We start from the raw sequence: 144,179 nt of genomic DNA, 5'->3' as shown, positions 1-144,179 counted from the left end.
AATGAGAAGACATACTGCAGCGCTGTAAGAACCTCAATATTTTAAATAAACATAGATGAAACTAAAAACATCAAAAATGGCTTGTTTTGTTTTGAATTTCGCTCCAAGCTACTCGAGGGTAATTTGCACTAGCCGTCCCTAATTTTGCAGTGTAAGACAAGAGGGAAGGCAGCTAGTCATCACCACCCACCGCCAACTCTTGGACTACTCTTCTACCAACGAGTAGTGGAATTGATCGTCAAGTTATAACGCCCCCACGGTTGAAAAGGCGAGCATGAATTCATGTGGGAATGGTGGACTAGTTAAATAGTGTATTGTCCAACTAGAATAATGAAAATTCAAGTAAGGGCGCAACAATTACAGCAAATGTAATAACATTTTAGACACAATGTTTTGTTTTGAAAGGAATTATATCAGGTAATATTGAAAAACGTTTTAAACGCGAAATCTTTATTAATCTCTCGCATACCACCACTGTTCTTATTAGCGTTACTGTTAAGTATTCGGTTTAATTCATCCGTTGACTGTGCGTATATTTTTTATTTAGTGTTATTACTTTCATAAACAAAAAACTATGGCTTTATGTTTCAAAGATAAAGGAAATTTTAAGCGTCTGAGGAATTGCTACATATAACCTTTTTTTGTGTGTGTGTGGTATTTCACACTTTGGGTTTTCCAGAAAATTCTTGGTATTTTCGTACATGGCTCAATACACGTACGTGTACTGCAAGTTGTATTTTGTTATGTGCATTTCTTACCATAGAGAACCTCTTTACTTTTCGCAAACGAAGGAAAAATATTAGAAAATTAGCATTCTCCAATGTAGATGGATCAGATATACTTGATAACAGTAGTTTTACGAACGTCACCTCATCTGCTGTTTAACATATCTCAGGTTTTACTCCAGGTCACTTTAATGCCGTTATTTCACATAATTTTCTATTACATGAAATTGCACTTCTACAGTTTATTTTGTGTGAATAACATTTCACCTTCAATAAATTTTGAACAGTTCTGTATCGCTGTGTGTGTGTATATATATATATATAAACGTAGACACAAGTACACACAAATAAAATTACTCATTTATGTATTGAATGAAAAAAACGAGAACATCCTGTATGTCGATACAAATTAACATTATATTTTCTACATTAATTTCAATGTTGTTCAAGGTATTAATGATGAAATCAACTCTTAAAGTTAATATATAATCTGATAGAGTGTAATAAAGAAACTTGTACTAACGAAGATAACGATAAAAAAAAACTTAAAGAAGGAACAATTTTATACTAAATAAGGATGATGATTTATCTAAGGACATGCTTTTGGCACAGTGCCAACAATTGATTTTTTTTTAATAAGCCAAGGTAATTTCGATAAATACAAACACGAGTCCACACACACTAATTTTAACGCAGACCAAAGTTAATTATGCTCGATAATGATTTTTTTTTTCTTTTTATTTAGTTCAGAGGTTTTCGATTTAAAATGCTGTGTAAATTGATATGGTAGCAGTGTTTCACAATATCAGATTATTAAAACTCTTTATTATTTTATTGGGTGCTAACTGAGCTCTATGCCAGTAATGTATGATGTTCTAGGATAGCAGTTGTTAATTCTGCCGTTTTTATCATCCATAGGTTTTAGTTACAACAGTTTTTCTTTATTTTTACCAATTCATTGACTAACCCTTTACGATTCCTTCATTTTAAAGGCTGAGACGAACAGGCGTAACTGCGTATCCACTGTAAATGTGGGTCAAGACTACTTCACATATAAAACTCTGGAAGAATTGCGTTCCCCCCCCCTCCCCCAAGACTTCGATACTGAAAGCTTCGTTTTTCGAAAAATCAATGTTTGCCTACTTCAAGGCCTTTCTTATACGTGAAGCAACCTCAGTAGTTCAGTGGCACATCTAAAGACTTTCAACCCTACAAGCTTGGTTTCGATAACCGTGATGGTCAGGCACAGATAGTCCATTGTGCTTTGCTTCAAACAAACACATTTATCAGTGAAACATTTTTACTAAGTGTTAGTCTTATCACACATGAAAAGCGAAAGTAAACTTCTTGTAACGATTCAAAAGAAGATTATGGACTCTATGCCTTTTTTTTTTATTTACAATGTGTTTGTTGTTATTATATTTAAGAAGTGAGGTTTGTTCTTGCATCTTGATAATTATGGCCTTATGTGCTTCTGTAGGCACCGAATAGCTATAGGTTGTAGGACGAAATGTGAGTCGATTTAAAGAAATGTTCGATTGATAAACTGGAGCCCACTAGTGGAACAGTGGAATGTCTACGGATTTATACCACTAGAAACCGGGTTTCAATACCCCGTGGTGGGCAGAGCACAGATAGCTCTTCGTGTAAGTTTGGGTTTAATACCAAACAAGGTGAACTAGAATTCCAAATTACATAAAATGAGTTTTGTTTTGAATTCCGTGCAAGGATTCTCGAGAGCTATCTACACCATAAAATAAGTAAAGGCATATTTCATTTTGAATAACTATTAGACATGGCACTATAGTTTATATTAGGCATGACACTGTAGATTATATATATATACATATCACTGATTTCAGGTTAAAATTCACTTCAAACAACACTTCAAGGAAGTTCGTGAAACTTAGATGAGTTTTATCAGAACATTGATGGTTGGTTTGACGTTTTATGACGCAAAGTAACTGGGCTGTCTGAGCTCGGAACATCGTACTAAAAATAATATTATTTTCAGAACATTATACTCAGAATAATTCACTTTTACAGCTTATCTGGCAGCACCACTGTAACGGAAATTGATTTTTCTCGCACTACTACAAAATTAGGTCTGAAAGTCGTAATCGGAATAGAAAGGTCACTAGAGTGTAGGTGTCGGTAGAGTTTCTAGGATTTCTGCGTGCGTGTGCGAGGGAGGAAGAGGGATTGTTTATATTTTAAAAAGTTTCAGTTTATTCTTACTGAAAGTACCCCAGCTTCCCTTCATGCAGCTTCGTAATGCTCTGATGCTGTTTCAAGATATCATTAAACCCAACCCTAGGACCCGGCATGGCTAGGTGGCTAAGGCACTCGACTCGTAATCCGAGAATGGAAGGTTCGAATCCCCGTCACACCAAACATGCTCGCCCTTTCAGTCGTGGGGGTGTTATAACGGGACGATCAATCCTACTATTCGTTGGTAAAAGAGCAGTCCAAGGGTTGACGGTGGGTGGTGCTGACTAGCTGCCTTCCCTGTAGTCTTACACTGCTAAATAGGTCGGCATAACAGTATTTTTAAATAATTATTACAATGGAAAGGCTAAGCCTGTATAACGGTACTTTTAAAAGGATCATATTGAGAGTACCCCTGGTGGTTACGAACGTCGACACACTTGCAGATAATGAGTTCGAATCCCATCATTGAACTTCCACGCGATGTCAATTGTCTGGATATTATACTGTAACGGTTAATTCTATTCTTCGTTGGTAAAGGAGTGGCCCAAGAGTTGTTGTTGGTGGTGATGAGGGAGGTTAACTAGTTGCCTTCCCTTTAATCTATCACTTCTAAATTATCGATTGGTAGCGCAGAGAACACTCGGGTAGCTTTGTGTAAAATTAAAAAAACAACAACAATAACAACTTTCTATTACAAATATGTGGGAATTAACAATACCTCATTCGGAATAATCACGTAAACAGGTAAACAAATACACTGAGAGGTAGTTCCTTTTTTTCATTACAAAAGTTCATTACTGGTTCCCCGTGGGACTTTTGTCACAGAAAGCTTGTGTAATCTGTAATAGAAAATTGCACAATATTTGAAAATAGACTTCTTCCTGTCTGTCGTCACAACCAAATGAACGTAAGTGTGTGTGTTGAAACTTTAACGTCTTGCTAAATAAAGTTGGTTTCCTCTTTTCATTATTTTGCTTCTTCATAAAATATTCCATATTAGAAGAAGGACGAAAAACGACATTTATATAGATTAAATAACCTTCCTTACACAGACGTTCTTTATACAGAAACAAAAATTAAAATAGTATCAACAAGCACTTTAAATTTTTAAGAAAAACAGTATTAAATAATCCAGTACAAGTGACCCACTTTATAAAGTCATGTTATAAACTGCTTTGCTGTCAGTTCCTATGGCGACGTATAATCAAGAGGTATACATACTTTACCAAATAAATTTCCTGTTAACTGCTGTTTCAAAGATACATTTGATTCACGTAACAGAGATTTGCTTGTAGGGGTAAAGAGGGTCACAGATATAATTATTTACTTATGAGAAATGTCTGTTAATAATAGGGCATGGCTGTCGTCCTTTTTCCTTCTGGACCCTGTAAGTTTAGATATTAGTTGACATTGTATTGTCAGGCGAAATTCATTTCCTCTAGTGTGAATAACATAGGTTGGTAAATTCAAGAAAACTAATTTTCTTACAAATATCAGACAAGCAAACCTGCAAGTAACAGCAGATTTGATAGAGAAATAAAGGGAGTGTACAATAGTTGATAACTAGACTCTCAACGTTAAGCTGCGTGATTACTAAACTGGTTGGATACGTTTAACAAACAATGAAAACGATCTTTATTTAAACACAACATAAAAGACAAGTGGACGTTGGTCTTTACTGGATCAGTAAATAGCTCGCCAGCTTTTCGTATCTGAAAACGAATCTCTGTCGAATTATCCATGATGAAAGTCAAGTAGAAGTGAACCAAGAAACTTTACCTGGAATTCAAATATCTCCTCGCTTTCTTTATCCAGTGGGCAGTGTTACTTTATAATTCCTGTTCCTTGTCAGTATTGCTCGATTGTCAGTTTTAGTTGACGTCTTAGATCAGCCAGAAAAGGATATTCCAGTTTTAATCCATGCTCAAAATACACTGAAATGTCCTAGCATGCCGAAAACGTTATCTAACAAAAGAACAAATAGTTAATATACCTAGAACAGGATAATATTTTACATTTTGCACTACGTATTGCCATCATGACAATGTAGAAACTAAATAATCAATAATACATAATAATTTTATATTACTATAGAAGGTAGGAAATCAATGATATGCTTACATATCACAGTTATATAATGGAAGATTCGACCAGAGAATATTACGAAATAATTTTAGATTTCCCTGAAAGTGATCGAGATTGTGCAACAAAGAGACTGGGTAGAAATGTAAACATCGAGCGAAAACAACCTTATTGGTTTACACATACCACAAAGAGTGTTTTGATCAATTCAGCATAACTGTTTAATTCGTGATCTTCAAGCTTGTGCTCCTTTAAATCTGGCTAGTCCTCGAAATCTACGAAAGATATGTTTCAGTCTGAGAAAGCATCACTTTATAAAATTATAATCTATAAATTATCAGAGTGAATAATGTTAACCACGTAACTAACTATGATCTTTGAAAATAAGAGAGGTTGTTACATTCAGAGATCACCTAACCTGTCATTAAAGAAAACTTTTATACACAAAGTACAATTTTAAAGCTATTATTTCCCATGGGCAGGTATTATCCCAAGGGAACAACAAAGAACAAAGCTGTGAATAGGTAGTTAGAACGTAAGTAACCTAATAACTTTTTTGATCACGTCTTATGTGGAAAATGCAAGAACCTAGAATGAAGAGAAAATGTCAGAAATTTCTACATTAAAACAAGAAGCCAGAAAGCCCATGATATGTCTACATACTCCAGATGTGAAGAAACAAAATAAAAAAATCTCATATCTTTTTTATTCTTGAAAGGAAATTTTTAATACTTTTTAAAGTTTATAATAAGTTTGTTTTGTTTTGAATTTCGCGCAAAGCTACACGAGGACTATCTGCGCTGGTTGTCCCTAATTTAGCAGTGTAAGACTAGAGGGAAAGCAGATAGTCATCATCAACCACCGCCAACTCTTGGGCTACTCTTTTACCAACGAATAGTGGGATTGACCGTCACTTATACGCCCCCACGGCTGGGAGGGCGAGCATACAATCTATGGTACCCGAATATAATCGTAATATGTTTGTTTTTGAATTTCGCTCAAAGCTTCTCGAGGGCTATCTGCGCCAGCCGTCCCTAATTTAGCAGTGTAAGACTAGAGGGAAGGCAGCTAGTCATCACCACCCACCGCCAACTCTTGGGCTACTCTTTTACAAACGAATAGTGGGATTGACCGTCACATTATAACGCTCTCACGGCTGAAAGGACGAGCATGTTTGGTGTGACGGGGATTCGAAACCGCGATCCTCGGATTACGAGTCGAGTACCTTAACCACCTGGCCTAAAGTTTATAATTGCTTTTATATTTCTAGTTTGATAACTATGTATCGTACGACAGTGAAGTATGAAATCCAATATATATATATCATATACCTGTACATAGTCTGGCCCTATAATATACAAAGCGACAAATATAAATCATCTTAAAATTTTAGTAACGATAGTACTGTTTGATTTCAATCTTAGAAATTTAGATTCGAACGTAGATCCCCCTCTCCCCTATGTCACACCCCCAGGGTGACTTTAGATTTGATGGTAATTAGTCTAATGATTTGCTAGCTATAAACGGGGACACATACACTTTTATCAAGTAATGATTTAGATTTCTGCGAAATATTACTCATCAGCTATAGGTGAATAACACTTAAAGTGAAATACATGGAAATGAATGATTCAATGATCAAGAATGAAATATCTTATCACTGAATGTAACCAAATGTTATTAATGTTTGTTTGTTTTCTTGAATTTCGATCAAAGCTACACGAGGGCTATCTGTGCTAGCCGTCCCTAATTTAGCAGTTTAAGACTAGAGGGAAGGTTACTCTTTAATCAACGAATAGTGGGATTGACCGTCACTTACAACGCCCCAACGACTAAAAGGGCGAACATGTTTGGTGTGAGGGGGTATTTGAACCAGCAACCTTTGGTTTATGAGTCGAGTGCCTTAACCACCTGGCCATGCCGATTTTTATTAAATGTAACATAAACCACAGTCGATACGTACAGACAGCCAATAAATTCGATTTTTTAAATTCTAGTCCTGATATTCTTCACGTTTGGATTATAACACTACCTAGATATAAATTTGTGCACTCAAATGCTGAACATTCATTTTTAAGGGCATTAAAAACAATTGGTAAAGTACATGAAATTAAAGTCATTTTTGACTTTAAATACCGTAAAGCTGGTTGCCACGTGAACCACCAAGGTTTATATAACTGAACCTATCAGTACATCTGTATTTTAACAAAATAAACTTTGATTTAGAATGTGGCATTTGTTATGGAACTAAAAACATCTGCTATTTTTTATGAATAGGTTATAAATACAACTCATTGAAATTACAGACTGCATATTGCAGAGACTTAATAGTATTTTATATCAATACTGACACAAAAATAATTTGGGATTTACGATGAATATCAAAAACATGTTTTTTTACCGGGTCAAAGTCCTATAGTTTCCGTGAGTATACGTGTTGTGGGTTTGTTGGGTACAGTATTTGTGGATCCCTGTTACTCTATATTAAAGAAATTATTAATTCCGAAAATTCAAACTGTGAGTAATCTGTGGGTGTTTTAAGGTTTCCTATAGTTAACTTCAGTTTTACGTGGAACTCGTATATATATATTTCGTTAACGTGAGTGAATTAGCAAACATTTATAAGAGCTATTGTTATGAATTAAAACACGTAGTATCTACGTCAATCATTCACCTGGTGACGCAGCTCTGGCGTTACATGTTCTTTGGTAGTGCGCAGACTCTAAAATTTAAACCAACGTTCACTTCAGAAGCAGATGCAGTTGGCGATCTGTGTCGTAGTACGGTGCAGTATAATTACTATATAATTGCAGCTATTTGCGGGCAAGTGCGCTAAAAAATTATTGTTCTTGTTGTAAGGTTATCACTATAAGTTTATTGAACGTTAGCAACATTGCTTTCACTGTAATATTTTAAGAAACTGTGGAAGCGACCAGGCTACCTATGGAAGCCCAACAACTGTATATTACACCGTCGAAAGGTAATTTATTATATGAAACAGACATTAGAGAAGCATTCCAGCTGCATAACTTAACTCTGTTTTATTGTTTGTTGTTTTATTGAATTTCGCACAAAGCTACTCGAGGGCTATCTGTGCTAGCCGTCCCTAATTTAGCAGTGTAAGACTAGAGGGAAGGCAGCTAGTCATCACCACCCACCGCCAACTCTTGGGCTACTCTTTTACCAACAAATAGTGAAATTGACCGTCACATTATAACGCCCCCACGGCTGAAAGGGCGAGCATGTTTGGCGCGACGGGGATGCGAACCCAAGACCCTCAGATTACGAGTCGCACGCCTTAACACGCTAGGCCATGCCGGGCCATAACTTAACTCACTCACTGTACCTTATAAGCTGTAAAGTAAACTAATTTCCAATTAATACGCGAAGTGACTGTAACTTTACTAGAGACAAATGAAGATATTTTGTTTTCTAGTACTTTAGTTACAACTTACTAAAATTAAAACAGGTATATTAGTAATAGTTCGTTATTGTAAGAAGCCAGTACCATCAATAAAGTGTGAAACCAAGTTAAAAAGGAACAGTTCTTCAGTTGTAAGTTAGCTGAATCTTTTTAACTGCAATGGTTATTAATATATTCTTTATATGCAGCAGTTTTTGCGTCAGTGCGGTATATAGCTTGAAAATATGTGTACAGTAAATCAAATTATGGGGCTGTTGTGATCTTTAACGTATGATTAAATTTTCAATGATAGGTTGTAATAAAAATTGTAAATTTTAATTTTCTGTTGGAAAAATAAATTTACCGCAGTTGATTTATAATTTAATGATTTTCGTTTTGTTCAGCGCCGGCAGTTCTTTCTCCCAGTATCATGGTTCATCTGCCGGCGTAGGTACGACGTTATTTGTGTCATGGTTACTTAAATAACTGTTTCGGTGTGACCTAGATTAAGTTGATCAACTGCAATTTTCATCAAAAAGTCATTAAATACCAAACTTTGATTAATTATTTGTATTAATACCTTTTTTTTTTTGTTAATATACATTTATCTTACACATAATTGACTTCACTCGTAATTCAGAATTGCTTGTGAACACGTATGCTATTGTTTTGATCTTGGAACGGATTATTTGATCATATTGTCAACACGAGAAGACTACACTAAACTGTGTTTTTGTTAGGTTTTAAACTTGGTAGTTTTGAAAGGTACATATTTACAATGGTATTTCATTGAAATATTTTAAAATTATTTATCTATATATTTTTTCCCTTTATCACAGTTGCCGGATTTTTTACACCATTACTAAAAAAAAAATGTTTGTGTGCTCACCTATAACTAACTAACTGTCGAACTGATTGTCATCAAACTTGTCAGGTACCCTTAAGGCCCCCCGAGTCACTCCCCTGGGGTTCTGTGTTTCCCTCTAAGTTTAACTGGTGTGTCAGCTGGTATAACGTGAAATACGATAAGCAATGTAATGACTTTAACAATGAAACATAAACTCTTTTATCCCACTTATGTTTTAATTGCTTCCTTTTGTTAATTCTGATTAGGATCATGCTATTAGGTGGTTTAGAGACAAGTCTGATGGTTCATAATGCAAAAAACAAAAATCGTATTTCAATAGAGATAATCCTTTGTGTAACTTTATGACTTATAATAAACAATTATCGTCTTAAATTTGAGATATAGTCAATTTTTAATGTTTTATAGTTGCGTATAAAATTATAGTTATGAAGTGGCTTTTTATCTTTTATTAAATTTTAGAGTAGTTAGCATACCGCATTGTGGATCCAGCGGTTCATGGTTTGCATCCTACTGCCAAGAACGAAAGTCACGCTCCGAACTTTGGGACCGTGGGTGTGTAATAAGGACGACAGTCAAATCTTGCTGTTTGATTAGAATAGTCCAGTAGTTGGTGGTGGGTGCTTTTGATTAGCTGCCTTTCTTTTAGTATATCAGTTCGAAGTTATGAGTGAAAAGTGTATATCGACCGTTTATAGCTTTATGTAAATACCCTAAACCAACCAAATTTTTATACTAGCTTTTAAAACCATTGGCGTAAGGCTGAGAAAGATGCAGTAATTTGACGTATTACGATATCAAGCAGGCGGTAGCGCTGCCTATGATGGGATGGCTCGATTGTTCATTGAATGGTATTTTGAATATTTCTTCAGTACGTTATCAATACTTTACGATACTATACAGTATTTCCTTTTATAACAATATCTATGTAATGACCGAGCCATAAGTTCTGGGAATGTTTGTATATATCACACCCAAAAGGTTTGAATTTCTTGTTTTTCTTTCTTCTTTATTTATTATGCGGTAACTCAAAAACCGAAATAGTTATGTCAACCAATTTCACTGAGGCAACAAAGTTTCAAACGGAGTATCCGATTTTATAAGTATTATTAAGAACTAGTAGTAAATTAAAAAATCATAATTGTACTGTAAACTACGTAATCAATATCTCTTAAGTTAGTTTTTATCAGTAACTAGGTATTTCTTTCAAAACCTTAGAGAGCCCGGCATGGCCAGGTGGTTAAAGCACTCGACTCGTAATCTGAGGGTCGCGGGTTCGAATCTCCGTCACACGAAACGTGCTCGCCCTTTCAGTTGCGGGTGCATTATAATGTTACAGTCAATCCCACTATTCGTTGGTAAAAGAGTAGCCTAAGAGTTGGCGGCGGGTTGTGATTATTAGCTGCCCTCCCTCTAGTCTTACACTGCTAAATTAAGGATGGCTAGCGCAGGTAGCCCTCGTGTAGCTTTGCGCGAAATTAAAAAACAAACAAACCCTCTACTTAAGGTGTGTGAGGGCTATCTATGCTAAGTAGAGTGTGAAGCAGGAATTACCAGCCAATAATATTAATAGATGAGCAATAAATATTACAGTAGGAACCTCACTGTATTCAGAAGTTGCTTATAAATACAACCTTCCTATGTCTGTTAAAGCGTTGCACTAAAACAAGCAAGGAAATAAAGAAAAACATTTCCAAAAGGAAATGAATGTAGGTATGGTTAATATGAATCCTTCAAAAACAAGATAGTAGCTATGGCACTTATATCAAGCCTACATAATAGCACAAGCACACAGTGTAGTAGAATGTTAACAGACTAAAATAGTAGAAATTAAATTCAATTGTGATTGAATATTTATACACTTTGTTATATGTTAATTTTTGCCCGTATTGTTATGTAGGGATGATGCAAATATCGTCCCTGTTGCATTGTTTTTTTATTCCCCTTTTAAAAACTTTATATTTATATCCTTTGGAATGACTCCTTGCAGTTTTGAGCATTTTAGGGGTTAATTACCGTTACATAAGTAAGCATTAAATACTGGAAATTCTTGTTCAGTAAGTTAGTAATTGCATGATTACTTCAGTAGGTTTGCGCCCCTGGCGTTACGTTTGAGATTAATGGTACTCACTGCTTAAAGAAGAGTTCAGGAAAGTGAAACGTTTTAAATGTCGTTTTATTTTGAGATGACCATTTCGCAGTACGTACGTAAAACATAATTGAATTGAATGACGTAACAAAGGGAGAAAGTCTGTTTCATTCGCAGTTGGTGGTGAAGTGATCGTGTACTAGCTCATTCAACGAAGATAACAAATACTGTACGGTGCTTGATATTGACGTCACTAACCTGAATCAATAACAACGTAATGTTTGTTTTAAGTAGTAATTAACAATTTCTTAGGTGAACCTTGCAGTTTTGTGGAACGACAAACTTGTTTAAGTAGTTTCGAAACCCATGGTTACGAAAAATACATGTTTACGTTTAAAGGCCAACAATCTATGGTACCCGAAAATAATCGTAATATGTTTGTTTTTGAATTTCGCTCAGAGCTTCTCGAGGGCTATCTGCGCCAGCCTTCCCTAATTTAGCAGTGTAAGACTAGAGGGAAGGCAGCTAGTCATCACCACCCACCGCCAACTCTTGGGCTACTCTTTTACCAACGAATAGTGGGATTGACCGTCACATTATGACGCCCCCACGGCTGGGAGGGCGAGCATGTTTGGTGCGACCGGGATTCGTAATATGTTATTAACATTGAAGAAAAAAGTTGTTGTAACTTCAGTACAGAGTGAGAGAATACTCTATTAATACATGTACTTTAAAAATACAAAATATTAATAATAATAATCATTTTTGTGTTAACATAAATTTTAGTTACAACATCACAATTGGTAAATAATATAATCACGTTTATAATCGAATGAATACCTTGATGTTGATGCTATGAATACTGGTTCATAATAGAGACCACCCACGAATTTAATAAAATTCTATACAACATATAAACAAAAAACATCTTAAAAACAGACTTGTACTTAAACGCAAGACCTTCTGTCTCAATGGTTAAAGCTGCTGAAATATTATAATAGGAAACAATAGATGATTTTCCGATTATAAATGATTATATTATTTTTCCAGAAGCGTATAAAAAACCGACTCTCAATATTTTGTTCAAACTTAGGAAAACCTACTTTAAAAAAAATCCTGCGTAAGTCATAGGATTGTTTAGTGTTGATTATTGAAAGAGAATAAAACTTTTATCAGTTTTATCGCTACTGACCAAGTTTCTTTTGGAAGCCATTCAAGCACGGAAGCCTACAACAAAAGTAGCTAAGTATACTGTGTCAAAATCTATGTACAACTATTAAACAAACTTCTGCGAAGGCTGTAGGACTATTTTTAAGTTGATTCTTCAAAGTAAAGATTTCCACTCTTTAAAATGTTCTTCTTCGCTACCAACATAAGCTTTTCGAAGCTATTCAAGCATCATAGAAATATAGAAGCCATTTAATCACCGTCATACTAGTTGGGTAGTTCAAGAGTCGGCGGTGGGTGATGATGACCATCTGCCTTCCCTCTAGCTTTACATTGGTAAATTAGGGACGGCTAGCGTAAATAGCCCTTGTGTAGCTTTGCGCGAACTTAAACAAACATACTAGTCGGAAATTCTCCATTTTCTACCAGTCGGGAACGCTTCGTTTTATTAGAGTAAACATTGTGTATATTTATAACAGTCTTCAGCACTATTATTATTTGCTGTAGTTCTACAAGCTGCTACATAAATGTATATATATATATACAATATTTTTTCTGAAACCTGGACAATAGGAATGATGGAAGTATTGAGTATGTCATAGGGTAATTTTAAAATTAATTCAGGTACTTTTATTTTTTCCCTACATTAAAAAAAATCTGGCATTTTTTACTAATACACATTAATTGGAAAATAAATTTTGCAACTTATAGTACATTAATTGAAAACTGCCATGTTGAGGATTCATAATTTCTTGAGTTTATTCTTGTACTTTATCTCCACATGGGGCTATCCCAGTGACACAGCAGCATGTCTTCGGATTCACAACACTAGAAACCGGGTTTCGATATCCGTGGTGGGTAGAGAACAGGTAGCCCATTGTGTAGCTTTGTACTTAGTTACAAAGAAAAAAAAACCGACGTGGTTTTCTGCGAATATTTCATTGAGATTTCTAACAACAGAGGATGACCATAGTTGATTTCTCTTGTGAATAGTTATTTATGCTACTGATTTTTATACTTGTTGAAATTTTGATTGCCTATTTTATTATTATTATTCATATTTTTGTTTCACAACACTACTGCAAAATCAACTGGGTATCTAGCACCATCACCTATGGAGATATATCATATGAAACGCTGTGAGTATCCATGACCTATTTGAAAACGTTATTATTTTTCACTGAGAGTTGGTTGACATGGCTATAAATACATATTATATGCGATCTTCTTGTCAGTGGCTTCCTTCTTACTTGATGCTTCTTAAACGCGTGTTTACATGAAACACAGGCATAAAAAAACACCAAGCTTAGTAAATAATAGTTGGGTGGATAAAAAGCCAGTGCAGCAGTGAACTGTTGAGAAACGTGTAATATTTAACTGAATGTATATTCACGTATGTAGCTCCATTTTATTCTCCATACGTGAACATAAACACTTAAGAAACAAGACAATTAAAAACTGTTAATTCAAAAATTTTGACTCCACTAAAATGGATAAATATTGTAAACATGGTGTCAAAATGGGGATTTGCAGAAAATAATGTAGACGCTATTTCCAGCTTAGTCTCTACTCATTATATATTTAAACATGGCTGGTATGGGTAGAGAAAGCACTGATAGGGGAGCGAGCAACGTTTCGACCTTCCTCGGTCATCGTCAGGATTAGTTTCTACTGGAAGCTTGAAAATATAATCTTTGGATTTTGATTCGACATGTTTCTGTACTTTTTGATGATCTCAGTTCATCTTTTAGAATTAATAATAATTATCTTCTTTTGTGTTATTGACTGACAGTACACTTGTGACACTGACTTTTAATGAGTTGTTTAAAGTATAAACATCAAGCTTATGTGCTTGGTGAAAAACAAACAAACAAACTTTAATAAACTTGAATGAAATGATTCATTGAATAAGGCTATTGTTTGCAATGTTTAATTATTGTTCACCTTAAATTTTGTACAAAGTCGTAAGGGCTATTCAGTCTACTCATCTGTAATTCTGAAGTGATAGACTAACAGAAAGGCAGCTAGTTAATGTCACTCACTACCAATAAATAATGGAATTGTTTATTACATTACAAAAGTCCATAGCTGAAAGAGTTTCCATCCCACAACCCTGTTCTGTAGGAAATTAAATTTTATAAAATGCCTTCTCGACTGAGTCTTTCTGTATTGTAAATACTCCCACTGTATGTATTGTATATGTTCTTTTACTTTTCAAAAATTGTTCATTGTCAGGGTTCCAATAAAATTAAAACAATAAATGCTGTCAATAAAAAAAAATCTATTGTTATTATGCACTAGTTAAATAGTTTTAAAATTTAAAAAAAAGCTTGTTTTCCATAAATATCTTTGGAGAATTATAGCAATTTTAGTTTCTTGATACTGTATTATATGTAATGTGTAAGTTATAATAGTTTGGATTATTTAAATGCTTTGCAAAGTTTAATATCAATCTATATATCTACTGCAGGTCTTCATATTAGACAATCCAAGTCAGACTCACTTCTCCAGTTAAAAACACACTTGATTTCCTCTGATTTTGATAATCAAAACCTTGAGGAGATGGCCTTGCTAAACAACTGGGAAAACTTGTGGGATAATCAAAGTGCCTATGATCAGAACTCTGACTACAGTTTGGGAGGTGTAGATGTTATGAGTCAGGTGTCATATGAAAACAACATGCTTACCATTGAAAACTTAAAGAGTCACTACAACTCCTGTTTCTCGTGAGTGAATTTCTTATATTAATTTCACATGGCAGTTTTAAATATTTAAGTGGTAATTTACAAATGTAAGCAGTAGCTGTGAAAACAGTAATCAAAACTAGTGAAAAGGTTTCACAGAATTTTTCAAGAAATGTAGAAATGCATGTGACATTTTCTGTTCTATTTTCAACATTTAGTTTTAAAGTAATATCTTACTCACTAATTGTTTTATCTGTAATGGCAGGAAGTATTCTTGTTTTTGGAAAATGTTTTGAGTGTATCACCTATAGGTAAACTGGTGATGGCTTATCATTTGGGGTTGCATGGCTCACTGGATTCACATTTTGGACTCATAGTCAGATGGTTACTAGTTTGAAACTGGTCCATGTCATGCTGTTGTGGTCATGAGGAAGACATTACTCCACTTGTTCCAGACCATCTAACTGTATGATCGGTACTACCTAATTGTTAGTTGGGAGTTTTTCTGCAGTGGACTGGCAGTCTGTCTAGGAGAAATGGGTAGCCATTCTCCTGTGCTTGTGCCATTGGAACTGGTATTTGAAAGTAGTGGCCTTATGTGCCTTGGGCATTGCAAGAATTTAACTTTAAAACTCTTATTTGACTGTAATGTATTAAAACTAACTATGTAACAGCCAGTAAACATTCACAAGAATATTTGTGGTTTACATTAATAGTTTACTAAAATAAACAGAATTAGAACATGGTTGGAGAAACAGTAGAATTAAACGTGATATATTTTAAGATATTTCATGGGTTTGCATAAAAAGTATTTTACTTATACATTTCAGATGTGGAGTCAGTTGGTGTGAAGAACATGTGTCATTAGACTGTCCAGAGTGTGGAGGTTATGCAATGCAACGGCCTTGTCCAGAGTGTGAGGGGCAGTGTGAGAGTAAGTGGAGACGTGATTTGGCATCTGTAAGTTATAACTTCTTATACTGATGAGCTTCTTTGTTCTTGGTTGTTATTAAGCTGTAAAGTATTCTTGCAATATTGTTTGCATGTAGTGAGACATAATGGTGTGTTCATAACACTGGGCTTACTAGAAAACATTCCATTCTTTTAACATTACTACTCTGTCATTATTGTGTGACTTGTGTATTTCATAACATTTTGGGTTTATATGAGTGTTTAACAAAACATTGGTCCATCTCAGCACTTATCATTCATATAGTTATCAAGGTTTCTCTCCAAGTCACTTATTCACAGCATTTTAACACTTCAGAGTGATGGTGTATTTTTAACGACATTCTTAGCATCAAATAAACCTATTGTATTCTTCTAACATTCTGACATAGAATGAGGTTGTATTGTTATTTTAGACAACCTTTTTGGCTTGTAGTAAAACTAATTTTCATATTTTCATAATATTATGCTTATAGTAAAACTATTGGTCTCTTCCCAACACTTTGGGAATACAGAGGGTAATGTTTACAATATTCTAGACTTAGTGATATAGTGTTCTCTTTACAACATTCTGGGAATATGGTGAGCCTATAATTCTCTTAGATTATTGTGAGATCACGTTATTATATTAACAATTCTGAGATTTAATGGGACCATAATATTGTCTTTGTGTTATTGTTAATTTATAATATCACTGTTTCTAATCATGAGATTTTGAGCTTTCTGTGAGATTGTAAAATTCTATTCATAATTTTCTGTACCTTACAACTTGCTTAGCTCATGTTATTTAGATGAGGAGATCAACTTATATTTGAGTCCTAACTTAATACTGGATTCATTCCAGTATGACTTCATATTTATAGTTTGTTGAATTATTGACTTTCATACTATATCACAAAGTGCATTTCTTTTACTTACTCTTCCATTTCAGTCGTAGTGGTACTGAAGTATGTTTTAGTTTCATCTCTGGTCTTGATGTCACAATGAATAAAGTTTATTTAACCCTAAGCATCCTCTCATCGTCAGAAGAACCAATGACTAAAAAGTGGTTGCTGTGAATAAGAATACTATAGTTGCATGCATGCTCTTGTACAGATAACAGCATGTTAACTGTTCTTTTTAGAATTATTGTGAATAAGTTTTCTTGATTAGACTTTTAATTTTATCCTCGACAGAATCTGTACATGTGGCTAGGTATGGTAATACAGGAGTTGCAGAACAATGTGGAACATTTTACCCTATTTGAATTGGTTTACTTACCTCCTTCAAAAACATGTCAAACACACTATTAATAAAATAAAATGGAAACTCTCTTTTTGTAAGAAACATCTGAAATTGATAAGTCCTGTTTTTGAAAAAGCTCTGCGTTAACTATTTTCCATTCCTTATGGATAATAATTTTGACTAAATATTTCTTGAACACCTTTGGGATAAAGCTCTTAAAATGTGAGTATAATCCAAAAAAAGTTTTCCTGCAAAAACAATTAATCTGGAAGATTCTGTCATAGTTAATGAATTTGTTATTCAAAAAAAAAAAAAAACTGAACTACTTTGTTCTTCAATGGTGAATTAAATACTGGTATGTTGTTTATAGAGGTAATCAAGAAATTGTTTTCATTTTACTTATTCATTCAAAATCACAAATGTATTGTTTATATATCTTAAGCATAATACAGGGCTGAATTCTTCTGGGCAGTTTTATATATATATATTTTATTTTGTGCATAAAGTAAAAGACAAATTAATTAAACTTTGACTCCATTATGATTCCATCTATTTGATCATTCGTTATTAAAAACGAAACCAGACTATTTTGTTATGAATTTTTAGTAATTTTTGAAAAACTAGTTCAGTTAACCCTTCAACATTTTCAGCATTTTGAAAATCTTATCAACCATTAGCTGAAATAATGTCAAAATTAATAAAATAAATCTATACTTTATCAAGTTTTAGTTTTTGTAAATGAAGGGAATTCAAAACTGTCTTTAAATGTATATTCTTTATCAACACATTCATTCAAAAAAAAAACCTTCTAACTCATTTACAATTAAGCATACCAATATTGGAAACTATTGGCCTGACAGAGATATATGTAAGCCTTATAGTATACTATAGTGAGAGCCTACAGGTCTTATATAACCCATATAAAAGCCAGTGTGCATTTTGTCACATGAAACTCATTGAGCTACAACAAAATAGCTGGAACAGTCTATGCAAATCTATTGAAAAGCCTTATCCCCCTGACCCTGCCTCAAAATCCAATAGTAGCATGTCCATAATCAAATACAAAAACACCACAGCCATTATCTAAAATGAACAAGCTGAATTATTTCCTGAATACTTCAAAAACATGTTAATAACATCAAATATTTCATTATTCGACTCAAGTCACTTCCAGTTCATAAATAACAATCCTGAGATCTTTATGCCAAGGTTCCCAGTAGAAAACAGTCAAACCAACATACCCTTTAATCTATATACACACTCAATATCCTTAACTGAAATTAAATTCATTTTAAAAAAGGTTAAATGGAAGACAGCATCAGTAATATTGTTTTAAAAAAACCTCTCAGACTTCAAACTAAATCACCTAGATCAATATTTAATCTCTCATTCTTATAAGGATACTTCCATAAACTCTGGAAATTAGATACCATAAAGATAATACTTAAGAAAAACATTGGCCTTAGCAACCCATGTAACTATAGATGTATTAGTCTACTTAACACTTATGGGCCAATATAAGGAAAAATCAATAACCAACAAGATTAATGTATGCCTAGAATCTAACAAAATTTTGAGTGACAATCAAAATGCAGGCAGAAGAAACAGTCAAAAAATAGACCACTTTGTCAGGCTTACCAAATTCCTTTATCGTTGCTTTACTCACAAACAATCCATGATTGCTACTTTTCCAGATATATAAAAAGCTTTCATTTCAGTTTATCAAAATGGCCTTATGGTTAAAACACACACCATTGGTCTACTGACTCATCTGGTCTGCTGAATATCCAATTTTGTCAAAAACCAGTCAGCTAAGGTCACAATTTAGGAACCAATATCCAACTCTTTTAACTTAATAGCTAGAGTACCCCAAGGAGCAGTACTTAGTCCCATTCTTTACAATATTTTTATGAAAGATATACCCTCTCCCCCTAAACTACATGTCAACATCTCAGTATGCTGAGGACCTGGCTATATGGAATACCTCTGGTAACCCAAATACCTCTGTCACTAGAGTCCAAACAATACTTGACACCATCTGATGATGGTGTAACAAATGGCATGTTGCTCTTAAACCCACTAGAAACCAAACCATTGTATTCCAACAAAAGTAAACAAATTCAGGGAAAACTTCAATGACATTAAACTACACTTAAACAATGCAAACATTCATTTTCTAGGACTAACATTTATACCAGACTTATCATGGAGGAAACACTTTAACAATATTATCAGTAAAACTGGTACAAGAATTAATTTCCTGAAACGCATCAGCAGATTAAACAAAGAATGCACAGCTAAAACCATCGTAACAGTCTGAACTAGTATTCAGAAAAATTATAAAAAAACTTGATTAGGTTCTTCAGTAAATCTCAATACGTTACACTAAAATTGTGTTAATCAATTCAGCTTTTTCAGTCGAGTTAACTTTTTTCTAAATAAGATCTTAAGTTTCTCATGAACTGGATTATTTAGGTGTAAAAGTTTAGAAATGTTGTAACCCAGTGCAATAGCAGTAAATGTATGGACTAGATTACAATGCTAAAATTCAGGATTCAATTTCCTGGGATAAACACAGCAGACAGCCCATGTGGTTTTGCTCTGAGTTAGAAAAGTTGCACTGTTTTTTAAGGAAACTAATTCTTTTTCATAATAGTGTTGTAGTTTGTGTTTTATTGCTAATTTTATATTAATCTCAATATTTAGGAAACTTTTATAGAACAAGATATTGTTTGTTATTTCATACTATTTTGGGTGAAATCCTAAACTTTATAAAAATTAGGAATGACATTGCTTTGTTTAGAAATATTCTTTCAGAAAATTTAAAGGACACTGTTTCTGTGCAGATTGCTCATTTCATGACTTATGACTGTTTTGTTCTCTTCACAGTGACACTAATAGGTTCTTTAAACTTATCTTGGATTTAATTTAATTCTTTATAATGATCTTGATGAAATTTTGGAATTGTAGTCAAAATATGTTTTACGTTATATGTGGATTCACAGTGAAAATGTATTAATAAAATTAGACATGTATTTATTTAACTTCACACTATGGTAGATTATTGTTGTCATCAATATTTTTGTGTTATAAATACTGTTATACATATATGTATGTGTGTTTACTTACTGTGAAATTTTTATGGCAATTGTATTAATCTAACTATTAAATAAACTGAAATCAAAACATTTCTTATATGTTTTCATAACTCAATTTTTCCCTCTATATTTATTACAAAAGTGATAATTTCACATATCATGTATTTGGAAATTGTTGTTTGTTTTTTATACTTTTTTTTAAATTTCCACAGTACTTTCAGAAGTGGTTTTATTTTGTAAAACAACTGTAAATGATATTTTGCAGTTTTTAGAATTTCAAACATTTGTGTTACTTTGCAAAATGTTGAGTGTTTTGGTATATCACACAAAATTTTGTACCTTGAAGCTAATACCAAACTGAGCTACTTTTAATATTTTCATTTTACACAATCATAAAGGTTAGGAATTTGATTTTCTAGCCTCTTCTTGTTTCAGTCTCATGAAACTAAACAGGCAAAATGGGAAGGTGAATGTAAAAAAAAGTGGATTCACAAGAACCACCAACAGCTGTTTAGTGATTTCAGCCACAATGACAACATTTTCAATAATGTTACGAAGAACCTGCAAACCAATATATATGAGTGAAATTTGTAGGAGCCCAACCTAGTTAGATGTTTCCCTTGTAAATAACATGACTACTTGCTCTAAGACTTAAATTGCATTCTGGTTCCTCTTAAGCAAAAGGGAAGATGCAAAATAGGTAAAAAAACATAATATTCTATATTAGAATCTATTAATATTTATTCACCATTTTTGAGATAAATATTGTTTAAATTTATTTTAGCACAACACTTTTAGAAAATTATTTAAGCTATTTTGGAATTTTTTTGACATATTCAAGTTTTTTATTATTATTATCAGATTTCTAGAGCATTCTTTGTGTGCAGTGAATTGCATTGTTAATATAAATATTTGTTTACTGTTACAGTGGGTTAGGAAGGAGTTGTAAAGTAGGGTTAGACATACAATTTATAGTTACTATATATATAAAGTCAAATTTGTAAAAGTGGAGGTGATGTAGCACCGACAACTCCAATGCTTCTGCATTATTTATGGTTCTAAATTGATTCTTAGATTTCATGTTGTAGTATTTGAGTATAACCTAACAAAACTCAGATCCTTTCTTTTTTGCCTAAGTGTTCTTCATTTACCAACTGTTCTTTATTTAGTTAGTTTCATAGTAACCAGAAAACAACTAAACACTTTTTTGAACATTAAAATTTAAGTTTAACATATACTAATTTAGTTTTTCATATTAAGTTTTTCTTTAATTTTTAAACTCAAGTTGCAAAATAAATTCTTAATTACTAAAAACTTAAAATCAGAACCTAATTAAAACAAGTCTTTTAATTACCATAAACATTTAAATAAATCTAACAGTAAAGAAACAGTTATTGTATTACAATACACAGTAAAGAAACAGTTGTTGTATTACAATACACAGTAAAGAAACAGTTCTTGTATTACAATACACAGTAAAGAAACAGTTGTTGTATTACAATACACAATAAAGAAACAGTTGTTGTATTACAATACACAGTAAAGAAACAGTTGTTGTATTACAATACACAGTAAAGAAACAGTTGTTGTATTACAATACACAGTAAAGAAACAGTTATTGTATTACAATACACAGTAAAGAAACAGTTGTTGTATTACAATACACAGTAAAGAAACAGTTGTTGTATTACAATACACAGTAAAGAAACAGTTGTTGTATTACAATACACAGATTCCATGAACTGCACATGTTATTTTTGAAAAATGCTTGACATATTGTATCTTGCAAAACCTTAATACTTCTTTGTCTGTACAACATACTTGAGTAAAGCTGACTTATGTGCAGAAACCCCCAGTTTATTAAACATCTCACTTCTCAATGGCTTTTAATTAAAATTTAAAGAAGTATCAAAATGGTCAATAAAGTATTCTTCAATAGATTGTTTAGGCAGAATATTTACGATGAAACTTTGTAGAATGAACGGCAACTGCCTGTTGTGGAGACACAAGTGTAGAGGAAGATATTTCAAAAGTCTTCCGCCTTTTGTATTCAAGTCAATAAAGTATTTTTTGTAGCTTAATTTTTTATTAAAATTCAAAAGATTTGCAAACAGAATTTTTTGACAGTTTCCAGTGACAGTTACATGTATGTCAAATTTTATGGGAGTTTTTTTTTGTGTATAAACATCTTAAACTTAAGAAATACAAAACACAAGCTTGCTTAAAAATACGTGTTTTCAATGGAGCTCATAAAGTGTTTTGAGATATTAACCCTGCTTGGGCATGTTCCGATGAAATAGAAATGTTTAACCTTAAATTTCAAGCCTTGCTGAGTTACTCAAGACATAAAGGATAAATGTCATAGTATAAGAAGTTTATATTGAAAAGTAGGTTGCAGGACTTGCAAAATTATAGAAGACTAGAGATTTGCTTAAAGAAATTTGGACTGATTAGGGCTTAAGAGAAAAAGCTGATTGATAATTACAGAACAGAGTAAAAACACGACAGTTGTACATTTCACAAATATATCATTTATTCATAAGCATGATTTTTGCCAGTAAAAGCATCATCAAGTTTCAAATATCGATTGATAATGTTAAAACTAACACCAAACGTTTTGACATGAGTTAAAAGTAATCAAAGTGGAACAATTTAATTGATTTTAACCATGATACCTCTATAAATTGGCTGTCTGAAAATTATTAGTTTCTCAAAATATGCAATTCTCCACAAGTTGAACATTTTGAAATGTTTTTGGCAGTAAAATCAAAAAAAGATATCTTAAATTATGTCTGCCCTTGTTCATGATATATCTTTGTACACATTAAATAATTTTTCTAACACATAGTGCAATATCTTTTATCCTTTACTTTAGAATTTTTGAAATTTTAACAACTTGCATAAATATGAAAGTTGGCATTTCACTCAAATTATTTCACAGTTTTCAAAACCATTCTATAACTCCTTACGTATAACTTCAGAACTCTGAACAATGAACTGTGACTAGCAGTGTAATATCTTTATTATTATCTTTATATTTAATCATTTCTTCTATTTTAAGATTTTCACCAAACTAGAACCTCTATCAATAATCTTCTCTTGATAACAAAATTCTCTCAGTTCTTTTAATCTGATGTATCATAATTTCTGTTTCAAGTAATAAAAGAGTCATCAAAAATCCTCTTTCATATTACCTTTAAACATTTAATGTAGTTAAAATGAAATTATTTTGAAAAAATATCAAACATTTTATTTTCCAGTAACTATATTACTAATGTTGCATTACATGGTGCAACTTTAGTGCTTGTAGCACTTCTTGAACTAATTAAACCTAGACATTTTCAAATAAACTCCTTGCAAAATGTCTTGTTAATACAATCCACGTAATTATCAAACAAAAATTCTATTGCTTTCGGTTCAGTATAATATGAAATACTTGTGCATAGATGCAACAACATCAAATAACAGTGAAAGATGATTTGTTTTCACTTTTCAGGCAACTGATTTACAAAATCTTTGATATAAAATGTTTGAAACTTATATCCAATAAATGACTCAGAGATTTTATATTTTTTGTTTCCTACAATAGAATGATTTAATATATCTAAAAGGTTTGGAAACCAAAAATATTCTGATATTTCTCTAAGTATTTTTTCAGTATTTTACATTTTTTGCAATTGTTGTAAGGAAAAAAAAATCCCAATTTATTTTGACTTAAATATTGTTAATTGCACAGTAATATAATCTTCCAAACTTAATACACATTCTTCAAATTGGCTTGCATGTTCTGTAATATAAAGATTCATATATATATTACACATTTTCTCATAATTATACCATAATGACACATTGCAATAACAACTTGTTTTCATTACAACTAACACTATTCTTACCTCTATTTTGAATTGTCTATCATCTCAATTTATTCAAAGCTTTTCTTTCTTATATTTTTTACCTCCTCCTTAAGAAACACAAAATGTTCTTATTTTCTTATAAGTCATATCTAATTACAAATTGATCTCTTAAGTTACTAAAGTTGATTTCACTTTAATGAGAGATTCATCCTCTTCTTTAGTTTAATAAAGTTTTAGTGTTAGCCTTCTAGTGAATTCATAGAGATCTTCCTTAATTTAAGTATCATTAGTTCTGTTACTTAATGGGAAGTTAATTCTTCATTTTAAAAGTCTTAAAAATTTCAAATTTGTATGACTTTTATATTTTATATGAATTTTTAACTTAAATTTTATTACTTTTCTAAAAAAGTGTTCAGTTGATTCTGGTTTTTATTGTTTTTTAATACTGAAGAGTTGCTTTGCAATGCTACAAAACCAATTAAATGAAGAACTGTTTGGTAAAAAAAAATTGAGTCATGTTGTTTAATGTTATAAAACAGCATTACCTAACTGAAGATTTTGTGTCTTTGCAAGAAAGATTGGATAGAGGTAGCTAATATTTTGTTTTACCCATTTATTATTACATGGTAATTCACAACTTCTTTACATTTTAGACAGTAATTCTGGCCAGTGTGGTGTGCAAGGGCATTTTGGTTTAGTATTTAAAAACAAAAGTTGATGTTAATTAATTTGTTAGCTTTTGTACTTGAGTTTTGGTATTATGATAATGAGACACCAGAAGTATTTCTGTTGTATGTGTTCAGTACAAAGTTTATTATTTTATTAAATTACTTTCTGGCATTTCTAAGATATGTTAGAAAAATAGTCAGTTACAACTTCTGTTTAGCAGTAGATTCTTGAAATGATACATTGTATTTAAGTATTCAAGATATATGTGTGTGTAAATTTTTGCTTTTAAAATATTTGTTTCATGTTATGGTTTTGGTTTGCAGTTATTACAGTTTTATACTAAATAAGCAACACTGAATATCTTTGCACAATAATATAATAAAACATTAAGTAATATGCATATATATATTATAATACACAGGTAATTAAATATAGGTTCCAACATAAAAATACCTTCCACATGTTCCTGATCAAAATTAAAAGGTAAATTTATAAAACATTGTCTTTCCCTCCATTTCTTTACATTTGTAACTTGGTGCTAAAGAAATATTTAATTTATTTTACTCTGATAAAATCTAAGTTTGTAAAAAGCTTATTAATTCTATCATAGTAATCAAATGTTAACTAAACCACTGTGGTGTTAATGTTAGCATAGAATTGTAATTATTTTCAAACATGTTAAAGATCATTAAAATGAATAACTTGACTTGCAACAAATATTTTACATGAATATTTTGGGGTTTATAAAACTAAGGAAAATTAAAGGAATCTGACAAATTTGAACAATCATTGTTTGTAAGAGTAGAGCCAAACTAGTATCTTAAATATGCACATATATATTCTGTACTTTTTTATTAAGTAATAAAACTATGATATTAATTTTATCATGATTTCATCCTTATATAGTATGCAAATTAATGAAAGTCAGAGAAAAACAAAATGATATTTAAGTTCTGAGAAATTAAACTGAACAAAAAAATTTGTTTAAAAAAGTAGTGTTTGCATACCAGAAAATATATCCTGTATACTGTAGTTGCAAAAATAATTTTGTATTTAAAATCATATGTATATAAAGTAAAACAGATGGCAGAAGGGCCAACAGTATATCACAACTCTACAGTGATGATTCTCAATACATTTGATATAATTTAAAAAAAAATTAGACATTTAAGTAGTATTGTACAAGCAGACTAGTTCTTTTCTCATAAACATTTTAATTAGACAATTTATATTCTTATAGGATGTTGGACTGAGATAAATTTAATTGATTGGACTCAAATCTGTTAGCATATGTTTACCCTAAATGAATCTGAAGTTAGTTCTGTTGAATCGTTATATATTAATTTTAAAAATTGGCTTTAGATCATCTTTTGTGAGAACCTAACTTTATTAAATTCTAAATATTAGATAGTTCAGTTGTAAACAAATTAATAATAATCTTTTTGTTTTTAAATGTACATGGAATACTAGCCACATACCCATTTTGCATCACTGAGATTTTCGCAAAACTATTCAAAATTTTTCTTGCTGCATTTTAAGATATTATTAATGACAATGTATTCAATTGGTATTATTATGTTATTCTTACATTATAATAATAACATCAGTTTCCTTCAAAACAGAGTTTAAAAAGCCATTTTATTACACTTTTACATGAATATTAAGGTATTTCAATATCTGTTACACTGATTTAAATGTAACAATAACTGATTTTTAGGAAACAATAAATTATTCTTGTAAAGTTTAACTAGAGAACAGTTTCTAGATGGATATTTGAATATTAATTTATATACTTGTCTATATTAAGAAAATTGCGTTTTCAGTGAACAAGCATGTTTATCTGCTTGTAATGTGAAAAACCTTGCTGTACTTACTTTGCTGTATATTTTTTATTTGAAAATAAAATGCTTGTAGTTTAAATATTCTGTTTCACTGCATTAATTGGTTGAAATACAAAATACATCGAAATAATAAGACTGATAAAAACCATTTTTTGCCTTTGAATATGGTTTGAATCAGCGTTACCAAAAGTGTGATCTGCCGTCTGGTGCCGGCCTGGCATGGCCTAGCGCGTTAAGGCGTGCGCTTCGTAATCTGAGGGTCGCGGGTTCGCGCCCGAGTCGCGCCAAACATGCTCGCTCTCCCAGCCGTGGGGGCGTTATAATGTGACGGTCAATGCCACTATTCGTTGGTAAAAGAGTAGCCCAAGAGTTGGCGGTGGGTGGTGATGACTAGCTGCCTTCCCTCTAGTCTTACACTACTAAATTAGGGACGGCTAGCACAGATAGCCCTCGAGTAGCTTTGTGCGAAATTCCAAAACAAACAAACAAGCCGTCTGGTGCAAGTTCGTGAAAAAAAAAATTCCGATCATCAGAAAACTCATTTAAAATAAAGAGGGAAAGAACCACGCAGAAAACATATTTATTAAAAGAGGGCGTGAATAACCAAAATTTGGAAAATGCAGCTTTAACTAATTACCAGGTTGAAATACAAAGAGTTTGTTTGTTTGTTTTGAATTTCGCGCAAAGCTACACGAGGGATATCCGCACTAGCCGTCCCTAATTTAGCAGTGTAAGACTAGAGAGAAGGCAACTAGTTAACATCACCCACTACCAACTCTTCAGCTACTCTTTTACCAACGAATAGTGTGATTGACCGTCACATTATACCCCCACGGCTGGGAGGGCGAGCATGTTTAGTGCGACGGGGGCGCGAACCCGCGACCCTCGGATTACGAGTCGCACGCCTTACGTGCTTGGCCATGCCAGGCCTACAATGTTGTGATGAATATTTCAAGCATGGGTTTTGTAAGTGGTAGCAATAATGACTTTCTGCTGTGTGTTCTTTGTTGTCCAATATTATTAAATGAGAGCATGAAACTATCGAAATTGAAGCGCCATTTGGATACGAGACATCCAGAATACTCGAGTAAGCCAACAGATTTTTTCATAAATGATAAAACGAAATTTTTTTCCAAATAATTTTCTACACTTTTTTCACGAGATCTTTCAATGAAGACTTGGTTATGGCTTCATATGCAATTTCAAAACTAACAGCTGAGACAGGTTATCCGCATACAATTGATAAAACGTTAGTACTTCCTGCAGTGAAAGTAATTACATCTCATGCTTATAAAAAACAAGAAAATCATTTGAATTCACTGTCCCTATCCAATAATACAGTGAAGGTAAAATTGTGGATAGGGTTAAAAATATTTAAGAAACTCTTATACGTTGAGTTCACTGTCTGTAGTCAGTTTTTTTATTACAAGTGGATGAAAGCACAGACGTAGCAGATAATGCCAATTTGATGTGCTTTGTAAAATATGATTATAAGGAAACAATTCATGAAGATTTATTGTTTTGTAGTCCATTTCCAACAAGAACAACGAGTGAAGAAATTTTTAATTTAATCCATAAGTTTATAATTCAGACTGATATTCAATGGAAAAAAAGTGTTGGATTGAGTACTGATGGTGATCACTCAATGGCAGACTACCAAACAGGAGTTTTTTAGAAGATCCGAGCAGTGGCACCAGACTGTGAATGGGTGCATTGTAGCATTCACAAAGAGGCCCTTAATTTTGAGTTTAACTATACAAAAATGTGTCAAATTCATAAACTATATAAATTTTAATTTGCTGAATTCCAAAATCTTTACTAATTTGTGCAAATAATTAGGAAGTAAACATGAACATAAAGTCCAAAAAAAGACAGAAGCAGCTATAAAAAAGATAGCTTGTGTGTACATCGAGTTGAGAAGATAAATTATAAGTAATGTATTTTTCTCCTTTAACAGAATAACAAAATGCAAGATGAAGAAGGTAATATTCTAGATGAGATTTCCCATCAGTCAAAGAGCATATTTTGGGGCTAAAATCATGCTTGAAGGAATAATTTTCTCCAATTGACGGCAGTAAAATATGGAGCAGGAACCCTTTTACTGTTGACACGAAAAAAAGAGGAAGGATTACAACTCGGTGAATCATAAATCGATTCTGTTATTTAGCTCTCCTGTGATACTGCACTGAAAGACCGTTTTAGGCAAGTGTCGTTAATTAAATTTGGCTGAGCTGTCGTGCTGAGTATCCATATTTATCAGAAAAAGCAGTGATATTTCTTATCCCCTTCGTTATGACTTATAAATGCAAATCAGGCTTCTCAACGCCGATTTTCTTTAAAAATCCAGTACAGGAACAGATTAGATGTCGAGCCAGATTTGAGGATCAAACTGACTTCTTTTCCCCTGACTTGAAGTTGCTGATGAAAACAGCATCATACTTTTCATTAAGTAAGCTATTTCTTAAATGAGCATTAATAAATATACAGTTGATGTAAAGATTAAATAACATGAAGTATAATTTCTTTTATTTCTTTTGACACAGGAGTACTATAAAACACCTATATATTTTATAATCGATGATATACTGATAGAACAATTGCTTCCAGCTTGATATTAAGACTTAGCCATGTCTCAGCGGGTTATCTAATTAGGTATTTGAGGAGGCCAGACCTGGTATAAAAAATTACAAAAATAAACCGGTTCTTGGCTGGAAAAGTTTTTCAATTAAACAAATATGAAGCCATAAGACAAGAACTGGAATAATAAGTTTGGATATTAGGGCAAACATTAGATATTAAAAAAAATGCTTTTATTTCAAAATAACCAAGCTCATGCTATTCAAATGCCCAGAAATTTTGACATTAGGAAAAAAGATTTGAAAATTCATAATCTTTTCACAGGTTACATTTTACAGTTATATGTATTTATGTATAAACTTACGGGGAATGTTTTACGTGCCTGCCTCAAAGTAAACTTAAGACATCTAAAGCAAGAGTTTGCTTTAAACACTTTTTTCAAGGGAGCTCACAAACGTTTATAAAATACTGATTGCCTGACCTAGACATGGCTCTAAAGGATAAAAGGAAAAATTAAACCAAACTGTTTTACTGAAGATATTAAAATTACATACTGTACATTTAAAAAGTCTATATATTAATCCATGAATTAGAGGAAAAAAATTAGGTCTCTTAATTATAGCAGGTATTTAGATCTACGAATTTAGGATTTATTTGCAATACACAGATCATGAAGAAAGAGACGAGGTACAGTTTCACTTAAGTAGTATTTAATCACAATTTAAATTACAAAAATAAGAAAGTCAAAACTACAAAAACTTTTTATTCCTTCTTTGGCTCAGACTAACATAATAAATTTCAGAGTTACTTGAAATACATTATGTAATGTAGCTAACTACAGTAATACATATCGATCAGCACTTCTCTTTATGAAATTTATTTTTCATTATACTTGTTATTAGCTACGTTTTTGTGCGCCTATACCTAATTCGATTTTATTTCTCATCATGGTCCATACAACCTACCCTTTAACGATATGCCTAAAGGAGGCATCGTCAGTTTTATATCTCTTTTGGTGGAAGAAAGGAATCATCGTCACCCCAAAGGGAAGAGCTCTGTGAAAAAAATTTATTATTAGAGTGATAAGGTTCTTTTTTTTTTTTTCAAAAATTGTATCTGGTATATGTGCGCTCTACGTTTGATATTGCTGGCGTACATAAATATAGATAATATAAGAGGAGGGCAACTGTATGCTTTTCTGGAAATGTTACCTATTTAGTTACTCAGATGAAAATTCCTTTAAATAGTTAAATATTGATTATCTCGGTAAACACGTATGTAGCGAGTTAGGAGATGTTATAAGTACAGCAAGTTTAACTTTTGCCAGCCAATACTATAAAATGGTTTTTGTTAATAAGCAGACATTTTTAAGGTGATTTTAAACGAGTAATTTTTATGGCTGCCATTTTGTTTCATCTGTCATACTTAAAGATAAACTTGTTGGGAAAGTGTTTCATGTGTAAATGTAAAACCGAAAGTACTGAATTCTTGAATGAACACGAATTTTGTCTATTCGCGTATTTCTCCCTAACAGCTAAATTAAACCTCATAAAACAAGCTAAAAGAAAAACACTCCAGTTAAATTAAAATATTGATAGTAAAATACAGTCTAAAGTTTAAATTACCTTGGTGAAATTAAAATTTCCTTTCACTTAAATGTATTTCCAACAGATACTCATTTCCGCACGCAGAATAGCTTGATTTCTAACGCATCTACTTATGAGTCACTAGCCTTTAGCTAACTCCCACCTAAAATCCACTATTCGATAACGCTGTGAAACACAAATTTTGTTCCTGGATAGTATGCGTTATTTTTTAATTGCTTATGTTGTAAAAATACAGAAAATAGCTTTATTTCCTTCAAATTTCGCTTTTGTGACCTGGATAATGAAATTTACAAATTAACTTATTTTCTATGTAAAAACGGGCAAATTTGCACATTTTCATTAACAAAAGGTCTGAATAAAACAACATATGAATTAAGATTTATGTGTATTTATACTAAAGTTATACAAAAATGTTTAGAAGTGAGTAGTTTTTCGAGATTTGCGACTGTAATGTAAATCACTTTCACGTATTTAGCCCCAAATATAGTCTTCCATCATGTTTTCTTTATACGCTCCTTGTTAGCGGCGTTCAAAGTCCATTATATCTTGGTGGAAGCGCTAGCTTTGCTCCTCTGAGTATGCTCCCATGTTCTTGAATTTATCAAAATAAGCGTCAAGGATATGGACTTTCAGGGATATCCTGTAGTTCATTTTGCCGTAGTTCTTCACCAAAGCCTCAACCAGTTCCACATAATTTTCGGCCTTGTGATTGCCCAAGAATTCCCAAACCACTGCAGTAAAGCTGCCCCAAGCTTTTTTCCTTCCTACTGAACTTCTTGGAGAATTCTGTGCACTCCAGGATCTCCTTTATTTGTGGTCCAACGAAGACACCAGTTTTGACCTTTGCCTCAGACAACTTAGGGAAGAAGTCTCGAAGGTACTTGAAGGCTGCAGACTCATTATCAAGAACTGTGACAAATTATTTTATAAGACCAAATTTTATGTACAATGGTGGGAACAACACCTTCTGGGGGTCAACTAGTGGGTCACACTTGATATTGTGCCTCCCCACAGAGAACTCGGTCCGTTGTGGCCAGTGCTTCCTGTTGTAGTGTGCAGCGGTGTCCCTGATATCCCAAAGGTAAAGATAACAAGGAAACTTGGTAAGGCCTCCTTAGAGATCCAAGGTTTGTCTTGATCCCCAACAAGCATGCCGAAATATGTCTTGTAGGCCTCACACATTTTACCAGTTGCTGTGGTACTTTTTCGCTCTTGCCTTGATAAATTTGCCACATGCATAGCAGAATGCGTCTGGAGAATGCTTGCAGCTTCTTGATGCCATATCTGACGAAATCACATAGGTCTATGTGTTCACTTAGGCAGCTAGAACTAAACTGAAGCGGTGAGTGGTGAGCCCCTGTATATATATTACTAAGGAAAGTTCTAGAAAATTCTCATAAGTTCTACAACATTCTAGAAAATTCTTGAAAACTCTTGTAAGTTCGAGAAAATTCTTTATCAGCTACTCAGCACTGAATCTACCTGGACTGTTCTCGAAAATGGGTAAATTTGAAAATTTCACTACCCAGGTCACAAAAGCAAAGTTTGAAGAGAAAAATAGATCTTTTCCATTTACTTTACGCATAAGCAATGGGACTTTCTGCTCAGGAACAAGAAAAAGTACAAATTTTGTTACATAGTGTAATAGTCCTCCACCAGTAGGAAGATGATACAATCTCCTTGTGCAATAATTCTCACTAAGTGCTTGTGCTGAAAAACACTTCATTATTATAAAAGGAAAGAAGAAAGTTTACTGGAAGTGAGGAGAATGGGTGGGAATATATTACGCAGATATCGATTGGAAATACATTTTCAAGTAAGGAAAATGCTAATTTCTGAGACAATACCTCGCCTTTCACACATATTAGCTAGAATTCCAAACTGAAATGGTGGAGTGACGCCAATGCAAACATTAAGCCTAGATGAACTCTCTTCAGAAACTACCTGAAGGGAAAGCTCATGGAATGTGACTCCTAATGGCAGGAACTTCATAGTGGCACATCCATGAGAAACTATCCCGTCTCAATTAAGATATATTCTTTGCCCAGAAGGAAACAGAGAGAAATGCAAAAGGGCCTTAAGCATCACAGAGGTGGTTAGAATGTTATTATGACCAAATGACCATCTGTGCACATATGATTGACAAGTCAAAATGTGTAGTGTGGTTAGAATGTAATTAGACGAATAGTGTGTGACTCACCTCAGCTTATCTGAATAAACAGGGCCAATGGTGATAAACTCTTCGTGTTACAGAAGGAGGACAAACTAGATGTTTGAGGTGTGACCACACGGACAGTACCACTACCATATTGTACTGTATGGCAACTAAGAACAAGTAGCAAGAATCTTCTGTGCTCGACCTGATAAAGAGAAAGAGAGTTTACACTGAAAAGACCTGGAGAAGTGCCTGCGTACCAGTTGGATGTTTGCTGGAAAGGTCTTTTACTAGAGGCACTGCCGTATGTGACCATGAAGCCTTATTTTCAAAAGCCAGCAAGCTGGAGACAAAGAAGTGAACAGTAATTTCCTGGTGTTAACTTCTTACATGATAGTTCATGGAACAGTATGGTTTGGAGAGGACAATTGAGTAATTTTAATACCACGAGGGCACTTCTAGTAGTATTGTTGAACACCCTTTCTAAATAGTGATCACTCATAGAGATGAAGGATGGGTTGAGTAATATTCTTTGCCCCTTGTGTGATGTTTATTTGGGAGACAAGCATATCCTAGAATGCAGTATCAGCTACCTGATATGATCCCATAAAAGGTAAGAAGTGTGACGAAAATGAATATGTACTTATCCTTCACAAAGACAGTATGTAGTTTTATTGAAGAACAGTGACAGTAGAGAGATGTTCTTCTGTAGGAGATGAAACAGATAATGGAGAAAAGCGTGTATGGATTCATCTACACGGCAACCTGAAGGACCTTTCCTAAAGGTCAGGGAACAGATACAACAGAGTGAGACAGTTGAGAAATCTAAGGAGAAAAATGTGAAATAATAGTTACCTTCCCAAACATCCAAAGTCTTATAAAGAGTAAGAAAGGTCTGATCTGTATTGAAGAGTAAGTATGATGAAAGATAGTGTAAGAAGCATTGATGGCATATAAGTTTGAGTGACTGCGGCCAGAGGCAAGAAGTAGAAGAAAACATGTCTTCAGAGAAAAAAAAATATAGTGAACATAAGGCCAATGGCTTAGATGAAGCACGTGTAATATCACGTAAAAAAAATGTCAAAGCTCTACTCGGGCATAAGAGTAGAACGAGAAGGTCTATAAAGAAATAAGGACTGGAACAAAGTAGAGAGAACAGGAGAAGATAAACTTGACAGTGATAAAAGGTGAAATATAGTTGATAAAGCAACCCAAGAACCAGCAATAGAGAAAATTAACAACACATGGTGTAAAAACTTTGGGTACAAGGCCAAAACGAAGAGGTTGATATATCAGCATTGAAAAATCACCACTTCTGTTTATAGACACACATTGATTTTTGCTTTTGATCTAAGTAAAAGGGCTTGCTCTGAAGGTAAACTAACATTAATTGTCATAATTTATTTGTTTCTTTTCACATTAATCTAAGGAACCCTAATTATAAAGCTAGTAAATTATTAAACGTGTCCAACCTTTACAATCTGCACTGGAGATCACATTTTCAAACATAAAGAACCAAAACAGTCTTATATGAGAAGTCTTTGATACAGAAAAAGTCAAGGGAATCAAGTTGGCTTTCTTCCAGCAACTATAATTTTTCAGTTTACTAGTTTTCCTGTTGTATCTAAACAAAACCTTTATTTATAAAAAAATAAGTTTTCAAAAGCAGTAATGCAAAATAAAGAAACGTTTTATGATAGATGGATTATTTCAAAAACAGTATAGTTTTGCTGTATATATCAAGTATATTCCAATATTCAGAGTGGCCCAAAAATGATATTAGACTTAATAAGTTGCCCTTAGTCAGTTTTTATTTAAAAGATTTTAGAAAAAAATAAGTTCGATATGTAGATCACCAACTAAACGTCATAAAAACTGATTCCACAACTGAAAGTTATACATAATAAATGTTATGTACTAATAGATTTGCTATTTAGAAATTATTAATAAGAGGAACATATTGACGACGTAGCAATTTTCCCACAAGCCACTGGCTTGATATCTCTTTCTCATGTCTAAATAGAAAAAAATAATTAAACATTCAGAACTTGTTTCCAAAACAAAGATGCCCTATTTGATGCTAAAGTTAATCCCATTTTAATTCCTATGTAGCTTGTGTGTGTATATATATATATTCATCGACACTTTAGCACAAACGATGATCTAATTTTAATTCTTGTGTAACTTACGTTGACACTTTAGCACAAACGATGATCTAATTTTAATTATTGTGTAACTTACAATGACACTTAAGCACAAACTATTATCAAATTTTAATTATTGTGTAACTTACATATATATTCGTTAACACTTTAGCACAAATGGCGGCTCAATATTAATTCCAGTATAACTTACATATTTATTTGTTGACACTTTAGCACAAAGGGTGATCCAATTTTAATTGAAGAATCTTGGTATTTATTGCTTTTTCAAAGTAAAGATTTTGTACCTACATTTCACATTTATTCTATGTGCTTATTCAATTAATTTGATTAGTTGCCACTTTTTAGCTTGAACTGTGTTTGTGAAGAAGTGTATATTTACCATCCTGGTTAGGTTTTCATTTCTGTGTGTGTGTGTGTTTGTCAGCAAAATTTCTCAAAAACGGCTAAATGGATTTGGAGGAAACTTGGTATATACATTTGGACTATGACCCAATGTAAAAGTGATTAGCTTTGGAAGCACAAGATCAAAGATAAAGGTAATAGCAAAGATCACGAAATTTAAAAAAATCACTATCTGTTAACATGGGGACCTATTTTTTACACTATTTTATTCTTTAATTCAGTAAAAAATGACCTGATTTTAATATAACTTTGTTTACTTATGTACACTGTAATCCTCAATGGTCCATATCCGTTGATAACAACGAACATATGGACATAGCTTTGCATTTTTGACGTCCGAATATGATCATCGCTGTGTGGCAGAGGTATGGGCTCTATTGAGTGTCCTTCTAGTGTTTAAAGTTTTAAATTGCTTTCATTTATGTTTTACAAATGAAAAAGCACAAAGACATTAACTATAGTGTCAAAAAACTTAAGTTTAATGTTATTTATTTTTGTATAAATTAAAATTTCAAAACTTACAAGCTGCTGAACGTTTAATATTTTGCACGAATGGTGAACTCTGTTTCAATATAGCAGAAAACCTTTTACTACACACTCTACTGGTATCTCTGGCATCAGTAGCTCAGCTATAAGTCTGGTGGCTTATAACGCTAGAGCTGGATTTTGTTAGCGAAGTGGGCATGGCAAAGCTAGCTCATTGTGTAGCTTTGTATTTAACAACAACAAAAACGAATACAAGACTTCAATATTATCGAACATATTTAGGATTCCCTTTGGAGATTCGTGTCATCTCGTCAAATGACTCCAGAGACTAACGATCCATTGAAAATGGCTCTTTAAGAATAGTTGTCAAAGGTACCTTAGTAATTTATAGAACATATATTAATTACTATTCGTGGTGGGCATACTTCTGTTTATTTGTTTGTTTTTAGAATTTCGCGCAAAGCTGCACGAGAGCTATCTGCGCTAGCCGTCCCTAATTTAGCAGTGTAAGACTACAGGGAAGGAGCTAGTCATCATCACCCACCGCCAACTCTTGAGCTACTCTTTTATGAACGAATAGTGGGATTGACCGTCACATTACAACGCTCCCACGGCTCAAATGGCAAGCATGTTTGATACAAACCAGTGACCCTCAGATAATGAATCGAGAGCCCTAACCTCCTGGCCATTCCGGGCCTGGGCAAGGTCCTTACTGAAATAGATTCATAACCGTAACGATGTAAAACCATTTTCACCAAATGTTAATTTAGGAGTGTAGAATAAATGAACAGTCACTTGCATTTTTAGATCACATGATGAATTATCAGATTTCTGATTTGCATGCAAGTGCAATTAAAGAGATTGCATCATTTTTCATGATGTTTTTTTTTATTCCTTTAATGAATGTTACTAAAATTGTTTCAAACTTTTTTTACATGTCTCCATCAAAACATTGGGAAAGGGGACTGTATATATATTAGTGAAAACCAAGTATCTGAAAAATATAGGAAAACAAGATTAATGAGAGATCCGAGGTCAAAGTACATAACAAATGAGGTATATATAACGTAGTTAAGTGTTACTATATAATAAAATGAAAAATCATTTACAAGCAAAGAAACATTTTGATCTTTTAGTCACCATGTTTGCTTTTCTTCACATGTCGTGAAGAAATTATATTATATTAAATTATATTAAAGAAATATAATATAATATAAGAAATTATATTAAATAAAAATATATTAATAATTTTAATGCGATATTCTCAAAACAAGCTAGTTTTTAATTTCTATTATTTTTGCTTATAAAAAAAACAGTCAATGTTGATTAATTAAAATCAGAAAAATAATTTCTAATCAAATAAAGAGCCACCCAGTGGCTCAATGGTAAGTCTGAGAGTACACATCGCTAAAAACTAGGTTTCAATACTTGTAATAGGCACTGACAGCCAATCATATATGTAACTTTGCGCTTAACAACAAACAAGCAAATCATGATCCATTAAAGATATATCGTCATACACGAAATGAGATGTTTTCTTTTTAATGTAGCCCCCCCCCATCCCCAGTTGCACAGCGATATGTCCGATACCTATGGTGGTGGGCAGAACACAGATAGGCCATTGTGTAGCTTTCGTTTAACTTTAAACAAATAAACAAACAAATAAAAATTGATATTGTAAAATTAATATGAAATGATTTTAGAGAGCCTTCATTCTTCAAAGTTTAAAGTACATATACGTTTGATACTTTCTTCTTTGAAGTGTTTAAACTGTCCAGAAACCAAAATTAAAATTAACCAAGAAAACGCTTTTTTAATCAATGCACGCACCAAATTTAGTTTAATCATTTCCTAACGATAGAGTAACGTATATAATTATATTGTGTGATACAATATGCCATCTTTACATATAAAATAATTTGTTTGTATGTTCATTTTTCGTAGCTCAGCGAAAAGTCAGAGTTTTATGAAGCTGAAAACCAGATTGTAGTTTGGCGATGGGGAAATTTGAAAAAAAAAAAAACGATTAAAAGCTTAGATTTTAGCATTAAGACATTTAAGCTGTAATTTTGCATAAATTTGATGATACATGTGTTTATTATTATATTGAAATATAATAAAAAGATCTAAATAAAGAATAAAAATGCCATCCTATAACGCAGATAGTCTCTGTATGCCTATTTGTTTGTGATGAAACTTTTAAATATTCCCGACCTCTGATCATGGAGCTTTTAGCAGTTGCTAGTTAGGCCTCAGAGGAATTCTTACCTTACTCTTACCTCAAAATGATGCACGTGCATGCACTTTGCTTCAAAACTTTAAGCACTTTACTTGGATTAGTTTCTAATTCTGTATCACTTAGAGTAATTTAAAATTAATGTTGTTAATCTAGTTGTTTTTTGGAGCGTTCTTATGTTGTAAGAATAACGTAGTATAATTAAAGTTAGACTCACGTGACATGCTCATTGTCTCATAACAATTAAAAACAACATATTTTTCATAAAATGAAAACAAACGCAAGTTGTTGTATCAATGTTCTCACACCAGAAAATTTATTTTGTTCTTATAGATTCCAGAGAAATAAGAAAAATATATGTATGAATGCAGGCGAAATAATAAGCATAGCAGAAAAATCTTGTATTTATAGATCTACGTTAGAAAATTATTATGATCTAAGACGAGATGACAGTTTATCAAAACCCTTTTATTTCTAATGGCTTTTGACATGTTTTCCTTTCATTTTGTACAACCCTTCGTGATCCGACGGTCTGTCTGTTTTACCCTGCATTTTTCAATATCCGTAAAAATGCCTGCAATTTGGAAATAGTTCTGCATCATTTATACTAAGTTGAAATGAATACTGAGTATGATACAGTAACTCAGTCTACTGGTTATTGCAGTTTTTAGCGTTATTGTAACTTTATACTAGATTTATGGCATTTCACTCACGTCTTAGGAAAAAAAAAGTTATTGAAAATAAAACTGAAAGTTTCCTTATTATTCGCGAAAAATTACCAACCGCTGATATTAAAATATGTGTATATATATATATGTGTAATATAATATCTAATATATACATATTAGATATAGGAATACAGGTTTTCTGCAAGCCGCTAGAGGACTTCGATTTCTCTGTTAAGTTGTCTGTCTTATAAATATGAATTATAATTTTAATACATAATTATTATCATACATAAGTATGTTTAACATATTAAGAGTTGTGATGAAACTATTCCTTCTGGGAGATGTAGTGGTAAGGTAAAAAAAATGTTGACGACGGTATTACAAAGAACTAAATTTAAGTGTTATGTTGTCTCAAACATAATTCTTTCTAAAGAATAACCGGTTTCTAGCTGGGGGGAGGGCGGTTTATGTGGAATCCTCCGTTTACGCTCTTCGCAACTAACGGAATTGTAGATTATAAAATAGATTTTAAATTTGAATAACTAGATTTTTATATTTTGTTAGTGTTTATTCACCAATGTTGTTATAACTTCATTCTTAAAAACGAATAAAGTTTCATTTTTTATATAATAAAATATCTTAAAAACATTTTTGTACCAACATAAATATTCTTTCAAAAAAGGTTAAGAAAATTTATTAAGAATTCTAGAAGACTTCAGCCTCAAAGGAAACTATGTGATATAGCCACAAAGCACCTTCAACTGGGAGATTCAAATCACCATAACGTTCACATGCATTACTTTACCTAAATACACTCTTTTGTTGGAGCAGCTGTACACCATATTCAATTTACCCATTTTTGAAATGTTTACTATTTCCTGGACTTTGGGAATTGTCTGTCTGTTTGTAGTTCAAGCACAAAGTTAGATAATGGACTATCTGTGCTCTGCCCACCATAGGTATCAAAAATAGATTTCTGGCGTTATAAACCCGCAGAGATGTCGCTGTGCAATTGGGGGTCGAGAGTTGTCTCTGAAAATATCCGAAACTCAATCTTATAAGTTGGATAGGCTAAACTGTTTATCTTCAAACTACGATTTTTACCTCAATACATCATTAATACATTATTACTATTTTAAGATTTTTTTATGTAAGAAAAATATACAAAGAAAACCAAACAGCACTTTACATCTCTCTCTCTTTACAAAGATGTAAAGTGCTGTTTGGTTTTCATCACCCTATATAGAGGGTGATGTGAAATATATATATATATAATTCGACTGTCTTTGTTCTGAGTTTAGATCTATAAAAACCTGTATTTTTAAAAGTTTAAAAAATATAAAGTGTCGAACACCACATAGAGAAGTAACCTCGGCTCTTTGTCACAGAACTCTCAACATTTTATAATTTGAAGAGACAACAGTGCAATATTGTTCTTTTCATGTTAATTTCAAACTTGTCAGCTAAACAAATTAGCACACATACTATGACATGTGGAACACTTTAAGTATTCAGTACACGTTATATAATGTAAATTTAATTTAAAACATTTAATCCACCTGTAGTTTGATTTGTTTGAACTTCAAATCTTGCGCTAAGCTACTTACGTGCTATCTCCACCCCCTGTCCCTAATTTAGTACTGATGGACTTAAAAGCAGTTAAGCGAGATCACACCCCCTCGAAACACTTTGGCTATTCTTCTGTTCTTTTACCAATAAATAACAGGATTGGCCATCACATTATAACACCTCAATAGTTGAAATGGAGAGAGAATTCAAAGTTGCAACCTGCAGATTGTGGATCGAATGTCTTAACCTTTAGACTATGTCATGTCTCTAAAGCTTAAACTGTACTTATGTGTCACGGTGTATAATGAAAATATTTCATTTTTTCAATGTTTGAATATCCCATTCAAGTATTTATTATATTTACATTAAAACATTGAACACCTTTATATCCACTAAAATACATCATAGGTTCAACTAATATACACTGCTGACCAAAATCTTAAGGCCAATAAACATACAGAAAAAATATGCATTTTGCGTTGTTAGACTCAACCATTTATTTGAGTAGAGCTTCGAAAAATGAAAAGGGAAAATAAAAATGAAAAACTTTTTAGCATTTAATAGGGGAAATGTGAACACTATGAAATTAGCCTAAATACTAGCTGGTCAAGAGTTTAAGACCATACTAAAAAGAAGCGTTAATCGATAAACACGTAATGAAATTTAGTCATTTGTGTTCAAGCATTAGCGTTATCAGCATCTCCCACTGACATCTCCTGTGTTTCATTGGGTAAAAACATGGCAAAGACTAAAAAGTTGACAGTTTGAACGTGGCAGAATTATTAAGCTGCAAAAGCAAGATCTCTCTCAACGTGCCATCGCTGGTGAGATTGGGCGTAGTAAAACTGCTGTTGCAAATTTCTTAAAAGATCCTGAGGGATACGGAACGAGAATTTCCAGTGGTCGGCCCAAGAAAATTTCGCCGGCGTTGAACATTAGAATTCAAGGGGTTGTCCGGCAAGACACCATCCGATCATCGAACCAGATTAAGGCCCTTACGGACGCAGAATGCAGCTCAAGAACTCTAAGACGGCATCTTCGAGAGAAAAGCTTTAAAAACCATAACCCTCTTCAAAAGCCACGCCTCCTTCCACACCCCAAAACAGCTCGGTTAAACTTTGCTGAGCTTCAGGTTATACAGGGGCGTCAAACAGCAACTGGCTACACTAGCATGTTGGAGAGAGCATCCTTATTGACTGAAGGCCCTAGCTTGTGTGAAAACGACTGGATATTTCAGCAGGACAACGCTGCAATCCACAATGCCCGCAGGACAAAGGACGTTTTCATGACGAATAACGTGATTCTTTTGGACCATCCAACGTGTTTGCCCGAACTGAATCCCACTGAAAATGTTTTGGGGTGGATGGCAAGGGAAGTATATAGAAATGCACGCCAATTCCGAACAGTGCATGATCTTCGTGAAGCCATCTTCACCACTTGGAATAGCATTCCAGCCAGCCTGCTGCAAACGCTTATATCGACCATGACAAAGCGAATGTTTGCAGTTATTCGCAATGACGGCCGTGCAACTCACTACTGAGACCTTTTGTTGGGCATTTCCTACCCTGTTTAGGACTTCTTCTTGGAATGGTCTTAAACTTTTGACCAGCTAGTATTTAGGCTAATGTCATAGCGTTATTTTCCCTATTAAATGTTAAAAAGTTTTTTTTTTTTTTTTCCCTTTTCTTATTTTCATCTTTCGAAGATCTACTCAAATAAGTGATTGAGTCTAACAAGGCAAAATGCATATTTTTTTTTTATGTTCATTGGCAAAAGAATTTGGCCAGCAGTGTATATGGAATAATTCAATGGATTTTAAAGTAGTAAAAGTACCAGTTATAGCGTTAGTATTAATATACATTCGCATATAACGAAACATTTTACTTTCAAATAAAATATTTATCTGTTGAAGTTTGTTTTTGTAGCGTTTTTTCGCAAATTAAAATCAGATGAAGGCAGGTTGTATTTCTCCAATCATTTCTCTATATTTCGCATGTTCAAAATATCACTTCTTAGCTTATAAACCTGGAACTTCGTGATGTATTACGAGTTGTATATAATAAGAATAGTGATAAGCTTACAACTGGTATTTTTTAGATGTGCATAAGAAACACTGAAAGCATTTTTATATCATATATACATATTGTGTTTGGCAGATATAACTTTCTTTCTTATTGTAATCTAACGTCATAGAGTCTCAACAGCAGCTCCTTACGAAATTGCATTTTGTTGTCATTATTAAATAGTTAAATACGTTTTATGAATATTAATAACAGTTTCTTAGCAACAAACCTTAAATCAGTAAACATTAGATGACCAATGTGAACACTTTCAACGTCTCTAGTTCTACATATCAACACTGACAAAGCATATTTTGCTTACAGTATAACGTTGAATAAAGGGTTCAGAACATTAAGAATGTGCTTTGCTTTCAGTGTTACAACATTGAAAACATATTTACAAGTACTCCTTCCTTTTACAATGTAAGGTGCTATACATTCAGAATGTGCTTTATTTTCAGTGTTACAGCATTGAAAACATGTATACAAGTACTCCTTCCTTCTACAAGAAAAGGTGCTATACATTCAGAATGTAATAATGACAGAAATGGTCCTGTTAGTACGATTAACAAATTACATCTGTCTTTCACGAAACAGTATTCAAAACTTGTCTTATTTTTAAGAATATTAAAAAAGTGAATCGGTTTCTTTAAATAGTCCATAAGGTGCTTCATATCAAAAGTAATCAGGACATCTTTTATTTGCCACCAAAAATCGTTAGTTTGATAGGACTTAACCAAAAAAATGTTTAAAATGTACAATGCAGAAAGACTCATGCTATGGTGTTAAACGTCAAAACTGACGAATTAAGAATTTTTTTGACGCCAGATAAAATAACCTTTGAGTGAAGACATTTTTAACGCATTTTTTTCGTTACATCTGATCTACCTGAAAGATCTCTTTGACTCACCAACTTTAATATTTTAAAATACAATATCTCAAGATGTTTTTTTAAAAACCAATCAAACCGTTTGACCAACATATTTTAATACTTATAACAAAAATCGCTGATATGCAATTACACTCTAAAAATAATAGACAATTGTAATGCAATTATTGTAAAAATAAACAATAACGTTGAATATTACAATTCTCTCACAGAATAGCAAATGAAATACTGGTATATTTCCTTGTTGACAGATAATTATAAACAGCGAAAAACATCACGAACTCAATTATTTTACTAGTATTAAAACAAAGTTTTAGTTCCGTTATAGCAGGAAGTACATAAACATACAAGAAACAAATATCGTCTGAAAACTGTTAAAACTGAGACAAATAAGATTCATTAACTTAACCACAAATATTAAATATCTATAATGAAAATAAATTTCCTTAGTATACAAAAGCGTGTGTATGTAAAATATAACATTAAGACGGCACTAGGAATATATTCAATACAGTAATGAGTTTCAAAGAAACACAAACTTCACTGTCACCCCCAACTATATGTAACGGCCATCCATCACACTCGACGAAGGATTTTGTTTTGATAAGGGCGTCTGATATTAACATACAAATGTTTGATTTGGGTAACGTTAACTACAATTCTGAAATCTTATTAGCGAGGGGCTAAAGTTCATAGACACACGTGTGGGCTTATGACCATCAAAAGCTGGTATGAATAAATAACAGTTTCTTTAATGAAAAGCTACATATTTCGCTGCTTTTTTGCCCACTGGTACTTTATACATTCTTAAAAGAACTTCGTATTCCAAGAGTTCATTGATCATCGAGCATTTGTTGTCGGTGTGCTAAATTAAACTTTAAAAAGAAACATCTGAACGCTGATCCGACCACTTTATCCAGCGCTGTCTGAAGGGAGAAACGTGCACCGATTATTGTTTGTTTGTTTTTTGAATTTCGCACTAAGCTACTCGAAAGTTATCTGCGCTAGCCGTCCCTAATTTAGCAGTGTAAGACTAGAGGAAAGGCAGCTAGCCATCACCACCCACCGCCAACTCTTGGGCTACTCTTTTACCAACGAATAGTTGGATTGACCGTACATTATAACGCCCCCACGGCACCGTTTATTACAACATTATTAAACTTCATATTTCTAACACTGAGACAAAAATGCAACAGAATTATTTTCAAATGAGTTAATAGTTTATTTGCTACGTTATGAAGCTAATGGTGAAACACTGGGAGAGTAAAATGTTTAACTACCGAGCCAGCAAATGAGAAAAGTACAAATAGGACTAACTGACCCGCTCGATCCCATTTACTGTTGACTAAAAAACCAATAATCCGTCTTGTATATCCTTAACATTACAGTGAGACGAAGCCCATAACAAGAGTTTATCATGTATTTTACTAAAAGGAGATTCCGTCTTTTTGCAGCAGATGTTATTCGTCTAACAAATGGACTCTAAAAATTGTAATGTTTTTCTTACGCCATCTATCGTGAACGATAGTACTTCATTTTTATACTTTTTTTTTTTTTTTTAAGTGCAAAGCTGTAAAATAAGACATATGCAAGTTTCAGAATTTAGTATCGTAATCCGAAAACATATCTCTCATCCACTGGAAAATTTCTTGGAACTGAAAATCGTTTGTCTCGTTTCTAGTATAATAAATACCTAAATGCTAAAGAATTTACATTAAAAAATCACACTATCTTTAAAAACTGACAAAAAATAGCATAAACTAAACTAATTGTTGTTGGCAACTGGTAACCAACGTTAGAAAAGCGAATTTTTTTGTTGTTGTTTTGTTTTACCAAAGGATATAAGTAGACACTTAAAGCTTTTTCAACGTTTCGCCAATGTCGGATATCGTGTTTTTTGTCACTAAAACAAAATTAATAGCACAGTTCACATTCAGTGATAAATTCTTTACAGAAAATTAAACATTTCTTAAGCTGTTAAAGAACAGGTTTTTTCACTGAAGAGAAGACATGTCAACATTCTCTATTCATCTCTGGAAGTACGGTGTCTGAACGTATATGCTGGATGGATATATTACTTTAGGTTTCCCTGGGAAAATTAAAACAAGACAATTTGACTTAACTTTGTACTCGATGAAACAATGGTAACATTTAAAAAAAAAATTATATTTTATTTTTGTCTTCGTAGTACTAATAAAAGGTTAGTAATCTAATTTGAAAATGCATTTACTCGAAAGATAGAGATGAAAACTGTATTCTACTATTTGTAGTCACGAAAATTCACTGTTGTTTGTATGTTTGACAACTCAGACAGTAGCAAACATTGCTGCCAAACTTTATGCGTTTTCTTTTCTAAGGTATGAGGTTACAGTACACACACATAAATATTTATATAAAATCAAAACATCCTTGAACTTCTTAACCAAAAATCTTTATTCTAGTCAAACTGGACCAGTATATCACGACTTAGAAGTCTTTACTTAAAATTTAAGAACGTTTTTTATAGAAAACATTTACTATTGAAGGTGTTAAATGGTGTTATCGACGTAAAAAACTTTTTCTTTCTATATTTATACACGTATATGGTTTAGGCCAAACGAGGCCTAACAGTTTTCTTCGCTCTTTTTAAAGCAAAAGGTCGACATGTTCAAATTATTACTATTTTTTAATTCGCGTGCATTAATTTTGATATCTGACGAACTGAAATGTAAGAAAATACTCACAAATATCTTTTCCATCCGAAAAGTCGCGGTCACACTCTGTATCTGATGGTTCATAACTGCCAGTAGCACACGGAGAAGAGGCTAGATGAATTGGGCTGTAGATGGCGTCTTGACTGGAACAGTAGTCACTACTACAGAAAATAACCCCACGCTCAGGCATTTTTATTATTAATTTCCTTTTGGATTTTTTTTGTAACGTCTGAACTTTAAAGAAAATTTTAAGGCATAAATATTTAGAAACACCGTCAAAGTAAATTCCGTTTTTATTTTTTGTTTTATTTTCTGATGAATAAAATTCACTGTGCAAACGTTCACAAGGGTACATTTCAACGTGTCTTCACATAAAGAGAAAAATAAATATCTGGACTGAATAAGTTAACAATTACGTTTTTAACGCTGAAATGCTTTAACTTTTACATATGTATGTCAAACAAAATGCCTGAAGTAGGGGTGAAAATATGGCACAAAAAATCATTAAGTCATTTCGTAGCATAACACAAATGTTTCAGTATTTAACCAAAACAAATCAGCTAAAGAAAACCAGCAAAGAAACTCATTATAAGTAAGACATCCTTAATGAACATTAAGGAATATACTTTGAACTTCTTTTGAATAAACATTAATAAAGTTCTTTAAGTTTGGAAATAAAAAAAAATATGAGCTTTAGATTTAAATAAAAAATAATACTTTGACAAAAATCTTCACAACTTTAATGTTTGAGATTACGCCTGAAATAATTAAATTTCGTCAACGAATATTACATATAAATCTCATTTCAAATGCAAATGAAAATGGTTGAGCTTGACAAAACTCATTAGGAGTGTATGCGATATTTACTCGGTCATAATACCATACGTTCTGATACAAACCACGTGGTTTTATTTGCATGAAAGAATCGTTTAATAATAATAAAAAAAAACAGATCCCACACTTGCTTGTTTATATATATTTTTTTTACCACGATTAAGCTAGATGATAATAATGAATCAACTGAACTTGTATAACAGCGCTATACGTTCTATGTAATGCAGTTAATATAAGGTGCTCGTTCTGACATTTTTCTTTTCGTTTTACAAAGAATTAAAACTATATTATTGTGACGCGCTAATCTGTACTTTTTGAGAAACTCTGACAAAAAAACACTTGAAAATCCAAATTGTATTACTTGAAAGTTTTGGTGTTGAAACGAAGGCATGTTATAACCGTATCTATTGAATGATTTAGTGGATTTATGATAAAAATCATACTTATAAATTATTTTTAAATGAGATACATAAAAAAAAAAAATCAATGATACAAACGATAGCTCTATCACCCACCGTGTGCCCTGCAGTGGCGTAGGCCACCTACTGGAGCTGTGATGAGCTGACTCCCCACTTCTTGACCTTGTTTGTTTACGAGGCTGTTCGTACCCTTCACTATGCTCTGCAGTGCCCTCTACGGGGAAAAATACGGTAGTTAACTTATCTTGCTTCTCACAAAGGCTCTACAAAAGAGCGTAATAAAAGGTTTTAACTTTTAAAAAATAACAAAAATATTAATTTTTAAACTGTTGCTAAAAGTGTGAATGTAAGGAATTCTTATGGATAAGTACAATACATGAAGTGGGTAAAAAGGAAACGGAATAGTTTGAAGGTGAGTACTATAATTTTTGTTTAACATGTGAATTTTTTATTTATTGTTATGAAAGTATCTAAAATTTAAGTATTTGAAACGTATTACGTTATATAATATTAGCTTAGATAAGGTAATAAAAAATAATAAAAATTCTTCACAAGTAATAATCACGAGCATTTCTTGCGTTATAATTACGTGAGTTGCAAGTTCGCCGATTGATTTACAATTTGTGTAAAGGTATTATTAATTAGACATGGTTCAAGATAATAATGTAATAAAACTAAGTACAAACAGTTGTATACTCTTACGAGTTATAGTATGAAAACTGATGGTTACTTTGTGTTTACAAACTCGGTCACATTAATCGAACCCGTAGCGAGAAGGCTCATTCACTCCATCCATATACTATTGTCTCGTTCCAACCTCGATCTTACATAAAAGTGTTCCCCTAAAAATGTTGTTGATTTGTGATATCTTTTATTAGATACCAAAAAGATACGTAAAACTACATGTTTTTCGAATTCACTAGACAAATTTTATTTAAATACAATCTAAAATCCTAAAATTAACACTGGCTTTCGTAAATATCTGAACTTCTGATGATTTTAGTTACATTTTCTCATACAAAAAGTGTTTTGCACCTGCTGTAGTTCCTTAGTTCTTTTTCCATTTAGTCTACAAAATAATTAATCACATTTCTAAGTAAATGTGTAATCATTAAAAAATATCTTAAAAATAAGAAAATTGATGTTATGGAATAGCCAGGTCAATTATTTGTTATCAATCCGATTGAAAATTTATGGGCTGAGTTAAACCGATCAACGAACTTAAAAATGATAGCAGTCTATCATTGAGTAATATCTGCACACACTCATTGAAAGCATGCCATGTCAATGTGAAACTGGGAGGGGGCAATTCTGTATGAAAGCCTTAACATGCACAGACGTGAAGAAAACAATTATTTCACGATCATAACCTGTTATGTTATCAAACCTCGAATTTTAGCATTTTAAACCCTCACGCTAACCGCTGAACCTCCAAGATTTCCATAAACATCTCATTTAAGAATTTCAAGTGATAATAACTCTATCGCAATATTCTAAAAATAACTGAATTGTGAAACCTTCACTTCCATCTATTCAAAAATCCTTAAAATGCAGTACATTTATTTATGGGCCCGGCATAGCCAAGCGTGTTCAGGCGTGCGACTCGTAATCTGAGGGTCGCGGGTTCGCGTCCGAGTCGCGCCAAAACATGCTCGCCCTTCCAGCCGTGGGGGCGTTATAAAGTGACGGTCAATCCCACTTTTCGTTGGTAAAAGAGTAGCCCAAGAGTTGGCGGTGGGTGGTGATGGCTAGCTGCCTTCCCTCTAGTCTTACACTGCAAAATTAGGGACGGCTAGCACAGATAGCCCTCGAGTAGCTTTGTGCGAATTCAAAAAAAAACAAACAAACAAACATGCCAACAATTAAACGAACCCTTGGAACTATTGCAGCGATGTAGCCTAGCCGAAACTGACCATATTATAAGTTTTATTTATTTTTTATTATTTGTTTTAAAACATCCAATTTGTTTTTTATTGTGTGCGTGTTTAATTTTCAAACCTCAGCCATCATCTCAACCTTCGTAGAGCTGGTTTTATCTTAAACAAAATCTAGGCTTCAAATTTCCTTTAAATTTTAAAGGGAAAAATAACAGAATTACTTTTGTCTCTGAGCAAAATTTCGTGGAATTATGACAAGTAGTTTTCTTGTAAAGTCTTCGTAAAATATTAAATCTCTTGTGGGTGGGACTAAGACTGGCTTCCTGTGTAAACACATGAAACTCGCGAGTTTTAATCGTTTGTTGAAAGTCATTATTTTTTTGTTAAAGTTACAAGATTTGTTTCAAAGTTTAATTCTTAAGTTTATTTTCCATACACTTTAGGCTATATATAACCTTTTGCACACTGTAACTTATGTAAGTTATGCAACCTCAGGACTTGCTTGTATTCCAGTATCATTCACTATTCGTTTTATAGGGAGGTTTTCTGCTCACAGTTTATTCATATGTACTTACCAATATATAAGCTTTGTAAGTGGTTTTGGACTGACTGGCAAGCTTTGACCAGAATTGCCCAAGTTTTGACTGTTACTCACTATCGAAGCGTGTAAGGGCCTGGTGCTAACATTAGCAAGTATTAGTTATATACATGAATAATGTTGTTGTTATTAAGAATAAAGCTATACAAAGGACTATTGAAACACGGTTTCTAGTGGTATAAATCCGCAGACACTGGGGACTCATGTCATTTGGCTGCTTTTGTGTACGTTAGTACTAAAAACAAAGTGGCCAGATGACATATCTATACTATCGTTACATAAAATTGGAAAACATAATAAAATAATTTCAAAGCAAGCAATTTCAAAACAATGTATCCAATAATAGTGATTGTCTTGGACACATTCTGACATCAATTATTTTTATAACAAATAACTATATTTTTGACCCCGCTTTTTTTTAAACAGCCAAGCTGTTTTTTATTTAAATGTGTTTAGAGCTTACGATACTCAAATTTTTCTACATAGTCGTATGCCCTCCCCCCATACCAATATCGTGCGTTACATACTGATTACATGGCTAGGTGGTTATGGTGCTCGACTCGTAATCTGAGGGTCGTAGATTCGAATCCCCTCACACCAAACATGCTCGTCCTTTCAGCTGTGGAGGCGTTGTAATGTGACTGTCAATCCCACTATTGGTTGGTAAAAGAGTAATCCAAGAGTTGGTAGTGGGTGGTGATGACTAGCTGCCTTCCCTGTAGTCTTACATTGCTAAATTACGGAAGGTTAGCACAGATAACACTCGTGTAGCTTTGCGCGAAATACAAAAACAAACAAACATACTGATTGTGTTTTACATAATGTGTTAGCTTTTCATCTCACAAATTAGACCCCCTTTCAAACATTCTGCATCCGGGCTTGAACATACATATTTGAATGAGATAATTTTCGAAACGGTGCTTGTCATAACCTCAAAAGTTTCACAGGTTTTTGTTGAGTAATGTTTTACATTAACAAATGTTATAAATAATAAATTTTCACTTTAACACACTTTCTGCACAAAACATAATTTGTCGCTACACTGAATTTTATCACCAAATCCGTTGAGGAAAGAATCATGAACAATCAGTTTTTCTCGTGCGATTGTTTTTATTTTAAAAATCAGATAAACGGAAGTTTCATGGCAGATGTTACAGCTAATCCAAAAATTAAAGAATTAATTAATTAATTTTATTATGTAATTCGTTTCACGTCGTTTTAGAAAGCAAGGTAGAATATTGAAGTCAATCTACGTTTCTTTAGTACTGCGTTATTTTTTAAGTTCTAATTTCATTAAATTTATAAAATGATGGGAGTATTAGGGTTAGTTATTAAAACTGATCTTATTTTTACTTGACAACTCAATCACGTGACACGGTAACGATTCTGAAACTTGGAGCAAATTTTCAGCTATGAACAATAACACTTTTTTTATTAACAGAAATTAAATTTTCAATGACAAAATTAAAATATATCTATGTATTTTGATTACTTAAGTTAAACTATAATTAATTTGAATTATGTTATTTTTTGTATTCACCGTAGTCTGAGCTTCCGTCACTTCCGTTTCTTGTATCTTGGCAATGGTCAGCAGTCGTTTTGAACTTGCTTTTTCTCTAAAATAGATAAATACAGAAACTGTGATTAATTTACAGTCTTCATGCATTGCAAATGCATTAAAGTCTCGATAATGGACTATAAAAAAACGGTGACGACCACAACGAATTACGTGGTCCACGTGCTAAACACGCGAAAATCGCCCACAGCATCTGGGTCAAAACTCATTAGTGAAAATAAAATAATGTTTTCTTACGAAATCTCATACAACGTATATCGTGTATTTCTGGAAAATTATAACAAAACTACTAAAATACGCTTCTTGATTAATTATCAAATAAGTAAAACTGCGTTCATTATGACCTTACAAACGTTCATTTAACAACAAACAGTTTCTACGATATCCACCGTGATGGCTACTGTCCTCTTGCGTTTTTCTTATAACAATGCCACATCAGGATATCTGCTGTGCCCACCGAGGGGAATCGAACCCCTGATTTTAGCGTTGTAAATCCTTTGACTTACCGCTGTACTAGCGGAGGGCTACTGTCCTCTTAACGGAAGTAAATAATTTTCCAGAATATTATTGGTTTTCGCAAAGCAAACGAATCTGTGCGCAAGTACACATTTTACAAACAGAAAACAAAAGAAACTACATACGGGTACGAGTCGGTGTAAGTTATTTGTTGATATCTGTTATGAGGTACCACATATTTATAATAATTTTTTACTTGTTTCGCTGGTTTTCCGTAAGCCTATTTAGTTATAAATATGAACATTTTAAGTCCTACTTAAAGTGACCGTAATTGAATAAACGTTTCGGTTGTCAAATTAATTAAACAGTGAGTACATTTTCGTATCCGGTGCACACTAATGTGTCTCCAGCTCCTCAGAAATGTGCTGCACTCAACTTGAGCTTCTGAGAGACTACATTTGTCAGCACGATTTCTTGCACAGGCAGTTATAACACAACGCATATCTGAAAACTGAAGCTTAGGTTTACGCTAAATCGTGGTTTTTATGCATAGATTGATAGTCGCCCTCGTACACTGTTTAGTTCACGTAAAAACGTGATGACAAAAACATGTTTGTTTGTTTGTTTTGTTTTTTGAATTTCGTGCAAGGCTACACGAGGGCTATATGCGCTAGCCGTCCCTAATTTAGCAGTGTAAGACTAGAGGAAAGTCAGCTAGTCATCACCACCCACCGCCGACTCTTGGGCTACTTTTTTACCAACGAATAACGAGATCTACCGTCATATAATGACGTCCCTAGGACTGAAAGAACGAATATGTTTGGTGAGACGGGGATTCGAGCCCGCTACCCTCAGATTACGAGTCGAACGCCTTAACCCACCTGGCCATGCTGGACCTAAAAACATATGAAAGAAAGTATTATGACAGAGCATAAAATGCAAGCCATCGAAAAATCACGTTTATGCACAAACAGGCACTTGTGGAAATTCATATTTTCTCAGCATCCGTCAGCTAGAGTTATTGTTAAAAATAAAATTCAATAACAAACCTCCGGTACCAGTATGAGTTTTATGCTTGTCTGAATGTTTCTTCTTTACACATTCTGTGGAATGATACATAATATATCTGACAAACACAGACACGAAACTGTTTTACAAAACAGAAAAATAATACTTCTTTATGCTACATAATCAGTCTAATTATATCTTATTCGATTAGTCTATTCTCATCGAAATCTATCAAATAACACCGAACTGAGTTTACAAGACTTCTCAGAAAACAGAATATTCCTTGGCGTTGTGCTCAAATACAACCAAGAATCTGTCATATCTCATTGATATCAAGTTAATCAGCAATCAAAAATAGCTACAGTTACAACTCCTGTTCCTTAGTCAAAAGTCAAAGATAAATACAGTTACAAATCTCCTTATTTAATCAGCAGTCAACAATAATTACATTTACAAATCATCTATTTGATAACGAGGAACCTACTTTAAAAAAAATAAAGATTTTTGAGACGGCTCGACTTGGTAATGGAAAATTTTGTTATATCTGTAAGACATTTCGACAAAATTTCGTCATCACGTGCACGAGCTTTAGAACAACAACAGGGAGTGACAGGTATTTAAGTTATAGTTTATTTCGTTCCTGTTCGGAGCAATCACAAACTTCTGTTTATTTTCACTTCACCTCGTGATTATGCATTAAAACGCACTTGACATTAAGTGTTTTAATTTAATGTAAATGAGTGGTGTTATTCTTATAAAGGTTATTACAGGACATTGGGAGAAACTATGATGGGAATCAAAGAAGGAAAACTTGAATGAATGGTCACGTGGTTGTTATAGGAATATGAGGCTTGTTCTTTTGTTTGAACCCGTGGCTTAGATTTTCCTGGATTCTGTTAGCATGGACTTTAGTGAAGAGGAGCAGGGAGGTGCAGGCTGGGTAAGCCCACCTCTGTTTACAATGTCTTCACTAATTTCGTGATTAAAGTCGTATTACCCTTCCCCCAGTAGCACAGCAGAATGTCTGCAGACATACAATGCTAAAAATAGGGTTTTGATATCCGCGATGGGCAGAGCACAGGTAATCCATTGTGTAGCTTTGTGCTTAATTCCAAACAAATGTTGGTATTGAGAAAGTAGCTGGTATAAAGAAAGCAGTTTTAATATTGTTAAAAATAGTTACAGATTTTGGGTTTTAAGAATTATTGTTTTTCAGAATACATTAAACGTAATTTAAGCATAAGTGGTCCTTTGCAGGGCTGAGATCTGAAACTTATATTCTCACAAGTATTGGTGAATCTGATTAATATAACTGATTTGAGACTCTGTTTGTTTCGACCATCCATGAGTATAATATATATATATACGTACAGTACAGAACATAGATAAAATGACCAGATATTTCTTCACATTCCAAAATAGATGTCTTGGTACCCCAAGGTGTTGATTTAGGATGGAGCTATTTCCTTCAATTAAGAAAATTTCTTTACATATATTTTGTGTTTATTGATTTCAGATTCTTTGTTTAAAATTACAGTGTTTTGAATGGATATACTATGGATTTCTGAGTTGGGAGCTTTAGTTTTTTATGTTTAGTGAATCCGGTTTCCAATTCTCCACCTGCTTCTACGATGTACAATTTTGTACAACTATTGTATTGTATGTTCATTAATAAATGGCATTGGAATTGTGTAATTCTATGTAAGCTTTATTTGATAATGATTTTAATCTAGTGCTGCGTTTTGGAGCAAATTTGATGTCAAAAGAAATTTTATGTTTGATGGCAAGTTTTCTCCAAGTGACGATTACAGTCATGTGAAGAAGTTAGGGCACCCTATGAAAGCCTGTGTATTTTGTAACATTTTTGGATATATAGATATTTAATCACAATTTCAACAATACTGAGATATTATAGGAATATAACTAAACAATTGAAGAAACAACTGAAGAAAAGACTTTTCAAAATCTTCTATAAATGTAATTCTACAAAAAATGCATATTCTAACTGAAGAAAAAGTTAGGACACCCTACCCCCTAATAGCTAGTGTTAACCCCTTTGGCTGAAATAACTGCAGTGAGATGCTTTTTGTAGCCATCTACCAGTCTCTGACATCGGTCTGAAAAAATTTTGCCCCACTCCTCAATGCAGAATTCTTTCAGCTGTGAGATGTTTGAGGGGGTTTCTTGCATGTACAGCCCGTTTCAAGTCACCCCACAGCATCTCAACAGGATTAAGATCTGGGCTTTGACTCGGCCATTCCAGGACTCTCCATTTCTTAGTTTTCAGCCAGTCCTTGGTGGATTTACTGGTATGTTTTGGGTCATTGTCGTGTTGCAGGGTCCAATTCCGCTTCAGCTTTAATTTTCTTACAGATAGTCTCACATGATCCTCAAGCACCCTCTGATACACAGTAGAATTCATGGTGGATTCTACGATTGTGAGCTTTCCAGGTCCTGCTGCAGCAAAGCAGCCCCAAACCATGGCACTTCCACCTCCATGCTTCACAGTAGGTACGAGGTTCTTTTTCTGGAATGCTGTATTTGGTTTATGCCAAACATGTCCTCTGTTCTGGTGTCCAAATAATTTAATTTTGGACTCATCTGTCCAAAGAACATTATTCCAGAAGTCGTGGTCTTTATCTACATTTTCTCTGGCAAACTTCAGTCTGGCCTTGATGTTTCTATAGAGAGCAAAGGTTTCCTCCTTGCACACCTCCCATGCAAGTTAAACTTGTGCAGTCTCTTTCTGATTGTAGAGGCATGAACTTTCACATTAACAGTAGCCAGAGCCTGCTGTAGGTCCTGTGATGACACGTTAGGGTGTTTGGAGACCTCTTTTAGCATCTTGCGGTCTGCTCTCTGGGTGAACTTGCTTGGACGACCAGACCTGGACATGTTGGCAGTTGTTTTGAAAGCCCTCCACTTGTTGACTATTTTCCGGACAGTGGAATGGCTGATTTCAAAATCTTTTGGGATCTTTTTAAATCCCATACCAGACTCATAAGCTGCTACAATTTTCTTTCTGAAGACCTCAGACAGCTCTCTTGCTCTCACCATGGTGTTCACTCTCACTTCAACAGTCAGGAGCACACCAAACTAGATGTCTGAGGTTTAAATAGGGCAAGCCTCATTCAAAATGTTGAGTAACGATTTTCTAATCATGTGCATCTGGTGTGATACACCTGCGTGTGAGTTGAACCATTTTAAGTGGGAATAAATGTGGGGGTGTCCTAACTTTTTCCTCAGTTAGAATATGCATTTTTGTAGAATTACATTTACAGAAGATGTTGAAAAGTATTTTGTTCAGTTTTAATTGTTTAGTTATATTCCTATAATCTCTCAGTATTGTTAAAATTGAGATTAACTATCTATATATCCAAAAATGTTACAAAAATTCACAGGCTTTTATAGGGTGTCCTAACTTTTTCACATGACTGTAGTATTGAGCTGATGTCAGAGATAAATGGCAAACTGCAGCGTCACGTTGTGTTATTGTTTAGTTTATTGTGACTTGAGTTTTGAGGTTTTTGTTGTGGTAGTTGTTTGGAAATATTTCGACAATTGTTAATGGAAATTTGTTGGTGTGATTGAAGGAATGCTTTATAAAGTTGATATCTTCATGTATGTATTCAGTTGAAGAATGTTGTGTGTACAAGATTACTTAGTATATCATTTTTTGTTTGGATTAGTGGGTGGAATTCCAGGGGGTGTAGAGAACTATAGGAGTGATTTTTGGATTTGAAATAGGTGTTGGGTCTTATAACGTCGAGATTAAGGAAAAACGTTTGATAATTTCGTATTTAATGGTGAATTTAATGTTATGATGAATGAAATTTGTGTTTAGAGAAAAAATGTTTGTGTGTTCCCTGGAATTTCATCGTATAACACATTAGAATTATGATATCACTTTAACATTACAAATTTGTAATTACAAAGAATATTTTTGAAAACAAAAATCTACTTCGCATACTAGATTACATGTATGGTATTATAATTACTGTAGTGATAAAGGTGTAGATATGTATAAGTATCTGGCTTAAAAGCGTGTACTTCTAAAAAGAAAGAAAAAAACTAGTGTGGCAGTCAAGGACACATTGGTATGAAAGAATTTGTAAGATGTTTTGTTTAAATAAGATTCAGACGTTAAACCTTGGTAGTTGAATATAATTGTAGCGAATATATTTTTGAAACTCTAATAAAGAATGAACTTACAGGCTGAGGGACATCATAATTATTTCCCGATCCTCTGGTGGATCCATGAAAACCTTCTCCTTCTCTATTAGCGACCTCTCTCGGTAAAACGGGAATTTTGGTCATCGCGTATGGCGAAGGAAAGTATGTTGGTTCACCGACGTCTCCAAATTGTTTCTCCAGCTCTGTCATTACAAGAGTTTCGCATTTGGGATCATCAGAAGGATGGACCCCTGAAATTAAGAGTGATGAATAAGTTGTTATAACCCGTTTGTCTTAATTTTCATAATACTTGTCTTCTTATGTTGTAATTCTCAGTGTTGATGACAGAAGTAGCACAAATGTTACACAGTCTAGTGACAAGTCTGCATATGCTTGTACTGCACACTAAAAATAAATATTAACCACAATCCCACAGAATTATATCGCTTTCAGTGAATTTCGTCTTGAGCCATCAGTAATCATAGCCAAGGGCAGAAGCTTATCCAAAGAAACAAAGTTAGATTTTTACCTATGGTGACGTGCTTGTATTCCAAGGAATTCGCTCCAAAATTCTTCAGAATTTATAAATAGTTGTACACTACAATCTGTTTGCGACGACTGACTGAAATTTTGGGTATTAGAAGTTATCGATCCCCGCCCACTACATTTTTTATTCCCCCCCCCTTTGTGGCCCCCGAGATCGCTGCCTTTGTTCTTTAACTTTGCTTCAGAACTTACTCATTAGTTAGTTTCCGTCAAACACATATACTTTTCGTCTATTTCTCTCTCTTTTTAACCCCTAAGGTGCTCCTTCACAGACGTCTCTTGGACCACTTCAAGTAAAGTGTCGGACGAAGAGAAATTTTTTTTCTGAACATCCCCGATTGCCTATAACCTTGGGTTACTTTATTTTAACCTAGGGTAAACTGATTTAAATCGAAATTCCTGCCATGGATTTAAATTTGAATTTGGCTGTCTTATATGTCGTTAACGCATACACTCCAAATTGCAACACATAACAACAAGATGCCGCGAGCACCTGACCTATCAATTAATCAGGGATTGACAAAGGGAGATACAGAAACTGAATCCGTGAAGGTACACGTGCCATTAAATTGATATTAACCTTCTATCAGAGCAAATAGCCTAATTAAATCAAAATCAACCAGAAAATAAACATGGCTAATTACAATATTCTGTTCTTATATTCGTACTTGTAACGATCAGAGTGAATTATTTTATAACACTTTCGCTGTTAACAATATTTTTACCGTAAAAACAATATATAAAATTTGTGTCTGAATAATTGGCCACTTCTCGCCACCATGTCAAACAAAGTCTTATTTATAAACATTTGTGAACTACACAGTGGTTTATTAGTTTCTCTTCTATTTAAACTTTCTAAACAAAATTGTTTACTTCATATAATAAAACAGTTAAATGAAAAACAAGAAGTACTTCGGTGAATTACACTTGTGTACTTCTAAAAACTTATGGAGCAAAAGCAAAATACGTCAAAGATCTTTAAATTTAAAGCTTTAAAATTCGTGGTTCTATTCCCCAAAATGAACAGAGCGCAGATAGCCCGACTGCGTAGCCTTGCGCTTAAAAACAAAACAATCATTTAAAAAACTTGATTCGATATACACATTTTTGTTTACCAAAGCGTTTAAAGAAAAGATCATGTGGAGACCTATTATATTATTTGGTTCGTAAGGTTACTAGTGGTGAATAAAAACCTAAGCATCTAAATCAAACACAACTTAGAAAACTTGTTGCATGCATTGCTAAACAAAATGACACCTATTTTTTCTAAGTTTTAGTCTTTACTGACAAACCATCAGTCTAAGTTGTATACAGATTAATAGTTTAATACAAATGTTCTTATTTTTGTTGGTTATAAGTTAAGTACCTTCATACGTATTAGATGAGGAGGAAGACCGTCGCCGACAGACCACTAGAAACACAGACAACGTCACAGCGGTCAACACCACAGCAGCACAACAGACGGGAATAATAACATATAAGCTACGATATTTACTTCTTCCGGTTTGTTCTGAAACTGTGTTTGGTACAATGGTTGCTGGGTGAAATAAACAATAAGTAAACCAGTCACTGCATGAACTCGTACAAGTTAATCAAAACAGTTTCGTTGTGACAGAAGTTGACAAAGTTTTTGTGAAAATCAAATGAAACAGAATTGGGTAACATTAAAATAAACAGGCAACATATATATGTTTAAGGTTTAATCCCCTTTCAACTTGCGTAACAAAAGACACATTTCTGCATTGGTTTTATACTGTGTTTAAATACAGTATAAAGTTAGCTGCATTTCAAGTAATTGCTAATAATTAAAATTCTTTTCTGTCTTTGACACCAGGACACGACTCAAAATGTAGCTTATTCAGAAATTACAAATGAATTTTTTTAAGTTAAAGAGCTCTTAACCTGCTGTTGTTTTTTACTAGAAAATGATATAAAACAACAACGATAATCCCAATTTAAATACAAACTAATTACGTGCAAAAAAAAGATAAAAATCAAGACAGTTACAGCTAAATACGTAACGATTATTAACCAAAGATGAATACAAAATGGTATTTATATTCAATCCATTAATTTTTGGAAATTTCAATGTTTTAATTATCACCTCCAGATGGCGAGAGCGTCGCTACTCTGTACTCTGCTTCTGTGATTCCTGCACTATTTACGGCAGACATCAGTATCAGGTACCAAGTTCCGGGGATTAGCATGCTAATGCTAACAGTTTCCTGTTCTGGATACACTTCTGAACTGACCATTACCCAGTCTGTGTGACCCAAAGGCTTGTATTGCAGAATGAAATGGTGTATGGGGCAGCCACCATCAGACCAAGTCTTCAGTCTGATCACCATCGTTGTCGAGTTCACAGTTACTAAAAGGTTTTGACTTGGTGCCACGGGGGCTGAAAAAACAACAAACAAACGACAATGTAATGACGACGTGTGAAAGGACTAAACATTACAATGTTTTACTTCTTATACATTGGTATAGAAAGTGGGGGTTTGCCCCGCGTTTAACTTGCCTCCTACGCCTCTGTATACAACTGTTATTACAATCCGTTGTCAATAGAAAATTTCACAAAAAATGCTGACCTTATGGTTATCAGCCTGAAAGTTACCCGGTAGTTTACTTGAGATAATCTAATACTTGCTGGCAGTAATTTATTAATTAAGTCAGTTTTTCTCAACAAACATTATCTTAAATCGTGTTATTTTATAACCCTGAGAAATATTTGGAAGTATTATACAGATATACTGCTATGTGTAATTAAGTTGAAATAAGCAGATATGTTTAAATTTAAACATACCAGAACCTTTTGTGGCGCCAGAAATGATGTTGCTCGTATCGCTTTTGCCCATGCTGTTGAAAGCAATGATATACATCTGGTAACTAGTTCCACATTTCAAACCCTGAATAGAATAGCTAGTTTCGTCTCCGAGGATATGAATTTGTACCCAGTCACCTGGCTGTTGGCGGTAGTGTAAAATAAAACCTGCAACAGAACCACAAATCTTCTATGACTTGCTGAAATAGAACAGAAACTAACGTATCACTTGTACAGCATACTGAATCAATGTTCGTTCGCTCGACTCAAATCCACAACCACCTTATAAACGTGTATCCTACTGCTCTCGTTAGACCTTTTATGTCAGTCTGGTAAATGGAATTTCTAAGTTCCAAAACCAACAAGAAATAATACCACTATCTTAACAGTCCAGTTTTTAGACAATTTTATCGTGATTTGGTAGAGCTGTTTGGCAGAGTGTGAACTATAATAGTTTTTTTTTTTTGTATTTTTGTTTTTGAATTTCGCGAAAAGCTATAGGAGGGTTACCTGCGCTAGCCGCCCCTAATTTAGCAATATAAGACTAGAGGGGAGGCAGCTAGTCACCACTACCCACCGCTAACTCTTGGACTACTCTTTCATCAATGAATAGTGGGATTGACCGCCACATTATAACACTCTCATGGCTGAAAGGGCGAGCATGTTTGGTGTGACAAGGACTCGAACAGATCACGAATCAAGCGCCCTAACCACCTGACCGTGCCGGGCCCCAACTACAATAGCATAGTATAAAAACTTAAATGAATGTCACTAGTTGTTATTGAAGATAAGAATTTCATAAAAGAGAATCAAATATTCATAACTTGTTTTAAGACAATCGTGATTTAAAATTTCTAGCAATGTTACCCATCCGTATTTTTTATACGACACGCACAGATTATATTTTGCTGAAACTAGATTTTGACTGCTTAACAAGTTCGCCAACACTGAGTTATTGTGAATCATCTAAAGGAAAAAAATCTCTGCATATCTCACAAAGCTATTCAAACATTATTTTGCATATTATTTTATTACAAGTTACAGCTTTAAGGGCAAGGAAGAACATTTTAAAAACAAAGTTTTGATCATTGGTGCGATCACTCTCAGCTATGTCGTACCTGTTTTTAAAATATTTTTGTTGCTCTAAAAGTAATTTGTAATAAATAATGCTTACAATCAGTAAATAAACTAAAAACGAAACTATTAATTCTTTTACTTACTTTCAACAATATTATTTCAGTTTCATTCTAGAACTATTGTAACAACGTCCTTTAAAAACTTTCACTTGACTTTAATAAAAGTTCACCTTGCTGTAAAAACGTTGTTTACTTCGCCTTTCCCATCACTTTAACATGTTTAAATCTGTTTCTACAACATTCAACAGTGCTACTCAATTATTTAAAAAAAACATTTTAAATCGATGTTCCTGCTCATCTTATCACCCTACGCAATTTCACTGCACGATTTCCTGATATAAGCGTTACGTTATCCTAGGCGTGAGGTTAAAACGGTACAGATGCTAACTTGAAGTGATCTCATAAAACAGTTTAATTAAGTTTTAATTACTTCCAACAGCATCAAAACTCTGCCTTTCATCTGGTTTCGTCTAAATAAATAAACAAATTACCCGAGATTGGTTTATTCCTTCGACTAGAGATTTGCCACGTGATCTCGACTGAGGTAGATGATGCTGATGACAGTGCTATTTGTGGAGGATCAGGTGGATCTTAAAAAATAAAAAGATTGTAAGTTATCTAGAAGAGGGTACCACAAGACATAGTTCTTTGATAAGTTGTTTAGGCAGTGTTCGTGATGAAACGTATTTAAAATGGACTTCAACTACTTTTGAAAAAACACAAGTGTAGAGGCCAATGTTTCGAAAGCCTTCCGCTTTTCGTCTTCAGGTGGAAGACTTTTGAAACATCGTCCTCTACAACAGGAAGTTGCAGTCTATTAAGCTAAGTTTTAAGTTTGATCAAGATATAGCTGTTTACTAATTATAAAATTCGAGTATAACATAACATCTGGACATGTTCTATGGTGTTAATACGAATATTACCATGATTCTGAAAAATTGTAGTGTCCTCCAGTTTTTGTAAACTGTTATTACTTTGCAAACTTATTAACTTATTATTATTTACTCATTATTTTGCAAACAAATTATTACTTTCTAAGCTAAATAAAATGTTTCATTTTGATCTTTAGTTGTTGTTTTTTTTATAAAAGCTTAATGTTTGAATTTTTAACTTAGAAAATACTTAAGAGATATTACCCAGAATTACTTATCAAACTTCTACTGTTGCTATCCTTACCAAACTCTGGTGTTTTAACTCTGATCTCTCTTGAACCAGGTCCAACTCCTTTCTGATTAAAAGCTTGGACCACGACAAGATAGCTTGTTCCTGGCTGAAGGTTGCTCACTTCGTACTCGTAAGTCATAAGATGATCGGTTACTTCGACAGATTTGTAGATAAACTCCTGTTCGCTACCAACAACTTTGTAGCCAATGTAATATCCCTTGACAGTGCGGAAGAATTCTGTGGATACAGGACTCTGTAAAATACATAGTTACTTTAGAATACAGTATATGAATATAATTTTAATAACTGAACGCAATCTAAAATGTATCTCAAGACGGCTGGTATGGGTATTAAAACTTTTATTACAATAAAGTAGAGAACAACGTTTCGATCTTATTAGAAGGTGACCTAAGAAAAGTCGAAACGTTATTCTATACTTTATTGTCATAAAAGTTTTATTACCCATACCAGCCGTCTTGAGATACATTTTTACTTCAAATGGGTTTCTCGTCATCATGAGCGCAATCTAATATTGGCAAATTCATAACTCATTTATTTTTGTAATACAAATAACTAAATTATACAAAAATTTTAAGGTTCAATAAAATTTTAAAAAATCACACTGGTCGTGTCTCAATGAATGTTATTCGGTTTTTTAGCTTTATAGTGCAGCTCTGTTTACTGATACATTTCTATTATTATGTTAAAGTTAATCAGAGTTGTTGTTGGGTAAACAACCCGACAGCGTCGCTGATTAGTTTTTTGAAGAGAAAATGGGATATTTATCTGGAAAAGTATAACAAGCTTCATCCACTAGTGTCTGCTCTTAGAGCTAGAACACATTTTGATCGAGTTTGAAGTAAATAATACTTACGACAAAAAAAAATATAAATTTCATTTCCACTAAATAACAAATACAGACATAAGAAACCTGTATTGTACTTTCAGTCGTTAATCTGAAACTTTAGAACAAAAGTTATTGATGCAACTGTTTAGAGGAAGAATGACGAATATTATGAGAAGTTGACACCAATCAATAAACATCACTTACTACTTCTGACTAGGGGAAGAAACCAATCAATAAACATCACTTACTACTTCTGACTAGGGGAAGAAACCAATCAATAAACATCACTTACTACTTCTGACTAGGGGAAGAAACCAATCAATAAACATCATTTACTACTTCTGACTAGGGGAAGAAACCAATCAATAAACATCATTTACTACTTCTGACTAGGGGAAGAAACCAATCAATAAACATCATTTACTACTTCTGACTAGGGGAAGTTAATGTCACTGTTTTTTTATCACATTTTTTATTTTCATTATTTTTAAGATAAATTTTCAATTGTCTCTTTTAATATCACCAAAGACAAACAAACTTTCCCTTGGGTATAAAGACACGTTACTCTTTACTGGGTAGATTTCTAATTGTAACTAAGAATCATGATAAGTAAGATAGGTGGTAAATTATCAAAAGTGTATTTAACTTCAAACGTAATATTACGGTAATTCAATCAAATTACATTACTTTAGGCTTAGTCATTCAATTAATTTTAATTAAGTTAGGCGTCTACTAGTAAAGCCCTTGGTAATTTTAAAATAAAATTAGTAATTGATTTACACACTAGAGAAACTTTGCGTCAAACTACGTCCAAGCTCACATCCTCCAAATTATTGAGTCCCGTCACTAGATGGACATCAGTGTACAGTCCAAGTAGTGTAGAGCCACCTCTAATTTCGAAATACCGATCAGAGGGAGCCAATTTTGTTATGTTATTATTATTCACTGTTGTGTATCTTTATCATTTTTAATTTACAATACCTAATAACCCAATGTAAATATGATTATTTTAATATTATCACTTTTACTCTTATTTCTGTGAAACTTTAGACAGAGTAAAAACATTAAGCTTTAATGGACTCAGCCGCCTGCTGACCTTAAAAGAAACGACGTTTCGCCATTGTCTCTTTTCCTTTCAACAAGCAGTTGAAGTTCATGAAAGTTCTCGAATCTACGAGGAGTTTGGCATTGGTTTTGGCACATATTATCCTTCCAGTAATCAGTGCTTAAAGTAGGGCAAGACGAGGCATGATGCCATCCCACCAGGAAAGGTTCAATAAATAATACAACAAATATTTACAGCGGCAAGCGACTGACAGATAATTTTTGTATCTTAAAATTGTGTGTAAAACTGACGTAGAAACGAGATAAGATAGTGTGTAAAGATTAAACAGTTTGGTTTGGTTTGAATTTCGCGCAAAGCTACACGAGGGCTATCTTCGCTAGCCGTCCCTAATTTAGCAATATAAGACTAGAGGGAAGGCAGCTGGTCATCACCACCCATCGACAACTCTTGGGCTACTCTTTTGCCAACGAATAATGGGATTGACCTTCACATTATATCGCCTCTACGTCTGAAAGGACGAGCATGTTTGGTGTGAGGGGATTCGAACCAGAGATTCTCGGATTACGAGTTGAGTGCCTTAACCACCTGGCCATGCCGGGCCCAAGATTAAACAAACTGGACCCTAGCACTATGGGACCTATCGATGCGACAGAGTTTGTAACCATAAAGTAACCATCAGTTTTCATACAATAGTATGCATTTGTTTATACTTAATTTTACAATTTGACTACTCTTTAAACCATGTCTAACTAATAATCCCGCTACGCAAGTTGCAAGTCATTGAGCAAGTGTGTTGTTCACCTTATAGTACGAATTACGTAACGTAGAGTACTCAGCTTCAAAACGTTCACAAGATATCTCGCTCCCCCTACATACACAATTCAAGCGCTGCCTGTAATGTTCTTCTCAGAGTAGTCCTAATAATAATACTGAATTCAAAATGTTCGATAACGTATGTCCTTCCTCTTCTAAAATGGCAAGGGAATTTTACCAAAACAAAATTTTGTATCTTCTATGCATTACATACATAATACATACGTTATAAATTAAAGATTATACGTCAAATATTAAATAAAATATTACATGTTAGATATTTATATTTTGATAAATATTAAGCTTTATGTTATACATTAAAAATATATAAAATTATCAATTGTTTAGTTAGCCTATTTGTTTAAACAACAATCGTTCAATAAAACTAAAACTACAATTCTGTGTGTCTCTAGTGTTTTCACTTTTAGGCCTAGCGGTATCATATATCAACTCCCTTTTATTTGTTTTTTTGGTTGCGAACTCCTCTCAGTTTTGAAGCTAGCAGGACCCTCCTTGGCAGTTGGACTCCATGATATCCCGATCTATAAAGAGCAGCCCTCCTGCATATAATATCATACAGGCATGATGGCAGTATACGAGTAGGTTATCAGAGTATCTGAATCCATACCCACATCTGATTTTGTGTTATTCGTTCACTTCCGAATCTCCGAGAGTATCATGTTTGAAAATGAATTCATACCTTCAGTTATAAGTTAGAAGGATCAAACATGCCACATATGTTCAGGTACCAAGGATAGGTGTCCTATTATGTTTCTGTTTCGGATACGGACACACTTCTGGATAGTTATAGAAGTAACTGGAGTTAATGGAGACTCTTGATTGATATATTAGTGTCTCTGTGTGTGAACCTTTGAACTCTGCTGCTATGCGCAAGTATAGTGCAGTAATATAACAAGACTGGAAACTAAAAGTAATCTAAACTGAATGTGTCACTTTTTATCAGGCAGTTAATTTTCATTAGTTAACACCAATATAAAAAAAATTACCTTATGACTGAATGCTCATAGAAAAGTAAAAATGAAACCGTACCTTCCATGTCACCTTCAATGCACGTGAATTCAGTGGTACTATTTCTACAGCAACAGGGGGACTAGTGGGGGCTACAATCAGAATCAAGAAGGTCAATACGAATTATAGTAAAGAAATAATAATATTATTGTGAAAGAATATCACATATAATATAACTAGTTGTGCAGAATGAAACAGTTATATAATAAATAAAATGTCGACTGGAATAACCGAAAATACTTACAGTAGATTTGGAAGAAAACTATATTTTTAGGCTTAACTCAGAAATTACATCAGATTTCCTGTGAAAATGTGTAATTTATCAGAAGCAAACAGATACAAATTGCAGTAGTATTTGTTGAGCTTCTAAATATGCATAAGTATTTTATTATATTTAATAAATCAAAAACTTTATCTGAGACACGTATTTGACTAAAGATACGAGTACCAATAAAACGTATTTATCTAGAAATGAAATAAAACAAATAAGTAACCTTCTTCCTCTGTAATAACTGAGACATCAGTGCTTGGCAAACTCTGACCGATAGCATTTTCAGCCACTAAGTTGAATAAGTAAGCGGTCATCGGCTTCAGATCTCTGACAGTTACTTCCCTCTGGTCACCTTGAACAACTAATTTCTGTGGTTTGTTTCTTGTGCTATCTACAAATTGAAAAAAATAAATATTTATTATGGATATGAAACTTCATAATTTTTACCTCTAATGGGTGGAACATAATTTTATTCTCTAACTACTGGGTCTCCTTTGTTAAAAAGATATGTGTACCACACGTTAACTTTATCTCACTTGCTTTCCGATTAATGACTAGGGATGACATTTTGTACAGCATAAGCTAAAATTTGTTTCATTATAATGGTTGGCAGGATTACAGTTTAGTGTTTTCAACATGAACGTCGTCTAACGGGAGAAACGGCAGGGATGGAGACCAAGCCTCGTCCCTAATTTAAAACAACTCACGTGAAGTAGGGCAGCTAGTGAGCCGTTTACAATGTTTATCTTAATTAAGCACCATAATTAACGGTCATAAATTGCGGCTCGAGCTTTTGTCCCATAGCAGAGCAGGGAAACCACTAAAGGCGAGTTAAACGTTTGCCACAGAATGTCAGTGATACCAGTTTGAGCTTACGGTGTTGATAAAAGCTCCGATCGTTCGGAGAGGTCATGATACTGATTTGTTTCATTCAAATATAGGACGATTTAAGGTTGAAATGAATATAACATCTTCTATAAGCAGGCAAGAGCAGTTCATGAAAACCAAAATTCTACTATGTTTACACTGTTTAAAAACATTTCGCGCACATTATCCGAAACCTTACCTCCTTCAGTTTTATAATATATAATGTACTTCTTGATTGGATTATTTCCAGACGGAGGTTCGCCCCATTCCAGGGTCATGCTTCTCTCATCTATCTTTTTAACTCTGATGTGTTCTGGGGGAGATGGGCGATCTGAAATGTTCATACAAGGGGCTAAACTGATGGGAATTGCCTAAAATAATTGAAACTGTCTTTCAACATATAACAATGTCACGTAAAGTTCTTCAGTATGAGCAACGATAAGGCATGCAAAGATGTAATCAAAATAAAACACTTAACCGTAGCGTGATTCTTAAACATAATATGGGAAAAAATGTGTTCAAAGCAATATGCTGAACACGTTAGTCATAAGAAAAATTTACTTGACGGCTGTTAACAAGCGTTAATATTTCATTTCCTATTTTCACCTACTGGTGGTTTCTGGCTTCAATAATGTACTTGGTAAATGATTGACTTTTCTTTTGTACTAGATTATCAATGCGGACTCCTAAGTATTCAGTATCTAATACCTAGTTTACAGATGAAATATTTTCCATTTATGGATTGCTAACAATATTAAACGAACAGAACTTTATTTGTTGTACGTGAAACCTTCCTAGCATCAATAAGTTAATACTGGTTATTCTCTGAATTAACTGGCTTCAGTATTCTGTATATAAAACAATATTTTGTACTTAATACTACGTGTTTATAAACATATATCAAACCTACCGAGAACTATTAACTGGATATTGGTGTCGTCTTTTCCCCAACTGTTCTGAACCTCACAAGTGTACACCCCAGTATCTTTATCTTCAGCTGACAGGATAGTCAGCTCTGATCTGGTGACGTCATCAAGTATTATATCCTTTATTCGAAACCTAAAATACACAACTCCTTCAGGTGATTTATAGATAATATCATACTAAATGTTTTAACCCAAGTTAGTTTCGATGAGAAAAGATTAAAAGTCAAAGTCATGTGACCTTTTCTCTATATCTACAAAAAAAAAAAAACATTGATAACAAGACAGAACCATTTTTATTTGATAGGAGCATGTGATGTGCGAATACTTACAAACGTTAAGGCCGTCTCTTACTTTACCTAATTTTCTTACATTAATAGAAATGCGCTTTTGTCTTCATGCTATTTTCGAACTGACATAACTCGCAGTTTTATGATTTCATCGGCTGAACTTGTTAAGCTAAACTAGATCAACAGTAGATTGTGCCTGTGTTACTTATTCATTCTCTAAGTAAAGAGATTAATCGCATTTCACAAACACGATGTTCCAGCCGTCGCCTAATGGATAAGGCGTCTGGTTTACAAATAATAATGTTAGTACATGTACCTGGTGAAGCCACGACTTGAAACTTTGTCACTGTCAACAAGAATGTTGACAAAGAAAGAGTGAGTTATCACCAATAATAATCAAAATACAAAAAGAAAATAAAAACCTTACCCAAGAAGATCCATATAAAACAGAAACCATATTTAAAAGCACACAGTAAATTAAAGTTATAATCTACATCTCACAATCCATCTCTTCCCTCACGTATTCAAACTCCAACGTTCTAGCTCTTCCTTCGATTTCTTCTTGGTGGATAGAGAACCCCAACCCCCTGTTCCTGAACATCCTCGGAGGAACCTTCTACTCTCAGATTTCTGTTCTCTTTTATTTTTCTGTGTTGACCTTATGGCTATTTTTTCATCGTCTATCGTTCTCTGTATTCTGGTCTTAATTACAACATCGAAATTTCCATCGTAACAAGTTTGTTTACAAATTAAACAACTAGGAAAACTTAACACAAAACATCCACTGAATGTTGTATGTAGGCATCGGTTTTCAAAGGTCACGTTTAAATAAATAAAAACACAAATTTCATCAGAGTTGCATAGGGAGATTTAAATGTGTGTAACGGAATGGAATTGGTGAAACGAATATCAGCAATGAATTTCATTCAAGTCTACCCGCGAGAGGTCAAACTGTTAACACCATCCAGTGCCAAATCTTGGGTTATTCTTCTTAGAGCTAACAGTGGAATTTCACCTACCATCTCACATTGCACCTATACCTTCAAAGTGGTGAGGGCAATTTTTATACGGTAACAGGACGTGAAAAACGCAACCATAACTCTACAGTACAACAAATTAACCACTGGATCGTTTTTGATCTGACTGACGTGATTCTACTTTCTTCAGTCATCTGTTTCACGAAATAGACAACTATTTTGAGATGTAGCTGAAAAAAATGTGGATCTCCATCAGTTTCAAATCCTCATTTGATAACTTATTAACGATAAAAGAAGGTACGTCCAACTTCGTCACGTACTAGATCAGAAGATTTTCTTTCATAACCACAATCTTTCCGTTTGCAAACCAAACACTGCTCAGGTTTGTTTCGGAATCAATTGCTGTTTTAAACAACCTACTGTGTTTTTATGTAAATCATTCAAGACAAATTTCTTGGAAATACACTATCCTTTGACATGCATCGTTTATAAATCTCGCTATATAAATTTTCATCTTTGAAAGAGGACTGTGACACATTTTTACAGCTATAGGTATGTTGAAAATTCGTCATAAAACAAATATATACATTTTAACTATGTTAACTGTGGTGCCATGCACAGACATGCCAAATATATCAACGGCCCAGCATGGCCAAGCGTGTTAAGGCGTGCGACTCGTAATCTGAGGGTCGCGGGTTCGCATCCCCTTCGCGCCAAACATGCTCGCCCTTTCAGCCGTGGGGGCGTTATAATGTGACGGTCAATCCCACTATTCGTTGGTAAAAGAGTGGCCCAAGAGTTGACGGTGGGTGGTGATTACTAGCTGCCTTCCCTCTAGTCTTACACTGCTAAATTAGGGACGGCTAGCGCAGATAGCCCTCGAGTAGCTTTGTGCGAAATTCAAAAAGCAAACAAACAAAACAAACATATATTAACATTTACAATTCGTTCAAAATAACGTGTGGTTAACTTTCTCTTCAAATAAGCCATGCCACTAAGAGATTATCATATGCACAGAAAACCATCTGAGAATCTTCCCTCGTATAAACAGTTATGTAGGTAATTTGATAAACTAAAGTAACGAGAAAGGTAAAAATTTACACCTGAACCTAAAGAGAGAAATTACGACACCTAAAAAAGTAAAGTTACAACAATAGCAAAAGAAAAGGTTATTTTTGTAAAAAAAAAAAAAACTAAACAGAAGCACCCTAACAAAACGAAACAAAACTTAGAACGTATAAAAATAAAGAAAAATCATGGCCTGGCTAGTTACGAAAGCATGCAATACATGCACACAGTTTGTGATATCGTCTTTTGAACATATCATGTAATCTATAGCTATTCTCAGGATAATCAAAATCAACAATACCAAAGAAAGTACTAGTTATACACACAGACGAATTTACCTGATAACCATAAAACAATACACATAAAACTCGGTGATTATTTTATGACATTTCAAGTTGATGGCTTCCCTTCATAACTTCCGAGCTTTACATTTCTGCTTCCTTTGTTGGAAATTACAAATGATTTTAACGATATATCTTAGTGTCACGTAAGTGGTGTTAAAATGATAGGAAATCTAAACAAGCATTTCAACGTAATCTGTTCATGCTAATCCATAGAAGGTTGTATGTTATTGCTTTAAAGTTTCCTAATGCCTAGAAAAGGTTTAGCTAGGCAACAGGATTATTTTAGGTGTGAACTGCTCTCCTGCATATGAGAATATTAATCTTATAAAGATCTGTTCCTGTTCATATCCTCATTTGGAGTTGTATCCTGTTCCCTACTGCTTTTTAACTCACGGAGAGGCTAGCAAATTAATTAATATTTCAATTAAAACGATCTAATATCTTGATTTTGTTCGTATAACCAATTTTACAGGTGTACTTATCAAGGTGACGAATAGAAGATTTTTTTCTACTATTCATATCCAGTTCCCATAACCTAAATGGTCTGTCTTAATTTACTTCTAAAAATTAAGTCAATAACTTATTCGTTACTTAAACCGAGTAAGACGGGTCGTAAAACAATAAGTGAACCTACGTTGTTTTAAGAGGTTTTCTATCCTATGTTTTTACGCTCGGCATGGCCAGATGGTTAAGACGCTCGACTTGTAATCCGAGGGACGCGGGTACGAATTCCCGGCACATCAAATATGCTCGCCCTTTCAGCCATGAGGGCGTTATAATGTGATGGTCAATCCCACTATTCGTTGGTAAAGAGAAAGAGTAGCCCAAGAGTTGGCGGTGGGTGATGATGATTAATTGTCTTCCCTCTAGTTTTACACTGCTCAATTAGGAACGGCTAGCGCATATAGCCCTCGTGTAGTTTGCGCGAAATTAAAAAATAAATAAACCTGTGTTATTAATATAATTTTTTTTCGAAATTTATATCGTTGTTCAGTCTGAAGAAAGTTTAAAGTTGTGCGATGGAAGTAGCTTTGATATCTGGAACTTCGTCCAAGGTTTCGGATACAGTCTGAACAATATGTATATATAAAAAAAGAGAATTAGGTCATATACGTATAGTAAATCAACAAACCTGTCAGTTAGTTTATCAGTAATCAGTGCATTATTTTGTCAAAAACTTCGTTAGTCCAGTACTGTATTGAGCTTGTGTTTTGATGAAGAAATAAAGACACGAAATTAGTAATAAGTGGAATTTCTCTTATAAGTAGTTTATTTGTGAACTCAGACTTTTCTGGGAATTATAAATCTTAAGTTCAAGAAATAAAACGTGTTTTTTTTCATTTTTCTTTTCATGAAATACTCCAAATGAAGCCAGTCAACAGCAGAAACCATTAAAACTATTTGTTGAGTGTATAGCATCGCATTTTCTCTACGTAGACCAATAAATAGGGTTATCTCACCTTTCTTCATCCTTAGCTTTAAATCTTCGATTTCCCTTGAACCAGGTAAACGTCAAAGGTTTGTCTCCGTTAGCTTCACATTCAAGGGTTGTAGGTTTTCGAGCCACTGTTGTCTTGGATGTAAATTTTGTTTCGAAGTGGGCGGGAACTATAATAAAATAGGATTTACTTTGTATACATACAGCCTAAACGAGACCATTCTACGTTTAAAAAGTATACACTTTAACTAATCCTCAGTTGTACCGTCAGTTTTCATCTAATGTAAATAATTAACATGATTCAAGTTGTTAACCGACATGCAGTTAAGTGCAGCCAAATGATACTCATATGTGATTTTGCTGGTTTCGATCCAAGGCATGGGTCTCAAACTCTTAGTTTGACCACTGAACTTCACTTAAACTTGTTTCATTATTTCAAAAGTGTTATTCAAGTTCAACGGTAATTATAATCATGTTTTGGAAACTCTATGCTAAGTCTTTTATTGTTAGATAACAACAAAGGGTTTCTTTTAAGGTTCCCACGATGTATGATCCTTTGTATAGTGGTTTAGGCACTCGACTCGTAATCTGAGGTTCGCGGGTTCGAATCCCTATCACACCAAACATACTCGCTCTTTCAGCCGTGGGGGCGTTATAATGTGATGGTCAATTCCACTATTAGTTGGTAAGAGTAGCCGAAGAGTTGGCGGTAGGTGATGATGACTAGCTGCCTTCCCTCTAGTCTTACACTACTAAATTAGGGACAGTTAACGCAGATAGCCCTCGTGTAGCTTTTTGCGAAATTCAAAACCAAACAATAATGGTTTACCTTTTCTTCATCCTTTTCTACATACAAGCTATAATTAAACTTAATCATGTTATTTTTAACAGATTAAATAATTGGTCTTTGTCACTTATGCCAGAGTTGCAAACGTAAATGGCCAATAATAGTTGCCATTTTTGTATCATTTGTATAAACTCTATGGAAGAACGTGTTATGTTGGTACAAAAATAGCTGCCACATCTTAACTCCCTGTGAACCTAAATTACGGATATTATCGTGTATGTCCAATCTTACACATCGATGTTTTATTTAAACATGAATCTTACCATGAACGTCCAGCTGAACCACAGTACTGATGGGTGAACCCACACTATTACTGGCCTCACACATAAATCTTCCTCTGTCGTCTTCTTGTACGTTCCTGATGACTAAAGACCCATTTACTAAAACCTGGACACGTGCTCCACTGATCACTGTGTTGAACTTTGAGGAAGTGTCATCTTATATAAAAAGAAATGTATTGCCAAAATAATATTTTTAACATTCGCCTCACGTGGCATCTACTAACAAAGAAATTCCTAATTGTGGGAAATGTTATTTAATAGCAAATGGTGATTAATTCCTGGGTATATCTACCAAATTATGATAATACAACAGTACATATTTTACGTATGAAAATGAATTTGTATGTAACCTAAAGTATGTAAACATTACTTTTCAATACGTAAAGAGACACCCTCAAAAATACAAATCGATTATCTCCATAATGTCATTTGCAAGTAACACGTAGGAATAAATGTGGATATAGCATGGTGAGGAAAGACCACACAATACAAACAACCACTGTTCAATTAAATGATCCCGGATCTCAAACGAGGTTGAACAGATAGACAATTGAAGGGTGGAAAAAGTTAGCGAGTAACTGCTAAGTTACTTGTAATATCATTGTCCTTACTAATAATGAAATAATAAAGTTTCATTCACATCGGAAAACAATAATTCCTACATGATCCGAATACCCAAACTCAGCAGAATGACCTATTCATGCTGTACGGAAAAAAAGTGGAGAATGATTCATGTCAAATGACCATTTCTTATATAAGATAGGTTCAAGTGTGCCCCAGTATAATCAGAAATTAGTTTCAGAGCATAGGCTACAATGATAGAAAAGGTAGATGGAAGCCACCTCTTATTAAATACAATATTGTACGTCGATAGCAGTGGGCATCACAGATGGCTCTCACACCCTCCTGACTTGTGGGACACTAATATTTTCGCTAAAACTAGATTTATACAATTCTCAGATAACGAATGCACCTTGTTTTGTTTATTTGTTTTTATTCTTATGAGGTTTTTTTGAGCCATCTGGAAGTCATGAAAAAACATAACTGTTATTTTTAATGTTTGAAGTGCCAAGTTAGCCATCTGGTCAGACGATCACAGCTGATGGCTGCTGATACATTACACTTCTCGAGCAAAGCCTTCTACGTGTCTTCGACAAGAAGCAACATATCATACAACATTGCTTTCATGCAAGATGAGAATTCTGGTCATTCACCAGCAATCACGAAATGACTGCTTGTAGGTAAGTACTACTCTTTCGTTTCCAGACTAATCACTGGATCTGAACCCTATCTAGCACATGCAATCCATCCTTGATTATTCCATACAAAAGTATTCGAAACAATCAGTATTTAAGGACACCCCCGTTCAAGTTATTCGGCAAGAGTTGGATGTAATCTCATACGCCAAAATTTCATACCTTTAAAATCTTAATAATTTTGTACCATTTGTTTGTTTTATAAAACGAGATTCTTTAAGGTGTGGGCTCCAATTTATTTATTGGCAGGCTGTGCATTGTCTTCTAAAAGAACGTAAAATATTGCGAAACATTCAATTTGAACAGCTAATAATTATTAGAAAACTAAAGTTCCAGGAAGAAATCATTGATACTGTAAGCTGTGCAAGTAACACAAAAAAAAAACCAACAAAACGCGACAAGAACAACAAATTAAAATATTTTGAGAAATAAATTAAGATTAAAATAATGTAGTTGCAAAAGAGTTAAAAAGTTAAAGATCTAAAGATTTCAGGAACCATTTTAAAACGACTCATTCTAAGTACCGTTTGATTTTTTCCATACAACACGTGGTTCTGGTCTTCCAAAAGCTTGACAGTCTAGAACTGCATCACTTCCAGTGATGACCGAAGAATCACGAGGTTCAATTTTCCATCTCGATGGAGCTGAGTTAAAAGGTTAAATAACAGAGATTTTGATAAATGCTTTAAAAACACGACAATACAGAAAACTTTTGAATGCAAAAAAAAAACAAATAATTATATAAGAAATATTTTATATTTCTAAACTCACAAAATAAACGAAATACTTTATTAACAAATGTAATAAAGTATTTTAATTCATAGATGGCGAATGCTACTAAGAAGTAAGAAAAAAGGAAAATTTACCAAGTTTAAAATATCATCGAATAAAAACTAATTATTTTAATATTATCAACAAGAGCTAAGAGTTATATGATGAGTAAATATACTCCATAGGTAAAAATATACCACTACAAAGCGAATCAAAATCCAAGTGATAAACCTAAGCTGAAAAGTTGAGTAGACTGAAGCATTCTGACGTAATGAGGAATTATAGAGGTGCGTGAACAGGAAAAATCTGGAACAAGATATGTATTATTTTCCCAAAACTATTATCAAGCTGCAGTGCTTAAATAAAAATATCTATCTTTATCATTCATTCACAAGTCGACTGGTGGCTTATGTTCTTGCCTATTACCTGATGTTTTAACTTCAATTACGGAGTGTGTTTTTGTTTTGAGTTATACGAACAAAAGAAACTGTCTCAGGAGAGAAATCGGAATTTATAATACCTTATAATGTTATATTTGTAAATATTATACGTAAATATATAAGCTATAAACCCACATGACTTCTTAGTACGCCCCCAATGGCTCAGCAGTAAGTCTGTTGGTTCATAAAGTTAAAAATCATGTTTTGTTACCTGTGATGGGCTCAGTAAAAATAAACCATTGTGCAACTTTGTGCTTAACTACAAATAATAAAACAGACTTTTAATAATTCTTATTGGAGTTGGTAACAGATGAGAATTAAACTAAAAACTGAAAACAACACTTTGTTTTTAAAACTGGATACTTACAATTTACTATTAAAGGGGCTGAAAGGTTAACCGAGGCTGCTGCGTTCGAGGCTACACACGTGTACAAACCGCTATGTTCATATTTAAGTGTTCTGATAATCAGTGTTGATATGAAATTATTGTTTGTATCGATGGTGACAGTATCGTCTTCAGTTTGAAGTAGTTCCCCGTCTTTCCACCAGGTTATATGAATTGGCGGGTCACCTTCTTGGACGCTGCACATAACACTGGCTCTGATGCCCTCTCGTGGTTCAGGAGGAAAGAGGAAAGGAGAGATCACAGGTGGCACTAAATAAAAATAAGATTTAAAACAACAGAGTAGCAGTATGTACAAATAACATGACGTATGTTTGACTGTCATATTTAGCTTTCAAATACTTTTATGTTTTGTTTTATAAATGAGATGTAAAGCGTTGAGAGTACATAAATTTATAAAGAAGAAAGCGCTTGACGAAAAAGGCCCGACACGGCCACTTAGTTAAGGCACTCGACTCGTAATCTGAGGGTTGCAGGTTCGAAAACCCCCATAACTCCAAAAATGCTCGCCCTTTTAGCTGTGGGGGCGTTATAATGTGACGGTCAATCCCACTATTTGTTGGTAAAAGAGTAGCCCAAGAGTTGGCGGCAGGTGGTGATGACTAGCTGCCTTCCCTCTAGTCTTACACTGCAAAATTAGGGACGGGTAGCGCAGATAGCCCTTGTGTAGCTTTGCGCGAAATTCAAACCAAACTTGACAAAAATAATATATCTTTGTTCTTTCGAAATTTAAAACATATTTTTATTATTATCTGTGATCATATAATTAATACAAATTATTTTTACAATCTATCTTACACAACAATCAATTTCAAAAAGTGACAATTTCTAACTAAAGTAAAAATATCCATTTTAGAGCATTTTAAAATTTTTGTTATTTGTGATTTGATCACTTTAAGAAAGTTCTCAAAAAAGAGTTTTAAGTAGCACTAGATCATAAGTTCCTTTCCTATTCGGCCCGGTGGTTAGGGCGCTCGACTCGTACTCTGAGGGTCAAGGGTTCGAATCCCCGTCACACCAAACATGCTCACCCTTTCAGCCGCGGAAGCGTTTCAATGTGACAGTCATTCCTATTATTCCTTTGTAAAAACAGTAGCCCAAGAGTTGGCGGTGGGTGATGATGATAGCTGCGTTCCCCTAGTCTTACACCGCTAAATTAGGGACGGCTAGGGTAAATATCCTTCATGTAGCTTTGCGCGAAATTAAAAAACAAACTCTTCCCGACTCAGTACCTGAAACTTTGATACTGACATCCCGATGAGCAAGCCGATCTTCAGGGTCTTGCGCAACACATCGATAAATTCCTTCATCTTCAAATCTTCCTACTTTGCGTATGACAAGAGTTCCGTTGGGAAAAACAAAGTGGCGACGTCCTAATGGAAGCCGTTTATTTCCTAGAAATAACAGAAACATAAACACGTAAAATAGCGGTCATAGAATGTGTTGTTATACTTTGTGACAAGCATTCGTACTATGATGAATGATGAAGATATTTAACTATAGCCATGACCAAATGACATCTGAAGTTCATCCATATAATCGCTTACACGTTATAACAGTAAAAATGTTATTAAAGGAATACGTACCGTACACATACCGTACAAAAAGAAACTTTAAAGAAAAGTGTTTTCTCTTGACATATGTGAAAACTGTAAAGTATTTATATAACTGGTACTCGAAACCATTGGTACTTGGTGTAACTTCATAATGATAGAAATGAGAAAAAACATGGCAATTGTACGTTTCACAAATACCTCATTTTCTCAGCCATGGTTTTGCCATCACCTGATGACGCCGTCACTGTATTGTTTTTTTCCTCAGTTCTGTAAAGTATTTATTTAATAGTGTTCACAACTCACGTTAACGTGTTTCACTGCAGTAAGTCCAATGATAAGAAAATACATCTTGTTTGTAAAGTTTTTTTTTGAATTTCGCGCAAAGCTACACGACGGCTATCTGCGTTAGCCGTCCCTAATTTAGCAGTGTAAGATTAGAGGAAAGGCAGCCAGTCATGACCACCCACCGCCAACTCTTGGGCTACTCTTTTACCAACGAATAGTGGGATTGACTGTCACATTATAACGCCCCCACGACTGGGGGGCGAGCATGTTTAGTGCGACCAGGATTCGAACCCGCGACCCTCGGATTACGAGTCAAACGCCTTAACACTCTTGGTCATGCCGGGCTTTTGTTTATAAAGAGAAAACAATATGATCCACACCATTGATATGAATAATCGTAAGGTATCGTTTCAACAGATCAAAATTATAACACAGTTTTCATTGTATCATAATGATATTGTTATCTACAGCCTGAACGACACGTTATAAGAACAATGGATTAAACAGCCACTTTCAGAGACACTTTAGGTCCAGGTTAAGCCTACTGACAAGAAGGAAGGTAAAAGACCAGCAGTATTCGTAACTGATAGTACGTAACGTGTTTAGAGGTGTCTCTGCATGAGTTTTGGACCTTAGAATTAACAACCCACTAAGCAAACCACTGAGCTACGCCAGATCCCGGATGTTAACGAGCATATTAAGTAAGTTATTTAATTGTTCTGGAAAAAATGAGGAAGAATTTAAAACCAAAGAAAAGCCACCACACAGTCATATGTTTTAATTAAGGTAGGGCCCGGCATAGCCAGGTGGGTTAAGGCGTTTGACTCGTAATCTCAGAGACGCGGGTTCGAATCCTGGTCGTACCAAACATGCTCGCCCTTTCAGTCGTGGGGGCGTTATAATGTGACGATCAATCCCACTATTCGTTGGTAAAAGAGTAGCCCAAGAGTTGGCGGTGGGTGGTGATGACTAGCTGCCTTTCCTATAGTCTTACACTGCTAAATTAGGGACGGCTAGCGCAGATAGCCCCCCGCGTAGCTTTGCGCGAAATTAAAAAAATAATTAAGGATACAAATCTTAGCAGCATGAAATAGTAAGTAGAGTAGTATAATCTATTTATATACAGGTCAATAAAAAAGGTTGAAAGTCACGTAATCGTGTATTTAAATAGTCCATTGCATTATCGTAATTTGCACTTCAGAAGATTTTTCGCGCATTTTTGTTTGTATCCAGCACTAAAAAAACAAATATTCAAAAGCCTTCCTCTCCCTTTACTTAAAATGAAAATTTGTCGCAGAAAAAATAGGTTACTATAACATTTTGATATAAGTGAATTGGACAATTCCATTATTTGGAATTTTTAAATAAGGTACAAAGTGGGCATCGTTCAACCTTTTTAAGTAGGAAGCCTGTCGGGGTTTCGGGGGCTATTTCTACTGAACGGGGACTATGTACACGCCAACCTTTAAGTAATATATATATATAATGTAAAGAGCAACTAGAAAATTGATTGGGCCCTTTTTGTCGAATGATTGGAGTTGCTTTCCTATTGATGGCGTTTCGTTTGTTTTCAATGTTACAATATTTTGGGAAAACGACGAGGCAGTTCCTATGCTGCAACCTGGTTACGACCCTGCATTCTCTAATGAATACACATGTGAAATCCAACATAGAAGTGTATTATTCAATATAATAGTGATGTAACAGATTAGCTTTACCTTTTTCCCAGTACACTTGCTGAACTGGATATCCGCTAACTGGACAATGTATAACTGTGTCTCGTCCTCCGATAACTGTTCTGTTCCTCATCGGACGAATAATCGGACGACCAAATACATTCAAGGAAGCCACGTGACTTGTCACACCGTTAGTATTAGTTGCTGAACAACGGTAGATCCCACCGTCAACAACTTCTATTCGAGAAATATTAACAAAACTTATCACAGCGCCCTCTTTGTTAACATAATCCCCCGTACGGATTCTGTTATCATCAGGCACTGGCCCATCGTATGAGGTCCACGTAATCTGTGGTAAAGGGTTTCCAACAGCTGCACACTTGAGGGACACTGCAGAACCGGGCTTTACTGTCAGTTCGTCAAACGTGGTAATTAAAGTAGGAGGTTTCGCTGTCAAATGACACGTAAGGTGGTTCTTAACACATGTGAACAATATCTTCAGAAAAACAGAAGCGTTTTGAACTAAAATATTCAGATGAATATTATAAATAAATTAGATGTACAGTATAGAAACGGAAACAAAACTAATGAACATATTGTATATAATATGTATAATTGAGGTTTTGTTCTTTACACTATTTAGCTTTTTTATCTCTAGCATCTGTAAATTACATATTAAAATTCCTGAAAAAAGGTTTTTACCTAAGGGGTGTTTTTATTAATAGAGTTTCTAAAGATAAGTTTATTAAATAGCAGGTTCAAGTCTTATACACTCCCACATATATTTTATTTGTATAGATTCAAGGGTCCTTCATCTGATATTTCGAATTTCATTTTAACCTGAAAATTACGAAAATATGCATTACAAATACTTATAATAATACATAGCACTTACAAACAACTATCAATTCTGCCGTATCTTGAACAGTTTCGTAGTTATTTTGAACAAAACATTGGTACATTCCTCCATCTTCTTGTTGGGTTGGGTTAATGTGTATAACGTCCTGCCTCGAGAATGAAATTCTTCTGTTGGCCAAGAGAGGGCGATGGTCTTTGAACCACATCACAAGCTCTATTGGGAAACCAGTCACGGAACAATTCATTGTGAATGAGACACCAACGTTGATTTTCTGAATCTTTGGCATGGCAGCAGCCTTCAAGGGCTCTGTAATTTATGACGTAACATTTTGTATCATAGTAAACACTACGTAAAGATATAATGATATAAGAAATTGAACTCCGAACACTTTGAAATTTAAAACATATTGTAATTAATACTGCATAAACCAGATGACGCTTGTTTCCGACGATAGGTATCATTTACTTTTTTTTGTAGTTACTCGGTTTATGCCACTATTAAGGTGTTGTATCACATTTAAACAGCAAATTACAATAAAATTATTGATTCGGATAATGCTTTTATTTGCGTTTTATCTTTAACTTAATGCTTTTATCAAGATAATAAATGGCAGTTTAGTCGTTAAGATAATACAAAACAGTTGCTTCAGATAGGTAATGCTATTATCAAGAGAGTAGGTGGCAGTCGAATAGGCAAATTAAAACTACTGACTCAGAGGCATATCCATGCAGGTGGGAAAGAAATGGATACAGCGGATGTCATAGCACCACTTTAATTACTCCCATCTATATTTTTGTTTTAAAAAACATTAAAAGCATCCTGAAATAAATTAAAAATGTACAATTTTCAGTAAAAATCACACGATGCTTCAGGAGAAGCTTGCCCCCGGATCTACTAATATGGCGTCACTACTCATTTTCCTTTTTCTTAAACAAATGGCACCTCCCACCTTTATAGATTTCTGCCTTCGGCCTTGGAATAACAGTTTATTCAATAGGTTAAAATAAGATTATTGAATCAATTAATACCATTATCAAGATAATATATTCACCAGATTAAAACAAAACTATCGAATTTTTAATAATGGAATAATACAGCATTTACTTTTTACCTTTTCGTGTAATGTGTTGGCCATCTTCCGTTCTTAAATCGAAATATCCAGAATGAAGAATTAATTATATAACGTATATAATAAATTATATAATTAAATAACGCATATAACAAATTATATAATTATATAACATATATAACAAATTCGAGATTAGGATATTTTTTTGGCACAGCTGTTAATTTGATGATTTTCTGTTTTGAGTATCAAAATGTTAATACATTTTCATATACCTATTACTGTCAACTTCGCCTCAAATCGCTCTTCACCGGCCTCGTTACTTGCAATACAAACATACGTTCCGGAGTCTTTGACATTAGCATAATGTAGTACCAGAGTGCAGTCTATCTGCTCTATTGGTTGTCGTAATATAGTTGTCATCCTGCCATTTATCAGCTGATACCAGGAGTAACGTGGGTTTGGATAGCCCTTGGCTAAGCAGGGAAAATAGACAGTGTCGCCCTCACTGGTAATAATAACCTTTCTCAAGTGAACAAATTTTGGTCGAAAGTGGCTGTATGGCTCTGAAATGGAATCCAAAATTACACAGGAAGTGCGTATAAAGATTTATAAAAATAACATTTTTTTGCATAAAATCTACGATTTAACAATTGTGTTCAATTATTAGTACATTTCTATTGTAAGTAATTTCTTTATCTCTCAGAAAATTCCAAACAAAAAAGATACAAAATATCACATTTTTTGTTTAATAATAGTGTTACATAACATTTATCAGGGATAATGTTTAAGCTACGCAATAGCATGTTATAAAGTTATTTATTATTGGGTATTTCTGTCATTTAAGCGTTTTTCTTTCAGTCTCAAGTCACTTACGACCGTTGGGGGGGGGGCATCTTAGATGCTTATGCATTATTTGTGACTCTACGGCAGATTTACTTGATGACGCCCATATCCTCTTCTGATAGCCGTCCTTAATTTAGCAGTGCAAGACTAAAAGGAAGGTAGCTAGTCACCATCACTTGGTTTATTATTTTACTAGACATAGTGGGATTGGCCATCATTGGCTAAAAGGTCGCTGATTCGTATCCCCGTTACCACGTCATCATATAAATTATCCTTCTTTAACTTCCATTACTTTATAAGACTCGTATTATTTTTTGTTCCTGCAACACTATAAGGAATTCAATATCAACCCGTATGGATTCCAACCATCTATACTTCTCTTCCACTAAAGAGGACATCAATTATCTTAATGAGTTTCGTGCCAAGGAAACTTTATAATAATTTTATTAAGTGCAGATTAAAAAAAAAAATTATGCATATGCATGTGTTGTTTTCACAAACACGCCTTCAAGAAAGTCATTAAGTTGTCTTTGTTCTTATTCATCCCTTTTAAAATTACGCTGGATCTGTCCACGGAGCACCCTCCGTGTAAAACTGTTTGCTCATGAAGGTATATACCAATATCCTCCAAGCGTAGGTCAAGTTCTGTTCCGATGTTACGACCTTCCTTATTTTTGAATGGGAGCAAATCATATTGTAGCGCTAGCCATTTTGGTTAGCTGTGACATCACCATTTCAACTATGAAACGAGAGATTTAATTAGCCTGGAACATCATCCTCAGTTAGTCAGTTACCTCAAACATAAGTCGTGAAAGAATATCACCGGACTAATCCATCCACACTTCTGGTAGAGACTGTCCAACGTTCTAAAAATTACAAACTACACACGTTGTTACTTGATATTGTGAGAATAAACATTTTTCATTGTGAATTACACATCATGTCCAGTCTATTTAATTCTTTACACAAACTCAGTCAATTCAGAAAAATTCAAAATTACTTTGTAATATAGCTTGTCGTGTACATCTAGTTATATAGCAAACTTATCTCCTTTACTCTTTCGGGAAATTGGTTTTAACTGAAAACACCAAGAGTGGGTTGAAAGGAAAATGCTGGTGTTTTGGCCACAGGATATTATTGAGAAATCTTATATTTTCTGTCGATGTGTTAATATAGAGTTTTGAAAGGGCTTCATTTTTAAGTAAATGTCATTTTCCATGAGTTTTTAACAAAGAGGAAATGTCAGTCACTGGAGGATGGTAGTTGTTATAGAGAGTTGTTTAGTCTAGATGAAGTCCTCTCTTAGACACTGAACGTTTGTTGATGCTAAAAAGATGCCTGACGTTTTTGTTCCTGCCACAAACTCAGGAAAAACAACTACTAGAATATATTGTACCCAGAAGAGTTAACTGAGTTCTCTTCCTGAAGACTGAGTTAATTGCAAGAGAAGCATGAATGACTCAGGGTTATTAAAATGACGTAGTGTCTGGAGAACCTGAGGCCCAATGGTGTGACCTTTACATGGCATTCAGGCCTTCACCAGCCCAAGTAAAGAAACTACATCTCTAGTCAAAGTCATCTGAAAGTAGCTGAAAGAGCCTGGAGAAGTTATTGATGGATTAAATCCATTAACAGGAGAAATTTCACTGACAGATAAGAAAAAGGACACTAAATTGTTAAGGTAGTGAAACTGGACCTGACTTTTACTTGACTTAGGATTCTTCAAGTTTTTAATTATCTTGTTCTTCAACTAGCCAGTGGTATTTTTCTTTTTTATGTACTTCACTAATGATAATCTTCCAAAACTGCACAACAAAAGGAAGTACCTATGATGAACAAGATTTTCTTTTTCTTCGAGGAAGTGGACTTCGCAGCTGAACCAAAGACTTTGAGAGATTGGTCTGACAGTTGACGTGGCTGACGCCATTCATTGCTAACTGACACATCTGATGTAAGAGATCTAGCCATGTCAATCATCATGATAGCACTGAAGTATTCTGGGATCAAGCAGTTCCGATCAACTGTCAAAAGATCCAGTCAAATCCAAGCCGCTCCTGGCCCCACCAGTAATGGAAGAAACACCCACCGCTTCCTCATCTCCAATAGAATCAAGTCTCCAAGCGGTAGGCAATACCATGATTACCTGCCAAACCCTCTCGAAAACATTGAAAGATTACTTTTCTGATGTCCCATTGAAAGATCCACTGTCACCAAGCGCCATGTGCTCTCATCTCCAGTGAAAATGGTATACCCCTAAACCCAAAAAAAACACACTTCCAAAACATGGATGCTGTCAAGAATCGACGAAGCTCTGGGCAATTCTCAGTGAGCAGGGTTCTTGAATGAAATAATCTGTTGAGTACACTGCATTAACACTAGGGGGTGTAGTAAAGCAGGAGTGGGGCACTCCGGTATTTTTCAGTCCCATATGCTCAGCTGTTAATAATTATAAATGTTATTATATATGCAGTTATAATATATCCTTGTTAGAATTTGTGTTAAGCGTATACAGTAATAATGATAATTAATACTTGACATATATTAAACACTGACTACTATTAATACTTGATGCACATTAACACTGAATAGTGCACAACATAAAGGCAAGTATCTAAATTTCACTTCTGTGCTGGTGTAAGTGAAAAATCTCTCCATACAAAACATTTTATACGACGTCTTCTATTCTATGTCAAGTATTAAATGAATATTTCAGTTTTTAGCCAATCAGAATAACAAAAAAAGTTAGGAAGTCATCACAGCTTTTATTACGTCCCTCAGTAACATAGCGGCATGTCCGCGGACTTATACAACTAGAAACCGGGTTTCGATTCTCGTAGTGAAGAGAGCATAGATAGTCGTTTGTTTAGCTTTGTGCTTAATAACAAACAGCTTTTGTTACTATTTTACCGAACAAGTAAAATGGTCCTTGTAGTCCATGAAAAGCAGGATAAGCAGATATTAAGTCATGGTATAGACATGACTCATTTAAAATAAAGAGGGAAAGAACCACGCAGAAAACATATTTATTAAAAGAGGGCGTGAATAACCAAAATTTGGAAAATGCAGCTTTAACTAATTACCAGGTTGAAATACAAAGAGTTTGTTTCTTTGTTTTGAATTTCGCGCAAAGCTACACGAGGGCTATCCGCACTAACCGTCCCTAATTTAGCAGTGTAAGACTAGAGGGAAGGCAGCTAGTCATCACCACCCACCGCTAACTCTTGGGCTACTCTTTTCCCAACGAATAGTGGGATTGATCGTCACATTATAACGCCCCCACAGCTGAAAGGGCGAGCATGTTTGGTGCGACGGGGATTCGAACCAACGGATTATCGAACGCCTTAACCTATCAGGCCATGCCTGGCCTGGAATACAAAGAGAATTACACAACCAGTTTCGTATGTCCGTCAACTATACATTTTTCATTTCTGTTTTCAAAAAATTATAAAAAGATAAAATATCGCCTTATCTTCATTTTCATTAAATATAATAATTCCGTTTCATTCTGCCTTATTTCCTTTCCTGCGAGAATAAAGTTAATAAGGCATGCTTATAAGTTTTGAAAATTAAAAACGCTCGGATGGTTTAGCTAATTTGCTTGCGGGTACTTTGATGTGTCTCTGTATGTAAATTATTTTTCATTTAGTAATTAATAGAATATGTGTTGCCTGAAGGTTGAATGAAGAATGTTGAATTAACAATTCAGTTTTATTTCACTGAAATCAATACACAGGCTTGATCTTTATACAGTAGTACGATCTGATCAACACATTTTAGTAAACTATAAAAACTGGTAATAACATTAAGTGTAATACTTGGCTTAAGTGAACTGAACGACGCTGTTCAACCATGTATGTCATTAATGTAAGTAAATAAGTTTTAAACATAGTGAATAACACATGTAATGTTTCAACTTGAGAGAACTTTTGTCTATAAAGAGGTAAATAATAACAAATATTAAATGATGCGTGAGTAAATAAAGTTTAGTCTTAGACTTGATATATTCCTTTAAAAGATTTAATGATTTTCTTCCATTTTCATCTGCTTAACTAAAAATTAAATTTTACGTTAAGCTATTTGCATAATGTAAGACAATTAACTACTGATGAGAAACTTCTTACTAAATGAAGATATGGAACTCTACCCTTATTGAACAACTAACTGAACAAAACATACTTGCCTAGTTCGAATAATCAGGTTTTTGATGTGTAATTGTAAATGTCTAGCTACGACTTTCGATTCTCATTTCGTTACTGAATGTAGCCTTTAAACAAAATCGTTGATTTTAAACTTACAGTGCTAGTTTCTCACTTCACAACTGTCAAAGAGTAAGTATCTGCTAACAGAAAATATCAGATTTTATTAAACTAATTACACTTTACCACCCACTTTAGGTATGAATATAACGTAAGATTAAGTTGGCTCTCAAAATACGACCTACTTTGGTATAAGATTATCATATACGAGGTCTGTTAAAAAAAATACGCGGACTGTTTGAATTGCGCGGCTCCAGTTGGTTCCAGGGGAATCCACTTGGTGTCGCTAGGTTCGCACAGATCAGCTGATTACGACGCCATTTCCCGATTGCAGATATCTTCATTTGTGTATTAGCTACGCAGTTTTAAGTGAAGTGCGATTTCTTCGTTTGGCGGATTTCAGAATGAATGACCTGAAGGAGCAACGACTTGCTGTGAAATTTTGTGTTAAACTTGAAAAATCTGCGACTGAAACTTTTGCTATGCTTAACACGGCTTACGGTGATGTTGCTATGAAGCGTACGGCATGTTTCAAGTGGCATGAACGTTTTAAGGATGGTCGACAGTCCATTGAAGATGATGAGCGTCCTCGACGTCCTTCCACGTCAACTGACGACCCACACGTCGACAAAATCAACACCCTGGTGCGGGCAAATCGACGTCTGACTGTCAGGGAGCTTGCTGAAGAGTGTGGGATATCAGATGGATCTTGTTACGAGATTTTGACCGAAAAATTGAAGATGCACCGCGTTGCTGCGAAATTCGGCCCTCAGAACTCGTGAGTTTTTGGCCAAACACTCGATAACTGTTTTTCCCCACCCCACCTCCCTACTCACTTGCTCCTTGCGATTTTTTTCTTGTTCCCAAAACTCAAAAGACCCTTGAAAGGAAGAAGATTTGAGACGATTCCAGAGATTAAGGCAAATGCGACGAAGGAGCTGGAGGACATTATAAAAGAAGCGTACCAGGACTGTTTCAACAAGTGGAAACACCGTTGGGATAAGTGTGTGCGTTGGGGAGGAGAGTACTTTGAGGGGTCCCAGACCTGTTACTTCTAAATAAAGTACATTTTGTTTTATGACGTCAGTGCGTATTTTTTGAACAGCCCTCGTATTTATTGGGATCGACTTCGAAACTACCAGGGATTCGTTGTCATTATCATCACAAGTCTCTACCAACGTATTATACAATTAAATTATATAACATTTTTTCTCATTCAAGAACACAAGTGAAGATGTTTACCTCGGAAGATGATGTTGGGATGATAAGAGACAATTATGGCTATGGTAAAACAATTCAGATACAATTATCACAGTCAATTTTAATGTTATATGGAACGAAGTAAGTTAAATATCTTGGGCTTTGTCTCTTTTACTTCAAAGTATACTAATGGTAAAATTTACAATTAATATCAACTGAAAATGTGCTATTTTGTCTATGTGTCAGAAAGTGAACATAAAATAACTGGTTATTAAATATTTACAGCCGGTGACCTGTGCAAATATTTTTCCTAGAGTAGTTGAATACAACGAAAAATCACCTACAAAGGGGTTAGCTGAACAGTTCCACAAAAACAACAATATGAAACTCCATATTAAATAAAATAAACTGCATTAGAAAAAGAAACTCTGACCATAAAATCAGACCTATTGGTTCCGTAAAGTCTGATAGTCCACGAGTAATTAAAGAAAACCAAAAAAAAAAAAACTTAAAATGTATTTTGTGATCACCATTGATCTACTGCATCATAGTATATTTTTAAAGTCCTTACAAGTTTCTAACTGCTCATTTTCTTAACCTTTAAACGACGGCAATCATCAACTGATGCTGCTACCTATATTATCCCCGCTGTTTAAAAGTCAAGCCACCAAAAGATTGAAAATATCTTGACCTGATGGTTAAGGCACTCAACTTGTAATCTAAGAATCACACATTCGAATCCCGTCACCGAACATATTCGCCCTTTTAGCCGTAGGGACGTTATAATGAGATGATCAATTCCTCCCCTTTTGTTGGTAAAGAGTAGCCCACGAATTGACGGTGGTTGATGTTTCTAGTGTTACGTATTATAATTTATCCCGAATAAGCCCCCAGTTTATTATGTTACGTATTATAATTTATCTCGGACGAATCTCCGCTTTATTATATTATGCATTACAATTTAACTTAGTTTTAGACTATTTTAAACTGTAATGCGTAACATAATAAATTGGAGGCTCATCCGAGATAAATTAAATACGTAACATAATATTGGTCTATCAGTCCTAAATTAGGAAAGGCTTGTGCAGTTTTAAACTGTTATCCGTAACACAATAAAGTGAAAATGATATTTAAAAACTACAAACTATTCTTTAATAATGACAACGTGTATACTCATTACATTTAATAAAGTAGAAAACATATTTTACTTTTTTTTACTGAAGCTGAATAAAAAAAACTATTAACTTGGAAGCTGATATGTTCAGAAATATTTTTATCTCTCTCTGTCTGTCTGTCTATATATCTATCTATTTAAAATTTTTTGTGTTATTCAGTTGCTGTTATAATAACAGTCTTTGTTGTTAGTCATTCAGAAATATTTTTTTCTCTCTCTGTCTGTCTGTCTATATATCTATCTATTTAAAAAATTTTCTGTGTTATTCAGTTGCTGTTATAATAACAGTCTTTGTTGTTAGTCATAATGGTTTATTATCATTAGCTTCTGTAAGAGATAACATTAACAATTAAATCTGTAGTTAGTGAATTAGTCTTACCTGTTTCTTTGCTCTTGTATTTTACAAGATCGTTTAATTTCCCACAGGAGTTAAACATTCAGAGACGTGGCTTGTGAACGTCTTTTTATCTTAGTTTTACTGTTCGTCCAATGATTTATTCATGAATAGACTCGGTTCCCAGTTAATCAATATTTCAAATATCTAATTACAAGTCTGCCGGACCTAATAGGTAAGCCTAATTTCAGTCACGCTACGAGAATAGTACTAATCTATTGGACTCTTTTCGAAAGTTAAATATAATCAGAGGGCAGAATAATCGACAAATTTCCTGCCGTACGTTTTTTTTTTATCTCAATTCCTTCTCAACTTTTATATCTACCATATGCGTGCACAAGAAAAGTTAAGCTACATAAATTAAATAATATAATCGAACTTGAGCACCTTTTAGTAATTCTAAAAGGACTTTAATTTTGTAATTCCTCTTCATAGTTTATAGACAATGTACACTGTGAACATTTTCAAAGGGATAAAACGTAAAAAGAATTATACTCGGTTAGAAGAACGTAAGAGAAGTTTTAATTGGGATATTTAGTTCCTTTAATCTCTGCATGTTTTAAGCAAGAGTTCTTATATTCGAACAGATTTGAGTATTTCGGAATAGCGTGAGAAAGCTCAGTTACCGCCACTTTTTAAATAAACTTTGATCTTTAAAAGACAATGACAGGTTTTTGAATATTAAAACATTAATTTATGACGTGATGACTTTTTTTTCCATAAATGAATTGGTGTGTAATTTATTATTTTTTTAAAAAATGTATTTGCTTTCGATTCAGTTATTTCACTCAAGTAGAAAGATACTGAACAAATAATGGCTAATAATAAAAGCTGAACTTGATAAGAAACTGAGATACAAAAACTGTGCTGATACGTTTCTGCTTGGTAAAAAAAACCTCTACCCAAGTTGAAGAGCTTAAACTTTATGGCAGAGTAGTAAAGTGATATTTATTAGTAAAGGACTCCTTTTTAGCGTTTATCTGTTTGGTGCTTAACTATTGCTGAAAAATTTGGTGAATTTTCAAAATAACCTTCAAAGGTTACCGAATGTTTATTAGTTGGATTAAATAACAAAACATTATTTTGCAATATATTATCATTCTAAAAATATTATTGTGTAAAGAAAATTTAAATTTAGATTTAAATAAAAATGTTTTTCGTTGAAAGTTTCTTAAGATAACACATTTAGTTTCATTCGTGTACTTTCATCACTGTTACATTTTTAAGCGTAAAAGGCAAACAAAAAACAAATTCATATTAAAAACTTCGTCATCAATAACGTATATTGCAGCCTCACTTAGCCCTTTCGCTATTTGTTTTTTTTGTGTGTTTTCTTGTAGCAAAGTCACGTCGGGCTATCGAGCTGAGCCCACCGAGGGAATTGAACCCCTGATTTTGCGTTGTAAATCCGAAAACATACCGCTGTACTAGTGAGGGACCATTTGTTTTCTAATACAAGTCTTGGATCAGTTTAGAAACGAAACAATAAACGAGTATGTTTGTATGTGTGTTCTTATAGCAAAGCTACATGAGGCTATCTACTAAGCCCACCGAGGGTAATCGAACCCTTGATTTTAGCGTTGAAAATCCATAGACTTACCGCTATACTAGCGGGGGGCAATAAACGTAAAGCAAGACAGTTAAAGAAGCAAAATAAAAATACATGCAGTTGAATTTCAAAAGGTCATTTAAATATACACAGCTTAATATTTGGTCACCACATGTATTTTTCTCTTTTCTCGGCGGCTTAAAGCATGTTTGTTTAGAGTTCTTGATTTCCTACCGGCTGATGAGGTCTTAGATCTCTAGTTCGCGTCCCACTGCTGCAAACACTACATTCCATACTTTGGGGGCCGTGGGTGGATTATAACAATGAAAGTCAAATTCTATTCTTTGATAAGAATGGCCTTCCTCCAGGCTTATAGTTCAAAAGTTATAGACGGCTAGAGCAGATAATATTTGTGTAACATTGCTCGAATAACTGAACCAGACTCATAATGTTCTAGGTTTGTTAAACATCCGTTTCAATAAAATCTCTATATTTGTTATTAGTTAGTTATCACCATTAGATTCCATCTAGGAACATAGGGCCGCAATCGCTTGCGGATTCTTCAACAAGTATTTAAGTGAGTAGGTTGTTAGCCCACTGCACCGAGCAGTCCCTAATTTAGCAGTGTAAGACGCCCCCACGGCTGGGAGGTCGAGCATGTTTGGCGCGACGCAGGCGCGAACCCGCGACCCTCGGATTACGAGTCGCACGTGTTACGCGCTTGGCCATGCCAGGCCATATTTGTTATTATTGCTCGCCCTTTCAGCCGTGGGGACATTATAATGTAACGGTCAATCCCACTATTCATTGGTAAAAGAGTATCCTAAGAGTTTGGCGGTGGGTGGTGATGACTAGCTGCTTTCCTTCTAGTCTTATATTGCAAAATTAAGGGCGGCTAGCGCACATAGCCCTCCTGTAGCTTTGCGCGAAAATCAAAACAAACCAAAACTTCTGTTGTGGTGTCTGATACTACTTATTTCCTACAAGAAGTTGGAAATTAAGAAACTTACGTTGTTACGTTGTTGCACTTAAATTTAGGTTATTTAATTAACTAGTAGGAATATTACGAGACATATTACTAGTATAAAATACCCGCACTCCTCTACGGGTTTCAGAGAACTCTCATAATTCAAAGATGCACCAATGTATCGATCAAGATATTTTTCCCCAATTACCGTTGTAGCTATTCCTACTCCTACTCTCTCCCAAAAAAACGCGTTAGGAGACCCGCCCGTGACTCTTGAGAAAGGCCAGGAACACAATATCCAATGCTGGATTCGGGTTCAGCGACCCTGAAAATCCATTCCTAGACCCCCATCATGTTCGAGGGATCTTCTAGACAACTTCATGTCTCTTAATAGTGGGTCACAACATACAGGTAATGAGACACTCTAGGATACTTCAGTTCTGCTTACTAATTTTGGTCCTGATAACTCCAATGGAGCTAATAAGTCTGTTAAGACTAACATAAAAGTAATACAGTAAAAACTATTTCTAGAAGTAAAATCTCCATCTCCTTCTAAAACTACAATATTAATAAAAGTAAAATGTTTATATATTATCATAATTATACACAAAACACAGTCCTTGTCCAAAAGACCTTCAATTATGCGACCACTGGCTTTCGGACTAAGCCGTCATTCTTCTTAGTAACATCAAAACACTTTTAATCATTATTTTAATTGTGAACACAAAAATATTATTAATTTAATTTAAGGAATAGCTAAAGCTTTACATAAATTAATTTAAAAATGACAATATTGCCATTTTCAAATTAGATCAATGAAAACAGTATTGTAATTTTAATTAAAGATTAATACTTAAGGAATGCTGTAAACGTTTCAAGTTATTCTATGAAATTTATCACGTTACGTCGTTGTGAACCAACTGAGTAAAGATAATATTTTTAATGTGTTTGAACGTTAGACCACAGGTAATCATACCTGTGTTTTTATGGTATACATTAAATTCACAAGAATATTCTGGACTCGTAGTCAGAGGGTCGCGGGTTCGAATCCGCGTAGCACCAAACATGCTCGCCCTATCAGCCGTGGGAGCGTTATAATGTGACGGTCAATCCACTATTCGTCGGTAAAAGAGTAGCCTAAGAGTTGGCGGTGGGTGGTGATGACTAGCTGCCTTCTCTCTAGTTTTACACTGCAAAATTAGAGACGGCTAGCGCAGATAGCCCTCGTATAGCTTTGCGCGAAATTAAATAAAAATAGAAAACAAACACACCAAACATGCTCGCCCTTTCAGCCTATTTGTTGGTAAAATAGAAGTCCAAGAGTTGGCGGTGGGTGTTGATAACTAGCTAACTTCCCTCTAATCTTACACTGCTAAATTAGGGACGGCTAGCATAGATAGCCCTCGTGTAGCTTTGCGCGAAATTCAAAACAATCCAAATCACAAAAGTATTAAAAATTGTTATTAAAAGAAGTAGAAATCTTGCTACAAAATGTAATGAAACAAGAATACAAACCGTGGTTTAAGTTTATAAAATTTAATACTTACTTTGGGTTACAGATAAGTGTAAAAGTTGTCAAAGTGTGGACCGTATTATTGGTATAAATGCACATAATATATCGCAACCAGTAGTATGGATGGTCGGATTTTCGCTTAGCAATTCAGTAAGGTGGTTTTTCGGAGCGTCATTTATTTAGAAACCTGTCGATCTCTACTAATACGTATTATACTACCGTACTTGAAATAAAGAAGAATGTCCTTTGTAGCCTATAGCTAGCTTCTAACATTGGAACTTATAACCACATTTTAATTGATTTTTAGTTTATTTCATTAAGAAGTTTACTGCCAATGATTATACTCTAAAAGACAGGTTTTATTCTTCTCATGAAATAGAACAGTTGAAGTCTGACAGTAACGTGCCAGTTTTGATATATAATCATTACGTACAAATATTATTAAATACGGTAGTACTTAATAATCGGAATCGACAAGGTTTCCAAATTGTTCATGCGCCTAAAATAGACACGTGACAGCTTCTAAAGCTAAAGTATATACTTTAAAGTAAACGAACAATACTATTAAGAACAATTATGACTTTAAAATAAAGTAGGGATCCTGCTAAAAAAAAAGTAATCAAACAAGAATTAAAAACCACAATCACAAATTTATTAAACTAAATCCCCACTTTGTACATTTATCTATAGGGCAAAGTGAGGACTAAATTTGTCATTGTGTTTTTAATTCTTGTAAACGTTACAATTATCAGAGATATGGCTGTACCGATAGCTTATAGATATTGTGTGCATTCCATGAATATATAAATACAACAAATAAATAGAGCAAAAGCTAAAATTGTAATGGAAAGTTGAAAAAGTTTATTCGTATAATTGCTATAGGAATTATCCAAAACAAAATAAATACTGCAATTAAAAGTACACAATCAAGTAAAGTGATATTACTTGGACAGATTTTAAAACAATTTTAATTCCTGCTTTGGTTTGAAATTTAGACTGCTTCATTTAGCTACATAGATCGCAGTGCCAACCCAGATATGGATTATGTGATGTTCATCATAATAAAATCTTTACTGGTTTGTGTGCGTTAACTTTTACGTTTCATTACGAATATGCTTAAAAAGAATTTACTAAAATTCTGTTTCATCGATCGTATAAAATATCTGGCACATTTGAGGTTTTAAGTAAAGATTTGAATAATATCAAATCATTCTTATATGAAAATAATTTTCAAAATTTTGTCAATTTCGTAATTATTCAAGTCAGTGAAGTATTAGTACACCATGTATTCTTGAGTTTTTAAATATCTTAGTATTATTTATTTATTATACATGGACAAATATATACTGATATATAATTGTACTGGGTCCTTCGCTCGTACAGCGATAAGTCTACAGATTTACAACACTAAAATCAGGGGTTCGAGTCCCCTCGGTGGACTCACCAGATAGCCCGATGTGGCTTTGCTATAAGAAGACACAAACACTTATACTGGACGAACATTCTTTAATTATCAAAAATAAGTTGAGAAGAAAAACCTCATTCGAAGAGTGTATACTTAAGTACAGTTAAAGTGTACGTTTAAATCTAGTTGTTGCCTTGGATTTATTTTTTTTTAATTTGAGGACCAGATTCGTGTTTTACATTCATCAAAGTAGCTTATACATTTGCTAGTTCTTGCTGCCAGCAAATCTGTATTGGTTCTACTAAAAGAAACTTGTTAACACAAGTAAAAGAACATGCTAACTTAAGATCCCCCACTAATTAAGACAAGCGTACTTGAACGTTTCCTAAAAGAACGTGTAGTTGCCATTCTTTTTAATTGGTTGAAGATGTTAGCAAGGTCCAGTGATGAGCAGAGCTTCCGAAAAAAGAAAACTTGTTTAGTTATAAGCTGACCGAGATTAATTTGGTTGGAACAGCTAGTAAATTGTAACTATAAACCTGCCAGCAGAAGTAAAATAAAATCACCATCACTGATATAAGGCGCAATAACAATTTTTCACTTGTCTGTCTGTCCGTCTTTTTTATCAGCTTTGTGAAAACAAAAGTTATCAGTGACACCGAATGCGTTAGTAAATGTATGATATATCTCTCTGTAAATGATTTGAAAAACAGTTACCAGTCAAGTCATACATTTTAGCAATCTGCGTAAGTAGATGGTGTTGTCTATCCATCTGTTAGTTAGAACAATGAAAAAGAACAGTAAAAAAAAAACACTTTAATCATAGAATTGGTAGAATCTATATGTAATGATGGTCAAGGTACTCAATAGGCATAATACAAGTATTCACTCTAAAAAAATCAACAGTGACAGCGTGTTTTATTTCTATAGGTGATCACCACTCACTTTCATTTGTTTCTCTACCCAGTAAGCCCTCAAATAAGACAAGAAACCGTCGCTATGATGCCAAACCAGAAAGTGCCCAACTCACCGAGTCGTTCATCTTCCTTCTTCTTGTTTCATCGAAACATCTCTACAACTACTTTATCACTAATGTCAGTGTAAACCTACATCCACTCCCTGTGTTTCTGGGCAGTGCACGATGTCATTGTCTAGTCGTAATAACTAGTAGTAATTTAAAAACAAAACGGAATTCATAATAGTCGCGGCACATGAAATTCTTTAAAGCAGAATTAGAGTAAATTAATCTGTGGGACCTTTTCTTTTTTTCTGTTTTTACTAGCGATGTCTTTGTGCACCAGCAATACCAAGCGAGGGGCGCGCGTATATCCGATTCATTTTTATTACTCATCAAGATCTGTACGAGCCTACACTCAAATTGAAATTAATTTAGACAAGATTAGAGTAAATTAATCTATGAGGCTTTGAGTGTGGTCAAATACTTCAATCGAAAGAGTTTGATTACTTGAGTCCAAAACTGTAAGTAGATCTCAGAATGGCCAAGAGAGCTATGAGATAAACGTTTGGACTTGAACAGAAACAAAACAAAAACTCGAAGTCGTTCAATGAATCGATATGTCGCAGCTAAAAAACACAATTATAGTGTAAACGATGATATTGTTACCCTTTGAAATAAGCTTTCTGTTAATACTGAAAAGTCATGTAAGGATGATCTATGTGTAGCTGTATTTTGCCGATATTATTGTTTGCATTCTTTTTGCCACTTTCATACATCATTTTACATCGGTTATCGATGACATTACTAACTTTATACCAAGCTAACTGCTTATACCCCAGCAGTTCGGTTCCTGTTCTCGGTATAAATGTGAAATTAAAAATATTATGCTAACGCACTTATTATACCTAAAGATACTTTCTACGTATCACATTTCTCACAAGTTAGCGTTCCTTAATCTAGCATCTGAAGTAATAGTTACTCGTTAAGAAGACTGTATGTGAGGCAACATACCAAGATGCCTGTCATTTTGCAGTTCTAGCAACTCGCAAGGGCATTTCTTCTACAAGTTTATTATGAAACAAATAAGTAACAGTAGCTCCCATTAGGTAGCAGGTAAGTTTATTGGCTTGACAGACCGACAGGTAAATGATATACAGATTAACAAACACATCGGCCAGAAGTACGGCTTGACAGACAGATAAAGAGACGGGCCAAATTCGCCCAGCCTCACGCGTTGGTTAGTTTGACATACAAATAACTGGTAAACAGATTAACAAATATATCGATCCCTGATGACGTGAAACCCACTTGAAGTAAAAATGTATCTCAGGAGTGCTTGTATGGGTATCAACACTTACTAATAAAGCAGAAAACAATGTTTCGACCTTCTTAAGTCATCTTCAATTTAAAAAAAAAGACAGTTTGCAACTGACCATTGCGGGCACAAGTCTTGGTAGTTGAAGTTTAATTTATTTCATGACTTTCTTAAACTTATAGGTCATAATTCAAAGTAGTTCAAATGTTACCAAACACTGAAGTAAAAATGAAATAAAAAATTGTGACTCCATTACATACGTAACGTAATTGTTTTCATCATGAGTATCGATAAGGGAGAACATGAAACTTAACAAAATAATGTGAATTTCTTTTCACAGCAAAAGTTATGTAAACTTGCATATTTAATTGTTAACTAAATTTATGTAGCCCAGATATCTTTTGTCAGTTGTAACCGATATTTTGTTAGTACTTAACACTTAAAGAATGAACAAAAACTACATTCGGATAAGCACTTGGAGAGGTTCTAATGAAGATAATATTCAATAACGTACAATTGATTTTTGTTGTCACAGTGAAATGATAAAAGAATAAAGATAAGAAATTACACTCAGAAATAAGAAGCGCTTCTTAGAAACGAGAAATAACTTCAAGTTATTATTGATTTTGCAAAAAACAATCGTTATAAATATTATTAATGTACAAGTTCGAGCAAAATGTAACGAAAAATTAAAATTAATCGACATATTTGGTAAGTTTCCAAGTTCGGTCTTTAGCGTGTAAATTTTCTTTCGAAAAAAGGAAACAATAAATGATATAATGTATAAGAGAGCCCCCTAGTTTAAGTTCTACGGTGTCCTGCTCTGCTAAGGTATAATCAAAAGTCTCATTTCAAATGTGTTGTATAAAGAACATTAACTAATAGTTCTGCTTGCTAAGAGCGTCATTAAAGATTCCTTGAAGAGAAAATAATATTGGTTTCTCTTGGAGAATATTTATTTTAATGGAATCTTAAGTTCGTATTACATATATTATGGATGTCAACACGTAGTTTTGTATAGAAATAAGTAGCATAATGTTTCGCGATCCTGATATTAAGACGTGATGTTATTGAACAAAAGCAAGATTTTTAAAAGGCAAATACTAAACCAACTAAAACACCAGGTGCTCTGTGAGATCTGTTTCACGTGATCAAACATTTAACAGAATATGTCTTTCATCGTATTTCTGTTAGTTTGTGCAGTAAAATAAGGTAACCGTTCTCATCGAAAATGCACGCACTTGCAAAATAAACGTTTTTATGAGATCTGAAAGAATCAAATTATCATTGACAAAAGCATATTTTTAAAGTGAAATACATTCGTTCTTCTCAATAATGACTATAAACTTAGACAAATGAAGCATGCAGATGATTTAATACGAGTTGTGATTTTAATAATGCTTCCAGGTATTAATGTGTTGTTTATTGTCAAGGGTGAAGTTACACAACGGACTGTTTTCGTTGTGTTTGTTTGTTTTGAATTTCGCGCAAAGCTACACGAGGGCTATCTGTGCTAGCCGTCCCTATTTTAGCAGTATAAGACTAGATTGTTAACATCATCCACCGCTACTCCTTGGACTACTCTTTTACTAACGAATAGTGGGATTGACCGTCATTATAACGTCCCCACAGCTGATACGGCGAGCATGTTTGGCGTGACGATGGTTCGAACTCGCGACCCTCAGATTACAAGTCAAGTGCTTTAACCACATAGCCATGCCGGGCCAATCTTTTTTGTGTCGACAGCAGAGAATATCCAAATCCAGTTGTAATGTTACAAATCTCTAATAAATGAAAGAAACCACGACTTGTATTAAACTAATAGTCAAGAAGGGAGGAAGAGATAAAACTGCACATGGCTCCCCTGGTCTATAAGACATGACGCTCTATACAAACAAGAGAGACTCTAGCTTAAATTCCTCCATAATTCGATAAATTATTTCTCGAAAAATTGGAGAAAAATGACCTTCTGTGTGTATTAGATTGCTAATGCACACATGATGGGGATAACCCTAAGTACCTCTCACCAATAAATATATATACGTTAAGAATAAGCATATAATAAAGGCGGTTAATGATAGAGTAAGAAACGTACACTAGTTTTGAGCTGATAGGACAGCACTGAAAGGGTGTTTATGTAAATGCTCTCGATTAATGTAACATTAATGTATATGAAAAATACATAAGGAACTGTTTGCCATGTGCAGGTTTTGCAACCGATAATAAAGAGATGGTGTATTTATTCACACGAATATAAGTACCTACACGAACATTGCCCTGAAAGAGGTCGAAGTGCAGATACTCTGACCCTCATGTAGTATTTAACGTATTTACCTCAAACATATGTCGTTTATCAGGGGAAGAAAGAGGTAATTTGTGGAGATGGTGGGACACATATAGAGGCAATTGAATCATGGTTCTAACTTGCCGACTCTTCAACGTTTGACCAACTCCGACTGTCTTTGAATATTGAATAGCTCTGCATTCTTCCTTATTCTGTGACACGAACTAAATTAAACAGCTTAAAACTATAACTCTAAAAAAAAATATCGGAAAAATTATTTAATGTTCACTATGCAGGAATTACACATCAGTTAACGGTCACTTATATCAACCAAAATACTCAATAAAAACTGATCTCCTGTTCTCCTATCGGCCAGACGTATAACACGGTTTAAAAAAAAGTCAGAATAAATAATAATTGTGAAACAAGTTCGTTTGTTTGGTTTGAATTTCGAGCAAAGCTACACAAGGGCGAGCCGCGCTAGCCATCCATAATTTAGTAGTGTAAGACTAAAAGGAAGGCAGATAGTATCGGAAAATTCAAGGTTCAAAATGCGATGTGCCACTGAAAGTGTTGTTCACTTTCAGTTGCGAGCGCGTTATAAAAGTTGCAGTTAAGCCAGCTGATCGGTTAAGAACAGCGAAAGTAGTCGACGGATACCGTGACTGATTGCTTTTCGCCTGGTAACACTTTTAAATGAGGAACAGCTGGTCGTTTAGTCACGTGCCATATAAGGAGTCATACATATTAGGAAAAACAAATAACCGAGTGCTTGTTTCAATGGTGCGTTGTCAGGAATGGCATTCGAAGGTTAGTTTGAAACTCTCCTTTTTAATCGATATTGATTTAGTCAGCTTGGGTTTCATACGCTAGTTAAACATATATATATATATATATATACAGCCATGATGGAAACTCCGGGAATGCCAATTTCAGGGTACAAGCGTTCTACTAGTTTTTGTTTGTTTTGATTCTGTAGCGAGTTTTTATCTTATGTTCTATTAAAAGCAAATATCTTCTTACAAATGAAGGCAAGCAGTGGTTTGCTGTTTTGGAACCGAAATGCTCGTAGCCTGAGTAACCAATATCTCCTCCGAATTTGTTTTTAATTTCACATATGAAGCTTACGAATAATGGTGAAATCTGATAAATTCTCTCGCTACATATAATACACATACAACAAGTTCTAATGGCGATAGGTAATACGGATCTGAGTGTTGTTATAATCCTACTGGAGGAAATTTTCGGGAAAAAATATTTTGTTTGATCATTTCCCCCCCTCTCTCCTCCGAGCTATTGTGATTTATACACGTTAACACGAGTAATATTGGACCAAACAGTAAAATACCCGGACTTATCTAAATGTTCAGGAAAGTTACCAGAATACCTCCCTCCCACACACACACACACACACACACTTAGCGGTACCATATCTCTGTGAACATATGTGATGAAAAATTTTAGTATTTGGCACAAATGTTATTTTATTTAATTAATTAGAGACATAACTCAATTACTTTACATTCCTGTTACAAACTGCATTCACCTAAATGTTAATATAATTACTGGGTTGCGTATTTAATTTAGTCTCCTTACCTATAACATTCAATCGACCTGACGTAGCGCTTTGGAAACTCTGTCTAGAAAGGCGGTCTGTCACGTGACACCTGTAGCTTACGTCACCATCACCATAATCTGCATGCCGGACATGCAATTCTCCTGTGGGAAATGCCACATGTTTGGCGTTCGAATCTAACAAAAATGAAACAAATCGAATGACAGTCGCCAAAAATCATTTTAAACAAATATTACATAATGATAGCGTAGACTCCCTCTGTCGTCTGTTACGTTTACATCATAATGACGAAAAAGAAACATCAAATTTAATGGAAAATAACATGTTTTAGAATTGGTATTGATTTAAATTCGGCGGCTCAACGGTGTGGTTAGAAACTTAAATCGTAAACATTTGGTGTTCGAATCACTCTGAGGGTTTTGTGCTCAACAACAAACAAACAGTATTTAAACTTACCAGAAAAGTTCGTAGACTAACAACTTATAAAATGCTGAGAAAAAAAAACAAGAAATTTATAGCATCGATTCTCAGAGTGACTAAGAAAAACACGTGCCGCAAAATATCAATGCTCGATACACACACAAAAAAACAAACAAACTAGAAGAACGCAATAGTAGCTTTTTTCTCTTCTTAAAATGGTAGGGAAGACAATTAGACGCCTACTTCTATTATTTCAAAGACACGTTACGAAGTACAATATAGTTTAGGGTACTCTCGCGACAACTTTATGGAATTCGAAAATATTTTCTAATGACAGCTTTTATAAAGATATTTGCTTGGGGCCGAAATCAAACATTCTTGCTCTTTTCTTAAGTGGGTGAACAAATGTTCCCCGCTGCCTCCCCTATTTCAAACACTACAAAATACTTAGTTTCAACATAAATGTTTAATTTTTGTCTTTTTTGTATAACTATCTTTAAGTGGTATCGACTCGAAGCTGTTTTGTCTGTTGCTAAGCGCAAAGTTATACACTGAGCTGTGCCTAACGCAAGTATCAACACTTAATTTTCAGCCACAAACTTTACGCTGAGTCATGCAAGAGGGCGCAAAGCTGTTGGGGAATAGTAAGAATAAAGATCTATATCTGTATCTGCATATTTCAAAATATTTATACGCAAAACCTTTCGTTTTTCAAGAAACAAAATTTGTAATTTTCGTGAACAAATTTAAACTGTCAAATTAGAAAACAGCGCTGAGCGGTTAATGAAAAGTTCAATTGGTTTATCGGTTGTGAAAATAAACACTGGAATCGAATTTATATGATCACTTACTATCTGCATTTTGATTTGATTAGTACATGACACCAGGCATTGTTTGTTTGTTCATTATAAGAGAAAAACTCAGAAGCACTGATCTCAACACTATCTTATCTGAAAGGCTAACAGAAAACAAGATTTCAATATTGAACTGTGCACCAAAAATAATACGTGTTAAATAAATATTTCTATGAACATACGTAGGATAATTATTTTTCGGTTATCTTCACTCCCTGCAACACCAGCGTGTCGGGTTAATTATTTTTATTTGGTAAACCCCGTTAAACAGCTCTGGAATCTGTCGTTCGGGATAGACCTTCAACCAAGACAGAGACATGCTATCTTGCTGGAAATACAGCTCTCAGAATGCATACTATACGGCCTAATACATGGTGTTTTTTATTAGAAACAACGTAAAAATATGTTCAAAATCGCGCCAGAACATCCTAGTTTAGTCAGAAAAACGCATAAGAAACAACTTGCGAGTCAGTAACACAAAACGATTACTGATCAGTGAAGTATATACAGTTCAGGTACACACACTCTTTCGTAATTATAATTAATTATAATGTTTTCTCAGAAATCAACAAGGCAAAATAACAAATTACATTTTTAATAACTAAATAAAACACACTCCAAATTAGTTTTCTTCCTTTTACAACCTCTTTTATTATTCATTAAGTTATTTAGAAGAAGTCATCTTTTATCTGCTGTTCTTTCGTGTATGACTCTTACATTATTTACTGAGTTAGTGCAAACTAAGTCGTCTATTATTAACTAATTTTTCGTGCATAATGGGTAAAATTATTTATCAAGTTAATGACACCAAATTATCTCTTGTAAACTATTCGTTTTTGTCTCATGTTATTTATTGAGCTGATGAACACCAAGTCGACTATTATTAACTATTATTTCCTGTATGAAGTGTGAGGTTATTTATCAAGTCAATGAACACCAAGTCATCGATTATTTTTTGAATTTTTTCCGTTGCTTCCTTGTTGTCGTTTTTCTCAAAATGATGTCATCAGAATAAATGATAACCATAATCAGAATTATTTCCAAATATTGAATCCATGATCGAATCGAATTGCAAAAGTGATATTCGCTCAACAGTGTTAGAAAAGTCACGTAGGCCATAATAAGTAAATATACAAAGCCTAATTTAAAATATATATATGTATATGTATATACCTACACTGAAAACTATTTACCACATAAGTATACATCAAACTTCTTACCATATGACTGAGAAGGGAATATAACAAGCCCATCTGTCCTAGTCCATGACGTCACACTTACGTGGTCTCTGATGCTACTTGGTATAAGGCATCGTAATACTGCAGTGTTTCCTTGAAGAACGTTTTCATTATACACCTTAACCTCATGTTTCTGGTAAATAACTGAGAAAGAAAAAATAACTTAAGAATGTAAGTGTAAAAGTGAAAATTATAATAATAATAAATATAGTTAATATTTCATATGCTACGATTGCACCTCCTAAACTACTCGTATATATGAATAAAACAGAGTTAAAAGGTGTAAAACCTGTATCAGTAAAAATGTAACACATTATGTGGGATGTGCCACTATGGGTTTACCATGAATTTTCTTTTTTTCTTCAAAAGTAGCCTCAAATCCCTTTTTATAGATTTCTGCCTAAGTCTGAGAATGTTTGTACTGTATATTATTGTAGTTACAGCTTACTGGAGCGCAAATATTATGTTTAATTAACATCTAACAAAAACATAAAACATTCAGATTCTGTGATCTCCGGTATATTTGCATATTGGCGAGGATACCGCCGCTATCAAAGATCTTCGTTTTCCGAAATGCTAATCTTGTCAAATTAACGGAAAAGAAAGAGCTATATTTCAATGTATAAAGCGAATTACATCTCGTATGAATAATTAAGATAAGTCAGAAAAAAGAACTAAACTTGAAGGATTAAAACAAGCCACGTTTCATACACTAAAGAAATAACTAAACTTGAGCAAATAGAACAAAACAAACTATGTTTCGCACTGAGCAGAAAGAACTAAATTTAAATAATTAGAACAAGTTACGTTTCACACAAACAGAAAGAGCTATGTTTGGATAATTAGGACAAGCTGCGTTACACATGGTATAGTAAATAAACGATTAAGCTTGGACAATTAGGACAAACTAAGTTTTATACTGAACAGAAAGAACTGCACAAATTATCATGTAAACTTTGATAAATATTACTCTGTAAGCCTACCGCAGGTACTCTGAAACCAGGAGTATGTTCGGACCCCTCGTGGACCAGGAGAGTCACGTTTGGTTTGTAGCTAGGTGTGTTGTAATAATTTACCTTAAGAAGACATAAAGTTTCAGTTGAGTTACTATTTTTCGTGTTATAGTAATGAAGAAGAGAACGGTTGACAAAGCGTAAAACATTGTAGTTACAGGTTTTTGAGTTATGATTTAATTACTTGTAAATGTTTTGCCACCATTTGGTGACCTTTACATTATTTTATCCAGTCTGAGTAAAGCTGATTCTTGTTTTGAGAACTAGAATACTTAGTTTGGAAAATTCGAAACACATACAGCTAAGTAATATGTAGCGTCTGTTTTCAGCCTAATTTAACATAGTTGTGTATTTTCATATTTTATACACGTTTTTTTACGGGAGGGATAAACTGTTATCCAAAAATAAAAAGGTCATTAACTGGATAATTTAACTTTGTCATAGTTAGTAATCCGGAATATCAGCCGACATAGCGCGCAGTTTTGAGATAGACATTTATAAAGATATTTGACAACGAATAACTGTACACAAATTAACCATTTCATCATTTCTACTGGTTTGTTTTCCTGGAGAGAGAAAAAAGAGCCATTATAAAAATAGTGCTTGTATTTGACACACTAGACTACAAGAAATAGGAATATAAGGAACTGTATGCAAGTTAGTCTGTGCACCAATCACATGAGCCCATTCTATAAATTCCTAGTTGCAATAACAACCTTACTAAAGTTAGTGATCGACATAAGCTATTTGTTCAATCAATCACTACACGAGCCAGAGTAATAGAGGATAATTAGAGCGTCTAGAGCGCGTGCCAGACTGTTACAACGTATACTCAGGGCTGTGACGAACTGACTTTTAAATACGCGCACTAAAACATTAAGCATGGACCAGCTGTCTTCGTAATGAGGCCATTTTTCTGGATCAAGCTCCTCAGTTCTGGCAGATATTGATCTTTTTTTGACTTAAGAGAATAAAAACAAATGGCCTCACGGATTGGTTAATACTCAAGGCAGAATGGCCACTTACAGCTATGATGCAATATCCTTTTTCTGTAGATTGAAATAAGCTGTCGGTGTTTGTGATATTGTCTTTAAACTGAAAAGTACAGATTGTACTCTAAAGGTAAAGTGTAGAAGGTAACGAACTTGTAAACACACAGCCAAGATCTATGGGAACGCGATAGTCTTAACAAAAGTCATTAACAGAATGGATATAACAGACGAGCGCTCATGCAACGCTCATATTAATGGACTACATTCTAGATCTATCTCTATCTTTTCCTTTCTATCTATCCATCGAACGTTTTCTAGTTTTATGTAAAGTTGTAATGAGCAACTAGTATTCATTGTGCATAGACACAATTTAGTATGGTTGAAAGAATTAGCAAGCTGATGGAAAACCGACCATAAAATGCCGAATTCTCTACAGGAATTACGTTCTGGTTTTAGTCCGTGGACCTAATAAGGAAATCGCGGAGAGAATAGAAATTAAATAGACTTTTCTTAACAGCACGTGGTTTCGTTCCCACAGCCCTACAACTATTACATGCTGAAATTTACACATAGAAAAGGCTTTCAAAGATTACATTTTACTTCTTCTGTGTGTGTTTAGTTATCTTCAGAAGCGAAATAAGGCTGTCATAATGTAGTTTCAAAGCTCGATCGACGTTTTCTCTGAGCCGCTAGCACAACAGCTAGGTAACGAAATGGAAGTGTTCAGGTTGATGTATGTGTAAGTGCATGGGATTATCTTGCTTAGTACGGTAAATCAGTGAATCATTGGAATGCATCGTTTCTGTAAGAATATTTATGCAGTTCTAACTATTAGAGTAAAATGGTTTTGAAAAAAACAAGAAGTATATTATGTAGCAGGATTTGTTTCAGGTTTTTGCTTATAAACATCCACATCGCATATTTGTGTCCGTGAATAACCATTAATAATTTTACCACCGAAATTTAACATTTAACATGGTAATTTAAATATACTAATGATAATAAGACATACGAAAAGTATAGAATTATTAGAACAATTGATATATCCTTACAGACTATGAGTTATATTCCCTAAAACTATGTGTATTTTACAAACTTTCAAACCATCTTGTATTTTATTTCATAGACATCGAAAAGAGAGAGAAACAAGAAACAAATAAATCGTATTAAAAGTTTCCATCTCATGAAAACTAAATGAAAGTTAGTGAAAACAAAAGACGGTCTGAATTATAAAATATTAGTTTGAAATATTGCTATATATAAAAAATCAAAGTAACGACAATGAATCGATAACGCCAAATTCTTCAAGAAGAAAACCGTTTCTTGGAAAATATAAGGCTTATACTCGTAATTTTTTATGGACTCTCCTAGGTTTAGGTTTCAAGTGCTTCGTGTGAAAGTGAGATTCTAGTTACAGCTCTCCACGTGATTATTCATCTAGAATACAATGCTTTCTGTTTCACTCAGATCAATCATTATCATAATTTTAGCTGGAGACATTCATCAAGTCAAGAAGCTGCAACTAGAGCGATGACAGATGTGATTGATAGTTTAGTTCCAGACCAACGCAGTTAGCTTTTCTTCATAAATTTATCTGTCTGTCTTTCTTTGCGTCTATATCCTTCCTTGTTCATCAGTTCCTCTACTTATTTATTGAAACACTTTCTTTTGCTTTTATTGCTCTATTGAAGGAATATTGGTATTTTGTTTCCTGAATAATCTAATACTGATATATTACAGAAATTCAACAATCTGGTTGCGAATAAAAATAAAATAAATTTCTATGTGTTTCTCTCTCTCTCTTTTATAAATAATGTCAAGTGCAAATAACCGAAACAGCAAGTATATGTGTGCAAATCAATTTACAAATGTTTATAGAGGAGCCAAGGTGCTCAAGTGTTAACTGAATAGTTTTGTTATTTTAAATAAAATTATCTTTGATTCTTGACAGCCATGGTTTGAAATTACAAGTCAGAATATAGTGAAGTTAATCTGCTAACTTGGGATTCATATTTTTCTTCTTTGTGATATTTATTTAATACATGTGAGTGTTATCACTTTTAAAATATCGTTTAATTGATCTAGTAACTGATAATAGTTATTGTTACAGTGTAACTGATTTAGTAACTGATAATAGTTATTGTTACAGTGTAACTGATTTAGTAACTGATAATAGTTATTGTTACAGTGTAACTGATTTAGTAACTGATAATAGTTATTGTTACAGTGTAATTGATCTAGTAACTGATAATAGTTATTGTTACAGTGTAATTGATCTAGTAACTGATAATAGTTATTGTTACAGTGTAATTGATCTAGTAACTGATAATAGTTATTGTTACAGTGTACTTGATTTAGTAACTGATAATAGTTATTGTTACAGTGTAATTGATTTAGTAACTGATAATAGTTATTGTTACAGTGTAATTGATTTAGTAACTGATAATAGTTATTGTTATAGTGTAATTAATTTTATTATTTACGTGATTTAGTGACCGATAATATTTTTATCGTTATAGTTTACGTGATTTTTATTATTTAAGTGATTTGGTGACTGATAATGTTTTTATCGTTATAGTTTGCGTGATTTTTTTATTATTTAAGTGATTTAGTGACTCATAATGTTTTTATCGTTATAGTTTGCGTGATTTTTTATTATTTAAGTGATTTGGTGACTGATAATGTTTTTATCGTTATACTTTACGTGATTTTTATTATTTAAGTGATTTGGTGACTGATAATGTTTTTATCGTTATAGTTTACGTGATTTTTATTATTTAACTGATTTGGTGACTGATAATGTTTTTATCGTTATAGTTTACCTGATTTTTATTATTTAAGTGAGTTGGTGACTGATAATGTTTTTATCGTTATAGTTTACGTGATTTTTTATTATTTAAGTGATTTGGTGACTGATAATGTTTTTATCGTTATAGTTTACGTGATTTTTATTATTTAACTGATTTGGTGACTGATAATGTTTTTATCGTTATAGTTTACGTGATTTTTATTATTTAAGTGATTTGGTGACTGATAATGTTTTTATCGTTATAGTTTACGTGATTTTTTATTATTTAAGTGATTTGGTGACTGATAATGTTTTTATCGTTATAGTTTACGTGATTTTTATTATTTAAGTGATTTGGTGACTGATAATGTTTTTATCGTTATAGTTTACGTGATTTTTATTATTTAAATGATTTGGTGACTGATAGTGTTTTTATCGTTATACTTTACGTGATTTTTATTATTTAAGTGATTTGGTGACTGATAATGTTTTTATCGTTATAGTTTACGTGATTTATATTATTTAAGTGATTTGGTGACTGATAATGTTTTTATCGTTATAGTTTACGTGATTTTTATTATTTAAGTGATTTGGTGACTGATAATGTTTTTATCGTTATAGTTTACGTGATTTTATTATTTAAGTGATTTGGTGACTGATAATGTTTTATCGTTATAGTTTACGTGATTTTTATTATTTAAGTGATTTGGTGACTGATAATGTTTTTATCGTTATAGTTTACGTGATTTTTATTATTTAAGTGATTTGGTGACTGATAATGTTTTTATCGTTATAGTTTACGTGATTTTTTATTATTTAAGTGATTTGGTGACTGATAATGTTTTTATCGTTATAGTTTACGTGATTTTTATTATTTAAGTGATTTGGTGACTGATAATGTTTTTATCGTTATAGTTTACGTGATTTTTATTATTTAAGTGATTTGGTGACTGATGGTGTTTTTGTCGTTATAGTTTACGTGATTTTTATTATTTAAGTGATTTGGTGACTGATAGTGTTTTTATCGTTATAGTTTACGTGGTTTTTACTATTTAAGTGATTTGGTGACTGATAGTGTTTTTTATCGTTATAGTTTACGTGATTTTTATTATTTAAGTGATTTTGCGACTGATAGTGTTTTTATCGTTATAGTTTACGTGATTTTTATTATTTAAATGATTTGGTGACTGATAGTGTTTTTATCGTTATAGTTTACGTGATTTTTATTATTTAAGTGAGTTGGTGACTGATAATGTTTTTATCGTTATAGTTTACGTGATTTTTATTATTTAAATGATTTGGTGACTGATAATGTTTTTATCGTTATAGTTTACGTGATTTTATTATTTAACTGATTTGGTGACTGATAATGTTTTTATCGTTATAGTTTACGTGATTTTTATTATTTAAGTGATTTGGTGACTGATAATGTTTTTATCGTTATAGTTTACGTGATTTTTATTATTTAAGTGATTTGGTGACTGATAATGTTTTTATCGTTATAGTTTACGTGATTTTTATTATTTAAGTGATTTGGTGACTGATAATGTTTTTATCGTTATAGTTTACGTGATTTTATTATTTAAATGATTTGGTGACTGATAGTGTTTTATCGTTATACTTTACGTGATTTTATTATTTAAGTGATTTGGTGACTGATAATGTTTTTATCGTTATAGTTTACGTGATTTTTTATTATTTAAGTGATTTGGTGACTGATAATGTTTTTATCGTTATAGTTTACGTGATTTTTATTATTTAAGTGATTTGGTGACTGATAATGTTTTATCGTTATAGTTTACGTGATTTTATTATTTAAGTGATTTGGTGACTGATAATGTTTTATCGTTATAGTTTACGTGATTTTTTATTATTTAAGTGATTTGGTGACTGATAATGTTTTTATCGTTATAGTTTACGTGATTTTTATTATTTAAGTGATTTGGTGACTGATAATGTTTTTATCGTTATAGTTTACGTGATTTTTATTATTTAAGTGATTTGGTGACTGATAGTGTTTTTATCGTTATAGTTTACGTGATTTTTACTATTTAAGTGATTTGGTGACTGATAGTGTTTTTATCGTTATAGTTTACGTGATTTTTATTATTTAAGTGATTTTGCGACTGATAGTGTTTTTATCGTTATAGTTTACGTGATTTTTATTATTTAAATGATTTGGTGACTGATAGTGTTTTTATCGTTATAGTTTACGTGATTTTTACTATTTAAGTGATTTGGTGACTGATAATGTTTTTATCGTTATAGTTTACATGATTTTTATTATTTAAGTGATTTGATGACTGATAGTGTTTTTATCGTTACAAGATTTATTTGTGGATGAGGAACAGCTTTATGGATTCAAAAGTACAACCACTCCAAATAAAGATGAAGTCATTATTCCCTGGGCCTGTCTGTTGATACCATGTTCGAATATAGCTTAATAAATAATAAAACAATATAACACAATACAACCTAAAATCCCAAGCGATTTTGGAGAGTGGCCCATCATTCACGAGTTTCAAATTATGTTAACCTGTACAATGGAATCGATTTGAACCCTAGTTTATTTACTTGGATAAACAGAGAGGTAAGACAAGGATAAAAAACTGATAGAATTGCCTAGTAAATGAATTAAAGTATTGTACGAACATTGTGTGAGCATAGTTGAGGTGATAATTGATATCTGAGGACCCAATTGTTGCCAAAATGCTTGCTTTCGTTAGTTTTGTTTTCTGTAAAAATGTACGTAGCTGAAATAACATATAGAAATATATTTTTGTTTGTTTGGAAATTTCGCACAAAGCTACTCGAGGGCTATCTGTGCTAGCCGTTCCTAATTTAGCAGTGTAAGACTAGAGGGAAGGCAGCTAGTCATCACCACCCACCGCCAACTCTTGGGCTAATAGAAATATATACTCAGAACCATGTGTATAGATGTATTGTGATGAGAATGCGTGGACACGGCGAACCTGTATTTTTTGCTTTCTTTTTTTTTTCAACCGGAACGCCATACCGCCATTATTTTGCACAAATCCTATCTTACACGGTTATGTAGTAGATTTTGCTTTCCGGCATTTCTTCACTAGCACCACAGCATTGACAATGTGGGAAGCAATATAGTAACATTATATTCTATTTAGAATACAATACCATCCCGCTTTAAGCTAATTTATTATTGAGAGCTTCCCTCGTTGAGATATTTTGTTTTTCAGGAGAGCGTATGTGTGTTTTTCTTTTCGCATAGCCATATCAGGCTATCTGCTGAGTCCACCGAGGGGAATCGAACCCCTGATTTTAGCGCTGTACTAGCGCGGGGGGAAGGGTTTTCCGAGAAAGAAAAAAAATATGAAAAAATTATATCTCTCTGAACACTACTTTTCATACAAATAGTAGAAGTGCACTAAATAATTTTTATTTAATAAAATAATGCAACAAAGAATATAGAATAATAACACGCAAAAAGCAAACGAAATCCCGTAACTATCACATATTTTTTGGCGATTCTAGCAACGCAATATGAAACTTTAAAACACCATCCATTTACGTAATGTCGATCCGTGGAGGAAAAAAAAAATTCTAAAGAAGCGATAAACAAATCTCTGTAGGATAAACAACGTAATATAATACGTAATGTAATAGAGGATAACTTTGCCTGTCTATTGATTATAACTAGTATAGTCGCAAACATAAGAGAGAACTACGAGTATTGACAAATCCTAAAAGACAGTGTGTCAAAGGTAGGCGTGGCAGGAGAGATCTAGTTTTGTATTTGATGGCTCTCTAGCCAAACAAAATTGAAAGCTAATAAAAATTTTCTTTTTTTCCAGCAACGACGATATTATAGTGAGTAATTTTATTTAAATTTACCGGTACATAAATAAAGTACTTATACATCATTTGTAGGTGAAAAACAGTGCCTTCAGTTGCATATCTCCATATATATATATATATACATATATATGTTAAAATTATCCTGATTAACTCAGGAACCCTTCCTCAGCACTAAACGGGGGATTAGCGTATTTAAGTTGTAAAATATACAAACACAAATACAATTAAGCAAAATTAAAAACCAAATAATACTTATGTATACTTGAAAGACACAAGAAGTAATTTTCATATTTAAGATGCAAATATGATAGGCAAATAAGTACACAAAGTAACTGATTCCAGTCTTATGGTTTTGTTCATTTAAGCTTTAAAACGTATTCCAAGGTAACACCTTAATCTACATAGTTCGTGTTCTTGTTTGGTGATTCAATGTTTGTGTGTTCCCCAACATCAAAGTTACACCAGTTTCAAAAGTCGTCAGCCATATTGTCATATTGAGATCTTGACAAAAGCCAGGAAATACGTTGTTTTTCTTTAGAAAGGGAATCTCTTTTACAGACATATATTTTTTTCACTTTTAGGAAATTCTATTCATATTCCAATCAGGTTCACACATAAAACAAACCTACATATCTTAATAACTTAAAACTGTCACCAGACGTCTCTGATACGGTAAAGTAAACAAAAGTATACCAAAAACTGTCTTATATCTAAATCTGTCCAGTCGAGAAATCAGTTATAAAAACATACTATATTCACCACAGCAGACCGTTTGATAATTATCTCTTTTGAGACTTTTATATTGTGTGTATTTCTTTTCCTGACTTCTAATTCCAAACATGCATTCAAATATTCAGAAACAATATCTTCAATTGAGTCGAAGTTTTTGTGAAAGTGTAGTATCTGTTCAGTTTTCGAATAAATCTTTTCTAAGGAGGATGTAATAGAGACTCCTCTGACGTCTAGACCATCATCTGTCAAGTACCTTTGGTTTTCTACCAAGTTGCTCACATTTTCGTTATGAGAGCCTTTCATGCTGTCACAGAGAAAGGATGAACAAACAGGCTGGGCACCAGATGTTCCTGACGTTGTCGCTCTCCGCGTCTGGTCTGTTAATCAATGTCTAAACAGTTCTGGATCAGTTTGCCTTTCTTGGGCTACTTTGCGCAAAAGACCGTGAGAATTTATTTTATTCCAATTTTTCGAACATTTCATGTCACACTTTCAAAACGCAAACAACAATTATCATGATTCAATGCTTCCAACTTTATAATTATTAAATAACTTGCATTAGTATAAAGCATAAACTTTGTTCGTGATGTAACGTTATAGTATTGTGGCTTTAAATACAATTATGATGTAGTTTAATACTTATTAAATACTCTTCATAAATAATTTATCGGTTCTCTTCATAGCTTAAAAAAGCAGAAAGATCTCTCTCACACAGTAGATAGAAATGTGTTGAAATTTTGTCCGATAATATATATCCAGTTATGTTCAGTAAGATAGTTATCAGACAGTGACAGTACCAAAACAGACGACTTATCTTCGTCATAAACTAACTCGCATACAATAAAGAATAACTATTTTATTATTGGGCGTTGTACTGGTTCGTACTATGAGTAAAGTACGTAAAAATACAGAGGTCAAATGGATTCATGAGAGTAAAGTTTTTGTGTACTTAAGTACTGTAAGATTTGTAGGAAGAGGTCAACTTGGCTCGTGATATTGAAATGATTTTTGTGAAAATATGCGTGATAAGACAATAGACAAGATAAAGGGATCAAGTGGGCTCGTGATAGTGTTTTCTGTGGAGGTTAGAATAGCTAAAAGGAGAAGTAAGAATATAGGGGTTGGTTCCTAATAGGAGATGTCCTGTGATAAATAGTACAGAGGTCAAGTGGACTCGTTATAAGAGTAGGTATTGATTAGTTTAAAAGAGTAAAATTGCTAACATGAGGTACAAGGGTCAGTTAAGGTTATTATGTGAAACAAGTAAATGAGGATATAGGATTCAAGGCGGGACGGACATGTCCTAGTGGTTAGCGTGTTCTTACGGTGAATATGATTCACGGTTCGTGGCACGTTTTCCCTCAAAACACGCTCCGCACTTTGAAACCATCGGTACGCTAAATTTCACCATTCGGTCACAAAGGGGTAGCCTGGGAGATGCCTTCTATCTGGGCTATCTGTTCAAACAAATACAAACATACATAGAAAGAAGAAGTCAACTGAGGCAGCTTGCGGAAGAAATCAATACACTTAAACGTGTAAATTGAAATATAAGACAGTATGTACTGCACCCTAAATATGAGAGGAGTCAATATGACAAGGTTAACAAAGGCTAAACAGGAACTCATTTTGGTTCACATATTTCTCTCGTGATTTAATATCAATAATACGTTTGCAACAGTAAAAGTATTTTAGAAAATAATAAGTACATTACAAGTTATTATAACAAAAAGAATCATATTAATTATGAAAGAAAACCCCTCTTTATAATGAGCTCTGATAATTTATAATTGAAAACAAACCACGTTTAGTTTGGAATTATCTTATTAAACAAATACCCCCCGCTGATACAGCGATAAGTCTATGGAGTTACAACGCTAAAATCAGGGGTTCGATTCTCCTTGGTGGGCTCAACAGATAGCCCGATGCGGCTTTGCTATAAGAGAAACGAACAAACAAACAATCTTATAAAAAATAAATTAACCAAGAAAACAAGAAGTTGCTACGTGTGCGTTATACAGAGAAAAAACGTAAGAAATGTAACCTCTCGGAATTTGTTTTAAATATAATATAAAGTTTTTGAGGATATTGGAAAAGTGTTTTCAAATTCCGACGTTATATGCTCGAAACAGTCGTAATGCGAAAAATACGAACTGTCTTCGAATGTCACACGGATAAAATTCACTGTTCTATAAAATTGAATCCCCTAAGAATTTTTTTATCTACTTTTGACAGTTCAATTACAGCAAAGTAACGCCATAAAAAATAATATAAAGGTTGCTGCTGTTATTATTATAAATAAACAATATATAAAGCTACAACTTCCTTTTTTATAGGGAAAGAATGTTGCCTTATTATTACAAAATTGAATCAATAGTTTACCATATGCGGAGGGTTAAGTACATTATACTGAAACGATTTTGGATATGCAAATACACAGTGACAATCACAGCCAGTAGAAGGTCGTGGTTGGAACGAAATGTATTAAAACTACATTGTTTGGTGTTTTGTTGGTTGTGTGATACCACTGGCAATTGATCGATCTTGGGTAAGGTTTGTATCAGCTTTTTCCAATGCAGCTTATTCAAACACTCAGATAATAAAGATGTATTCACACAAAGGATATAGAATTTTCAACACAGTGATACCGCTTTTATTTAATGTGATTGAAAACAAAATACGGATCAAAATGGGGACTGAGGACCTTCGAAAAAGAGACATGCAACGAATGGTACTGCAGGTGTGATAAGCAAAAAAGTTAGACACCACAAACACAAAGATCAGTGATAAAAGCTGTTCACGTATTCAATGTAGGCCAAAGTATATGCACCATAACAAAGAATGATGCCCCTCCCATCTGGAAGAGTGATACAAGTCATGTGCACACAAGTTTCTACCACCATCGCACACCTCAAGCAGCTGAAGAATGAAATGGGTATTCAGGCTATTCCATACGAAGACATATCGGATAACTCACGAGACATAGTGAAATCGGACTGTTGAAACAAGTATTGAGAAATTGTCGTCCTCATTTGCTAGATGACTTATAGAAACAATTCAATTAGTAGTGATGTGCTTTGAACATGGCAGTATTACTATGGATATTTCTGAAACGAAAACTGTGCTGCAGGGCTGTTATCAAAAAAGATTGAGATTCTGATTCTTATTTTTTCTTACTATCACATAGACATTTGAGACTTCTGTCAATTCAACCCCCACTTCTCTGTTTGTTATTTTTAAATATATTAGCTGTTAACAGTTATCAGAATTATGAGTGCTCTTGTAAAACTAAAACTTTCAACAGAGTAGTTACAAAATACCTTGTAATTATTAATAAGAACTTCTTAGTAACGGTTAAGAAGAGTATATAATAATCTGTCATCCAAACTATATCTGCTATATCCAGTGCCAACGAGGCTTTTCGTGCAATGTCAGGACTTCTCAAGTCCGTAAGAATACGATAGATATAGCAATGGTTAAGGCATGCATATCATTAAACGGCTATGATGCTTGCAACTATATGGGTGCTAAGTGTCAACCATGTAAAATTTTAGTATTATCAAGATATAGGAACTTAAGCTGTGACATCGAGCAAATTAATATCAGATTAATTTGTTTTGTTTATTTCTTTATAGTCGGTCACAAAGCTACATAAGGGGCTATCTGTGCTGTGCCCATCAAGTGTATGGATAGCTTGATAAGTCCACAGACGTTCCGCTGTGCCACTGGGGGTGTCAGATTACTTTCTAAAGTTAAGTTGTATATTTCTTCAGCATAATACTTTTTTCTTTCTTCTCTTTGCAAATTACTAAGTTATCCGTTTGTGTGTCTATCTATATGTCCTTCCATTCGTCTGCATGTAGTAAATAAATCAATGAAAGATGATGTTTTAACAATTTCAGTATACAATCATAACAGCAACATTGAGTGTGAACATACAATGTTTACACAGACACACACTAAAATAAAAATTCTCGCTCCTTATATACGAGGCCCAGCATGGCCAGGTGGTTAAGGCACTCGACTCGTAATCTGAGGGTCGCAGGTTCGAATTCCCGTCACACCAAACATGTTCGCTCTTTCAGCCGTGGGAGCGTCATAATATGACGGTCAATCCCACTATTCGTTGGTAAAAAGAGTAGCCCAAGAGTTGGCGGTGGGTGGTGACGACTAGTTGCTTTCCCTTTAAACTAACACTGTTAAATTAGGTACGGCTAGCGCAGATGGTCCTCGTGTAGCTTTGCGCGAAATTCAAAAATAGACAAACAAACCTAATATACGTGTTACATTTCAAAATGTAATGTGTAATATTTGACGGATTCTCAGTATTTCCAGGAATATACTCCTTTATAGCGGCTGAGAGCTACCTGTTGTTTAATCCTATATAATTCATGGCACATGAAGAACATACAAACTTATGAACAATAAATCGAGGCAGTTGTTTTGTTTTTTTTATGATGAGGAGAAATTATGAATTTGGGACAGTAACTTTATTATAGTCAAGAATTGATCAACAGTATTCTGTAATACGACTTCATTTGAAATTGGAAGTAAAATATTATAGCCTAATTTGTAAGTTGTTATAAGATATATGCATTCAGGAGCAAGTCTACGGACTTATAATAACTCGAGCTTGGATTTCCCGTGATGGACAGTACATTTCTCCAAGCTCGCTCGTTTGGCTGTGGTTTCGATAGATACTCGATAGGGACAGTTGGAACCTCGTTAATCCGTTCATGCACGTCACTAATTAGATGTCGAGACACTTCGCTACCCTAAGAGAGTCATAGTTCTTATGGACAGTACAAATCACTTTTTAGGCCCAGCATGGCCAAGGCGTGCGACTCGTAATCGGAGGGTCGCGGGTTCGCATCCCGGTCGCGCCAAACATGATCGCCCTCCCAGCCGTGGGGGCGTTATAATGTGACGGTCAATCCCACTATTCATTGGTAAAAGAGTAGCCCAAGAGTTGGCGGTGGGTGGTAATGACTAGCTGCCTTCCCTCTAGTCTTACACTGCTAAATTAGGGACGGCTAGCACAGATAGCCCTCGAGTAGCTTTGTGCGAAATTCCAAAACAAACAAACAAATAACTTTTTATGTAACTTTATGTTTAACTACAAACAAACAACATATATGTACATACATATGAAAACTAGAAGAAACAAAATTGTTTTGTTGTATATTTCAATTATCTTCCGTGATTGTTTTTTCACCAGTTAATTAATAACAAAGTTTTCTTTTCCCTGCACAAAATCTCCAGTTTTTTCCGAGAACTTTTATCTTATTCTTTTTTAAGCAAGTGAATATCCAGACGTAGGTGTGTAGAATATCATACGTACACTATAAAGATATATCTTTAAAACCCAAATGTTGCAAAATCGATTTGCAACCAGAAAGACAAAGATCGGGGGTCGGTTTGGTTTTTTACATATCCGTTGGAGAAGAAAAATTCGCTTGCTTCATGCATAACTTGCTCATGGTAAGAATTCAATCATTTGCACGTAAAGAAAACAAAACAAAACTAGGCTTAATTTAAGAAAAATTACTGTATAGACAAGTCCATAAATATATTTCGCTGTATTCGTGTGTTTTGAAGACATCTGTAACATACAAAGAAAGAGACCGAAGAACATCTGTGTTTATATTCTATTATGTTCTCACGAGGGATGAGTACTGTACTCTGTTACTAACATAAGATAAATGCCTGTGTTTCCAAAATATGAAAAACATATTTTGTGCTGACAGACAAGTTACAAGTTTTCCTTATTTCCGTTAATATACAAATCCATCTAATAAATTATTAGTCTCTCTGTCCATCTATATGTACCGCAGCTAATAACATAATAATAATATTATTATCTTTTATATTATATGATTCTGTGTAATTGATTCTGAGTTATAACAAAATTCAATAAAAAATATTCATATCAATGTAGAACCCCTAGCGATGCATTATAATATTGATTCACAAATGTGTTTAATCTTAAGGTACACAACGTCCATACAAAATTATTGATATCAAACTCGTTTCGTAGTCATGGCTAGAACACTATCTATGTTTTTAGCTATTAATAGTGATGTCTGTCCCACTATACTTCCCGCACATATCAAACATGAAGTCACACATAACCGTGGTTTCGGATGATCATTCGTGCCAAAACCCAAGCTTAAAAGTTGTAAGATACATGTTAGTATACAAGAGAGCTATAAACAAGAAAACATCACTGAATCTAGTAAAAGTTAAAAGGCGTCGAACCCACATGTACCTATACATATATATATATATCGGTACATATCGCGTATATCGGTCTATTTTATGGACGAATCAGTTCTAAATGGTAGCTGACTTACAAATTACATTCTTTGGTTTAATCAACTACATCCACTGTAGTTAAGGAGCTAAACGCAAGCGCTCTGTGATTAACATATATAATCTACAGGAATTATCTAAAAGGAAAACCTTCTGTAAACAACAAATTCTTGTTAGAACTTCAAGGAAATGAAGTTAGGGCAAGTTTCAGAAATTGACATTGTGAAACTGACTCGATAAACTATGAATATTTTGCAAGACTCACGTGCACATACTCTATTAGTACACGTGTCTACACCAGAGGTTTTTAACAAACAGAGTATGTCCCTTCACTGAATTCGCTACTCAACAGTAATACTTTTCTAAAAATGTCAGACAGACAAAAGAAAAAAAACAATTATATTTTCTGATAATTTTTTACCTAGAGAATTTTTCCAGGAAGTTCTATCGAACACGTTACTATTGTTTAGTTTAGAAAATCTATTACAATGAACAACAATGAAACACGCATCATCTATTATTCTGTTGTCTGTGTTATAAATTTTTTTTCATAGAAAACACTTCGTTAATCCAACTTTGGAAAATTTCTTTGCTTTGTTAGTAATATTTCTGATTTACTGTTCTTATGTCTCTCATACAAATTTGAAATGAGTGGGCGTACTGCGCACCTGAGTTAATGGAGATAACTTTTTAGCACAAGAAACTGATGTGTCTTCCTAAGTTCGTTACTACGAGTTGCTGTTCTTTATTTAGTTTATTTACTCAGTGTATCTACAATAGCTTTAAACTTATTAATAAGCCAGTTTTTTTACAAAAAAATCTGTGATTAGAACGAGATATTTCTTTCCACGTTGTGAACACATTAAAAACAATAACAATGAAATTAACGAAGAAAAGAATTCACATAGTTTCTCATCAGTTGAAAATTCAATACGATTCTAAATGTTTATAATGACTTTGATGTCGTATCTTGAAATGCATACGAAAGCTTTTATAACTTAAACAAATGTAATATATACCTAATGTCTTGTAGTTTACCAGATGTTTATTCTAGTTAAAATAAAAGGTTAAAGTTGTATTTGTTGAAAGTAAAACAAAACATTTCATCATGATATGACCAGATACGATTACGTTAAACAAATAATTATAAATTACTTCTAGTTTCTTTACCTGCTCTCACTTGTACGTCCTGGCTTCTTATACTACCGACGATGTTCGCAGCTACACACGTAAAAACAGCCATATGTATGTCCTGACGATATTCACCAGCCGAAAATGGCGGGAAAACTAAGGAGCCATCTTGTTTGATGTGACGTAAGTGGAGTATATCTTGAATTTTATCTCCACGTTCATCAATCCAGCTAATTACAGGATCTGGACTTCCGGTGGCAGAGCACGGAATGACAGCTTCGGTGTTATTATAAAATGTTACTTTCGAAGGAGGCTCGACAACAAATAATGGACCTTTAGGGTCTTGAGCTATTGTCACTGAATAGAAATACAACTTGTTATACATTGTCGTAACAAAATCAAGAATCACGAAAATATTTAAGAAACAGAGGTGATAAAAAATGATCTAACGATTCTTTCGTACCTGATGAAAGTCATTTGTTCACGAGTTAGACATTTCTTCTAAATAATAGTGACCTAACAAACAAAACAGAATCAATTTCTTTAATAATTTATTTAATACATTAATACTTCAAACTATTATGAAAAATAAATTGCAAAATCTTTTTTATATCAAACCAATACTTAAGAAACATTGCAGTAGTTATAAAATGTGACGTTGACAAGTAATTTTTACAACTAAAATTTTTAAAAAAACGTCAATGATATTTATTGCAAATAATAAACATTGTGTTTCCTAATGATATTATAAAAACGTAGAGCAAATAGCAACTGGTTTAATAAGTATTATTTAAAGATATCTACTGGGAAAAGGCCAATTTAATTATTTACGTTTCACTAAAAAGTCCACTTGAAACATTAATAAATATTTTTATCTCAGCATCAAAACAACATAGATCTTTTGAATTATATGTCATTACAAATTAATTCCTTTCTTAAATTTTTATTTTACATCTTATTTAGCGTAGTAAAATGTCAGTGGTTTATAAACAGCTGGTTAAAATAGTTTGAAGTGCTCTCTATCCATTCTGACATAACGGGTTCAAACCGCATCTAAAACTTTGTCCAGTTTTACTATTTATCAAAATTCTGTTATTAGTATGAAAGATTTTTTCATAATAGTGATATACATTTGTTTAAAGAAAGCCGCTATACAATTCTGATTTTTTTTTTCTTTGCCAAGCTCTTGATTGTACTTCATCAAAGCTTTTGCGACAATGGATAAGAGGACCTGAAGAATTTCATATATTTTTGAGTTATCCTCCAAGCAATCATGGATCTTAAATATAAAGTTCGTCCTCGCGTTATAGACCCGCAGGAGATGCTCTACTAAACTAAAAAATAATAACAAAAAAGATTAGAAAGAAAAGTCTGAATGAGAAAGATAAAGCAGAAAATAAAAAATGAAACATTCGTTGCTATTGCTCTCGAAGTTTATAATTGCTACTAAAAGAAGCAAAGAGCCAATGGAAAAAAAGATTGAGTATAGCGAAATACTGGGCAATGGAGAGAAACAGGATATGCAGAGTTAGACACTGAATTTGGAAAGAGAGCAGGAGTCCTAGAACAGTATGATTTGTTTGTTTGTTTTGAATTTCGCACAAAGCTACTCGAGGGCTATCTGTGCTAGCCGTCCCTAATTTAGCAGTGTAAGACTAGAGGGAAGGCAGCTAGTCATCACCACCCACCGCCAACTCTTGGGCTATTCTTTTACCAACGAATAGTGGGATTGACCGTAACATTATAACGCCCCCACGGCTGAAAGGGCGAGCATGTTTAGCGCGACGCGGGCGCGAACCCGCGACCCTCGGATTACGAGTCGCACGCCTTACGCGTTCGGCCATGCCAGGCCAAAGTACAAGTATATAAAACCTTATGTCAGCGAAACGTGATTTATAAATCGGTGGTATGTGTAGCATTACATTACAATTACACTGATAATAATAAAGGTTTTATAAATTAATTATTAAACTTAATACGATGTAATGTCACAGAAGCTCATAATTTGTTCGTTTATTTTGTTCCAGAACAATCTTATTTTGGTTTGTTTGTTTTTAAAATTTTATTAAAATGCCCCAAATAAAAATATTCAATAGTTAATGTAAGTGTACTGAAATGAGGTGTCAAAGATAATAAAACTATTTATGGATTCAGTCAAATAACCTGTCTCGAAATCATATTTGATATTTTTAGTCTGTGATTTACAAAAGTTTGAGCAATTTTCATTCTCATAAAACTTGATTTTGCCTTTTAGCCGTACTTGTATTACAGTACTCCAATTACTTTTAAATGAGGTTCTGACAGGACTTCCAATGGTTCTAAACTACGGTTATGACAGCCCTCCCGTTGATGTTAAACTGTGATTATGATAGTCACCCTTAGTGATTGTGAGAGCTCTCCCTAAGATGTTAAACAACTTAAAACAAGACAACAACATCAGTTATAATGAACACAAAAGAATACATTTAAAAAATGAACAACGTCTTATCAGATACAAACAAGTTTAAACTAATACACACAAATCTAACAAAAACACATAAAAACCAATTAAACAAAATACTACTACAAATGAAAAAAACCAACACAATATCAGAAAACCTTTATTCTTACCTACAAAGGACCGACTCACGAACACCACAACCATATGGCACCCCCAAGCCTAACAAACCCACTACGATCCATAATACGACCTTTGAATCATTTAACTGCAACCTCAATAAATACTTAGCATGGACATTTTCTAAATGTGTAACATCAGCCGGTTTCTTTTTCAAAGACTCTTTTAATATTAAATCTATTCTTATTAACTAAATCATGAAGTCTTAATGGCCAGTTTTGACGCAATTTCCTTCTTTACAGAAGTCCCAACCACTGAAGCCTGCAAGATAGCTTTAGAACTTTATATTCAAAACCCCCAATCCACTTATACACACAGCCCCACCAACCAATTAGTAGCCCTTATAGAATTCAATACCACTAAAACTAACTTTATGTTCAATGACCAAAACTACCTACAAATAAATGACCTAAGTATGGGGAATTCTGTGTCATGAAAATGTTGGCTAAAACTGATGACACGGGATTCCCCATACTTAGACCATTTATTTGTAGGTAGTTTTGGTCATTGAATGTAAAGTTAGTTTTTGTGGTAGTAAATTCTGTAGATGAGAATCCAGAAATTGTATCGTCAAAACACCTGTACCAGAACATACAGTTTTTAACAATCACGTTAACTCTATACACCGCAACATGAAGCTCACCTGCAAACAGGAAAAAACTAGCCAAATAGCATTTCTCAACTTCAAGATCACAAGAGCCGACACACAATTCAAAACAAAAATTAACAGAAAAATCATTCATACTGGGCTATATACACTCCCTGCACGTGGAACAAAATAAAAACTCAATATGTTAAGAAACCAAGTAAACACAGCTACAAAACTATGTTCATCCGATAAAATTAACGATGAAATCAACAAAATGAAACAACACTTCATCAACATCAACAAATTTTCTCCAAAAACTGTTGAAAAAATTATACGCACACACCTTGACCAACAACAATAAACCCCAAGATACAAAAAAAAAATTTATACTGCTGCATACCATATGTTCCTGATATTAGCGAAAAAAAATAACCAACATTTGGAGAAAACTTATAACAAAACATAACATTTCATTAAACACCAAATTTATTCAAAAACTAGGTTCAAAACTAAAGTCCACACTATGTAAAAACTACACTGACAAACACAACACCAACATAATTTATAAAATACAATGCAACAACTGCCACGACATCTATATTGGTGAAACAAACAGAAAAATGGAAACCGGATTCAAAGAACACAAAAAAAATAAATTCACTTGTTTCTGAACACTGCAAATCAAATAAAGACAACATAACCATAGGAAACAAATATAAATAAACGCAAAATCAAAGAAGCCTTACTTATACAACAACTAAAACCAAAATTAAACCAATATAAAGGAACACCTTTATACCAATGCTAATTAATAACATAACATCAAACTGCAACGCCACCTACAATCCCGTACCCTTTTACACTCTCGTCCCTAAGATATGTGCCCAGCAACAGTCAGTTGCAAACTCTCTGTTAACCTGAAGATGACCTAAAAAGGTCGAAATGTTGTTATCTGCTTTAACTGTGATAATAACATTTTCCCCTTAAATTCTAAACTATCACTAAAACAGACCCCTTTAATTCTGAATTATGATAATAACGTTTCTCCCATAGATTCCAAACTATTATTAAGACACTCCCTCCTTTGATTCCGAACCAGGATTATGGCAGTTCTCTCTGTGCTTTTAATAATGGCTATAGCGCTTCTTCCTTTGTTTTTTGAACAGTGACTATAAACGTCGTCCATTGAATTCTAAAGGTTGATTATAACAGTCTTCTATATACAGGCAGTAAGTATTCTTTGTCGCTGGAACGTAAAAGGGGAATCTGAAATTCTTCCTTATTCCTGAGCTTTGACTTTAAAACATATTATTACATCTTATTGAGTAATTAAAGAATAATTTGGTATACTGTTGATTTACTAAACTATGTTGAATATAGTTAACACTATTCAATAAATGTAATACTTGGTTTTCAGAGCCTTGATCTAGAACTCAAACCACAGCCAGTAAAATTGAAAACAAAACTTAATGTAAAGCTCACTCATTCAGTTTTGCACATTTTTTTTCTAAAGAAGAAGAATTTTAATCAGTTAGAATTCAGAAGATAAGCTGCTTTAATCTTTTCTGTGAACCAGAAGAAGCATTATGTGCTTTATTTTTGTAACGGAAGATCAAGCTAGAAAAATAAAATAATATGTAGTTCACTGACCTAAGGGACTGGCATGGCCTAGTGCGTTAAGGCGTGCGCTTCGTAATCTGAGGGTCGCGGGTTCGCGCCCGAGTCGCGCCAAACATGCTCGCCCTCCCAGCCGTGGGGGCGTTATAATGTACGGTCAATCCCAATTTTCGTTGGTAAAAGAGTAGCCCAAGAGTTGGCGGTGGGTGGTGATGACTAGCTGCCTTCCCTCTAGTCTTACACTGCTAAATTAGGGACGGCTAGCACAGATAGCCCTCGAGTAGCTTTGTGCGAAATTCCAAAACAAACAAATCACTAACCTAAACCTAATTCCTTTGAGAAATAACTAATATTACTCTCGTTCTCAGAGCAACCAAAGTTTACCAGTTGGTAGAACAGTTTCTAAAATATCACTAAAGTATTACATTCTTATTATTTTCCTTATAGATTCCTGCCTTTTTGTTGGTGACTACATTTTTTTTTACAAATTCATTCTAAAAATTACATTAGAACACGTGGTTACTGCATACGGTATACTAAATTTACTTTAATATTCTCACGCACAAATTAGTTGTTTTGAATACACAATGACGTAAAAGATTTGTTTCTTGTTATATTTAAGAAAAAAAGTCGAAAATGACGCCTTATCAGAAATATTTCCCAGTATAGTTTAACGAACATCAGTTTATTTCGTATGCTTTAATAAATATATCAATATTTTTTGATAATTACATATCCGTAGTAACCAAAGTGTTCAAATTCGCTTTAAATGTTATGTTATGGTGATGTCATCAAGAAGACAGAGAGAGCGTATCACTGCAGTATTTGCTTAGAATATTTTGTGACAATGTAAATGTTTAGAACGACCAATTTTCTTATAAATGTAACAGAAGAACGAAATAAATTTATACGAGTGCACTAGAAGGGTTTTAATTATCTTCTTCATAAAATTTAAAAACTATCATCATTAAAACACCCCCTTCATCATCTCTTTATTCAGTATCATCATTAAAACACCCCCTTCATCATCTCTTTATTCAGTATCATCATTAAAACACCCCCTTCATCATCAGTATCATCATTAAACTCATCTTTTAACAACAACAAGACGGCTCATGCATTCTCCGACATATTGGAAATGCTAATTTCCTTTTCCGGTTCACGCGATTCGTCTTGGAAAAGTACATCCAGAGCAGGTTCTGGACAGGTAAATTGGGCATACCCTTAGACAAACAAGAGAACATTTCTTACAATGAACATTTCCTTTGGAGAACAAGGGAGTGATGTGCAATCCGTCAGCGTCCTAAAGCTATTAAAGATTCCTGCCTTCTTATTAGTAACTACATTTGTTTTTACTTTTTTTGTGAAAATTGTTTACCCGCACTTGAAATCAAAAACAGTTTGTTGGTTATTACAGACTAGAATACTGGACTGATTTTGTTCAGTTGCCGAATGCAGCTGTGTTTATAAAATATTTATTTCAATCTATGAGCTATGTTAACATTTAGCTTCAAAACTTCACCAACAAAATTGATTACCTCAAGCATAACAAATGTGGTTGTTCAAGACACTTTCCTTCAGCCAGTATTTATTCTCAATTCAGTGTAAAGTAGGTAAATAGTTATACATTTTTATCATACCGAAGAAGCTTTAAAATTGATTTTACTGTTCTTGTATTTGCTAAGATTGTTCACATAATAAAGAACAAGTGTCTGTTTCGTTCACTACTTCACAGCTGCGTTTTCTACGATTCTTTAAACTCAGTGTGTCAGTATTTCAAAAAAGAAACTGCCATAGCTTTTACTTCAAACATCTTAAAAAATGTTTGTGTCACTTTTCCTTGGCATTCAATGACTGTAATGTACTTATGTTAACGAGAGGTTTAACCTCTGAGAACCCTTACGTCTTTACTTGTCTCCAACGCTGATGAGGCAGTTAATATCAGCTAAGTACATTGCATCTAATTACAAGGAGCAACGATTTAGTTGTTATAAATTGGAAAAAAAAAACAAATACAAAAAATATAAAAAATCAGATATATTTCTATTGTTACTTTCAGGAATGGAACAAAATTACAGAAACGGTGATGCTACTTAGTTTTTAAAAGCTGAAAAAAGTACATTTTTTTACTTTCATGCAAGCAGTAGAAAAAAAAAACCCTAAAACATCATTATGAAATTTTGTGTGTAAAACACCACGTTGTTTCAGTTTGGGTTAAATGGATGAATTACTGTTGTTCACAATAAAGTTCTAGAGTTCCTGAAACGCATTTTTTTTCCAAAATAATTATAATAGCAATCTACTTTCCTTAACTAATCACGTCTAAGCATTTAATTACAGGTTAAGAAACGGTCAAAAGCCGATAAAACAAATACACGTACATTTTTTGTTTTACATTGTTGTATCTAACGCTGTATCTGAACCAAAGAAAAACCAATGTTATGACGTTTGTTTGAAGATGTCTTTTTCTTCACATTCCTCTTAAGAGCTATTTGCAGGTCTTCAATGAAAGGTATTTTCCCTGACATAAAGCTACATAATGAGCTTTCTACGTTTTGTTAATCGATGGGGAATCGAACTATGGATGTGTACGTTGTAAATCTTCAAACTTACAGTTGACTCAGCAGGGAGGTAAATAAGAGAAGTGTAAAATCAACATTAAAAAACTGTATTATAGTTTTTGCTGTCAAAAGATGACCTCTAGTATATCAGTGGCGAGCTCACAGACTAACAGTGCTACAATCCGGAGTTCGATTATCAGTAGTGGACAAAGCGCAGATAGCCTATTTTGTTAATTTTGTATTAAAACAAACAAACGAACTGCCACAAGACAGTGTTTAGGAAGCTTTTCATCCAATACTATAATTCATCATCTGTGCTGTGCTCAATAGCAGTAAAAAGTCGACTTCGAGCAATACTTTTACTTCGTATGAGAAACTTGGTTTTGTGATGTAAAACGACTATTCTGACGAAGCAGTAAAGCTTTTTAATCTACAGTTCAACATGATTTTTGCCAAAACTGTTAGGCTTAAAGAGCTTTAATTAGCCAAGTTAGACGCCTACCACCTTAACTGGAAATTATAATATAATATTTCAACCTCAAATTCAGTTGATAATAAGGTCTACAATACTTGTCTTATGTGTATTCAATACTGTCCACATTAAGAAGAAAAATAATTAAACGGACATAGTTATGTATGCTAACAAATAAGCAGCCACTCGGATAAAAATAGCTACACTAAATAAACTTTGATAAATATATGTAATTAGTATTTAGAAAAAAAACATAAAACGAGACATAAAGGTTTAAAGAGTATTTTGTTAATTAGTTTCATCACACTTCCCTCCATGTTTTTAGAATATCTATTTTGATTTATAGCACCATAAAATATTCTAAAAACATAGACAATTTGTTTGTTTGTTTTTGGAATTTCGCACAAAGCTACTCAAGGGCTATCTGTGCTAGCCGTCCCTAATTTTGCAGTGTAAGACTAGAGGGAAGGCAGCTGGTCATCACCACCCACCGCCAACTCTTGGGCTACTCTTTTACCAACGAATAGTGGGATTGACCGTCACATTATACGCCCCCCACGGCTGGGAGGGCGAGCATGTTTAGCGCGACGCGGGCGCGAACCCGCGAATTACGAGTCGCACGCCTTACGCGCTTGGCCATGCCAGGCCCAAACATGGACAACCAGAGAGACAATTATATACATATGTAATATTGTTAGGTCGAGACAATCAGTATGCTATAAGCTCGGAAACTCACTCTTATTAATCGGAAAACTACAGATGTTTGACCAGGAACGTTTATAGATTTCTAGCATTACGAACCGTTTAACTTCAGCGAATTAACTAGAATATTTGTTTGTCAATAAGGGCTCGTGAATAGATACATCGGGAAAATGCACTTATCTATTAATTTACACAATCATTGTACTGTGTAAAGTCTGTTTTTTTGCACTGTTTTCTTCTAGCACCAAGTCCCAGATTCTGGTGTTACAAGCCCTTAAGCATACCACTGAGACTGGATTTAAGTAATTTAAAACAAATAAACCCAAAAATCCCATTAGGACCAATTAAAACAGAATAGCATGTTTTTAAAAGTATTCTACTGTATCTTTCTAGTTTTAAAAAGTGAAGTAACTTTAGAACCCATTTAAACTGAATAAACTTTGTTTTAAATTATTCTAATTGTAGCTTTTAGAAGAGAAATAACGGACACATTTAAACATAACAACATGTTGTCTTTTGAAATATTCTATTTCCTAGATTTTAGAAGTGAAATAACAATAGGACCTATTCAAACAGAATAATATTTTTAATATATTCTAGTTTTTGAAAGTGAAATATAAATAAATATATTTCTTACCTGTACAGTACATAAAAACTATAAACATCGTAACGTTGCTTACGGACCAAATCATGGCTAATAAAGTTGCCTGATGTCAAATATTGGAAGTTTACCCTTTACCGTGTATGTCACAGGAGACACGCGCGATGTTCATGTCCCTGTCGGAAACTTGGTAGAAATGGATCAGAGTAAGTACTTCAAAGACAAGGATTCAACTAGAGACAGAAATTTTGCTTCCTAACGGCCAATCGGTACTTCCGTTACTTACAAGCTACGTCGCTGTACTTGACATGCCTTTCAATATCGCGTTTTCTCTCCTGCGCGCGCTCTCTCGCTCAGTTTTCTCTGCAGCTACTTTCCATGCACAAAAAACTTGTCGAGGAGCCTGCTTAATAAGAAATGACAATGTCTAATGGGACATGAATAATAGATGAAGTAACAACGGCCCGTGTATCTGTGATGACAAAAAAAAAGGCAAATTGAAAGGATCTCAGAAAATGTTCTGTATTATCAGACTCTAGCAGGGCTTGATAATGTTAATTAGATTTCCTTGTAAGGAATGAAGCGCGAATCTTTGCTTAATATGGTAATTTAATTCAAGTGCTATTCCTCAATTTTCATTTGTAGTTCTCTTTTTATTTTCTCCAATCTTTGACTTCAAAATAAAAAAAAAGCTGAAAGATCATGAAAAAAAGATGGCTAATATTTTAATAATTCCAGTGATGACCAGCTATGACCGATGTTATAACCATTTATTGGAAATTAAGTTACACTGTGGTTGAATAGACGTACGTCATAACGAACGAGTCCCCAGCTAGTACAGCGGTAAGTCTACAGGTTTACAATGCTAAAATCAGGGGTTTGATTCTCCTCGGTGGGCTCAGCAGATAGTCCAATATGGCTTTGCTATAACAAAACACAAACACACATAAACATAACGAATGTCACGCACATTAATGAAACAAGCAAATATTCATTGTCATTTACGTATTTACTTCCTGTATCTATGTGCCTGTATATTCATATTTTGTTTAATTATCAAATATTTAAACACCTGTGTTTTTATTTGTTTCTCTTAATTTTTTTTTTTCATTTGTTCATACTAATTCACTGGTTTGGTTATCGGTCTATTGTCCTGTTTACGTGCTTTGCAATTGTATTTATATCGTTGTATTTATGCGCATTTATCTGTTTACATTTCAACGTTATGTGGAACTTTCTTGAAAAATATTTCACCGGTTAAAAACAAAAATAAGAATGGAAATAATTTCTCGTTTTTCTTGAAGATGACAGAGGAAAGTAACTGAGATGTGAAAGCCAATTTATCGAGACGACATATACTTGGTCACATCAAAGGGCCCAACTACTCTCGTTCTAATGTTTTTTGTTTTGTTTTTTTACTTTTGGTTGACACCACGTGCCTATATGTGTCGTAAATATGAAGAGGGAATATCCAGTTTTTCATTCTACCAACCAACTAGTGGAAAGTTTGACGATAATTTAACTAGTCATAGGCCTTTTAGTTGCTAGCAACATCGCTACATTCCTTTTTTCATAAGGAAATGATTTTGTTACACTAAAATAGAAACTTGGAAGTGCAAGATGATTTCTTTTTTCTTTTTTTTTTGGAATTTCGCACAAAGCTACTCGAGGGCTATCTGTGCTAGCCGTCCCTAATTTAGCAGTGTAAGACTAGAGGGAAGGCAGCTAGTCATCACCACCCACCGCCAACTCTTGGGCTACTCTTTTACCAATGAATAGTGGGATTGACCGTCACATTATAACGCCCCCACGGCTGGGAGGGCGAGCATGTTTGGCGCGACCGGGATGCGAACCCGCGACCCTCGGATTACGAGTCGCGCTCGGCCATGCCGGGCCAGATGATTTCTAGGAAGAGGATCTATGTTTATCGATCGAGATCGGTAGAAACACTTTTGTTTGCTTGTTTGTTTTTGAATTTCGAGCAAAGCTATTCGAGAGCTAGCCGTCCCTAATTTAGCAGTGTAAGACTAGAGGAAGGACAGCTAGTCATCACCACTCACCGCCAACTCTTTTACCAAAGAATAGTGGGATTGACAGTCACGTTATAACGCCCCCATGGCTGAAAGGGCGAGCACGTTTGATGCAACGGGGATTCGAACCCGCGACCCTCATATTACGAGTCGAACGCCTTAACCCACCTGGCCATGCTGAGCGCAACATTTTTCTCGTATGTTATTTCTATATTATATAGTTTCATATAATATAATAAAAACTCATAATACGATTTTCATAATTCTTTAATTTTACACTATACTAAGATCTTACAAGAAATTAAATAGAAAAGATCGTACATTATCGTTGAATTTGATGACAGAGTGTGAAATCATGCCAGGTGCCGAATATTCAGAAAAACAAATAGACAAGCCGTAATGATCGCCACAAGCTAAACAAAATCCACTTAGTTTTAGATCACACGAAACATCTGCATTCTGAGGCTGGAAGTATTGTTTATGATAAATTAAATAGATTAATTCTGTCACTTGGCTATAAATAACGAAGAATGCTAAGTCACAATTTGAAATAATATACTATGATACCTATAAAGATTGACAAAGAGGCAGGTTTATGCTATAAATCACAGCTTTATTTGTTTCAGCACTTTTCATTTTAGAGTTTTTGCGCAAAGCTGCATAGGGTTACCTATGTATAACCCTCCGTAATCTCAAACTGAAGGGTTATAGGAAGAAAACAAATAATCAACAGCACCCATCACCTCTTCTCGAATAATTCTTGTTTGATCAAATAGTGTAATTTGACTGTCATTCTTATAGACCACCAACGACCCAAAAGTACAAAGTATCTTGATTTTTGTTTTCTTAATTTTGCGCAAAGCTACACGAGGGCTATCTGCGCTAGCCGTCCCTAATTTAGCAGTGTAAGACTAGAGGGAAGGCAGCTAGCTATCTCCACCCACCGCCAACTGTTGGGCTACTCTTTTACCAATGAATAGTAGAATTGACCGTCACATTATAAAGCCCCCACGGCTGAAAGAGCGAGCATGTTTGGTACGACGGAAAACGTATTTTGGAACAATGAGATACGAATTAATTATGAATCTTCACTTTCACAGTCCGTTCACCCTAACGTCTAGACCACCCTCGGACTATGTTTTATTGACGATAGAAAAATACACAAATATAATTTTTTTTAATTTGTTTTTTTATTACATGCTCGCAGAGATGCCAACTATTTCAAATGATTGAGCGTAGTGATTGTAGACAGAGCCCTTAATTATTTGCGGCTACTCTGCCTAACCAATGTCTCTAAGCTGTTTATTATTATAACTATTATTATTTATTAGTGAGATGCCGATGTTGTATGTCTGGAACAATCGTTTATCCCGCCATGCGCCACAGAAAAATCGATGTGACAAACTGTACAAAACGCATGACTGTCACTGACTTTTGATGCAATGACCGGATATTTTGCACTATACTCTTTCCTAAATTTTTTATTCACAGTTTTAGTTCTTTTAGATTTGCCAGAAAAAAAGACAATCTGGCGAACGAGGCCTCGTTTTTTCCAACTTGTGAACGATCGCATTGGTGTTTCTATGCCGCTTAGAAAACGAGAAATACCCATCTAAGCGAACGCTGATTGGCTGACAAGCACTGATGACGTAACTATGGATTCTCCCACGTACCCAATATGGAGAAACACCGCACTCAAATTATTGGTAGACGTCGGAGATACAAATATTTTTTATTATTTCAAGCACAAACATGATTATTGCAAGTAGCCATTTGGACTATGTCTTTTATTTATTATCAAAATTTATTTGTATCTCACTAGAAATTTTCTATTCACCTCTTTCAAGCCCTTGTGTACAATTTATCACTTTATTGTAAAGACCTATATAATATATAATAATTTGGGAGTTGCAATAAGTCGTAATATTTGTCTGTATGAGCGTAAAGTCATAATGTATACACCAAAATCGTAATGATTACGCTCAAATCGTAATGGTTGGCATCTCTGTGCTCGGATAAAATTAAACAAAAAGGGACATTAGTGAAAGCAAAACTGCAGGAGGCTTAATTAAATTGTATGTTGAACTAAATAAGTAAAACTCAGTTTCAAAAAAACATTTAATAACAACTGAATAAGAAGCGCAGACTGTCTATGTAGCGGAGCTCTGGATTTTGGAACTGGCAAGTGAGGTTCGAATCCTTGAGATACCAACAAATTTTCCTGCTATGGGTGCATTATAAGAGTGACACTCAATCCCTCAACGTAGGTGATAGATGGTGGGGTGCTGCTTTCGTATTGCCTTCACTGCAGTCAGTAGTTCAAAATAAGAAACAACGGAAGATAGCATGATTTATTTCTGTCTAAAGGACTGGCTTCTTCGCAAGTAAAAACAATGATTATGACAAAGGGCAAATTCTTAACAACTGCACTAAACAACCAGCAAAGCATCTGACCAACAACTAACTGTGTTTAGAATTATATTCAGTCAAGATTTCCAAGAATGCTAATTGACACGCATCATTAGAGCAGTTTTAATGAAAGAAAAATGAAAACCTGAATTTTTCGCAACCGTTATTTTAGCCAAGTCAGAAACCTTCTTCCATAATATGATCAGTACAAATTGATATATGCGTAACAAGTTTAAGATTAGGACAAGTCAAAGATTAACACATTGTATTTACGTAGAATTTCTAAGTATAACCAACTATACTAGAAGGTTAAAATATTTTAGATGGATAGTTCTAACTAAAATACATATTTATTTTACAAGTTACGAAATGGTTATAGTCATAATATGTGCACTCTTCTCCCTAATACTGTATGGCATTCTGAACACACTCGCTGTAACCATGGGAATATAGACCTAAAACTGTAGCCTTTTTCAGTGAATAACAGTCTCAGCAATCTATGCCACTTAGGTGTTCATAACGTAAGTTCTCTGATGAGAAGGTACATGAATATAAGTACATATCAAGAACATATAATCGTTATTAGTCAAACTATAAACACATTTTCACTCCTTAAACTGAGAATTTGGGGTTTTGGTAACTTTTGTTCCTAACTTTCAAATGAGAAATCTTTGTTTAAGAAATGTACTTACTGTCTCCCCCATCGATTGAAGTTGCATCCAAGACCCAAAAGTATCTAAAACTAACACTGTTTATAATAATTGAGACAAAATATCAAAACTCTCCAAAAGTGGTGTTTGTGGTATGTGTTATAAAGATGGATGATGGTTGAATACAGATATTACCAACAGTCTTTCTGCTATATCGACAACAATACGTGTTAGCACAGAGTGGTTTCATTCAACATGGAGCTGCTCGAAAGTCGCTTCTGAGAAAGGTATAACCAAACTAGAGTGTTTAAATGTACAGTAAACTGCAAACAGTGGAATGAGCATAGCTTGAGATATGTGCTCTTTACAGATGAATTAAGTTCGAATTGTGCGGCAAAACTCAATGACAAATTATTAACAGTGGAGAGTAGAATGGAATCATAGTTAATATAAAACATTCAGAGTGGGGTATGGCCAGAGAACATTACTGGTTTGAAGCTGCATCTAATCCAAGAGTTAGTGATCCATGACACTGATAGCAACCTCGGCTGCTAACAATAACATGCTGATTTTAAAAACTATCATACCATTTCTTTACTCATATTTACAATATTGATCTATTTGTCTTCAGAGGTTTGAATAGTTTTTCAGCTTTAAAAAATATATAACATAAAGTTAATACTAGCCAAAAATAAAAATATTATAATCTTTAATGCTTTTTAAACAAGAACACAAAAGTGTTATGTGGAAATAATTCATACTTTAGAAAACGTGAAAGTTTGTGCAATTAAAGGTAACAAAACAACCACAAGGGGAAGTATTGAAATATTGTCTAAAATTGTAAAGGTTAAAACAACCACAAGGGGAAGTATTGAAATATTGTCTAAAATTGTAAAGGTTAAAACAACCACAAGGGGAAGTATTGAAATATTGTCTAAAATTGTAAAGGTTAAAACAACCACAAGGAGAAGTGTTGAAATATTGTCTAAAATTGTAGAGGTTAAAACAACCACAAGGGGAAGTGTTGAAATATTGTCTAAAATTGTAGAGGTTAAAACAACCACAAGGGGAAGTGTTGAAATATTGTCTAAAATTGTAAAGGTAAAAAAATATTTTATAATTTTTGATGATTTTGGTGAAGGGCACTCTTCTATGATAAAATAGAAGGTACGTTTTATTTCTTTGTTTGTTTTTATATTCATACAAAACTATGCAAGGGCCATCTGTACTTGTCATCCCTTATTTTGAAATGATAGCTACTCAACAATACTTACTGCCAGCTCTTAAGCTATTCTGATTAAATTGTGGAATTTTATCATTACTCTCATGATACATTTATAACTCAACAGTACAGAGCTTAATTTTAGCAGCAATGGAATGTGAGTCATGGACCCTTAAGTCTACAGTCCAGCATACTAACCACTATGTTGTGCCTGACCCATTAGATATAAACAAGCTAGCCTAGTGAATGGAGAAGCTTTTCGTTGTATCACTGTCAGTATTATCACTAAACATGTGAGTTTAATAACATATATAAGTTCAAGTATCAGCAGTTTCAGTTTAGATTTTCTGTTGGTGATGTCTGCTTGTATAACCTGTGTACTGCAGCTCCTTGATGAAACCATAAAATTCTGGCCAAAATATGTACAAAAACCTTAAGTTGCACAAGTATATGTAAATAATAACGTTTCGCTTTTGTCAAATAACAAATTGTGTTTTGCGTTGAGCTATGAACACAGTCTCAGATTACATCACTAATGGTGAAGATGAAGTAATATCAAAAGAATGGTGTTTTTTTACTCAGAACCAAGCTACAATTTCTTAAAGAACTATATCTTAGAGACAAAGACCCGATCTGATTTGTAATTGCAGTAGGAAAGCTAGCTGGAACAATAACGGATAAAGTGTGTGAATATAAAATAACCTGAATTAGCGTTACTTTAGCTGCACTACGCTAACATACTAATATATTAATATCAGCACATCTAAGACTGCTGATTAAGATTGTGCAGACAGTCTAAGCTCATATCAACAGAGAAGGATCGGGATAATAGTGATAGATTTTGCTAACGTTTTTGTAGGAATAAACTTTCAGCTTAGAAAATCGAACCTTACCTAGAATGCGAGTCCTATAAAACAAGTCTTATACAGGCTTCCTTGAACCACAAGGGATTTAACCAGTACTGAGATAGATATAATTTTGAAGGTTGTAATCATAGACTGTCTGGTTGTCAATTGCAGTAGTTGTTCAAAAGAGGGAAAATATAAAGGTAGTGTGTAGACTTCAGATTGTTAAATGTGGTGAGAAACATTGGCACATTCCTTTTGATGCACAGGGACAAATATATACCCTCCAGTGAGACAGCTATGTGTGTATGGACTTGCAACACTACAAATCGTGGCTCTATTCTCCGCCGTGAGCTCGGCAAATAGCGATATGTAGGTTTGCTCCAAAATAAACATATGAACAAAGACAAATATCTTGAGTGTTGAAAAGATATTAATGGTTTAGAGCACTAGATCTCACCTCTGGCTACTTGTAAACAGAGCTGGATGATAAAGGCACGGCTAATTCTTCTGTTACTATCCGAAGAGGTTTGTGTAGGATTTGAGATATATCTACCACTCAGCTTCTGTACTGCCACAACTATTTCTGTCACAGCAGTGGAAATGGTTTCCATGGTATTTTGGTATTTGAGTAAATATTTAAATTTGCATTTGGAAAACTAAATATGATATTTCTATAACTGTGAAAAGCAGAACTGATATTTAAGCCTGATAGATCTTCTTTCATACTAGTGCATGTAAACTTTCTTATACATATCATAAATAGAGACAGAATGCCTACAAATTCCGTTAATTTCTGAACTGTGGCAAATTGGACAAACGCACAAACAAGAAAGGATTTGCTTTGGTTTGTTTTGAATTTCGTACAAAATTATACGACGACTATCTGCGCTAAACGTCCCTAATTTAGCAGTGTAAAGCTAGAGGGAGGCAGCTACTCACATTGTAACGCCCCCTGGGCTGAAAGAGCAAGCATGTTTAGTGCGATGGGGATTCGAACCCGCAACCCTTAGATTACTAGTCGAACGCCTTCACCCACCTGGCCTTGTCGGGCCGTGTTTATATTCAATGATGTACAATAAAAATAGCTTTTTTTACCGTATAAAATATAAGCAACAAGCATTTTTAAATTGTTTATCAGAAAATTTCATTTAATTTGTGCAATAAGTTTCAACCCGTTTTATCTTCATTTATAAATTTTATTGCATTTCTTTTTTAGTAAATGCCAAATAATTCAAGGCGACCTCATCTTGTTTCATTAACAGACATTTATCTTCCTGACATATTGCACCATCCTAATTCAAACAAAGCACAAAATGATAAAATAAGCTTTTTAACAAACCAGGATGTAATTATATAAAAGTTGTTCACAAACGTCTGTTTTTTCTAGTAAAATATCACCAAGATAAGATTTTATCACCTTGTTCCAGCTTCTGTTCATATCTGCTGAACGTGAAGCCACGTTGACTTATATGGTTTACAATAACAATGCCGTATTGTGTTCGGTGAAAATTAAAGGAATTCAGAAATACCAATAATATCATTCTGAACGTGCTGAAGTTTGTCTCAAATCAAAATTTGTGATAAATTTTTATTTTTATTTATGCAATTAAACAAATAAATGTTTCGTATTGAACATGTTTAAAGTCTAAGTTTTTGTTTCTTTTTTTTAACATTTGGACGTTATTGTAGTAGTTTTCTTGGTACAAAGATACATAATCAGCTTATTTGCACCCTCTTCACCATGGGTAATCGATCTGCAGATATTAGCCTTATAAGCTTTAAACCGTACCACTAACTAAACCTCGTGAGAGTAATGTGTGGAAGGACGACAACAAGTTTATATTTTTTAATTCAATAGCTCAGTGTTTCCCTTGAGACAAGGTACACTAACCCGGTTATGATAGAGTTAATGTTCTGTTTTTAACTTCAAATAAACAGACACGTTCCATTCATCCTTAAAAATGACAGTGAACTGAAACAGTAATATCACTTCTACGAAAAGGTGTGTGGCATATAATAGCATATGCAAACTGTATGCTTACATCCACCAGATGCCGTTATTGTAACTGTACAACAAGAAATTATTTGTTACACACTTTTACTATTATTTGCCAAATATTTACATGCATTGCTAAAATGATTGATAAATTTAATTTAACCAAATGGGGTAATGGCATACTGGATCACTACGTCACAAGACCACAACTTCACTGCCGAGAGGAGGGAATGTAGAAGAGTCCAGATTTCAGCCATGTTGCCCTAAAACTTATAGTTTCAGTCAGAACGACAGACTCTGCAAGTAGTGCTAATTCTGCTAATGATTGGATACCGAATACAATTAGAAAAATGTGGCTTATGATTAACTAGGACAATCTTTGTCATGCAAAAAACGTGATGTGTGACTCTTACAGATCGGCAAATGTAGTACAGAAGCACATAACTTCTGACAGATCTTTAATAAATTAAAGGAATAAGTGCTATACCATCCCAATAACACATGCAAGCGTGGTGTCTGACCTGTAATGCAGCTTGTTGTCCAAAGAGCTCTGACGATTGAGATTCTCTGAACGTTACATAATACACACATATTGGAGTGTTTCATGTTACAACCTTCCTGAGAAGATGTTTTTTTTCTTTACTGGATGCTCTCCTGCAGTTACGTAGAGCAAATGTTTAAGTATGTTTTCTCTGGGAAAGAACTGACCACACCAAGGAATTTTTCTAATGCATTATAGTTTCTTCATTTCATAGAATAGCACAGGAATGCATTAGACCTTTTCCCAAGAATGGCCTTGGTAATTTTTGCGTCCTAATGGCAGCCAATTACTTCATCACGTGAGCTGAAGTGTATTCACTAACTCAAACAGTCACTAACACATTGACTGAAAGTGTGAACAACTTCAATATGTAGTTGAAAAAGTGGATTCGCTAATCACTATCCTTCACTAAAACCTGAAATCGTCACCTATCTCCAGACAAGTTGACTAAGCTTATGTCACTATTTTCTTTTTTTTTATCTTGTTGAAGAGTACTCGCTGAAATTATCATTCTTACAGCGGCTAGTGGTCTGCTTGGTTAAGATTTTTCCTCTGTGTTGACTTTTGTCAACTGTGGAAGAAATAATTGGTTCGAATGCGCAGAAAGCCTTTGAGCTAGAAGACTTACTCAGCATACCCAAATAAGATAGAACAGCTTACTTGTTCCAATCATTCATCTAATAACTCTATCAAGTGACAAATCAGGAGAGGAGCTGTTGGAGATATCATGGACAGTTTTATTCTTGACAGTCTTCCCGTTGTTTACAGATTAGTGTAAGTAATAAACAAACTACTTGCATAATCCTCTGATGATATAGGTGCCTCTTTTTTCAAGTCACTTAAATAACTAACTACAACTAAAACAGGCCAGACTAGCAGTAGTTGGAGAGAATAAAGAGAGCCACTGCCCATCAAAGACTTGTAGCTACGTTGTTTGTTTATTAGGAAGATACGCAAAGAAAACTAGCGTAAATACATGACGTGGGCTCATTTCTGAAAGGAACGTGGGAAGACAAACAATACTGGGTGAGAGACCACACAAAAACCTTCACATGACACAAGCAAAAATTTCTTCTTAACAAGAAATATAAAATTATTAACAAACGATATCTCAAAGTGGGCCAAGAAAACCGCTACATTGATACAGTTGTGCCTACGTTGAAAACACTAGTTTTAGCAGCTTCATCGTCCTTGACAGGTTGAAGACACAAGAACTACTTGTAGAACCTCAAACCACCATATCAGAGGAATTTCATGCCTTGAACTTGATGCATTGGCAGGATTGCTGTCAATCTAAGATTCTCACATAAATGAACCCCGAGATCTTAACTTTCGAGAATAAGACCATTTTGAGAGAAAGGAGCAAAGGGGTTTCAGGACCATCTGTGTATTATATTTTATTTTAAAAGTTCAGTTTTATATGTATTTTTGTTATAAATGGCTTCTGATGTTTATTGCTGTGTTTTATGTAAAGGGTTTTATATTTACAATTGTTGTTGTTGTTTTTTTCCTTTCAATTAATGGCATGTAAAGTTGAAGAGCTAACCATACTTGTAAGTCTCGTGTATGCATTTCACCTTATAATTTTTCATATTGTGCATCCTGTGCCATTCTATGAAGTCAATGTCGAGTCCAACCAAGGGTTGCAATTTTCATTCCATTTCATTATATTACGTTGTAAGTTTATAATTTCTGTTAAAGTTCATTTAAAACTGGCTTAAGAACAAGCCTAAGGTAAGGGCTGTATAATAAACTGCTATGTACCTTACTTACTTGTAGCGTATATTTCATATCTTGAAATGTTTTAAATTTCATTCTAGCCTGTAACATTCTAAATCTAGTGGAGGTCATATACTAAATGCAGTCTGAGATGTTACTTTTGTAGACTGTTTAGACAAGGAAGTTATCTACTGTATCATTGGATAGTTGTGTTCTGCTTCACCTTTTTGTTTAGAGGATTAACTTGTAACTGCTACTTGGGAAAGCTACACTTCTGTAATCTGATGTCTTCAGACGTCTGAGAAAGCAGATTCGATTTTCTGATTTGAGAAATCCAAAACTTGTTGTATAGTAAAATATGTATCATGTTCATTTATGCATCAGACCTTGAAAATTCATTTTCAGTAAAATTCACTTCACCCAAAATATTTACTGCAGTTACATTTCATAACATATTTTATCTCTTTCCATGTATTTATGTTTCTCATTGCAATTGTCCTTCCACCAAACGATTGGCTTCTCCATTCAATTTATCTCCAGTAAATAAAGTGTTTAGTTTATATTCAACTTAACGTCAACACCGTGTTTTGTCTCATTCATTTCACTTGTAACAGATTAATACATCTATCATTTAACATATTAGTTTTCCTAAACTTTAGATTATGCAAAGCTGGAATGCCCTGTAAGCTAAGTTCAGACTTGAGGCAACCACATTCTCATCTAAATGTAACTAATTAACTGTTACTGTGTTACATGTTATGCAACAAAACATGACTTATGGCGTGAATTTTCACTATATCCAATACTCTATTCAACTTTACAATAAATGCTTTTGAATAGTCAGGTTAAGTAGTAGACCTGAAACATGTGACCAAAAACTGAAATATTTTCCATATATAAGACATCTCTCCAGTTGCAGTACTCTTAGTGTAAAAATAAGTAAGTTACCCCTTTTCTGCACTTGAAAAGGACATAAAGTCATTGTTTAATTTTAGTTTCTAGTAGCACTAGTATATGAGCATGATGACACATACGTTTCATATGAAACGCATGTTCAAAGCATGTTAACTCCCAAACACCTACTAATAACCAATATTAAGCTGGGCAGATTGAAACAATTGAAGTTATAACAAATTGTGAGCAAGTTTCAAACCCACAATGTTTAGTTTACGAGTCCAAACCACTAACCATTAAGACATGTCTCCCCTACTTCTCTAAGTGTAAGCTCCATTTAAAATGATGAAAGTGCTACACAGACTGAATGGCATGACACATAGTCCATACAGTCCTTCTTAGGTAATTAAAGTAGTGTTGGGTTTATTTTCATTCTCCAGTTTTACTTGCTAGTAGCTGGAAGACAGGCTCAGTGTAGTCAATCAATGGATGCCTCCCAGTTTATCCAGACATATATTGACTTACAGAAAAGAAAGCTAACCACCTCAATTCTCTTCTTCTTCGCCACCACAATAACTAATGGAGATAATCCTACAGTCCCCAAAAGTTGTATTTCGTCACCCTTCTACAGTATTCCGGTCCTACAAACACATTGACAAACTCCATGAATTCTGTTTTTTTTTAAGACTTCATATCGTAGCAAACTTCTTGACTATTTCCAGACTGTTTCCTTTTTACAGTGGAAATATTTAACCAAATTACACCTAACATAGACTAAATTTACTGTGTGGTATCTAATTTTAAAATTAATTTAATTTGACTTAGCTTTTTATCGTATTTTATATTGTTAAATTTCATCTCTCGTTTGTTGATCAAATTTTATACGTCCAATCAATTATAACTATATTGGTTTCTCTTAACATATTTCGTTTTACCAAATAGAATGATCACTACTTCTGTGTATAACTATTATACACAAAAATGCATAACTAACAAAAGCTTATCAATGAACTAAAAACTGTCCTCTAAAAATGGCGTCAAGTCAGTCAAGGTAACATTAGTTATTAATTGATACTAATTGTTATCTAATAAATATTCTATTTTCAATACATAAAACGCCATTTTATTTATGTGCGTGCATTGTTTGAATATGATAAACTTAATCTGCGCGAAATTCAAAGCTACACGAGGGATATCTGCGATACCCATCCCTAATTTTCAGTGAAAGCAGCTAGTCATCACCACCCACCACCAACTCTTAGGTTATTCTTTCACTAAAAAATAATGGTATTGGCCATCATGTTATAACGTCCCCATGAATGAAAGAGCGAGTATATTTATTGTGACGAGGATTCAAACCTGCGACTCTCAGTTTACGAGTAAAGCGCCCTAACCATCTAGCAATGCTGGGCCAATATTTGAGTCATCTGAATATTTTGCCATTGCCTAATGTACTCCTCAAATCTAATTAAGCTAACCTCATACATGTATCTTGTAATTGAAGAACATTTCTGCAGCTATCAAACAGTTGTAATTTAATACACACACAAAAAACACATTCAGGAACAAAATTAACATCTAAAAGTTATAAACAAATTCCCAGATGTGTGGT

General features: G+C 33.8%; 2 protein-coding genes across 3 annotated transcripts; one reads left to right on the top strand and one right to left on the bottom strand.

Annotated features, from left to right (window-relative positions):
* The first annotated feature begins 7,944 nt into the window (after positions 1–7,944).
* On the top strand, positions 7,945–22,229 carry LOC143249645 (uncharacterized). The gene is made up of 5 exons (XM_076499888.1): positions 7,945–7,998; positions 9,749–9,837; positions 15,013–15,268; positions 16,057–16,186; positions 20,932–22,229. Exons 3-5 carry the CDS (start codon positions 15,105–15,107, stop codon positions 21,079–21,081), a joined length of 444 nt encoding a protein of 147 aa, XP_076356003.1. The 5' UTR covers positions 7,945–7,998; positions 9,749–9,837; positions 15,013–15,104; the 3' UTR covers positions 21,082–22,229.
* A 22,980-nt stretch (positions 22,230–45,209) lies between these two features.
* LOC143249644 (cell adhesion molecule Dscam1-like) lies at positions 45,210–130,524 on the bottom strand. Of its 2 annotated transcripts, XM_076499886.1 has the most exons (26): positions 130,295–130,524; positions 121,139–121,456; positions 104,280–104,441; positions 101,806–101,961; positions 82,624–82,914; positions 81,319–81,588; positions 80,466–80,873; positions 78,139–78,300; positions 76,871–77,158; positions 75,817–75,936; positions 74,019–74,192; positions 72,931–73,078; positions 68,779–68,927; positions 68,068–68,199; positions 67,225–67,392; positions 66,752–66,822; positions 62,988–63,228; positions 62,303–62,401; positions 60,658–60,843; positions 59,959–60,252; positions 59,221–59,391; positions 57,348–57,559; positions 51,636–51,711; positions 47,717–47,834; positions 46,398–46,528; positions 45,210–45,763 (listed from the first exon to the last, which is right to left on the bottom strand). In XM_076499886.1, exons 1-26 carry the CDS (start codon positions 130,347–130,349, stop codon positions 45,702–45,704), a joined length of 4,662 nt encoding a protein of 1,553 aa, XP_076356001.1. In that variant the 5' UTR covers positions 130,350–130,524; the 3' UTR covers positions 45,210–45,701. The 2 variants fall into 2 exon arrangements, with proteins under 2 accessions (XP_076356001.1, XP_076356002.1); XM_076499887.1 differs by lacking the exon at positions 45,210–45,763 and having other exon boundaries at positions 46,403–46,836.
* Positions 130,525–144,179: the final 13,655 nt, after the last annotated feature.

This window comes from Tachypleus tridentatus, chromosome 4, assembly GCF_004210375.1.
Source record: "Tachypleus tridentatus isolate NWPU-2018 chromosome 4, ASM421037v1, whole genome shotgun sequence".
Classification (NCBI taxonomy): Eukaryota; Metazoa; Arthropoda; class Merostomata; order Xiphosura; family Limulidae; genus Tachypleus; species Tachypleus tridentatus.
Note: the sequence above shows the minus strand (reverse complement) of the source record. Positions and strands in the feature narration are given on the sequence as shown.

Bases quoted from the DNA above. Each gene is read 5' to 3' on its own strand.
- LOC143249644 (XM_076499886.1), bottom strand. From the start codon at position 130,349: ATGATTTGGTCCGTAAGCAACGTTACGATGTTTATAGTTTTTATGTAC. The intron at 75,937-76,870 runs GTAAGTATCCAG...CTTTTAACTCAG, and splicing joins AGCCCCTTTAATAGTAAATT to CTCCATCGAGATGGAAAATT. The intron at 46,529-47,716 runs GTGGGTGATAGA...TATTTTCTGTAG, and splicing joins ACGCCACTGCAGGGCACACG to TAGTGACTACTGTTCCAGTC.
- LOC143249645 (XM_076499888.1), top strand. From the start codon at position 15,105: ATGGCCTTGCTAAACAACTGGGAAAACTTGTGGGATAATCAAAGTGCC. The intron at 15,269-16,056 runs GTGAGTGAATTT...TATACATTTCAG, and splicing joins CACTACAACTCCTGTTTCTC to ATGTGGAGTCAGTTGGTGTG. The intron at 16,187-20,931 runs GTAAGTTATAAC...TTCTTGTTTCAG, and splicing joins GGAGACGTGATTTGGCATCT to TCTCATGAAACTAAACAGGC.